This window comes from Anopheles funestus, chromosome 2RL, assembly GCF_943734845.2.
Source record: "Anopheles funestus chromosome 2RL, idAnoFuneDA-416_04, whole genome shotgun sequence".
In the NCBI taxonomy this organism is placed as follows: domain Eukaryota; kingdom Metazoa; phylum Arthropoda; class Insecta; order Diptera; family Culicidae; genus Anopheles; species Anopheles funestus.
This window is the reverse complement of record NC_064598.1, coordinates 29,376,793-29,498,688: the sequence shown is the minus strand read 5'-3', so window position 1 is coordinate 29,498,688 and position 121,896 is coordinate 29,376,793. Positions and strand designations below refer to the sequence as shown.

The window sequence follows — 121,896 nt, the reverse complement described above, 5'->3', positions numbered from 1 at the left end:
GCCCTCAGATGTCTGTGCCAGAAGTTATTCGAGGAACCAAGTTCCTTACCCTGTTTGAGAAAATGTAAAATTTTCCTCATTTTTCTACAATTCAGAAAATTTTTTAAATGTGATATATTTTAATGCGAATTTGTTGCAATAAGTTTCTTTTCACTCAAATAATGCTTTAAATTACAAAATGAATAAAAAATCAGAAAAAAATTTCAAAAAAATTTTTCACTCGAAAATTTCATAAGGCTTACCCCTTACGTTTTTTTGAGAAATTTTACAAAAAAATAAAATTGATTTATTTTAATGCCAATTGGCTGAAAAACGTTTGTTTTCACTCAAATAATGCTTTAAATAAAAAACAGAATAAAAAATTATAAAAAAATAGAAAAATAAGAAAAATTAGAAAATTTCATAAAGGTCCTTCTTGCGCCAAGTTTTAGCTATAACTCGGTCGGTATCCAACGGATCGCCAATCCTTAACCTGTGGTCGATAGATGGCACCAATGGCTACATTTTCTTCTCGGACGGCCATGCCCTCAGATGTCTGTGCCAGAAGTTATTCGAGGAACCAAGTTCCTTACCCTGTTTGAGAAAATGTAAAATTTTCCTCATTTTTCTACAATTCAGAAAATTTTTTAAATGTGATATATTTTAATGCGAATTTGTTGCAATAAGTTTCTTTTCACTCAAATAATGCTTTAAATTACTAAATGAATAAAAAATCAGAAAAAAATTTCAAAAAAATTTTTCACTCGAAAATTTCATAAGGCTTACCCCTTACGTTTTTTTGAGAAATTTTACAAAAAAATGAAATTGATTTATTTTAATGCCAATTGGCTGAAAAACGTTTGTTTTCACTCAAATAATGCTTTAAATAAAAAACAGAATAAAAAATTATAAAAAAATAGAAAAATAACAAAAATTAGAAAATTTCATAAAGGTCCTTCTTGCGCCAAGTTTTAGCTATAACTCGGTCGGTATCCAACGGATCGCCAATCTTTAACCTGTGGTCGATAGATGGCACCAATGGCTACATTTTCTTCTCGGACGGCCATGCCCTCAGATGTCTGTGCCAGAAGTTATTCGAGGAACCAAGTTCCTTACCCTGTTTGAGAAAATGTAAAATTTTCCTCATTTTTCTGCAATTCAGCAAAAATTTTAAATGTGATATATTTTAATGCGAATTTTTTGCAAAAAGTTTCTTTTCACTCAAATAATGCTTTAAATTAAAAAAAGAATAAAAATCAGAAAAAAAATTCAAAAAAAATTTTTCACTCGAAAATTTCATAAGGCTTACCCCTTACGTTTTTTTGAGAAATTTTACAAAAAAATGAAATTGATTTATTTTAATGTCAATTGGCTAAAAAACGTTTGTTTTCACTCAAATAATGCTTTAAATAGAAAACAGAATAAAAAATTATAAAAAAATTAAAAAAATAGAAAAATTAGAAAATTTTATAAAGCTCCTTCTTGCGCCAAGTTTTAGCTATAACTCGGTCGGTATCCAACGGATCGCCTATCCTTTACCTGTGGTCGATAGATGGCACCAATGGCTACATTTTCTTCTTGGGCGGCTATGCCCTCAGATGTCTGTGCCAGAAGTTATTCGAGGAACCAAGTTCCTTACCCTGTTTGAGAAAATGTAAAATTTTCCTCATTTTCGCACCAAGTTTTGCCTATAACTCGGTCGGTATCCAACGGATCGCCAATCCTTAACCTGTGGTCGATAGATGGCACCAATGGCTACATTTTCTTCTCGGACGGCTATGCCCCCAGATGTCTGTGCCAGAAGTTATTCGAGGAACCGAGTTCCTTACCCTGTTTGAGAAAATGTAAAATTTTCCTCATTTTTCTGCAATTCAGCAAAATTTTTAAATGTGATATATTTTAATGCGAATTTGTTGCAATAAGTTTCTTTTCACTCAAATAATGCTTTAAACTAAAAAATGAATAAAAAATCAGAAAAAAATTTCAAAAAAATTTTTCACTCGAAAATTTCATAAGGCTTACCCCTTACGTTTTTTTGAGAAATTTTACAAAAAAATGAAATTGATTTATTTTAATGCCAATTGGCTAAAAAACGTTTGTTTTCACTCAAATAATGCTTTAAATAAAAAACAGAATAAAAAAATTATAAAAAAAGAAAAACTAGAAAAATTAGAAAATTTCATAAAGGTCCTTCTTGCGCCAAGTTTTAGCTATAACTCGGTCGGTATCCAACGGATCGCCAATCTTTAACCTGTGATCGATAGATGGCACCAATGGCTACATTTTCTTTTCGGACGGCCATGCCCTCAGATGTCTGTGCCAGAAGTTATTCGAGGAACCAAGTTCCTTACCCTGTTTGAGAAAATGTAAAATTTTCCTCATTTTTCTGCAATTCAGCAAAATTTTTAAATGTGATATATTTTAATGCGAATTTGTTGCAATAAGTTTCTTTTCACTCAAATAATGCTTTAAATTAAAAAAATAATAAAAAATCAGAAAAAAAATTCAAAAAAATTTTTCACTCGAAAATTTCATAAGGCTTACCCCTTACGTTTTTTTGAGAAATTTTACAAAAAAATGAAAATGATTTATTTTAATGCCAATTGGCTAAAAACGTTTGTTTTCACTCAAATAATGCTTTAAATAAAAAACAGAATAAAAAATTATAAAAAAAATAGAAAAATTAGAAAAATTAGAAAATTTTATAAAGGTCCTTCTTGCGCCAAGTTTTAGCTATAACTCGGTCGGTATCCAACGGATCGCCAATCTTTAACCTGTAGTCGATAGATGGCACCAATGGCTACATTTTCTTCTCGGACGGCCATGCCCTCAGATGTCTGTGTCAGAAGTTATTCGAGGAACCAAGTTCCTTACCCTGTTTGAGAAAATGTAAAATTTTCCTCATTTTTCTGCAATTCAGCAAAATTTTTAAATGTGATATATTTTAATGCGAATTTGTTGCAATAAGTTTCTTTTCACTCAAATAATGCTTTAAATTAAAAAATGAATAAAAAATCAGAAAAAAATTTCAAAAAAATTTTTTACTCGAAAATTTCATAAGGCTTACCCCTTACGTTTTTTTGAGAAATTTTACAAAGAAATGAAATTGATTTATTTTAATGCCAATTGGCTGAAAAACGTTTGTTTTCACTCAAATAATGTTTTAAATAAAAAACAGAATAAAAAATTATAAAAAAATAGAAAAATAAGAAAAATTAGAAAATTTTATAAAGGTCCTTCTTGCGCCAAGTTTTAGCTATAACTCGGTCGGTATCCAACGGATCGCCAATCTTTAACCTGTGGTCGATAGATGGCACCAATGGCTACATTTTCTTCTCGGACGGCCATGCCCTCAGATGTCTGTGCCAGAAGTTATTCGAGGAACCAAGTTCCTTACCCTGTTTGAGAAAATGTAAAATTTTCCTCATTTTTGCACCAAGTTTTAGCTATAAGTCGGTCGGTATCCAACGGATCGCCAATCCTTAACCTGTGGTCGATAGATGGCACCAATGGCTACATTTTCTTCTTGGACGGCTATGCCCCCAGATGTCTGTGCCAGAAGTTATTCGAGGAACCAAGTTCCTTACCCTGTTTGAGAAAATGTAAAATTTTCCTCATTTTTCTGCAATTCAGCAAAAATTTTAAATGTGATATATTTTAATGCGAATTTGTTGCAATAAGTTTCTTTTCACTCAAATAATGCTTTAAATTAAAAGATGAATAAAAAATCAGAAAAAAATTTCAAAAAAACTTTTCACTCGAAAATTTCATAAGGCTTACCCCTTACGTTTTTTTGAGAAATTTTACAAAAAAATTAAATTGATTTATTTTAATGCCAATTGGCTGAAAAACGTTTGTTTTCACTCAAATAATGCTTTAAATAAAAAACAGAATAAAAAATTATAAAAAAATAGAAAAATTAGAAAAATTAGAAAATTTTATAAAGGTCCTTCTTGCGCCAAGTTTTAGCTATAACTCGGTCGGTATCCAACGGATCGCCAATCTTTAACCTGTGGTCGATAGATGGCACCAATGGCTACATTTTCTTCTCGGACGGCCATGCCCTCAGATGTCTGTGCCAGAAGTTATTCGAGGAACCAAGTTCCTTACCCTGTTTGAGAAAATGTAAAATTTTCCTCATTTTGCTGCAATTCAGCAAAATTTTTAAATGTGATATATTTTAATGCGAATTTGTTGCAATAAGTTTCTTTTCACTCAAATAATGCTTTAAATTGAAAAAATGAATAAAAAATCAGAAAAAAATTTCAAAAAAATTTTTCACTCGAAAATTTCATAAGGCTTACCCCTTACGTTTTTTTTTGGGAAATTTAGCAAGAAAAAAATAAAATTGATTTATTTTAATGCCAATTGGCTAAAAAAGTTTGTTTTCACTCAAATAATGCTTTAAATAAAAAACAGAATAAAAAATTATAAAAAAATAGAAAAATAAGAAAAATTAGAAAATTTTATAAAGGTCCTTCTTGCGCCAAGTTTTAGCTATAACTCGGTCGGTATCCAACGGATCGCCTATCCTTTACCTGTGGTCGATAGATGGCACCAATGGCTACATTTTCTTCTTGGGCGGCTATGCCCTCAGATGTCTGTGCCAGAAGTTATTCGAGGAACCAAGTTCCTTACCCTGTTTGAGAAAATGTAAAATTTTCCTCATTTTTCTGCAATTCAGCAAAAATTTTAAATGTGATATATTTTAATGCGAATTTGTTGCAATAAGTTTCTTTTCACTCAAATAATGCTTTAAATTGAAAAAATGAATAAAAAATCAGAAAAAAATTTCAAAAAAATTTTTTACTCGAAAATTTCATAAGGCTTACCCCTTACGTTTTTTTGAGAAATTTTACAAAAAAATGAAATTGATTTATTTTAATGCCAATTGGCTGAAAAACGTTTGTTTTAACTCAAATAATGCTTTAAATAAAAAACAGAATAAAAAATTATAAAAAATAGAAAAATAAGAGAAATTAGAAAATTTTATAAAGGTCCTTCTTGCGCCAAGGTTTAGCTATAACTCGGTCGGTATCCAACGGATCGCCAATCTTTAACCTGTGGTCGATAGATGGCACCAATGGCTACATTTTCTTCTCGGACGGCCATGCCCTCAGATGTCTGTGCCAGAAGTTATTCGAGGAACCAAGTTCCTTACCCTGTTTGAGAAAATGTAAAATTTTCCTCATTTTTGCACCAAGTTTTAGCTATAAGTCGGTCGGTATCCAACGGATCGCCAATCCTTAACCTGTGGTCGATAGATGACACCAATGGCTACATTTTCTTCTTGGACGGCTATGCCCCCAGATGTCTGTGCCAGAAGTTATTCGAGGAACCAAGTTCCTTACCCTGTTTGAGAAAATGTAAAATTTTCCTCATTTTTCTGCAATTCAGCAAAAATTTTAAATGTGAAATATTTTAATGCGAATTTGTTGCAATAAGTTTCTTTTCACTCAAATAATGCTTTAAATTAAAAGATAAATAAAAAATCAGAAAAAAATTTCAAAAAAACTTTTCACTCGAAAATTTCATAAGGCTTACCCCTTACGTTTTTTTGAGAAATTTTACAAAAAAATGAAATTGATTTATTTTAATGCCAATTGGCTAAAAAACGTTTGTTTTCACTCAAATAATGCTTTAAATAAAAAACAGAATAAAAAATTATAAAAAAATAGAAAAATTAGAAAAATTAGAAAATTTTATAAAGGTCCTTCTTGCGCCAAGTTTTAGCTATAACTCGGTCGGTATCCAACGGATCGCCAATCTTTAACCTGTGGTCGATAGATGGCACCAATGGCTACATTTTCTTCTCGGACGGCCATGCCCTCAGATGTCTGTGTCAGAAGTTATTCGAGGAACCAAGTTCCTTACCCTGTTTGAGAAAATGTAAAATTTTCCTCATTTTTCTGCAATTCAGCAAAATTTTTAAATGTGATATATTTTAATGCGAATTTGTTGCAATAAGTTTCTTTTCACTCAAATAATGCTTTAAATTAAAAAAATGAATAAAAAATCAGAAAAAATTTCAAAAAAATTTTTTACTCGAAAATTTCATAAGGCTTACCCCTTACGTTTTTTTGAGAAATTTTACAAAAAAATGAAATTGATTTATTTTAATGCCAATTGGCTGAAAAACGTTTGTTTTCACTCAAATAATGCTTTAAATAAAAAACAGAATAAAAAATTATAAAAAAATAGAAAAATTAGAAAAATTAGAAAATTTTATAAAGGTCCTTCTTGCGCCAAGTTTTAGCTATAACTCGGTCGGTATCCAACGGATCGCCAATCTTTAAGCTGTGGTCGATAGATGGCACCAATGGCTACATTTTCTTCTCGGACGGCCATGCCCTCAGATGTCTGTGCCAGAAGTTATTCGAGGAACCAAGTTCCTTACCCTGTTTGAGAAAATGTAAAATTTTCCTCATTTTTGCACCAAGTTTTAGCTATAAGTCGGTCGGTATCCAACGGATCGCCAATCCTTAACCTGTGGTCGATAGATGGCACCAATGGCTACATTTTCTTCTTGGACGGCTATGCCCCCAGATGTCTGTGCCAGAAGTTATTCGAGGAACCAAGTTCCTTACCCTGTTTGAGAAAATGTAAAATTTTCCTCATTTTTCTGCAATTCAGCAAAAATTTTAAATGAGATATATTTTAATGCGAATTTGTTGCAATAAGTTTCTTTTCACTCAAATAATGCTTTAAATTGAAAAAATGAATAAAAAATCAGAAAAAAATTTCAAAAAAATTTTTTACTCGAAAATTTCATAAGGCTTACCCCTTACGTTTTTTTGAGAAATTTTACAAAAAAATGAAATTGATTTATTTTAATGCCAATTGGCTGAAAAACGTTTGTTTTAACTCAAATAATGCTTTAAATAAAAAACAGAATAAAAAATTATAAAAAATAGAAAAATAAGAGAAATTAGAAAATTTTATAAAGGTCCTTCTTGCGCCAAGTTTTAGCTATAACTCGGTCGGTATCCAACGGATCGCCAATCTTTAACCTGTGGTCGATAGATGGCACCAATGGCTACATTTTCTTCTCGGACGGCCATGCCCTCAGATGTCTGTGCCAGAAGTTATTCGAGGAACCAAGTTCCTTACCCTGTTTGAGAAAATGTAAAATTTTCCTCATTTTTCTGCAATTCAGCAAAAATTTTAAATGTGATATATTTTAATGCGAATTTGTTGCAATAAGTTTCTTTTCACTCAAATAATGCTTTAAATTAAAAAAATGAATAAAAAATCAGAAAAAATTTCAAAAAAATTTTTTACTCGAAAATTTCATAAGGCTTACCCCTTACGTTTTTTTGAGAAATTTTACAAAAAAATGAAATTGATTTATTTTAATGCCAATTGGCTGAAAAACGTTTGTTTTAACTCAAATAATGCTTTAAATAAAAAACAGAATAAAAAATTATAAAAAATAGAAAAATAAGAGAAATTAGAAAATTTTATAAAGGTCCTTCTTGCGCCAAGTTTTAGCTATAACTCGGTCGGTATCCAACGGATCGCCAATCTTTAACCTGTGGTCGATAGATGGCACCAATGGCTACATTTTCTTCTCGGACGGCCATGCCCTCAGATGTCTGTGCCAGAAGTTATTCGAGGAACCAAGTTCCTTACCCTGTTTGAGAAAATGTAAAATTTTCCTCATTTTTGCACCAAGTTTTAGCTATAACTCGGTCGGTATCCAACGGATCGCCAATCTTTAACCTGTGGTCGATAGATGGCACCAATGGCTACATTTTCTTCTCGGACGGCTATGCCCTCAGATGTCTCTGTCAGAAGTTATTTGAGGAACCAAGTTCCTTACCCTGTTTGAGAAAATGTAAAATTTTCCTCATTTTTCTGCAATTCAGCAAAAATTTTAAATGTGATATATTTTAATGCGAATTTGTTGCAATAAGTTTCTTTTCACTCAAATAATGCTTTAAATTAAAAAATGAATAAAAAATCAGAAAAAAATTTCAAAAAAATTTTTTACTCGAAAATTTCATAAGGCTTACCCCTTACGTTTTTTTGAGAAATTTTACAAAAAAATGAAATTGATTTATTTTAATGCCAATTGGCTGAAAAACGTTGGTTTTCACTCAAATAATGCTTTAAATAAAAAACAGAGTAAAAAATTATAAAAAAAGACAAAATAGAAAAATTAGAAAATTTCATAAAGCTCCTTCTTGCGCCAAGTTTTAGCTATAACTCGGTCGGTATCCAACGGATCGCCAATCTTTAACCTGTGGTCGATAGATGGCACCAATGGCTACATTTTCTTCTCGGACTGCCATGCCCTCAGATGTCTGTGTCAGAAGTTATTCGAGGAACCAAGTTCCTTACCCTGTTTGAGAAAATGTAAAATTTTCCTCATTTTTCGGTAATTCAGCAAAATTTTTAAATGTGATATATTTTAATGCGAATTTGTTGCAATAAGTTTCTTTTCACTCAAATAATGCTTTAAATTAAAAAATGAATAAAAAATCAGAAAAAAATTTCAAAAAAATTTTTCACTCGAAAATTTCATAAGGCTTACCCCTTACGTTTTTTTGAGAAATTTTACAAAAAAATGAAATTGATTTATTTTAATGCCAATTGGCTGAAAAACGTTTGTTTTCACTCAAATAATGCTTTAAATAAAAAACAGAATAAAAAATTATAAAAAAATAGAAAAATAAGAAAAATTAGAAAATTTTATAAAGGTCCTTCTTGCGCCAAGTTTTAGCTATAACTCGGTCGGTATCCAACCGATCGCCAATCTTTAACCTGTGGTCGATAGATGGCACCAATGGCTACATTTTCTTCTCGGACGGCCATGCCCTCAGATGTCTGTGCCAGAAGTTATTCGAGGAACCAAGTTCCTTACCCTGTTTGAGAAAATGTAAAATTTTCCTCATTTTTCTGCAATTTAGCAAAAATTTTAAATGTGATATATTTTAATGCGAATTTGTTGCAAAAAGTTTCTTTTCACTCGAATAATGCTTTAAATTAAAAAAATAATAAAAAATCAGAAAAAAAATTCAAAAAAATTTTTCACTCGAAAATTTCATAAGGCTTACCCCTTACGTTTTTTTGAGAAATTTTACAAAAAAATGAAATTGATTTATTTTAATGCCAATTGGCTAAAAAACGTTTGTTTTCACTCAAATAATGCTTTAAATAAAAAACAGAATAAAAAATTATAAAAAAATAGAAAAATTAGAAAAATTAGAAAATTTTATAAAGGTCCTTCTTGCGCCAAGTTTTAGCTATAACTCGGTCGGTATCCAACGGATCGCCAATCTTTAACCTGTGGTCGATAGATGGCACCAATGGCTACATTTTCTTCTCGGACGGCTATGCCCTCAGATGTCTGTGTCAGAAGTTATTTGAGGAACCAAGTTCCTTACCCTGTTTGAGAAAATGTAAAATTTTCCTCATTTTTCTGCAATTCAGCAAAAATTTTAAATGTGATATATTTTAATGCGAATTTGTTGCAATAAGTTTCTTTTCACTCAAATAATGCTTTAAATTAAAAAATGAATAAAAAATCAGAAAAAAATTTCAAAAAAATTTTTTACTCGAAAATTTCATAAGGCTTACCCCTTACGTTTTTTTGAGAAATTTTACAAAAAAATGAAATTGATTTATTTTAATGCCAATTGGCTGAAAAACGTTTGTTTTCACTCAAATAATGCTTTAAATAGAAAACAGAATAAAAAATTATAAAAAAATTAAAAAATTAGAAGAATTAGAAAATTTTATAAAGCTCCTTCTTGCGCCAAGTTTTAGCTATAACTCGGACGGTATCCAACGGATCGCCTATCCTTAACCTGTGGTCGATAGATGGCACCAATGGCTACATTTTCTTCTTGGGCGGCTATGCCCCCAGATAACTGTGCCAGAAGTTATTCGAGGAACCAAGTTCCTTACCCTGTTTGAGAAAATGTAAAATTTTCCTCATTTTCGCACCAAGTTTTGCCTATAACTCGGTCGGTATCCAACGGATCGCCAATCCTTAACCTGTGGTCGATAGATGGCACCAATGGCTACATTTTCTTCTCGGACGGCCATACCCCCAGATGTCTGTGCCAGAAGTTATTCGAGGAACCGAGTTCCTTACCCTGTTTGAGAAAATGTAAAATTTTCCTCATTTTTCTGCAATTCAGCAAAAACTTTAAATCTGATATATTTTAATGAGAATTTGTTGCAATAAGTTTCTCTTCACTCAAATAATGCTTTAAATTAAAAAATGAATAAAAAATCGGAAAAAAATTTCAAAAAAATTTTTCACTCGAAAATTTCATAAGGCTTACCCCTTACGTTTTTTTGAGAAATTTTACAAAAAAATGAAATTGATTTATTTTAATGCCAATTGGCTAAAAAACGTTTGTTTTCACTCGAATAATGCTTTAAATAAAAAACAGAATAAAAAATTATAAAAAAAGAAAAAATAGAAAAATTAGAAAATTTCATAAAGGTCCTTCTTGCTCCAAGTTTTAGCTATAACTCGGTCGGTATCCAACGGATCGCCAATCTTTAACCTGTGATCGATAGATGGCACCAATGGCTACATTTTCTTTTCGGACGGCCATGCCCTCAGACGTCTGTGCCAGAAGTTATTCGAGGAACCAAGTTCCTTACCCTGTTTGAGAAAATGTAAAATTTTCCTCATTTTTCTACAATTCAGCAAAATTTTTAAATGTGATATATTTTAATGCGAATTTGTTGCAATAAGTTTCTTTTCACTCAAATAATGCTTTAAATTACAAAATGAATAAAAAATCAGAAAAAATTTCAAAAAAATTTTTCACTCGAAAATTTCATAAGGTATACCCCTTACGTTTTTTTGAGAAATTTTACAAAAAAATGAAATTGATTTATTTTAATGCCAATTGGCTAAAAAACGTTTGTTTTCACTCAAATAATGCTTTAAATAAAAAACAGAATAAAAAATTATAAAAAAATAGAAAAATTAGAAAAATTAGAAAAATTTATAAAGGTCCTTCTTGCGCCAAGTTTTAGCTATAACTCGGTCGGTATCCAACGGATCGCCAATCTTTAACCTGTGGTCGATAGATGGCACCAATGGCTACATTTTCTTCTCGGACGGCTATGCCCTCAGATGTCTGTGTCAGAAGTTATTCGAGGAACCAAGTTCCTTACCCTGTTTGAGAAAATGTAAAATTTTCCTCATTTTTCTGCAATTCAGCAAAATTTTTAAATGTGATATATTTTAATGCGAATTTGTTGCAATAAGTTTCTTTTCACTCAAATAATGCTTTAAATTAAAAAATGAATAAAAAATCAGAAAAAAATTTCAAAAAAATTTTTCACTCGAAAATTTCATAAGGCTTACCCCTTACGTTTTTTTGAGAAATTTTACAAAAAAATGAAATTGATTTATTTTAATGCCAATTGGCTGAAAAACGTTTGTTTTCACTCAAATAATGCTTTAAATAAAAAACAGAATAAAAAATTATAAAAAAATAGAAAAATAAGAAAAATTAAAAAATTTCATAAAGGTCCTTCTTGCGCCAAGTTTTAGCTATAACTCGGTCGGTATCCAACGGATCGCCAATCTTTAACCTGTGGTCGATAGATGGCACCAATGGCTACATTTTCTTTTTGGACGGCTATACCCCCAGATGTCTGTGCCAGAAGTTATTCGAGGAACCGAGTTCCTTACCCTGTTTGAGAAAATGTAAAATTTTCCTCATTTTTCTGCAATTCAGCAAAATTTTTAAATGTGATATATTTTAATGCGAATTTGTTGCAATAAGTTTCTTTTCACTCAAATAATGCTTTAAATTAAAAAAAAGAATAAAAAATCAGAAAAAAATTTAAAAAAAAAATTTCACTCGAAAATTTCATAAGGCTTACCCCTTACGTTTTTTTGAGAAATTTTACAAAAAAATGAAATTGATTTATTTTAATGCCAATTGGCTAAAAAACGTTTGTTTTCACTCAAATAATGCTTTAAATAAAAAACAGAATAAAAAAATTATAAATAAAGAAAAAATAGAAAAATTAGAAAATTTCATAAAGGTCCTTCTTGCTCCAAGTTTTAGCTATAACTCGGTCGGTATCCAACGGATCGCCAATCTTTAACCTGTGATCGATAGATGGCACCAATGGCTACATTTTCTTTTCGGACGGCCATGCCCTCAGATGTCTGTGCCAGAAGTTATTCGAGGAACCAAGTTCCTTACCCTGTTTGAGAAAATGTAAAATTTTCCTCATTTTTCTACAATTCAGCAAAATTTTTAAATGTGATATATTTTAATGCGAATTTGTTGCAATAAGTTTCTTTTCACTCAAGTAATGCTTTAAATTAAAAAATGAATAAAAAATCAGAAAAAAATTTCAAAAAAATTTTTCACTCGAAAATTTCATAAGGCTTACTCCTTACGTTTTTTTGAGAAATTTTACAAAAAAATGAAATTGATTTATTTTAATGCCAATTGGCTGAAAAACGTTTGTTTTCACTCAAATAATGCTTTAAATAAAAAACAGAATAAAAAATTATAAAAAAATAGAAAAATAAGAAAAATTAGAAAATTTTATAAAGGTCCTTCTTGCACCAAGTTTTAGCTATAACTCGGTCGGTATCCGGATCGCCAATCTTTAACCTGTGGTCGATAGATGGCACCAATGGCTACATTTTCTTCTCGGACGGCCATGCCCTCAGATGTCTGTGCCAGAAGTTATTCGAGGAACCAAGTTCCTTACCCTGTTTGAGAAAATGTAAAATTTTCCTCATTTTTCTGCAATTCAGCAAAATTTTTAAATGTGATATATTTTAATGCGAATTTGTTGCAATAAGTTTCTTTTCACTCAAATAATGCTTTAAATTGAAAAAATGAATAAAAAATCAGAAAAAAATTTCAAAAAAATTTTTCACTCGAAAATTTCATAAGGCTTACCCCTTACGTTTTTTTGGGAAATTTAGCAAAAAAAATAAAATTGATTTATTTTAATGCCAATTGGCTAAAAAAGTTTGTTTTCACTCAAATAATGCTTTAAATAAAAAACAGAATAAAAAATTATAAAAAAATAGAAAAATAAGAAAAATTAGAAAATTTTATAAAGGTCCTTCTTGCGCCAAGTTTTAGCTATAACTCGGTCGGTATCCAACGGATCGCCTATCCTTAACCTGTGGTCGATAGATGGCACCAATGGCTACATTTTCTTCTTGGGCGGCCATGCCCCCAGATGTCTGTGCCAGAAGTTATTCGAGGAACCAAGTTCCTTACCCTGTTTGAGAAAATGTAAAATTTTCCTCATTTTCGCACCAAGTTTTGCCTATAACTCGGTCGGTATCCAACGGATCGCCAATCCTTAACCTGTGGTCGATAGATGGCACCAATGGCTACATTTTCTTCTCGGACGGCCATACCCCCAGATGTCTGTGCCAGAAGTTATTCGAGGAACCGAGTTCCTTACCCTGTTTGAGAAAATGTAAAATTTTCCTCATTTTTCTGCAATTCAGCAAAAACTTTAAATCTGATATATTTTAATGCGAATTTGTTGCAATAAGTTTCTCTTCACTCAAATAATGCTTTAAATTAAAAAATGAATAAAAAATCGGAAAAAAATTTCAAAAAAATTTTTCACTCGAAAATTTCATAAGGCTTACCCCTTACGTTTTTTTGAGAAATTTTACAAAAAAATGAAATTGATTTATTTTAATGCCAATTGGCTAAAAAACGTTTGTTTTCACTCGAATAATGCTTTAAATAAAAAACAGAATAAAAAATTATAAAAAAATAGAAAATTAGAAAAATTAGAAAATTTTATAAAGGTCCTTCTTGCGCCAAGTTTTAGCTATAACTCGGTCGGTATCCAACGGATCGCCAATCTTTAACCTGTGGTCGATAGATGGCACCAATGGCTACATTTTCTTCTCGGACGGCCATGCCCTCAGATGTCTGTGCCAGAAGTTATTCGAGGAACCAAGTTCCTTACCCTGTTTGAGAAAATGTAAAATTTTCCTCATTTTTGCACCAAATTTTGCCTATAAGTTGGTCGGTATCCAACGGATCGCCAATCCTTAACCTGTGGTCGATAGATTGCACCAATGGCTACATTTTCTTCTTGGACGGCTATGCCCCCAGATGTCTGTGCCAGAAGTTATTCGAGGAACCAAGTTCCTTACCCTGTTTGAGAAAATGTACAATTTTCCTCATTTTCGCACCAAGTTTTGCCTATAAGTCGGTCGGTATCCAACGGATCGCCAATCCTTAACCTGTGGTCGATAGATGGCACCAATGGCTACATTTTCTTCTTGGACGGCTATGCCCCCAGATGTCTGTGCAAGAAGTTATTCGAGGAACCGAGTTCCTTACCCTGTTTGAGAAAATGTAAAATTTTCCTCATTTTTCTGCAATTCAGCAAAATTTTTAAATGTGATATATTTTAATGCGAATTTGTTGCAATAAGTTTCTTTTCACTCAAATAATGCTTTAAATTAAAAAAAGAATAAAAAATCAGAAAAAAATTTCAAAAAAATTTTTCACTCGAAAATTTCATAAGGCTTACCCCTTACGTTTTTTTGAGAAATTTTACAAAAAAATGAAATTGATTTATTTTAATGCCAATTGGCTAAAAAACGTTTGTTTTCACTCGAATAATGCTTTCAATAAAAAACAGAATAAAAAATTATAAAAAAATAGAAAATAAGAAAAATTAGAAAATTTTATAAAGGTCCTTCTTGCGCCAAGTTTTAGCTATAACTCGGTCGGTATCCAACGGATCGCCAATCTTTAACCTGTGGTCGATAGATGGCACCAATGGCTACATTTTCTTCTCGGACGGCCATGCCCTCAGATGTCTGTGCCTGAAGTTATTCGAGGAACCAAGTTCCTTACCCTGTTTGAGAAAATGTAAAATTTTCCTCATTTTTCTACAATTCAGCAAAATTTTTAAATGTGATATATTTTAATGCGAATTTGTTGCAATAAGTTTCTTTTCACTCAAATAATGCTTTAAATTAAAAAAAGATTAAAAAATCAGAAAAAAATTAAAAAAAATTTTTCACTCGAAAATTTCATAAGGCTTACCCCTTACGTTTTTTTGAGAAATTTTACAAAAAAATGAAATTGATTTATTTTAATGTCAATTGGCTAAAAAACGTTTGTTTTCACTCAAATAATGCTTTAAATAAGAAACAGAATAAAAATTTATAAAAAAAATAGAAAAATTAGAAAAATTAGAAAATTTCATAAAGCTCCTTCTTGCGCCAAGTTTTAGCTATAACTCGGTCGGTATCCAACGGATCGCCAATCTTTAACCTGTGGTCGATAGATGGCACCAATGGCTACATTTTCTTCTCGGACGGCCATGCCCTCAGATGTCTGTGCCAGAAGTTATTCGAGGAACCAAGTTCCTTACCCTGTTTGAGAAAATGTAAAATTTTCCTCTTTTTTGCACCAAATTTTGCCTATAAGTCGGTCGGTATCCAACGGATCGCCAATCCTTAACCTGTGGTCGATAGATGGCACCAATGGCTACATTTTCTTCTTGGACGGCTATGCCCCCAGATGTCTGTGCCAGAAGTTATTCGAGGAACCGAGTTCCTTACCCTGTTTGAGAAAATGTAAAATTTTCCTCATTTTTCTGCAATTCAGCAAAATTTTTAAATGTGATATATTTTAATGCGAATTTGTTGCAATAAGTTTCTTTTCACTCAAATAATGCTTTAAATTAAAAAAAGAATAAAAAATCAGAAAAAAATTTCAAAAAAATTTTTCACTCGAAAATTTCATAAGGCTTACCCCTTACGTTTTTTTGAGAAATTTTACAAAAAAATGAAATTGATTTATTTTAATGCCAATTGGCTAAAAAACGTTTGTTTTCACTCAAATAATGCTTTAAATAAAAAACAGAATAAAAAATTATAAAAAATAGAAAAATTAGAATAATTAAAAAATTTCATAAAGGTCCTTCTTGCGCCAAGTTTTAGCTATAACTCGGTCGGTATCCAACGGATCGCCAATCTTTAACCTGTGGTCGATAGATGGCACCAATGGCTACATTTTCTTCTCGGACGGCCATGCCCTCAGATGTCTGTGCCAGAAGTTATTCGAGGAACCAAGTTCCTTACCCTGTTTGAGAAAATGTAAAATTTTCCTCATTTTTGCACCAAATTTTGCCTATAAGTTGGTCGGTATCCAACGGATCGCCAATCCTTAACCTGTGGTCGATAGATGGCACCAATGGCTACATTTTCTTCTTGGACGGCTATGCCCCCAGATGTCTGTGCCAGAAGTTATTCGAGGAACCAAGTTCCTTACCCTGTTTGAGAAAATGTACAATTTTCCTCATTTTCGCACCAAGTTTTGCCTATAAGTCGGTCGGTATCCAACGGATCGCCAATCCTTAACCTGTGGTCGATAGATGGCACCAATGGCTACATTTTCTTCTTGGACGGCTATGCCCCCAGATGTCTGTGCAAGAAGTTATTCGAGGAACCGAGTTCCTTACCCTGTTTGAGAAAATGTAAAATTTTCCTCATTTTTCTGCAATTCAGCAAAATTTTTAAATGTGATATATTTTAATGCGAATTTGTTGCAATAAGTTTCTTTTCACTCAAATAATGCTTTAAATTAAAAAAAGAATAAAAAATCAGAAAAAAATTTCAAAAAAATTTTTCACTCGAAAATTTCATAAGGCTTACCCCTTACGTTTTTTTGAGAAATTTTACAAAAAAATGAAATTGATTTATTTTAATGCCAATTGGCTAAAAAACGTTTGTTTTCACTCAAATAATGCTTTAAATAAAAAACAGAATGAAAAATTATAAAAAAATAGAAAAATTAGAAAAATTAAAAAATTTCATAAAGGTCCTTCTTGCGCAAAGTTTTAGCTATAACTCGGTCGGTATCCAACGGATCGCCAATCCTTAACCTCTGGTCGATAGATGGCACCAATGCACAGTGGGCAACGGCCATACAAATGCCGGGATGAAAATCAATTATATGAGCCATGGTGGTTATTTTCTTCAAACATATTTGATATAACTAAAAAATGTGTAATTACATTATTGTTCATTATTTTTCTCAAATAATAGTGTTTTCAATAATGAGTACAAATAGGAACTAGTATGTTTGACAGAAGCTAGTGTAGTTTGACTCCAATTAAGGAGCACCAAATTGAACAAACAAGGAACAAATTATGACGAAAATGTACTAGGTTTTAAACTTGAAAAAAAAACAATTAATTATTAAAAAGTAACTAAATAAGTAATATTTAGTCAATTTTACGTATAATAATGAATATTCAATCAAAATCTTTCTGTTTAGAGAGCGATGCCGCTATCATATCACGAATTACGGTCTTTCCAGAAAAAATTAAATATTTTTCACGGTCGCGCATGGTCGCAACCAATTAAATCAAAAATATATAGTAAAAATGGTGGCCTTTCATATGATATATGACACAAGAGTCATCTCGAGTCCAAACATAATCTTTTTCATTGTCTAATACATCATTTCTGAGAACAGCAAGACCTTCTTTTGGTTTTTGGTAATTTTTGAAACGAAAAATATTTTATTATCAAAACAATGAATACAAATGAAAAGTATATTAAAAAACCTATTCAAAAAAGTCAACGGTATTAAAATCGGTCAATTGGTTTTCTCAATACAACGGTTTTAATGTTGCTTGCAATATAACATATTTTTGAAACAAAACATACCACCTACTATTTTGATGTACTGTTTCTCAAAAAGTTTCAAATTTGAAAATGAGATATTTTGGTTTTATCTTAGTTAAAGTATCTACTTTCCAAACATGTATTAAGTTTGCATGAATGACGATGTAAGTTTTTCGATTTTCATACAGGCGTTTGCCCACTGTGCAATGGCTACATTTTCTTCTCGGACGGCCATGCCCTCAGATGTCTGTGCCAGACGTTATTCGAGGAACCAAGTTCCTTACCCTGTTTGAGAAAATGTAAAATTTTCCTCATTTTTGCACCAAATTTTGCCTATAAGTTGGTCGGTATCCAACGGATCGCCAATCCTTAACCTGTGGTCGATAGATGGCACCAATGGCTACATTTTCTTCTTGGACGGCTATGCCCCCAGATGTCTGTGCCAGAAGTTATTCGAGGAACCAAGTTCCTTACCCTGTTTGAGAAAATGTACAATTTTCCTCATTTTCGCACCAAGTTTTGCCTATAAGTCGGTCGGTATCCAACGGATCGCCAATCCTTAACCTGTGGTCGATAGATGGCACCAATGGCTACATTTTCTTCTTGGACGGCTATGCCCCCAGATGTCTGTGCCAGAAGTTATTCGAGGGACCGAGTTCCTTACCCTGTTTGAGAAAATGTAAAATTTTCCTCATTTTTCTGCAATTCAGCAAAATTTTTAAATGTGATATATTTTAATGCGAATTTGTTGCAATAAGTTTCTTTTCACTCAAATAATGCTTTAAATTAAAAAAAGAATAAAAAATCAGAAAAAAATTTCAAAACAATTTTTCACTCGAAAATTTCATAAGGCTTACCCCTTACGTTTTTTTGAGAAATTTTAGAAAAAAATGAAATTGATTTATTTTAATGCCAATTGGCTAAAAAACGTTTGTTTTCACTCAAATAATGCTTTAAATAAAAAACAGAATAAAAAATTATAAAAAATAGAAAAATTAGAAAAATTAAAAAATTTCATAAAGGTCCTTCTTGCGCCAAGTTTTAGCTATAACTCGGTCGGTATCCAACGGATCGCCAATCTTTAACCTGTGGTCGATAGATGGCACCAATGGCTACATTTTCTTCTCGGACGGCCATGCCCTCAGATGTCTGTGCCAGAAGTTATTCGAGGAACCAAGTTCCTTACCCTGTTTGAGAAAATGTAAAATTTTCCTCATTTTTCGGCAATTCAGCAAAATTTTTAAATGTGATATATTTTAATGCGAATTTGTTGCAATATGTTTCTTTTCACTCAAATAATGCTTTAAATTAAAAAATGAATAAAAAATCAGAAAAAAATTTCAAAAAAATTTTTCACTCGAAAATTTCATAAGGCTTACCCCTTACATTTTTTTGAGAAATTTTACAAAAAAATGAAATTGATTTATTTTAATGCCAATTGGCTAAAAAACGTTTGTTTTCACTCAAATAATGCTTTAAATAAGAAACAGAATAAAAATTTATAAAAAAATAGAAAAATTAGAAAAATTAGAAAATTTCATAAAGCTCCTTCTTGCGCCAAGTTTTAGCTATAACTCGGTCGGTATCCAACGGATCGCCAATCTTTAACCTGTGGTCGATAGATGGCACCAATGGCTACATTTTCTTCTCGGACGGCCATGCCCTCAGATGTCTGTGCCAGAAGTTATTCGAGGAACCAAGTTCCTTACCCTGTTTGAGAAAATGTAAAATTTTCCTCATTTTTGCACCAAATTTTGCCTATAAGTCGGTCGGTATCCAACGGATCGCCAATCCTTAACCTGTGGTCGATAGATGGCACCAATGGCTACATTTTCTTCTTGGACGGCTATGCCCCCAGATGTCTGTGCCAGAAGTTATTCGAGGAACCGAGTTCCTTACCCTGTTTGAGAAAATGTAAAATTTTCCTCATTTTTCTGCAATTCAGCAAAATTTTTAAATGTGATATATTTTAATGCGAATTTGTTGCAATAAGTTTCTTTTCACTCAAATAATGCTTTAAATTAAAAAAAGAATAAAAAATCAGAAAAAAATTTCAAAACAATTTTTCACTCGAAAATTTCATAAGGCTTACCCCTTACGTTTTTTTGAGAAATTTTACAAAAAAAAGAAATTGATTTTTTTTAATGCCAATTGGCTAAAAAACGTTTGTTTTCACTCAAATAATGCTTTAAATAAAAAACAGAATAAAAAATTATAAAAAATAGAAAAATTAGAAAAATTAAAAAATTTCATAAAGGTCCTTCTTGCGCCAAGTTTTAGCTATAACTCGGTCGGTATCCAACGGATCGCCAATCTTTAACCTGTGGTCGATAGATGGCACCAATGGCTACATTTTCTTCTCGGACGGCCATGCCCTCAGATGTCTGTGCCAGAAGTTATTCGAGGAACCAAGTTCCTTACCCTGTTTGAGAAAATGTAAAATTTTCCTCATTTTTGCACCAAATTTTGCCTATAAGTCGGTCGGTATCCAACGGATCACCAATCCTTAACCTGTGGTCGATAGATGGCACCAATGGCTACATTTTCTTCTTGGACGGCTATGCCCCCAGATGTCTGTGCCAGAAGTTATTCGAGGAACCGAGTTCCTTACCCTGTTTGATAAAATGTAAAATTTTCCTCATTTTTCTGCAATTCAGCAAAATTTTTAAATGTGATATATTTTAATGCGAATTTGTTGCAATAAGTTTCTTTTCACTCAAATAATGCTTTAAATTAAAAAAAGAATAAAAAATCAGAAAAAAATTTAAAAAAAATTTTTCACTCGAAAATTTCATAAGGCTTACCCCTTACGTTTTTTTGAGAAATTTTACAAAAAAATGAAATTGATTTATTTTAATGCCAATTGGCTAAAAAACGTTTGTTTTCATTCAAATAATGCTTTAAATAAAAAACAGAATAAAAAATTATAAAAAAATAGAAAAATTAGAAAAATTAGAAAATTTCATAAAGCTCCTTCTTGCGCCAAGTTTTAGCTATAACTCGGTCGGTATCCAACGGATCGCCAATCTTTAACCTGTGGTCGATAGATGGCACCAATGGCTACATTTTCTTCTCGGACGGCCATGCCCTCAGATGTCTGTGCCAGACGTTATTCGAGGAACCAAGTTCCTTACCCTGTTTGAGAAAATGTAAAATTTTCCTCATTTTTGCACCAAATTTTGCCTATAAGTTGGTCGGTATCCAACGGATCGCCAATCCTTAACCTGTGGTCGATAGATGGCACCAATGGCTACATTTTCTTCTTGGACGGCTATGCCCCCAGATGTCTGTGCCAGAAGTTATTCGAGGAACCAAGTGCCTTACCCTGTTTGAGAAAATGTACAATTTTCCTCATTTTCGCACCAAGTTTTGCCTATAAGTCGGTCGGTATCCAACGGATCGCCAATCCTTAACCTGTGGTCGATAGATGGCACCAATGGCTACATTTTCTTCTTGGACGGCTATGCCCCCAGATGTCTGTGCAAGAAGTTATTCGAGGAACCGAGTTCCTTACCCTGTTTGATAAAATGTAAAATTTTCCTCATTTTTCTGCAATTCAGCAAAATTTTTAAATGTGATATATTTTAATGCGAATTTGTTGCAATAAGTTTCTTTTCACTCAAATAATGCTTTAAATTAAAAAAAGAACAAAAAATCAGAAAAAAATTTCAAAAAAATTTTTCACTCGAAAATTTCATAAGGCTTACCCCTTACGTTTTTTTGAGAAATTTTACAAAAAAATGAAATTGATTTATTTTAATGCCAATTGGCTAAAAAACGTTTGTTTTCATTCAAATAATGCTTTAAATAAAAAACAGAATAAAAAATTATAAAAAAATAGAAAAATTAGAAAATTTCATAAAGCTCCTTCTTGCGCCAAGTTTTAGCTATAACTCGGTCGGTATCCAACGGATCGCCAATCTTTAACCTGTGGTCGATAGATGGCACCAATGGCTACATTTTCTTCTCGGACGGCCATGCCCTCAGATGTCTGTGCCAGACGTTATTCGAGGAACCAAGTTCCTTACCCTGTTTGAGAAAATGTAAAATTTTCCTCATTTTTGCACCAAGTTTTGCCTATAAGTTGGTCGGTATCCAACGGATCGCCAATCCTTAACCTGTGGTCGATAGATGGCACCAATGGCTACATTTTCTTCTTGGACGGCTATGCCCCCAGATGTCTGTGCAAGAGGTTATTCGAGGAACCGAGTCCCTTACCCTGTTTGAGAAAATGTAAAATTTTCCTCATTTTCCTGCAATTCAGCAAAATTTTTAAATGTGATCTATTTTTATGCGAATTTGTTGCAATAAGTTTCTTTTCACTCAAATAATGCTTTAAATTAAAAAATGAATAAAAAATCAGAAAAAAATTTCAAAAAAATTTTTCACTCGAAAATTTCATAAGGCTTACCCCTTACGTTTTTCTGAGAAATTTTACAAAAAAATGAAATTGATTTATTTTAATGCCAATTGGCTAAAAAACGTTTGTTTTCACTCAAATAAAGCTTTAAATGAAAAGCAGAATAAAAAATTATAAAAAAATAGAAAAATTAGAAAAATTAGAAAATTTCATAAAGCTCCTTCTTGCGCCAAGTTTTAGCTATAACTCGGTCGGTATCCAACGGATCGCCAATCTTTAACCTGTGGTCGATAGATGGCACCAATGGCTACATTTTCTTCTTGGACGGCTATGCCCCCAGATGTCTGTGCCAGAAGTTATTCGAGGAACCAAGTTCCTTACCCTGTTTGAGAAAATGTAAAATTTTTCTCATTTTTCTGCAATTCAGCAAAATTTTTAAATGTGATATATTTTAATGCGAATTTGTTGCAATAAGTTTCTTTTCACTCAAATAATGCTTTAAATTAAAAAAAGAATAAAAAATCAGAAAAAAATTTCAAAAAAATTTTTCACTCGAAAATTTCATAAGGCTTACCCCTTACGTTTTTTTGAGAAATTTTACAAAAAAATGAAATTGATTTATTTTAATGCCAATTGGCTAAAAAACATTTGTTTTCATTCAAATAATGCTTTAAATAAAAAACAGAATAAAAAATTATAAAAAAGTAGAAAAATTAGAAAACTTAGAAAATTTCATAAAGCTCCTTCTTGCGCCAAGTTTTAGCTATAACTCGGTCGGTATCCAACGGATCGCCAATCTTTAACCTGTGGTCGATAGATGGCACCAATGGCTACATTTTCTTCTCGGACGGCCATGCCCTCAGATGTCTGTGCCAGACGTTATTCGAGGAACCAAGTTCCTTACCCTGTTTGAGAAAATGTAAAATTTTCCTCATTTTTGCACCAAATTTTTCCTATAAGTCGGTCGGTATCCAACGGATCGCCAATCCTTAACCTGTGGTCGATAGATGGCACCAATGGCTACATTTTCTGCTTGGACGGCTATGCCCCCAGATGTCTGTGCAAGAGGTTATTCGAGGAACCGAGTCCCTTACCCTGTTTGAGAAAATGTAAAATTTTCCTCATTTTCCTGCAATTCAGCAAAATTTTTAAATGTGATCTATTTTTATGCGAATTTGTTGCAATAAGTTTCTTTTCACTCAAATAATGCTTTAAATTAAAAAATGAATAAAAAATCAGAAAAAAATTTCAAAAAAATTTTTCACTCGAAAATTTCATAAGGCTTACCCCTTACGTTTTTTTGAGAAATTTTACAAAAAAATGAAATTGATTTATTTTAATGCCAATTGGCTAAAAAACGTTTGTTTTCACTCAAATAAAGCTTTAAATGAAAAGCAGAATAAAAAATTATAAAAAAATAGAAAAATTAGAAAAATTAGAAAATTTCATAAAGCTCCTTCTTGCGCCAAGTTTTAGCTATAACTCGGTCGGTATCCAACGGATCGCCAATCTTTAACCTGTGGTCGATAGATGGCACCAATGGCTACATTTTCTTCTTGGACGGCTATGCCCCCAGATGTCTGTGCCAGAAGTTATTCGAGGAACCAAGTTCCTTACCCTGTTTGAGAAAATGTAAAATTTTCCTCATTTTTCTGCAATTCAGCAAAATTTTTAAATGTGATATATTTTCTTGCGAATTTGTTGCAATAAGTTTCTTTTCACTCAAATAATGCTTTAAATTAAAAAAAGAATAAAAAATCAGAAAAAAATTTCAAAAAAAATTTTCACTCGAAAATTTCATAAGGCTTACCCCTTACGTTTTTTTGAGAAATTTTACAAAAAAATGAAATTGATTTATTTTAATACCAATTGGTTAAAAAACGTTTGTTTTCAGTCAAATAAAGCTTTAAATAAAAAACAGAATAAAAAATTATAAAAAAATAGAAAAATTAGAAAAATTAGAAAATTTCATAAAGCTCCTTCTTGCGCCCAGTTTTAGCTATAACTCGGTCGGTATCCAACGAATCGCCTATCCTTAACCTGTGGTCGATAGATGGCACCAATGGCTACATTTTCTTCTCGGACGGCCATGCCCTCAGATGTCTGTGCCAGACGTTATTCGAGGAACCAAGTTCCTTACCCTGTTTGAGAAAATGTAAAATTTTCCTCATTTTTGCACCAAGTTTTGCCTATAAGTTGGTCGGTATCCAACGGATCGCCAATCCTTAACCTGTGGTCGATAGATGGCACCAATGGCTACATTTTCTTCTTGGACGGCTATGCCCCCAGATGTCTGTGCCAGAAGTTATTCGAGGAACCAAGTGCCTTACCCTGTTTGAGAAAATGTACAATTTTCCTCATTTTCGCACCAAGTTTTGCCTATAAGTCGGTCGGTATCCAACGGATCGCCAATCCTTAACCTGTGGTCGATAGATGGCACCAATGGCTACATTTTCTTCTTGGACGGCTATGCCCCCAGATGTCTGTGCCAGAAGTTATTCGAGGGACCGAGTTCCTTACCCTGTTTGAGAAAATGTAAAATTTTCCTCATTTTTCTGCAATTCAGCAAAATTTTTAAATGTGATATATTTTAATGCGAATTTGTTGCAATAAGTTTCTTTTCACTCAAATAATGCTTTAAATTAAAAAAAGAATAAAAAATCAGAAAAAAATTTCAAAACAATTTTTCACTCGAAAATTTCATAAGGCTTACCCCTTACGTTTTTTTGAGAAATTTTACAAAAAAATGAAATTGATTTATTTTAATGCCAATTGGCTAAAAAGCGTTTGTTTTCACTCAAATAATGCTTTAAATAAAAAACAGAATAAAAAATTATAAAAAATAGAAAAATTAGAAAAATTAAAAAATTTCATAAAGGTCCTTCTTGCGCCAAGTTTTAGCTATAACTCGGTCGGTATCCAACGGATCGCCAATCTTTAACCTGTGGTCGATAGATGGCACCAATGGCTACATTTTCTTCTCGGACGGCCATGCCCTCAGATGTCTGTGCCAGAAGTTATTCGAGGAACCAAGTTCCTTACCCTGTTTGAGAAAATGTAAAATTTTCCTCATTTTTCGGCAATTCAGCAAAATTTTTAAATGTGATATATTTTAATGCGAATTTGTTGCAATATGTTTCTTTTCACTCAAATAATGCTTTAAATTAAAAAATGAATAAAAAATCAGAAAAAAATTTCAAAAAAATTTTTCACTCGAAAATTTCATAAGGCTTACCCCTTACGTTTTTTTGAGAAATTTTACAAAAAAATGAAATTGATTTATTTTAATGCCAATTGGCTAAAAAACGTTTGTTTTCACTCAAATAAAGCTTTAAATAAGAAACAGAATAAAAATTTATAAAAAAATAGAAAAATTAGAAAAATTAGAAAATTTCATAAAGCTCCTTCTTGCGCCAAGTTTTAGCTATAACTCGGTCGGTATCCAACGGATCGCCAATCTTTAACCTGTGGTCGATAGATGGCACCAATGGCTACATTTTCTTCTCGGACGGCCATGCCCTCAGATGTCTGTGCCAGAAGTTATTCGAGGAACCAAGTTCCTTACCCTGTTTGAGAAAATGTAAAATTTTCCTCATTTTTGCACCAAATTTTGCCTATAAGTCGGTCGGTATCCAACGGATCGCCAATCCTTAACCTGTGGTCGATAGATGGCACCAATGGCTACATTTTCTTCTTGGACGGCTATGCCCCCAGATGTCTGTGCCAGAAGTTATTCGAGGAACCGAGTTCCTTACCCTGTTTGAGAAAATGTAAAATTTTCCTCATTTTTCTGCAATTCAGCAAAATTTTTAACTGTGATATATTTTAATGCGAATTTGCAATAAGTTTCTTTTCACTCAAATAATGCTTTAAATTAAAAAAAGAATAAAAAATCAGAAAAAAATTTCAAAACAATTTTTCACTCGAAAATTTCATAAGGCTTACCCCTTACGTTTTTTTGAGAAATTTTACAAAAAAATGAAATTGATTTATTTTAATGCCAATTGGCTAAAAAACGTTTGTTTTCACTCAAATAATGCTTTAAATAAAAAACAGAATAAAAAATTATAAAAAATAGAAAAATTAGAAAAATTAAAAAAATTCATAAAGGTCCTTCTTGCGCCAAGTTTTAGCTATAACTCGGTCGGTATCCAACGGATCGCCAATCTTTAACCTGTGGTCGATAGATGGCACCAATGGCTACATTTTCTTCTCGGACGGCCATGCCCTCAGATGTCTGTGCCAGAAGTTATTCGAGGAACCAAGTGCCTTACCCTGTTTGAGAAAATGTACAATTTTCCTCATTTTCGCACCAAGTTTTGCCTATAAGTCGGTCGGTATCCAACGGATCGCCAATCCTTAACCTGTGGTCGATAGATGGCACCAATGGCTACATTTTCTTCTTGGACGGCTATGACCCCAGATGTCTGTGCCAGAAGTTATTCGAGGAACCGAGTTCCTTACCCTGTTTGAGAAAATGTAAAATTTTCCTCATTTTTCTGCAATTCAGCAAAATTTTTAAATGTGATATATTTTAATGCGAATTTGTTGCAATAAGTTTCTTTTCACTCAAATAATGCTTTAAATTAAAAAAAGAATAAAAAATCAGAAAAAAATTTCAAAACAATTTTTCACTCGAAAATTTCATAAGGCTTACCCCTTACGTTTTTTTGAGAAATTTTACAAAAAAATGAAATTGATTTATTTTAATGCCAATTGGCTAAAAAACGTTTGTTTTCACTCAAATAATGCTTTAAATAAAAAACAGAATAAAAAATTATAAAAAATAGAAAAATTAGAAAAATTAAAAAATTTCATAAAGGTCCTTCTTGCGCCAAGTTTTAGCTATAACTCGGTCGGTATCCAACGGATCGCCAATCTTTAACCTGTGGTCGATAGATGGCACCAATGGCTACATTTTCTTCTCGGACGGCCATGCCCTCAGATGTCTGTGCCAGAAGTTATTCGAGGAACCAAGTTCCTTACCCTGTTTGAGAAAATGTAAAATTTTCCTCATTTTTCGGCAATTCAGCAAAATTTTTAAATGTGATATATTTTAATGCGAATTTGTTGCAATATGTTTCTTTTCACTCAAATAATGCTTTAAATTAAAAAATGAATAAAAAATCAGAAAAAAATTTCAAAAAAATTTTTCACTCGAAAATTTCATAAGGCTTACCCCTTACATTTTTTTGAGAAATTTTACAAAAAAATGAAATTGATTTATTTTAATGCCAATTGGCTAAAAAACGTTTGTTTTCACTCAAATAATGCTTTAAATAAGAAACAGAATAAAAATTTATAAAAAAATAGAAAAATTAGAAAAATTAGAAAATTTCATAAAGCTCCTTCTTGCGCCAAGTTTTAGCTATAACTCGGTCGGTATCCAACGGATCGCCAATCTTTAACCTGTGGTCGATAGATGGCACCAATGGCTACATTTTCTTCTCGGACGGCCATGCCCTCAGATGTCTGTGCCAGAAGTTATTCGAGGAACCAAGTTCCTTACCCTGTTTGAGAAAATGTAAAATTTTCCTCATTTTTGCACCAAATTTTGCCTATAAGTCGGTCGGTATCCAACGGATCGCCAATCCTTAACCTGTGGTCGATAGATGGCACCAATGGCTACATTTTCTTCTTGGACGGCTATGCCCCCAGATGTCTGTGCCAGAAGTTATTCGAGGAACCGAGTTCCTTACCCTGTTTGAGAAAATGTAAAATTTTCCTCATTTTTCTGCAATTCAGCAAAATTTTTAAATGTGATATATTTTAATGCGAATTTGTTGCAATAAGTTTCTTTTCACTCAAATAATGCTTTAAATTAAAAAAAGAATAAAAAATCAGAAAAAAATTTCAAAACAATTTTTCACTCGAAAATTTCATAAGGCTTACCCCTTACGTTTTTTTGAGAAATTTTACAAAAAAATGAAATTGATTTATTTTAATGCCAATTGGCTAAAAAACGTTTGTTTTCACTCAAATAATGCTTTAAATAAAAAACAGAATAAAAAATTATAAAAAATAGAAAAATTAGAAAAATTAAAAAATTTCATAAAGGTCCTTCTTGCGCCAAGTTTTAGCTATAACTCGGTCGGTATCCAACGGATCGCCAATCTTTAACCTGTGGTCGATAGATGGCACCAATGGCTACATTTTCTTCTCGGACGGCCATGCCCTCAGATGTCTGTGCCAGAAGTTATTCGAGGAACCAAGTTCCTTACCCTGTTTGAGAAAATGTAAAATTTTCCTCATTTTTGCACCAAATTTTGCCTATAAGTCGGTCGGTATCCAACGGATCACCAATCCTTAACCTGTGGTCGATAGATGGCACCAATGGCTACATTTTCTTCTTGGACGGCTATGCCCCCAGATGTCTGTGCCAGAAGTTATTCGAGGAACCGAGTTCCTTACCCTGTTTGATAAAATGTAAAATTTTCCTCATTTTTGCACCAAATTTTGCCTATAAGTCGGTCGGTATCCAACGGATCACCAATCTTTAACCTGTGGTCGATAGATGGCACCAATGGCTACATTTTCTTCTCGGACGGCCATGCCCTCAGATGTCTGTGCCAGACGTTATTCGAGGAACCAAGTTCCTTACCCTGTTTGAGAAAATGTAAAATTTTCCTCATTTTTGCACCAAATTTTGCCTATAAGTTGGTCGGTATCCAACGGATCGCCAATCCTTAACCTGTGGTCGATAGATGGCACCAATGGCTACATTTTCTTCTTGGACGGCTATGCCCCCAGATGTCTGTGCCAGAAGTTATTCGAGGAACCAAGTGCCTTACCCTGTTTGAGAAAATGTACAATTTTCCTCATTTTCGCACCAAGTTTTGCCTATAAGTCGGTCGGTATCCAACGGATCGCCAATCCTTAACCTGTGGTCGATAGATGGCACCAATGGCTACATTTTCTTCTTGGACGGCTATGCCCCCAGATGTCTGTGCAAGAAGTTATTCGAGGAACCGAGTTCCTTACCCTGTTTGATAAAATGTAAAATTTTCCTCATTTTTCTGCAATTCAGCAAAATTTTTAAATGTGATATATTTTAATGCGAATTTGTTGCAATAAGTTTCTTTTCACTCAAATAATGCTTTAAATTAAAAAAAGAATAAAAAATCAGAAAAAAATTTCAAAAAAATTTTTCACTCGAAAATTTCATAAGGCTTACCCCTTACGTTTTTTTGAGAAATTTTACAAAAAAATGAAATTGATTTATTTTAATGCCAATTGGCTAAAAAACGTTTGTTTTCACTCAAATAAAGCTTTAAATAAAAAGCAGAATAAAAAATTATAAAAAAATAGAAAAAATAGAAAAATTAGAAAATTTTATAAAGGTCCTTCTTGCGCCAAGTTTTAGCTATAACTCGGTCGGTATCCAACGGATCGCCAATCTTTAACCTGTGGTCGATAGATGGCACCAATGGCTACATTTTCTTCTCGGACGGCTATGCCCCCAGATGTCTGTGCCAGAAGTTATTCGAGGAACCAAGTTCCTTACCCTGTTTGAGAAAATGTAAAATTTTCCTCATTTTTCTGCAATTCAGCAAAATTTTTAAATGTGATATATTTTAATGCGAATTTGTTGCAATAAGTTTCTTTTCACTCAAATAATGCTTTAAATTAAAAAAAAGAATAAAAAATCAGAAAAAAATTTCAAAACAATTTTTCACTCGAAAATTTCATAAGGCTTACCCCTTACGTTTTTTTGAGAAATTTTACAAAAAAATGAAATTGATTTATTTTAATGCCAATTGGCTAAAAAACATTTGTTTTCATTCAAATAATGCTTTAAATAAAAAACAGAATAAAAAATTATAAAAAAATAGAAAAATAAGAAAAATTAGAAAATTTTATAAAGGTCCTTCTTGCGCCAAGTTTTAGCTATAACTCGGTCGGTATCCAACGGATCGCCAATCTTTAACCTGTGGTCGATAGATGGCACCAATGGCTACATTTTCTTCTCGGACGGCCATGCCCTCAGATGTCTGTGCCAGACGTTATTCGAGGAACCAAGTTCCTTACCCTGTTTGAGAAAATGTAAAATTTTCCTCATTTTTGCACCAAATTTTTCCTATAAGTCGGTCGGTATCCAACGGATCGCCAATCCTTAACCTGTGGTCGATAGATGGCACCAATGGCTACATTTTCTTCTTGGACGGCTATGCCCCCAGATGTCTGTGCCAGAAGTTATTCGAGGAACCGAGTTCCTTACCCTGTTTGATAAAATGTAAAATTTTCCTCATTTTTCTGCAATTCAGCAAAATTTTTAAATGTGATATATTTTAATGCGAATTTGTTGCAATTTGTTTCTTTTCACTCAAATAATGCTTTAAATTAAAAAATGAATAAAAAATCAGAAAAAAATTTCAAAAAAAATTTTCACTCGAAAATTTCATAAGGCTTACCCCTTACGTTTTTTTGAGAAATTTTACAAAAAAATGAAATTGATTTATTTTAATGCCAATTGGCTAAAAAGCGTTTGTTTTCACTCAAATAATGCTTTAAATAAGAAACAGAATAAAAATTTATAAAAAAATAGAAAAATTAGAAAAATTATAAAATTTCATAAAGCTCCTTCTTGCGCCAAGTTTTAGCTATAACTCGGTCGGTATCCAACGGATCGCCTATCCTTAACCTGTGGTCGATAGATGGCACCAATGGCTACATTTTCTTCTTGGACGGCTATGCCCCCAGATGTCTGTGCAAGAAGTTATTCGAGGAACCGAGTCCCTTACCCTGTTTGAGAAAATGTAAAATTTTCCTCATTTTCCTGCAATTCAGCAAAATTTTTAAATGTGATCTATTTTTATGCGAATTTGTTGCAATAAGTTTCTTTTCACTCAAATAATGCTTTAAATAAAAAAATGAATAAAAAATCAGAAAAAAATTTCAAAAAAATTTTTCACTCGAAAATTTCATAAGGCTTACCCCTTACGTTTTTTTGAGAAATTTTACAAAAAAATGAAATTGATTTATTTTAATGCCAATTGGCTAAAAAACGTTTGTTTTCACTCAAATAAAGCTTTAAATGAAAAGCAGAATAAAAAATTATAAAAAAATAGAAAAATTAGAAAAATTAGAAAATTTCATAAAGCTCCTTCTTGCGCCAAGTTTTAGCTATAACTCGGTCGGTATCCAACGGATCGCCAATCTTTAACCTGTGGTCGATAGATGGCACCAATGGCTACATTTTCTTCTTGGACGGCTATGCCCCCAGATGTCTGTGCCAGAAGTTATTCGAGGAACCAAGTTCCTTACCCTGTTTGAGAAAATGTAAAATTTTTCTCATTTTTCTGCAATTCAGCAAAATTTTTAAATGTGATATATTTTAATGCGAATTTGTTGCAATAAGTTTCTTTTCACTCAAATAATGCTTTAAATTAAAAAATGAATAAAAAATCAGAAAAAAATTTCAAAAAAATTTTTCACTCGAAAATTTCATAAGGCTTACCCCTTACGTTTTTTTGAGAAATTTTACAAAAAAATGAAATTGATTTATTTTAATGCCAATTGGCTAAAAAACATTTGTTTTCATTCAAATAATGCTTTAAATAAAAAACAGAATAAAAAATTATAAAAAAGTAGAAAAATTAGAAAACTTAGAAAATTTCATAAAGCTCCTTCTTGCGCCAAGTTTTAGCTATAACTCGGTCGGTATCCAACGGATCGCCAATCTTTAACCTGTGGTCGATAGATGGCACCAATGGCTACATTTTCTTCTCGGACGGCCATGCCCTCAGATGTCTGTGCCAGACGTTATTCGAGGAACCAAGTTCCTTACCCTGTTTGAGAAAATGTAAAATTTTCCTCATTTTTGCACCAAATTTTTCCTATAAGTCGGTCGGTATCCAACGGATCGCCAATCCTTAACCTGTGGTCGATAGATGGCACCAATGGCTACATTTTCTTCTTGGACGGCTATGCCCCCAGATGTCTGTGCAAGAAGTTATTCGAGGAACCGAGTTCCTTACCCTGTTTGAGAAAATGTAAAATTTTCCTCATTTTTCTGCAATTCAGCAAAATTTTTAAATGTGATATATTTTCTTGCGAATTTGTTGCAATAAGTTTCTTTTCACTCAAATAATGCTTTAAATTAAAAAAAGAATAAAAAATCAGAAAAAAATTTAAAAAAAATTTTTCACTCGAAAATTTCATAAGGCTTACCCCTTACGTTTTTTTGAGAAATTTTACAAAAAAATGAAATTGATTTATTTTTATACCAATTGGTTAAAAAACGTTTGTTTTCAGTCAAATAAAGCTTTAAATAAAAAACAGAATAAAAAATTATAAAAAAATAGAAAAATTAGAAAAATTAGAAAATTTCATAAAGCTCCTTCTTGCGCCCAGTTTTAGCTATAACTCGGTCGGTATCCAACGAATCGCCTATCCTTAACCTGTGGTCGATAGATGGCACCAATGGCTACATTTTCTTCTTGGACGGCCATGCCCTCAGATGTCTGTGCCAGAAGTTATTCGAGGAACCAAGTTCCTTACCCTGTTTGAGAAAATGTACAATTTTCCTCATTTTCGCACCAAGTTTTGCCTATAAGTCGGTCGGTATCCAACGGATCGCCAATCTTTAACCTGTGGTCGATAGATGGCACCAATGGCTACATTTTCTTCTTGGACGGCTATGCCCCCAGATGTCTGTGCCAGAAGTTATTCGAGGAACCGAGTTCCTTACCCTGTTTGAGAAAATGTAAAATTTTCCTCATTTTTCTGCAATTCAGCAAAATTTTTAAATGTGATATATTTTAATGCGAATTTGTTGCAATAAGTTTCTTTTCACTCAAATAATGCTTTAAATTAAAAAAAGAATAAAAATTCAGAAAAAAATTTCAAAAAAAAATTTCACTCGAAAATTTCATAAGGCTTACCCCTTACGTTTTTTTGAGAAATTTTACAAAAAAATGAAATTGATTTATTTTAATGCCAATTGGCTAAAAAACGTTTGTTTTCACTCGAATAATGCTTTAAATAAAAAACAGAATAAAAAATTATAAAAATATAAAAAATTAGAAAAATTAGAAAATTTCATAAAGGTCCTTCTTGCGCCAAGTTTTAGCTATAACTCGGTCGGTATCCAACGGATCGCCAATCTTTAACCTGTGGTCGATAGATGGCACCAATGGCTACATTTTCTTCTCGGACGGCCATGCCCTCAGATGTCTGTGCCAGAAGTTATTCGAGGAACCAAGTTCCTTACCCTGTTTGAGAAAATGTAAAATTTTCCTCATTTTTCTGCAATTTAGCAAAAATTTTAAATGTGATATATTTTAATGCGAATTTGTTGCAATAAGTTTCTTTTCACTCAAATAATGCTTTAAATTAAAAAATGAATAAAAATTCAGAAAAAAATTTCAAAAAAAATTTTCACTCGAAAATTTCATAAGGCTTACCCCTTACGTTTTTTTGAGAAATTTTACAAAAAAATGAAATTGATTTATTTTAATGCCAATTGGCTAAAAAACGTTTGTTTTCACTCGAATAATGCTTTAAATAAAAAACAGAATAAAAAATTATAAAAATAGAAAAATTAGAAAAATTAGAAAATTTCATAAAGGTCCTTCTTGCGCCAAGTTTTAGCTATAACTCGGTCGGTATCCAACGGATCGCCAATCTTTAACCTGTGGTCGATAGATGGCACCAATGGCTACATTTTCTTCTCGGACGGCCATGCCCTCAGATGTCTGTGCCAGAAGTTATTCGAGGAACCGAGTTCCTTACCCTGTTTGAGAAAATGTAAAATTTTCCTCATTTTTCTACAATTCAGCAAAATTTTTAAATGTGATCTATTTTAATGCGAATTTGTTGCAATAAGTTTCTTTTCACTCAAATAATGCTTTAAATTAAAAAAAGAATAAAAAATCAGAAAAAAATTTCAAAAAAAATTTTCACTCGAAAATTTCATAAGGCTTACCCCTTACGTTTTTTTGAGAAATTTTACAAAAAAATGAAATTGATTTATTTTAATGCCAATTGGCTGAAAAACGTTTGTTTTCACTCAAATAATGCTTTAAATAAAAAACAGAGTAAAAAATTATAAAAAAAGAAAAATTAGAAAAATTAGAAAATTTCATAAAGCTCCTTCTTGGGCCAAGTTTTAGCTATAACTCGGTCGGTATCCAACGGATCGCCAATCTTTTACCTGTGGTCGATAGATGGCACCAATGGCTACATTTTCTTCTCGGACGGCTATGCCCTCAGATGTCTGTGCCTGAAGTTATTCGAGGAACCGAGTTCCTTACCCTGTTTGAGAAAATGTAAAATTTTCCTCATTTTTCAGCATTATAGCAAAATTGAAAAATGTGGTATATTTTTATGGGAATTTGTTGCAATGAGTTTCTTTTCACTTAAATAGTGTTTTAAATTAAAAAAAGAATAAAAAATCAGAAAAAAATTTAAAAAAAATTTTAACTCGAAAATTTCATAAGGCTTACCCCTTACTTTTTTTTGAGAAATTTTACAAAAAAATGAAATTGATTTATGGTAATGCCAATTGGCTGAAAAACGTTTGTTTTCACTCAAATAATGCTTTAAATAAAAAACAGAATAAAAAATTATAAAAAAATAGAAAAATTAGAAAAATTAGAAAATTTCATAAAGCTCCTTCTTGCGCCAAGTTTTAGCTATAACTCGGTCGGTATCCAACGGATCGCCTATCCTTTACCTGTGGTCGATAGATGGCACCAATGGCTACATTTTCTTCTCGGACGGCCATGCCCTCAGATATCTGTGTCAGAAGTTATTCGAGGAACCAAGTTCCTTACCCTGTTTGAGAAAATGTAAAATTTTCCTCATTTTTCAACAATTCATCAAAATTTATAAATGTTTCTTTTCACTCGAATAATGTGTAATACGGATGTATTACGGAAGATTTAACTTTTCGGAAGGAGGCTTTGGTAGCCTAATAACAAAGACGGAAGGTATAACGGAAGAACGGAAGACAGAACGGAAGAACGGAAGAACGGAAGAACGGAAGATGTTGCTTGTACAACGATCCAATAACGAATATCTTTATTCAGCATGACAGTTGCGCAGCACACTGTCATGTCCAATGGTCATAATTCACTCTGACATTTCGAAAGCTCTTCACAATGATACCGGTTGCGGACCTGACACTACAGTATATTACAGCTCGGCTATCCTGACTTAGGATTGACCTCAATTCTACTTGACTACATACCTAATCATATCTACGTATTAGTGGCCCACTTCCTAAGCTTATCAACTTCTAGAACGCCATCATAGGCCATTTGTGTATGCTGACATCCCTCAACATCTCTAACAACATAGCGGTCATGAGGAAGAATTTTGTGAATTATATAAGGGCCACGAAACCTACAGTTAAGCTTTTTGTTGACACCGCTTGTGTCTGTATATTTGATAGCTACTAGATCTCCTACGGTGAATTTAGGAGCTGGCTTGTTCCTATCGGCTAAGTATTGCTCATTTCGATTTTGCGATATTTCGATATTTTCCTGTGCTTCGGAACGGAGACGATTAAGGTCTCGACTAACGTCTTCTGTTTTGGACTCAAGAAATTCACGAGGTACATACAATTGGAGGGGATAGAGGGGAGACTGATGATAAACAAGACCATCTTGCAAGACGAATCCATTAACAGGACCGACTTCGAGTTTTCGTTTTAAAGAGTCAATGGAAGGATCTCTTGATTGAGCTACCTGAAGTTGAAAGTCAAGGTCTAATTCGCTAATTGCACCTACTGCTTCAGTTCGGCTTAATGCATCCACGTGAGCCATAGAAGTCTGATGAGTGAGATTGATCTTCATTTTATGATTTACTAACTGAGTGCATTGAATAGAATCGTCGAGATAATTTTCCTTAATGATTGGTAGGACAATAGCGGATTGCTTTGAAGATAATGTGGGGCCAACATCAGGCTCAATTTCTGATTCATAAACGTCAATAGCAGAAATTTCATTGGTTGCCACATCTAGTGAATCCTGGTTCTGGGTTTCAATTCCCCCCCGAGGGGGCTGCATAAGAGAGACGTAATTCTTAGAGTACGTAAGACGGACGTTAAACGAAGGGAGTATATCTCTACCTATAATTATTGGCCAGTCCATAGAGTTCTCGGGTAATATAATAAATGAATGATTGAGGATCACCTCCTTAAATTTTATACGGCACGTTACTTGACCACGAGTATAAAGTCGGGAGTTCCCTAGGCCACGAAATCGAGAAAGGGCTAACGGAGCCAGGAGTCCAACTGGCACTATGGATTCATTTATAAAACTTACAGAACTACCTGTATCAAATAGAGATTGTATTCCTTTTACTACCACAACCGGTTTTCCTAACTTAAGAAAAGAAACACTCACCTCTTGTAATTCATCTAATGCCAGAGTTTCATTATCATCACCCGCAATACGAGTAATTGGATCCGGATGAGCAGCAGCATTCGCGACCTTCTTTGGGCAATTTTTGTAGTTATGCCCCATCTGGAAACACGTGAAGCATGCCCCCGGTGGTCGGTTGGGGCGAGAACAGGCACTCTTAAGATGTCCAAACTCCGAACAGTTGTAACATCGAATGATGTTCTGCGTTGCTCCTCGACTGGTCGAAACAGGAACTTTCTCCGGAATTGAAGATGATGTCGTCGTCGGCTTGGGGACTCTTCTGGACCGAATAGTCTCGTATTTCTTAAGCATAGGCTTCAAGTCTTCCACGTTGTTCGCCATGAATCGCATCCCAGCAGTAAGAGATGGGCTATCCAGACCATCGAGGATAATGTTGATCAATTCGGGTTCCGGGATGGGGGCTCGGCTGGCAATACGTTGCATATCCAACACATAACGTAAGGCGGTCTCCTTTGGGGAGAGACGACGGGATCGTAATTGTCGAAGAACGGCTTCAACCGTGGGCGGCACACTCAAGGTTGAGATGAGTTCTTCCTTTAACTGTTCCAGGGTAAGGGCACGAGATGACTGGGCAACGATAGCCGCAGATCCTTTAAGCAGCCGACGAGCATGAACGAATTTATCAGCATCCTTCACACGATGTAGGGAGAAAGTATAATCGAGGTCATCCAACCATTGGATGATACATCTGTCGTCGTCTCCCGTGAAGGGTTCGATTGTTTTATCGAGTTTTAAGTCAGCAATCGGTGGTGGAGCACATTCAGACTGGTGTTCCAAAGCCTGAATCTTACGGCGCAAATCCACTAACTCCAATTGTTGCTGCAATCTGCGAATTTCGTCATCGTAAGTAGCCTGGGTGCATTTGTTAGTCGGGTTACATTCTTTGGCCGCACTATCGATATCAACACGCTCCGCTTCGGTAGCGTCCAACATGGCAACACCGCACTTTACGGGGGTAACACTTGAAGCGTCCAAAATGGCGACATCACGCTTCGCGAGTGTGGCACTCGAGGCGTCCAAAATGGCGGCATCGCGCTTCGCAAGTGTGGCACTCGAGGCGTCCAAAATGGCGGCATCGCGCTTCACGGGTGTAGCACTCGAAGCGTCCAAAATGGCGGACAGGCACGTGGTAGGAGCATCGGTCAAAGGCGCTTCGGAAGCTGGTTCCTCGTCTGGTATCGGTGTGGCGTCAATTCCCATAATTTCAGCAAACAATCTCCGGATCTGGGCAACGGTAGCGGAAGGGGGAACCGCAATCCCCGCATCCGACAGAACGCCCAACATTTCATCACGGCTGTGCATGATCTAAACCAAGATGACACAACGGCAGCACGGGGCGAATCCCACTTCTGAGATGTAATACGGATGTATTACGGAAGATTTAACTTTTCGGAAGGAGGCTTTGGTAGCCTAATAACAAAGACGGAAGGTATAACGGAAGAACGGAAGACAGAACGGAAGAACGGAAGAACGGAAGAACGGAAGATGTTGCTTGTACAACGATCCAATAACGAATATCTTTATTCAGCATGACAGTTGCGCAGCACACTGTCATGTCCAATGGTCATAATTCACTCTGACATTTCGAAAGCTCTTCACAATGATACCGGTTGCGGACCTGACACTACAGTATATTACAAATGCTTTAAATTAAAAAAGAATACAAAATTAAAAAAAAATTAAAAAAAAATTTCCACTCGAAAATTTCATAAGGCCTTACGTTTTTTTTTGAGTAATTTTGCTAAATTTTATAAATGGATTTATTTTAATGCCAATTAATTGGCATGTTTCGTTTCACTCAAATAATGCTTAAAATAAAGAAAAGAATAAAAAATTGTAAAAAAATAAAAAAGTTCTAAAAATTTTAAAATTTTATAAGGCCTTGCCTTTTTTTGAATAATTTTGCAAAATTTTATAAATTGTTGTATTTCAATGCGAATTTGTGGGAATAAGTATCATTTCTTTCGAATAATGCTTAAAATAAAGAAAAGGTTAAAAAATAACAATAAACAGAAAAAAATCTATAAATTCGCCAATCCCCTAAGGCGACAATTGCTAAGCATGTAGTGACAGGGTAACTCTAATCCTAGTGAGTATGTCGTTTGCATACCTTGCGGCTGATAAAGTGAAAACTTTCTGTACTGCAAACTGCATTGCCTCCTAGGGGCGTAACGAACTGCGCTATAAAAATTAATATTTGACTATAAATGGTGCTAAAAGCAGTACAGAGAAAAGTTTCAAATAACGACGTATAGATGTCGTTAGTACATGTTTTGACACTTTCAACCTCCTGCATTGGATGCTCTCCTGTTACTCGGATCAGATGTTTCGTTTGAAACATGGTATCGAAAACGACGCTCGCGTCCTTCGGAAACACAAATTTTGAACGACGAGTTAAGAAATGATTTAAAAAGGAGATGGAAAATTTAATCATCTTTCTATCGCTGTTAATCGTACCGTAGTGCTATTGTCGTGAGCGCTGCTTTTATTCACAATATACAAAATGTTCGTGTCACGGTGTTTGTTTACAAACTCCGCCGCAATTTTCGCTGCATATTCGAGAGGTATGTGAATAAGTTTTTAAGAACGTCCTTTCGCTAGGTTACCTCTGGCCATTATTATTCGTACTACGGCAAGATAAGTAATAGGTATTTCAATTTCTAACCCACTAAACATCTTTCACGTGTTTAAACTTTATTTCATTCAGCACGGAAAGAAATACAACCGTAAGACATGTTTGCTTTATGTAATAAATTAACTGTCTCTAAATATTATAGTTTACAAAACGCTGGAAACCGTCCTTCCGCTCCTAATTGCAACATTAAATGCTGAGCGTCTTGCAGAGGTTGTAATATTTTTTGCTAATTTTTGGATTATCCAAACACCGGTACAGATCGTTGATCTTCAAGCAGTCCGTTTTGCTTAGCGCCTGACGCTGGCCCAGCTTGATGCCTGGCATCTTCGTTTCGATCGTTGGTTTGCCCTTGCCAATGCTGAAATAGTATTTCCCGTAATGCATAATGCTGTTATAGTCGTACTCGAAGCTGTACGTGGTGTTTTTCAGCGATTGTTTCTCAAAGTTAGACTTGAACGCTGGAAAAGAATGGTGTGAAAAAAGGCACGAAACGTTAGACAATCACATCGGTAAACCCCAGACACTTTGACGCTGAGCTTACTTACAAGGTATTATGTTGTCCCAGATTATTTTCACAAACCGATCGCGATCAGCACGTGACTGCTCGTGGAATATGCCGAGTGCGTGCATCAGCTCATGTATGGCGCGTCCCTCATTGCCCAGACAGTTCGGGCTGCGATCATCCGGTGGCTGAAGTGACACGATCTGCGTACCGCCGATCTTACCAACGTAGCTCCAGCAACCCTTCGGATACTTGATCGGCCAGATCAGTAGAAAGTCTTTATCTTTCCCATTCCACGGTACGAAGTTGACGCACGTCATAAAGTTCAATGTACGAATTGCCTGCAGTATCGTCACCTGATCATCCACATCGTACAGTGGGCTGATCGCGTACGGTACCGTACCGTTTGGCCAGACTCGCTCCGGAAACACATCCCAACTTAATCCTACGCGCCAGTAGCGATACATACGGTTGTCCATTGCCATGTCACCCTGGAACAATCCCGGCGTTACTTCCGGGTCCTGGTCCGTGCTCTCGAGAAAGGCCGACTGCTGCACAAGATCAATACCATCTGGTACGGGTGGGTTGAGGACATCCGGAATTTTCGGCAAAATGATTGCACTCTGCACACTGACCCAACCAACACAAACCACACAGACGAAGGTGAAGGCGTACCGGACCGTGACCATTTTAAGCGTCAAATTAATGCTAAACCTCATCGGTAACTGATTCTACTGTGTTCGGCGTGCTGCGAATCTAATACGCCCGTTTGCAAGTGATTTGTCCGCTGGGCGAAATCGGAAACTGTTACCACTGTGAGTCCACATAAGACTGGAGTCAATCACCGACTGGCCCTGATCTTGCACTCGGGGAACAAGAAATTTCTCCAGCCACAAAATTGACATTCCGCCAGGCACACGGTTCGCTCGTGCGCTCGCGCGTAGCAGTGAAAGTGAAACTTGTTTTGCGCGCTGGTCGCGAGAACGGGATCGCATCAGCGTGCCATCGTTGAGCGATAGTTGAAAGCACCGGAGCAAGGTTGAAATAATCTGGACCCCCGGCCCGGGGAGGGTGGGATGTGGGATTACTAAAGCCGTTTGCTGATGATTTTGCTAAATATTGCCCTGCATGACCTGAATGTACGCGTATTGTTATTTTACGAAACAGGTTCCCCCTTACGAGCAGAATATTTCTACCACCTTTGGTTAGCAATGTTTCTTGACTTCTATCACACTTTCTACGCTTATTAATAGCGACAAAATGTTTGCAATTTTATATCCATTGCCTATTGTTTGATGATGATTTATTCACATAAGCTTTTCAGTGATAATTCTATAATGCCAAAATGCTTTTTAAATTAACTTATTCATTCATGAGTTTTCCATGCAAGTGATACATGCAGTAAGATTCGTTATTACCGCAACGTAAGTACACACATTTGTGTGCACCATATTAGTTAAAGAAATGTTATCATATTTGAAAATGTTTAGTGAATGTAATGAATTGCAGTGAATTACCAAATCTTCTACTACAATTTACCCTCAAAGTATGCAGAAGTTTCGAAAGCACATGATTGCTGTGTAAAAGAAATTCAATCAATTAGAAAATATCAACAAAATGGTAAGAAAAAAAACACTACTACTTACATCACTTTCGCTGTTGATATTAATGGAAGCATTTGCTTGGTTATTGTTATTGTTTGCCGCTTTGGTGAAAAGAAGCCTCTTCGGACGGGTACTCCAAAGTGGATTTATCTTTTTTACTACAGACTCTTTTGCACTGGCCTTGGACGCTTTAATAGATTCCTTAAGCCTTGCAAACTCCATTTCTCGATCCCTGTTGCGGTTGTAGTTGTCCAGCTCCTTTTTCAGCTTGCTATTCTGATCATTCAATTTTTCCAATTTGATCGTCAAATCGTACTGCGTGTTTTTCAGCACATTGATACGTTTCTCGGCTTCTTGGTTTTGTTTGCCCAAACCCGCAATGGTTTCTGTCATGTCTTCGATCAGTTTTTCGTTTTTCATTTTCATTTCATCAAATGATTGCTCCAGAAAAGCATTTTGCTCGCGATAATGTTCCGCCTCCTTCGACAGTTCACATTCAACAGTTTGCTTCAGTTGTTCGTTATTGATTCGCATTGCGTTAATCTCGGACTGCAGTTGCTCAAAAAGGCTCGCTTGTTTGGCCAAGCTTTGCTGTTCACGTTTCAACTCTTCGACGTGCTGTTTAATATTGCTTTCCTTTTCCATTAGTGTATTCTTAATTTGTTGCATGCATTGAGCATGGTCCGATGCAACATTATGCATTTCACACTCGATTGCGTGACAATCGTGCTGAAGTTTTTCCTTTTCCACCGAAGCAATGTGCAGCTGTTGGTTTAGGTCTTTCAATCGGCTTTCCCCTGCCTTGTGGGTACGTTGAAGGACATTCGCTGAAACGGATTGCATTAGTTAGTAACACTAATTATCAAGCTGATAGCCAAACAACGCGTACCCTTGTCAGTTAGCGCCTCTAGAAGCTTCTTAATTTCTTCCATTTCCGATCGAGCCACTGCGTCATCCTCCTTCAGGTGCAAGCGCATCGCGTCGTTCGACTTCATGTGTGCATTGATGGCTTCCAATTTTTCGCGCAGCCGTATGGAAGTGGCATGTTTTACGTCTTCACTGTAAAGAGACGGAAATGAGGACAAACTATTAAAACCATTCGCTTCAGGAGTGTAGAAATACTTACATGCTTTGCACATTTGTCTTAAAGTTGTGCTGTACGATTAGATCACTTTTAATCTGCACTCTGTCCTCCAGCACTTGCTTAATATACTGCTGAAGATTGTTTATTTCCTTTCTCTGGTTAATGTGCTGAATGCTTAGATCGATGACTTGAAGCAATGCAGCATACTTGTTCTGTTCGATCAGCGGTTGTATTTGACCCATAATCTTTTGATTTACAATTTGCGTGGTTTGTTCTTCGGGTGAAGAATATTCACCTTCCATGTTCTCGCCTGTACTTTCCGGACTGCTGTCTGCCATCTTCTTTGGGGAAATATTGTGCTGTGATAGTAATTTACGCTAAAATCCTTGTTTTTTCGAAAACCCTACTGCACCGCACCCAAAAACCTGCCGGCCGGGAAAATTGTTCGCTAATGTGAGCAAGACAACCAACACGTACAGCTCACAAACATTTGCTAAGTAGGCGTCTCTAGCACACCGGAAGAGGACAAGTTTTTTCAAGGTTTCTAGGCACGGGGTGGAGTAGCTTCGAGAATATTCTTATTTGATTCATAAATTTTATATTTCTGCATAGTGTCTTCAAATTTTGTTGAGAAAATATAGAAATATGAGAAAATTGACATTATTTCAGTGGCATAGAACTATACAATAATTATTATACCGCGATTGGTCTTTTATATTTTTTTAAATTTTAATTTGAATGTGAACCTTGGTCACATTCGTGTGTTTATACGCTATGGTTCTAGCTTCACAAAATTTTCATCTCTTCGTGGATAAGCGTGTTGCACTGCCGGCAGCGTCTAATTTTGTGACTAAAAAAACTTCGTATACCCGTTGGGTGATTCTAAAACTGGTAAGAGACGTTCTTGAGTATCAATTTTCACAGCGCAACGAATCCAGTACTAGCATTGCACATTTTTGCTTCTGTTTGCCACAAAACAGCACATCCTTTGAACAATGGCTGACGACCAGCAGGAGGAACAAATCCAGACATCCGTTTCGTTGGAGCACCCGGGAACGAACAACGATATGGTACAATGCGTCCGGGAATTGATGTACAAGGACAAGAGCACCGTTATGGTAAAAGTGGTGGATTTACTAGTCCTAAATCTTCAGCAGCAGCAAGTAATAATGGTGTTGAAGCAAACTCTGCAGGAAGCATCCCAGCAAAAGGAACAAATGCTTAAAGATTTGCATGATCAGCCGATGATGGAATCATTAATGAGCAACATGTTAGTATTGCTTTACGAGTTTTTGTTTTCTGCCAGTCTTACTAATAATTTCGAATTTCCCTGTATGCATAACGCAGCGAAGCGCAGAATCATTCCACGCGAAAACAGCTCGGGGACAAGGCGGAATCCATCAACATGCACATGAAATCGAACGAAGTGCTTCGCAAACAGTTGAAAAAAGAAATTATTTATTTTCGAACAGGCATTGACGAGGCCAAAAGACAAATTCACGAGAAGGAGGAAACAGGTAATTAATTTGAAAGCGGCTCATTCGAATAAGTTGTACTGGACCCCTATCAATTGCAGGAAAATTCCTTCATCAAGCATTCATCGAAATAGTGGCTCGCATTGAGGAGGTTGGCAAACAGTTGCGTTTCGTGTTGGGAGAAAAGGCTAAGCTGCGTGAAGAAAATCAAGAACAAATGGACAAAATGCAAAGGATGAAATCTACCTATGCGGAGATTGTTGAAAAGCTCCAGACGGAACTAACAGGATGCGAAACCGCGCTCAAACAACATGCGGAAGAGCTAGCAAGGGTAAAGCAGCAAGGTATCGAAAAGGTTCAAGCGTGTCGTGAAATGCTGTCGAAGAAACACGACATGCAGAACATCAGTGACTCACTGAACCAACAGTTGCAAGACGAAAAAGCTAAGCTGGAAGAAACTTTTGCAGCAGAAAAGAATCAAATTAATCAAATGTACGAAGAAAAGGCCGATGCATATAAAGGCAAAATTGAAGAACTCAATCAAACAGTTGAAAGCCTTACGAACATAAAGAAGCAACGAGAGGAATGTATCGCAGAATTGGATGTCGCGATATCGAAGATGAATGAAGAGATAAACAAAGTAGATAATCAAAATTTAAAGCTGGAAAATGAACTCGGCAAATTTAGATCGACGGTTGATTTAAATAGCGATTCGGAAGAGGGAACACTGAACGGACCAACTCTGAATATGTTCGTTGGAAAACCGAGGGAACACATTGTTAATCACACTAGTCCACACGCACCACCATCCAGTACTGACAACGAAGTAAGTGTTTTTTTTGTTTAATCAATCTTTACAATATGTGAATATTATAATGTTAACCATTTTCACAGGCTTCTTGTCACTTGGACAATGCGTACAGTTCGATGAGTTTGGACTACAACCATCTTAACTAATTTGTAGGCTACGGGAAGATCTTTAGCACTAATATGGTTCACTCTACAAGAATGTATATCCTGGGATGAATGTTACACGTCTTACGGTTGTAGATGGCAAATTTAGAATAGTTTCTTTTTCTTTCTTTATTGTTTGATGATACTAACAGAAGCGAGACACAATAAAACTCTGCATTGATGTTTTCCGCTAGATAGCACAAATAATTTATTACATATAAACATTCATACAAGGGACGTTAAGCGAGTTAACCATACGACAGTGTATATCCCATGCTTTCCATTAGCGTTTCCTTGATCGCGGGCTGGAGGGCTTTTTGCATGTACGTGGTAAGGAGGCCACGCACACCCTTCGAAAAGAGGTTATCAATTTCATTCGAATATGCATCATCCAACGCTTCGTTCGTTTCTACATTTTGCCAGCCTTTGTCCGGGTTGGCATGCTCGTTTGCGTAATTGTTTGGAGGTCCACCATAAGCCGAATAGGAGAAAGGGTTTCTTTCCGCAAAGAATGTTCTACTGTTCGGATCCTGACTGGCGCTTGGGCCACCCGGTCCGAATCCATCTTGATCTTCTCCATCAATGTTGACGAAGGTGGACGGCGACAGGAACAGGGCATCACCATCATTAAGCTTAAACACATCGTTCAGTCCGTCGTTGTTGGCGACCAGATCTTCATCGAGGTAGTCGAGCGATCTTCGTCGATCTCGCCCATAGTACGAAGGTGACGTTACCGGTTGGCGATTGAAGAAGTGACGCCGTTTCGAGTTAATCCGATACTTTATACCGCTCGGTCCTTCGCAACTGTGCGCAAAAACCGATATGAAGCCAGGTTCGGAGAAATGTGAATCCGTGCGCACGTTCGCCTGGCGGCTTCGTTCACCGACACCCGAGGGTATCAGGGGTATGGTACGAAATTCAATGCCCGCACGACGCAGCCGTAAAATCATATCGCAACGGCCACCGGACGGATGCATGATAACGCGTCCGCTTATTTGCAGATCGGGGAACTCGAGTTTCGTGTCCAGCGTCCGGTTGTGTTCGATGAATTGACATCGATCGACCACTACCCAGTGATGGTTTTGTGGAATTCTTACTCTTAAATTGGCCACTTCGACTTGTGCGGCGGCCAGCGTGTTTGTGGAACTGGATGGTTGAAAGTAAGAAGGTGAGGAACCACTACTGGAAGGGTTGCTAAGCTTATGCTTGTACTCGGAGACGATCTGTTGAATTTCTTCGTTGTAATTGTTGCTGCTGAATGGTGACCGTTGTCCAGCAGCATCAAATAATGTCGGCCTGTGCGATGGTCCGTTGTCGGAGAAATCTATAATCGACTTAGGAAGGAACCGTAGGGGAAAATGAATTAGTACAACCGGCGCGTTCATGTATGTATCGGAAATAAGGATTAGCGTGTAAAAAAGGCTTACGCTGGAACCGGAGCGTTGTTGACTACGGCGCAGTGTAGTGTCAAGGGCCGATTCCAAACGATTAGCACATCGTTGTCCATACAGATTGCGAATGGTTCTTGTACGTCCTGGTGTAGCAAAAACAAAATCATACTGTAAATAATCTGGCCACTAGTTCACAGCAATCCTTATGGAAGAACGTTTAATTTACAACATCATCGGTGTACATTTAATTTAAATTTTTACCCTTCGAAAACTACTGTTAATCCTTCTTAATATAAAATGAATTCTTATTAATCCTCATCCTTATTAATAGAGCTAAACTAATCATTTGTACGTTTCACAGGATTTTAAATATTTTAAATACAAATAATCACTGTACATGACACAACAAAAGCAAAACGATCCTATGTGCTGCATTTTTTACAAATGTTTTAAATTTGGAATTTTATGTTTACACACGACACAATATTAGAGAACAGTTGATATTTATAAAGTCCACACATTTTAGCGCTTTAGCCCGCCGTAGTGCTGTAGCTATTGTGTCTTTTCGAATTTTCACGTTCACATTAACCACTGTAACTGAAGCACTGAAACGCCCAACAAAACTAAAACAATAGCCAACGAAAGTGCGGGAGCCTTTAGCGTCAACAATTACATCACACTTTTCCCATATAATGTACCCGGGGCACTGATCGCAGATGATCACTTTTCGGTAGCAAAATAGAGACGCAACGTTTTTAAAAAAAAAAAAAGAATCACTATATAACGGTGCATTAGGGATTTGCCCTGTTTCAGTTGGGGTTTTGTTCATGTTGTAAATTTGTTTGTGTACATTTTATAAAAATTTGTGTTTGAAAATATATCACATTTTAAATAAAGTTTCTCCCCACGTTTGCTCACCTAAAACAAAATCAGACGTAGAGAAACATAACAGAAAGATCCAGAACTGACGACACATTTCAATGTTTTGGTAAACTGATTCACTTGTACAATTTTTGGGATTTTTTGTTTTTCACACAATTGATGATCACACAACTTTTCACAACACTATTTTAATGTTAGCGTCATGCAGCGAATAAAACACTAGGTTATCATAAAACCACGCACTGTCGTCGTTTAACTTAGGGCCACTGGCGGTGGATCGCATAAGCACCATACGAAGAGTTCCGTCGTCGAAAGTCATTTGTAGACTGAAGCTCTGCGGACCGAAAGTGGTATCCACCTCCGAACCGAAATCAACAACCGCACCATGAAAAAGCGGGAGGGAAGCTTTTCCCAGCGTGCATCCTAACATGGGGATGATGTACCACCCCTCCCGTTTATGGGGCCGATTGCAGTCGTACCTTTTTTTTTTTGTATTTCCAGTTCCATTTTGTGGTACATCTTCCACCCCCCAGATCCAGGGCACACAAACACACAGGGGGAGGCATTTTATTGTAAGGGCCAAAGCAATCCGGTATGGTTGCTGTGTGTAGCAGACCGGGATTTGGTTGGTTTGGCAGCGCCACCGCAACCTGACGACATTCCCTTCCTTTTTGGGAGCCCTTGGTGCAGGTGCAGCACAGGTCGTTTGGGGATCACAGGCGAAACTGGCATTGAAATGGGCTGGCAAAAGAAAAGTAAAGTAAAAGACGAACACAGAGCAGAAGCGAGTACACAAATCACGTTGCGTGAAATGCGTCTTCCGCCTCCACACTCACGGGAAACATGTCTGAATGTTAGCGCCCATGGATAGTTTTGAGACCCCGTTCACTTCGGGTTGCACATATTCTTCGTCAGGCCGGTTCTCGTCCGTTCCGGATCAGTGAGCGGCGGTGGTACCATTCTGCTGTGGTCCTTCTTTTCCCGGTCGTACTGGGTATCTTTTCCATGTAACCTCATAATGAGTGTGCCGTGAAGAAGTCGTTAGTAAGTTTTTTTTACTGGATGCATCTTGTGTTCTTATGTTGGAAAAGTTTTACCATTTCTTCGTGACTTTATGCAAAGGAGATGCAATTTGTTGATATTGTTAAGGTCAAATAATTAAGAAAAACAACTAGAAAAAAATGTTCGAGCTGTATTTTCTTCATGTAGACTATTATAATAAGTACGATCTAATTTCAGATATGTTATTTTATTTTAGTATTTATTCTCAAACTGTACTGGCAAACTGGGAATTAGTAGAATATGAGCTATATTTGGAAACTTTCAAAGAAAAACATAAATTTAATATTATTTCAATCAGCTGCAATTTTTTTTCAATTGATTTCCCTTGTTGTCTTATTCTGAGCTACGCGGATTAAACGAGACGCTTATATTAATTACTAGTTAATCAACAATACTATTTTAAAGCAGCTGCAAAATTTATTACAAAAAAAAAACTAAGATCTCCAACCTTCAAAAGCATATTTAAAACCTGAAAGCTTTCATCTGTAGAAATGTTCAAACAGCAATGATCATCACCGGTACAAACGATCGATCTTACTCGAAATGCAACCGCGCTTTTACCCCACGGGCTAAGTGCCTTAAAGTGATACAAAAAACACAACACTAATTCACCTTTGTAGCGGAGCAATTTGTTGCCATTTCGTTGCGCCAGGCACTTGTCGCTGGCTTTTGCGTGAAGAGTGTCTGGCTGTAGCGATTGAAATTTTGCTGATAGAAAGACTGACCGGTTAGCACGCGTATTAGTGTATCCGAATCGTGTAACGCGACTGTCTCGGGGGAAAAAAGAGAAAAGAAAATGCACAGACATGGGTAGTGGGCAATAGTGGAGTCCCGGTAGGAAGCATGTCGCGCCTTTTTCTTCCCCCCTCAAGATTGCCAAGTTGTTAAAACTATGGGTGAGGAAATGAAAAGTGTTCCCGGTCTTTTACTGGCATGATGTGAAAAGCGAACAGGTGAAAAAGAAGCTCTTCATCTGTCAAGCCACTGGTACGGTAGGAAAGCCCATGTGACCCTCCTTTCCTCGGTGGGATTTGCTTTTTTTTTGCTTCGAAGGGCGGAGGGCGAAAATGTGGCAAATCACACACAAACACATGCGAGACGAATTACCTTCCAATTGAAAAGACAATGGGCATTCATTTCTCTAACACTAAAATCGACAGAAAGTGAATCTGATTGTGAGTGAATCGTGTCCCGCGTACTGCATTCACTAATTTTAAACTGTTTTTTGCGCCCCTTCCGTTGCTTCCACCATGCCATGTGGTGTGACAACATGAAATCTTTGTGTCACATGCACTCTCGATCCGCCACAACGAGGATATGCGAAAGCATACGAAGGAGGAAAATCAGCCATAAAGCCAGAAATAGTCTTTACGTTTTTTGCTCGTTTTGAGCAATTTGACACATCAAATTATCGTCTAATTTTAGCAAAAGCGCCAGTGTACTATTACTGCTTATTTGCTGCGGTAACAATAGATGATGGGATATGGCAGGGTGTGCAATCATCATCCTCGACGTACAATGTCACTTCGGTTGTAAGATATTACGCATATTGTTATCGGGCTCGTTCGGTTATGCTAAGCGTTGTAATTATTTGCACAAAGTCGGTGAGCAAACATGTGTCGTATGGTTGTGGATTAAGTAATATGCTGTTGCGAATAACAGCAGCAATGCACGCAATTTCATAAACATAAACTCTTGCTAACCGTGTCCTTGTGGTTGTACGAAGTGAATGTGACTGAGATGAGATGCGTAGGGTTTTAGTTTGAATTGGATAATAAATTTACTGTTGGTTTGTATTTAACTCAACTATTAAAATATAAATGAAATACGCTAAACGTTACTAGAATATTCCTTTCTGCTTTTGGTTCTTTTGGTTCACTTGGCTACTTCATAGACCTAGGAGTTCTAGGTCTGCATGCTTGCACTACATACAACTTGCGCTTTTCAGTTTTGGAGAAAGTTCAGATCATAGAATGGAAATTACTCTGGCCATTCAACGCAGTAAAACTTCAAAGTGATGATCGAGGGCTTATCTTTCGTCTAGAAAGACGATCAAGCGACCAAACGTCGAAGAAGTTCCTGGACATGGTAGGCTTTTGACCAGTGAATGCCACACATGCCAACTTCACAACGTTGACCAGTACCAAATCAACGAAGACTCGAAGAATTTCAACGTTTGATGATCGAAGAAAAAGAAATGTTCTCACTGAAGATCACTGAAGAACACTGAAGAAAATCGAGTACGGATGATCAAGGTTTTTGCCGAAAGTTGTTAACCCTCTTAAAACCTCGGAAACGTAACTAACAGAACTTTTTTGAAACAAACTGTTAACGGAAGATCTTCTTCAATAAAATTGAAACAAACATAAAGGTGCAGTTGATTGTCAAGGCCATGAAAAAGCTAACCCAATAGCTATAATTTCCTTTATTTTCATCCTCCTTTTCTAAGTTTCAGGCTAGTTGATCGTTAGTGAGGAACAGACTTATGACAATAGATAATACAAAATATACTTTAGGTAGAGATCATCTACAAATGTTCAAATCTGCTGTATTTGGAAAGCTGGAAGAGAATCAATAATTCTTAATGATAAGATTTGTTCATTAATTTCTTCCTTACAATTTATTCGTTGCATGGAAAACGAAAAAAAAATGAATGAAAATGTTCAGGTGAAAAACACGTTCAATGTGGCACAGATGAACCAAACAAAATAGGTTACGGAAATGGCAAGAAGAAAAAAAAAACATCCGGTGCTTTAAAATATGTGTCGAGTCGTGCTGCACAAATATATGATAAATAAGTAATAATAAAGTAGTGGGTATGTTGGGTCGAGTGTAATTTAATTATGATTCATGACAGTGCGAAAACGCCTTTTCTGCAAAGAGAGTTTTCAGCACCTTGCTTGCGGTGATTGCTGCATTGCTTTTTCCTCTTTAGCAAACATCATTTTTCCCCGTGGGTTTAACCGTAAGCGTACGGTTCCAATTGCCGTTTTTCATGAACCACCTTCCCTACATAGATAGGTCGTAGGAGGTGGGAAAAACGTGATATACATCTGCATAGTTATAGTGCCGCGGCAGCAGGACCAGCCAGGTGCGTGATCCCTCTGCCTACCGGGGAAGATCCATCTCGTGGTGGCAGATGTACCAAATAATGCTGGCAAACGCGCGAATGAGGTAAATATTTAAAATTTCAAGAACCTCCTCGCCTAAGGCAAGTGGGCCATCAGGGCCCGTGTATCAAAACCCCTTTGGAGAACGCCGTACGATGTTTGGTGAGGCAGAAAGTGAAATAAGGTCAGCGGTAGTTGCTGATGCAACACTGCGATTGCCACTGCTGCTTTTCCCGGCACATCTACAGTGGAAAACGAAAAAAAAAAAACGCACGGCTGGTGCCCTCATCAGGCATCTGATTTTCACCTAAATGGCACACATTTGGGTGTTTGGTTTGACTCGAGGGGACGCAATTTTTGTTTTTGTGCCTTTTCGCTTTTGCCCGATGCGCCCCCCCAGACAGAGACTTGAGCTGTACTTCTGAGCTATCTTTTTAATGTGCTGGATATAAAGTGGTGCATGATCAAGCCACATACAATGGTGATCTTTAATGCTTGCTGGCAATGAAGAATACACCTTCGGGTGGGGAGGGATATTTTTTCCCTCGCCGATGTTGTCGCCGGTCTCGTTTGTAACAGAGCCATTCGGAACGCTTTATTTAGTGTGCCATTCTTTACTTGCTCTGGTCGGTGACTAGAAGACAGGGTATTCACTTATTTTGGCGCGAAACTTGGCCACAGTTTGTTAGCAGCTCATTTGGTCGACTTTCGGGTGTTACAAAATTACGCTACAATCGTTGGATGTTGATTTGGTTTTTATTTTCCAGTGTGAGAGGCAACGTAAAATTGCAAATGAAATAGACAGAAGAAGAAGCATTAAAGTCACGAAATAAAAGTAGTTCAAGAGCGGCGATCAGATACTGTTGCAGTTCTCCGCTCGTTAGATGCTTTTTGCACGACACCTTGAGTTGATAAGAGAAAATAGTTTTTAAAAAGAATTGTTTTTGGGACGCGTCGTATAAATGTGTACCAAACAGTCCCGGGGATTGTTATTTTTTCGGATGTTCATTGAACATTGAAGCGTTGTTGAAAAAATGCATTTTTTTTAGGAATATACCTACAACAGTTTTTGCTACTTTGTTTATTATCTCACAGCTGAATTTCTGTTTTTATGTCTGGTCATTTTTATTTGGGTTATCTTTTTCAAGACCACAACTATATGTATATATACATATGCCCAGAATTGCTTCTTAAAGAATGAAATTGGACACACACTGCTGATAGTAAAAGTGTTAAAATATTTAGCGATCAAAATCAACGCAATACAGAAAGATCATTCGAAGCAGCAAAATGTCGTCCACGCAACATGTAAAACATCACCTTATCAGTAGAGTGAAGTGATAAAATTCACCAGGTGAAATATAGTTTACAAAGAAAAAAAAAAGATCCTGTACCTTTGTGCCATAAGCGTTAGTTTACTTGCTATACAGTTGCCATCGATTTTTTGTTTGTTGTTTGCTGCAGGAAGTAAATTTACAGCTTTGTGCATTCTGATCTGTATGTAATATTTCCGCTATTCATACCAGACAGAGGAAGGTGTATTGTGTGTACCATTTTATGCAATAGCGATTAAACAACGAGAAATCGGTTAATTGATCATTTTAATTTGCAATTCAATCTTTTCCGTTTCTTTTTTTTTGTTATTCCGTACATTTAACTCATCTATTTCTCAGCCCGCATGGTATTTCACTTTCGACGATACGATAGTTAGGACGAATGCGGCGTACGATAAAGTACGTCTAGAGCTTTAGGACACAACTCGTTCAACTACCAATTCTTGGACGGTAATGAAACAACGGAACGTAAATTAGCCAACGCCGATGGTGCATCTTAACGATCGTTGCCACCAACGGTTTCGCCTGTTATTTGTGCTCGATTCGAGACAATGTGTAATTATTGCACGATTTACTTTGGGCAAGAAGAAGAAGAGAGGTAGAAAAATAAAACGTAACCCTTAACTAGCATAAAGCCGATTCACAACGAAAAGTGTGATCAGTTTAGATACTCAGCATGAACCTGTAAAAAGATGGTTTGTTGTTGCCAAATTTGCAGATCTTCTACTATTTGCGTATGGGACGTAATTCCAGTACACCTAACAATCCCTGTGTTTCTGTTCGCGTTTCATTTGTCACAGATTGTGTACGAAAGAAGCAGTTAGTACACTTTTTCCTTTCGTTAGTGTGATTCAATCGAATACCACCCGTTCCCAAAAACCCTTCCCCCACTATCCATCAGGTGAGCCTAGAAAGACTATCATGATCATCAACGCACGTTCACGATGATCGCTCTTTTTTTCTGGCTCACCCCAATTTTAAGCCCTTATGTTCCGGTTCATTATAAACAAGTTAATATAAATATACACGCTACATTTTTTTTCTGTGTTTCGTTTACCATCAATTACTAGAAATGTACACACAACCGCTTACCCGATAAGTGTCCTTACACCGTCTTTTCTCGTTCAGTCCTTAAATTTGCATCACGGATAGTCGTCGTACATTTTGCGTTTTGTTGGCTAAATAAATACTTGCGTATCGGTTTGAACCGGTTGCAACACTCTCACCCCTAGGCGGTTTTGGCAAGCGTCTTAGGCTCGGTTATGGGATGCTGGACGAGACGAGTTTCGTTTCGTATGTATTTTTGCCAGCGTTTGTGCGCGTGATGCATTCAACTTTGCTATGCCGAACATGATCTATGCCATGTGTGCAATTATCTGTTTTGGTTGTTATTCTCTTGGTGCGTTTGGCTGCTGTTGCTGTTGCTGTAAAAGAACGTGGTGCCTTCGTAGGTTAAATGAAATAGCAGCAGCGGACACTAGTGAACTGTTTGACAGTCCTGACAGTGTGCCACTTCCGGTGCTGCTACTGCTGCTACCACCGGTATCTTCCATATTGCTACTGATGCTTTCCGATGTGCTAGCGTAGCTGCTCCCACTGTCGCTAGCATGTACACCCTCGGTCGTAACGAGCTGAACTTCATTCTCTACCAGTGGCATTAGTAAATCGCTCTCGGATTGTCTCAGTTCAGTTGCATTTGCTGCTTGTACATTCGCAATGCCACCAAGAGACCTGACGAAACGCAGATGTTCAGGAACCGGTTCCTGGAGGGTGGATCTTATCGATGCTGCCATTTGTGCATCGTGTAAGTCGATTGTATTTTCACCTAGTGATCTAGTGGCACTTGATCGATTATGATTGGTTATTTGCTCCTCCAAAAACGTATCATCGAATAACGGTTGATTGAGCGCATCTGCTTGATCGGCATTGTGCAAGATGCCACCGTGGGCAACATTTTGTTGACGGTTTGCAGTTTCATTCCCGGGTCTACCAACACGTGAATCCGCTCGCGCATTATCAAAATTGTTCGCTTGTTCCTCTATTGTGTCTTCCCCCGGATTGCCATCCTGGTTCATGATAATCTCGTGACACAGTGGGCAACGATCCTGAACGTACAACCACTTCCGTAGACAAACACCATGAAAGTAGTGATTGCATCGAGTGATTTTGGCCGATGTCATATCCTGTAGTAGTGAAAAAAGTGTAGAATTTTTGAATTATCTGATAAAACAATTAAAACAAGCTGGTTTACCTGATAACAAATAGCGCATACGTCATCAAATTGATGCAGTTGAACGGTAGTGGCTTCCGGTAGGGATGATATTTTGTGTACCGCTGTCCGACGCTTCATAAACACTACCCAGCCGGCACGAGCCTCACACCAGATGTTGAAGTACGCATGGATACCCATCATTAGTGCGCGTATGGCACCGCCTATAGGAATCAGTTCTAAATGTAAGCGAGGCATCAAGCAGTACAAAACCGACATTTCGATGGAATCGGAAATTGGGATGAATGGGAACAACGGCAGGAGGAGGAAGTTAAGTTTGTGAGAGGCAGGGTGGCATGAAGATAGGGTGAGAATATGAAGATGGAACCAGATGTCGTGTCCATAATTGTTGTTTGGTGGTTTTAGTGAGTTAGGAAATTCAATTAACAGAAGCCACACAAAAATGAAAATAAAAATAGGAAGGAAAGAATGAGAAAGAAAGGAAATTTTTTGTAAATTATACAAAGTAACAGCAAAAACAATCATTGTACTATGTTTCTACCGATGGCGATACAAAGGGACACTAATTTAAATTAATTTGCAACTTATGCGCAATCAATGCTAATGTTTTACTTTTGTTTCAAAATTTTGCTCACAATTGTTCGATGCATCGTAAAAATTTTCGTAAGTTACTGTTTGAGAAAATATTGTACATAAATATGTTCGAAATCAAAAAAAAGCTTCAAGGTCACGAATATTTGTCGCCAAACGAACTAGTATCCAATAGTTTCAAAAATTATGCCTAATGAGAAACAAGAAATCATTACTACAGGTATTGATTACTTAACAATAAGAAATATAAATGTATGAAATCGAAAACAAAAACAGTTTGGAGGTAATTCGTTAGGAAAATAAACTACCAAACAACAAGCTAAAGGAAAGGATAACGACAGCAAGTAATAAGCGCCGAAGGTTTCTGCAAGGTGTGCATTTTTTTTCTCCCTTCGCGTAGGCTAGCACACTTTAAGTATGATTCCAAACAAACGGATGCGTGCTTACCGGATTCGAAAATCAATATCCAGGCTCCATTGAAAAAGAGAAATATTCCGAAGCAGAATTCGACAGAATTTCCAAACGCACGTATGTAGTAAACGTAATCATCCAGCTTCTCCCAGAATGTTTGACGCCGGGCATCAAGCAGGAAAAGCGTGTACGTTGCCAAACTGACGAGAACCTGAGAAAGGAGAATTCGATTAAAGAAAGTAACGTTTCGATAAGGTGATTGTACAAATTTTCAGCTTATACATTAAATTACAAAACCCAGCAAAGTCACACAGCGCGACACCGAATAGAATCTTAACTAATACAATATGTGAAATAAACAAAACATTTAACCACATGAAACCTCGTTTCGGAGCATCTGGACACGCTCGAAAACAAGATGCCCATTAAGTAGTGAGTAATTATATCATTCCTTGTGAGCTTTCTCAACAGGAAAATACCTAATCTGTACAATTCCGTGTGTTTCTTCCAAGTACTAGTGCGTATTTTCTAAAGTAGTAGATCAATTATAATACAATTCCTAACTTACCTTCACAATCACTTCAACTGAGAAAGCAGTCACGGCTAACAACCACGTGGAGGGTGAGTGGCTGGCCCAGAGTACGGCCAGCAATGATCCGGGCGCAATAAGAAGGAAAGCACACACTATTAATGCCCGTGCGTGACGCTTGCTGTGAAATGCAAACATACCCGGAACGCGAGGAGAGTGAACAAAACATTTAAAAAAAACATGGTTAAGTGACACCGGTGGCACAAGACGATGGGTTTGTGTGTTTGTTATGGCATTGATTTGCGACAAACATGTTGCAAGGTTCTTCTTAGTACTCACCGTGATGGATTGCGGGCAGCACTCAGTGACATTAGTATGGGTGCAACAATGTTGTGCAAAAAGTGCAACAAAGCCGTCACTAGCAGGCACATATTGCGACACAATCGTATAATGCGTTTGTCCGGTGAGAGCGATGTAAGCCCTGTTTGTAGGGCCAAAATGTAGAAAAGTATCGCCGACACCGTACCGATCGATTTATCCTCATCATAGTCCTCGGAAAGGAGAAACAGCTGAAACATCTTGCCAATGTAGTGGCATATCAAGGAAATGATGCTGGTCATGCCGAGAACGGCTGTTAGGGTTTCGCACCCACTGACCAGCACACTTTGCACCGTGGCAGCAAAGCGTAGTGGAGCCTCCGACGACATAAGCAAGCTGATGAGATGCTCCGTTAGCCGTATCGTCCAAAACACGCGCAGCACACACGGTACGTTCAAGCGCTGCCATTCGTTCTCGATCAATGTCGCAATGCCGAAATTGCTGGCAAAGTTGCGGGCGTGCTGATACCCACTGAGGATCGTTTTCACTACATCAAATGAGGAGCTCCAGAGTGCGATCTTCGATAGCACAAGAGGCAGGATGGCGGCAAAAGCGGGGGAATGTTTAAGGACTATCGACGGCAGTGGCAGCATCGCAAGCAGCAGTGGCATTAAGAAACTGAACGGAAGCGCCTTTTGAATGATTTTGTGCCTGAAAATAAGGTAAGAAACGATTAATATTCGAAATGCTCCGTAGCTAAATGATTTTGAAATTAATTTTATTTGTTGCCTACCGTGGTCCTAAATGAATATAGGCAAAGATGACACCCATCAACCATTGGGCAAGCAGATGTGGCAGTATTGAGATCAGAACACCTCCAGGATCAAGCAAGCGGTCCATATTGAGCGACAGAACATCCTCCAACAGGCTGGGACTGTCAGATATTACCGACAGGGCGGACACATTGCTCCAATAGGATAAGAAAATCAATCCCACCGATACGATGTACATGTACACGATGACTAAATGCCGGGTCCATAGCATGAATACACAAGCTGCACTGATGGCACCTGATGGAAAAGAAAAGATTTGCATAGAACTCATAACATGATTGCGATTAACTCCTTTTGAATAAAAAGATTAGAATAAAAATTGCATTAGAAACGTTTACCATCTCCTTTCGATGGTCATTTTACACCATATCATTGTACTTCGCACTGTTTGTATAATGTTTGGCCACGCAACCTAAACAAAACTAACATTTGTACACCGCGGTCTACAGTATGAAGCGAAACTTCTTGCGTCTTTAAGTGGTTGTAAATGGTTTATACAAGCGTACAATTGTGTGATGGCATCAAGTGCGTTAATCCACGGTACGATCTACCGTCAGCAAACTTGCCACTACCATTGGAAGACAGTGGGAACGTTATCAGGAAACATGCTGAATCATTGAACGGTAGGTACTGCTACCGCTGCACCTGCTAAAGCTTCACTGTCCTCATCGGCCGTTTTGAAACGAGTTGGTATATCTTTCTTTAACCATTAAATACATGTGCGGTATGATTTCAACATAATTATAAAGACTAACAAAAACCAAATAAAATAGGGTTCAGAATCATATACTTAAAATGTATTCTCCCTCTATATTTCAACTTAGTGCTAGGGAACCTGGTTCTGGAATGGTTCTCATGAATTGAATCAATCATTCAAACCTCCTTTAACTGCTTGTCACGCGATGTAAGAATCATAAAACATTAAAGCAAATCAAATTAATATCCAGTTTTTAACTGACATCACGAACGGCAATGATCAATGTAGATCGATATCATGGATGGACCGATATCAACACAACTGTTACAAGCATTTTATAGATTCTAGAATGATATTGCATTGATGATACAATTTATCTACATCATCCAACCGTAATTGGGGTGCTATTTGTTAGTAAACGACCATATTGGATCATACAGTAAACAACCAGTCTGTGATCGATGAAAGATGTTCCGTTCATGGGCTTGAAAGGCATGATGCTGTACCATGAGCATGACGAGCAGTTAGTTGTCGTTGTGGTTCATTACCTCTTCCTCCCATACCAGAACCTTGAAGGTCGAAACACAGACCGTACAAACGCGGTGCATACCTGTGACGCATTTGAACTCGAAGGGTTTTATTCGATATTTTTGAACTAAAATACGTTAAATAAATTGCGAATCAGCTACAATTACTTCCCTTGTATAAACGTAACACGTTCATTGTATGAATTTTTGTTTGCAGTCGCCATGTATTTGTATATTTTATAAATTATGCAAACAAAGTGACGTCAATGGTAGAAAGGAAAAGAATGATTTGATAAAAGTTGATACATTCTCTTGCATCCTTTTGCTCTAGGTGGGCAGGGACGGAAGGTTTACTGTGTACCAGAATGCAGGTCACTGCCGTGAGCCGGTAGGAAAGAGATGGCCATACAAAATAACCTACATCCCGTGCCAAGGCTACGGCTGTCAGGTGAGGAACGGGTGTTCGCATATTCTTTGCAAACAGGTTGGTTGGCCGTATTGATACGGCAACGAGCTAACCAAACGCCAAAACTGGGAAGGAAACAGTGGGTATGCGGGAAATACAGGTACCGCTAGATAAAACACACAGCTAAAAATGGATGACGGGAACTTTCTTTGATATGATACACATCGTCTGCTGGAAAAAAATCGTACTGAAATACGAAAGATAAACCAACGCTTGGTCACTGGCCAGTGGCTGCTTACCGAACAGACAGAAGAGAAACTTGAACACTGCGAACGAAATGAATTTGTACACCTCGATGCTGTCCTGCATCCCTCGATCATCTTCCGGGAGCATTGCGGCTACGGGAGGATCCAGATTGATGGCGGTACTATTCGGCACCTGGCCCATGGGCTGAGCTATCGGCACGCCCATACCCATTTTGAGGATTTCGTCGATGATAAACAGGCTGGGGACGCGCATAATTACGTCCACCAGTCCGAGGACCTTCGTTCGAACCACGGACATTTTGAGCTATGACGTACTATTTGCACTCACTGATTAAAACATAAAAAAAACACACACACAAGCATTTAACTATTTCACTTTTGCGTTGGTTGGCCCACTTCAGGCGGGTTTCTTTTTTTTTGTTGACAAACCAATGCTAAATAAATTTCGATAAAGGAGCACTTATTTGGTAGGATCGAGCGGAATCGGGCCTGGGTAGAACTATGTTTCGCAGTAATTGACCAAATAGATCCGCACGACATCACTGCAGTCTTGAGCCATCCATTATTGCTACAGCTGTGCAAGCTGGCAGCAGTTAGGAGCCAACAATAGCGGCACTATTCAATTTCGGATCAGTTTTCCATGTACATATTGTGCACTTGGTTAGCCTACACTCGTTTTCAGCACGTTCGTGTATGGGGCTTTTTGTTTTTCGATCGATTTGTCGTAATTTCGGAGGATTGTAGAAAAGAACGTTTTCGTTGGTGTTATTTTTTTTCTTACTGCTCAAGGTGTATAGAAACTGCAGGGTGGGCAGAAAATGGACATTGACGTTTCGTTTTGTGATAAGCTGATATAATGAAAAGATTATGCGTGAATTAGAAAAAAATACTGTAGAATTTATTAAAAATTTGGCTGTACATTTTTCCCCCGATAAACATTTGTTTACAGCATACAAAAAGGCCAAAACAAACCAATGTTCTAAAACGCTGTGTTCTAAAACCAAACAGCAGCACACCTTTGTGCATTGCTCTCGACAGCTGTCAGTGGTGTTTGTTTTGTTATTGTCTGGGAAGGGGATGAAGTAGTTTCAAAATTTCTCTTTCGTAAATTAATAATTTTAAACACACTAAAATACGCATGGAATCCAAGCTAGATAGCTACAGAAAGACAAAACGCCGTCAAGCTATCCTGAACGACTTCAAGGAACGGATTTACAACATGGTATCCTTCCACCAAGTGCAAACTGCAGATAAAGCATCCCACGTCATTATCGAAGCAGATGTGAGTAAACGCAGCATTGTGCGTAATGGAAATGAGTTTGATAATATTGCTATTTACACCTTTCCAGAACGAGACAACGCCGATAGAAAGTTCTACTAATCGAAAAAAAGACGATGCTGAACATCCCGGTAAAATTAATGTAAAAACGGTTCGTTTCTGTCCCAGTACTGAACCAACTCACCTAGAGACGGATCTTTCGGATAGTACGTTATCGAATGAAACAGAACAACCTGAAGCAAAACCGCGATCCTGGTTGACGTACCTCACCTATCTAGTATACTTTCTGTTCTGGGCAACCCTTTATGCCATTGCAATTGAACTACGATTCGGGGTTGTATTCCTGATGCTTTCGGCATTGTTTGGGATATACTTTAATACACGTACCAAGAAAGCTCCCGGTGAGATAAGCGCTTACAGTGTATTTAATGAAAACTGTGAAGCTATCGACGGTACTCTAAAGGCTGAACAATTTGAGCGGGAAATAGGTATAAGACACTGACTGCACTTAAACGGAGATTGTTATTCGAAGGATTCGGTATTTATTAAATATTTTTGATGGTTATACAATAGGCGTGAGAGTTGTTTAGAAAATGGCCAGAAATTGAGAACTGTTGTGATTGAATAATATAATTGTATGGTTTTATATTGGACTTGTCATTTCTTTTAAAGTGTTGTTAATGTTAATGTTAATGTGCATGTTAATTAATTTTGAATTAATTTATATATACCATACACGCTTCCCCTTAATTTACCCTCAGATATGTTCCAATATTCCAAGGACTGACTATCCGGCTACGTGGTAAAATAAGTCTAGTAAGCCAGAAATGGCCTGCGTGACCTGAAAGGTCGTTAAAGCCAAGGAGAGAGATATGTTCCAAGATTATAAAATTCATTCCTGATAACCAAGAAGTCGGTACTCCTTGCCAATGTTTAACAAATAATAATGATCAGCGATCAAATCGCCGTACTTAGGAAAGGATTTCAATTTCAACTGAAACATTCTAGTTACATTCTACTGAGATCTAGTCAATCTATAGAATAAACCATATTAAGCTCGAAGCTGAAATTAGAACACCAAAAAAACTCAACAATACAGCGATGATCCAGCTTCTTCATGAGAATGCATCGTGGTACGATGGTACCTAATATTCTTAATTATAGCCTAATTGATCAGCTCAACAAGATACACTCTTGTCCTCGCTAAAATTGTTGGGACTGTTACGAATTATCCCACATCATCAATTTTTCAATCTTGCCATTGTCGATCGATTATTGACACCTTCAATAAGGGTGTAAATGTAAAATCACATTGCAGTTCGTTCAGCAAGCGTTGTATCGAATGACTGTTGCTTGCTCAGCTTCCATATCCATGAAAAAAGTTCACTTTTACTTTCTTTTGTGTGGTTCTAATTCCACAGACATTGGCCTATCATTTCTGACTTTTTTGCATTATACAGTAGCGTTTGGCATATCAATTACCTCGCTTACATGAACATATTCCCATGCACACCGTTGATTTGGGATCATGATCAACCGACTTGAGATCCCTATTAGCCTAAGTGAGATACGCTTCAGGTTTCTGGGATGATCTTCACTCCAAATGGAATGGTTATCATTTTCATTCAAAATGGTTTAATTGAACAGTGGATGATAGTCATTGATCGGAGTTATTTTCGGAGTTTTTGCGCCATTCCCACCCGTTATAGGGCGGAAATTGAATTTAAAGAACTTATCCCATGATCAGCTGTGTGGAGAAGCAAGAATCAAGCGCACAGGTCCATGGGACAGCTTCAACAGAACTGACGAACAGATAAACTGAGAGCTGATCCCATTACTTGCCATTTCTAGACTTCCTTGACTATTTATTGATTTTATTGACTTAAAACCGTAAGATTGGTTTAACATCTTTAAACGAAAGAAAATTAGCATATTAAAGCAATAAAATCGCAGCGCTTATTTCCCAGCATAAATTATTCAGATGTAAAGCAACAACCATCATGTTTCTTTGTCTTGACTTTGTTTTCCATCTGCTAACATTGTCCTTTGCACGATTGGTCGTAAAGTCGGACATTTTAAGCGCTACAAATCAGAGATACGTAGTTCGTGCCAGCGACGAAGTGCCATTTTCGGTTGTCGATCAATCGCGACGATTGCCAACGTTTTCGCAAGCCTAGAAAGGGCATCCTTCTTGACTTGTGGCAGAAGAACTGATAAGTAGAACAAGTGTCCAACTTGAGGATCGCAAAAGATAGTATCCTGAAGTGTGCGCATTGATTGTGCGGATCGCGAGCAAAGTAAATGATTAATTAAAAGCTCATTGTCAGCAGCCACACGACCACGATCGCACGACACTCTGGTAAATGCGGAAAGCTCTCCCCCTGTGGTACTATCACGCAAGCATTGAAGGTGTTAAATGGACGCACGATCGGTATGTCTCGCAGTCCATTCGGACGTAACAAAGCCGTTCTGTTCTAGGATCGTTTACTTCTGCGCACCGTAGCAACAGCTTTAACGTCCATAGATAGAGCTTGCACTGGTTCTGGAATGGTGGTACTTTAGCTTACGATATATTTGCCGCCATTTCACACATCTCAGCCGGCTAATTCGAAATCAATTGATCCGCCAGGAGCGATGGGACAGTGTGGTTTTAAACGTGCCGAAAAGGTTCGGTGCACGTTGATGAAAAGCCTCACGTCTCTTACCGGACCGATCACTTTCTGTCACGCGTAAACCTTCCGCCGTGGTGAGTTGTCAATCGTCGAATTAATTAGTCAACCCGTTGCCACCTTTCTTATCGCTTCTGCTGAACTTCCCGAAACGGTAGGAAGCAACCTTATGCTGTCGATGATTTCAACACCTAGTGTAAGTTGTCTTCGGGTTCGTTTTTGTTTGTTTGTTTTATTTTCGTTACACATCCTTACAAGAACCCAATTACGCCCGAAAGAAGGGAGATGCGTGTGCACGTGCATCCCGCGCACATTGAGTGACAGCAGAACGCATCTGGAAGAAATCTTTGGATGGGTCCCCCATCCAAGTTGGGCCGGTCCGCGATGGAATCGTGCTTGCGATCACATCTCATCCGTTGGCTATTCGCAGTACGATGAGCGTCAATAGGCCACACAACGCCCCCCGGGGTTTTTATCCCCCAAACCCGTTTATGGAAACGCTTGTCGTTTGACGAACATTTCATGAACTGAAGTGGGACTGTTGTGATTTGGTCATTTCTCTCGCTCACCTGGGAGTTTCAAGGGTTTGTGGAGTACAATTTCCTGTACCAAAGGAAGATCGCAAGATCCGCACAGGAAGACATTAGTGTGCGCATTAGAGACGCGAGTTTGTAGTGCGTTCCTTTTTCGGCATTCTAAAGTCGATGCCGCCGATGTCGATCGAGGGAAATCGATCGTTGCGCAAAGGGATTGGAAAACGGATTTGTAGCAATTGGGGGGCGCGACTCTAGATTCATTCGCGATACACAAAGATATTGAATCATGGTCGGTGCTGGGCGGGAAAAAAAACCCGCCGCATATCGCATACAATGAAAATACGTATGAAACGATACGATAATGCTACTACTAGCGCGTGGTGAAAAAGGGCACCTGGTCAGCTGTTATGTTCAATTATTTATTTACGGCAATGGGCAACCGAACGTTCCATGTGCGGCAATCGCTGGTTGTTTGTCGCCACAAAACTGCCCGTTTGATAGCAAAGACGTTAAGTAGGAAGAATCCATCGGCACACAACCGTGCAGGACGTAGAAGGAACGTGCGCAAATGAATCAAATTGGGTTTTGTAAAGTGTTTTGCATCAGTTTCTTCTTTTTGTGTCGTTTTTTAGATAGCATTCGGTTGTAGAAATATGTCTGATCGTGTTGTATGTATAAATAAGGTGTATAAGAAAAAATCCTTCCTAACAAGCACTGCTAATGGTCAGTCGATAGCTATTTCTATTAAACGATGTGTGATTGATTGTTTTTGTTTGTACCTTTCCAGTTCCCTAATGGGAGTTGCATTTTGCGTTGATGTACACAAATAAAGTTAAATGACATTAAAGTTTTGTTTGTATGATAACTTTTGAGCTGTATAATCTGAACGTATTGTGCTCGCTCGTCGATAGATAAATTAAATTAAGTTAACACTTCTATATTTGCATTTATTACAGCTAGCTTTATTAGTGGAAGCATGAGAATTTACATCTAAAAATGACTCTGACATCCAGGGTAAAAATCACAAAAGCAAAAAGGACATTTATAGTTTGCAGCGTTACCTCATTTAGGAACATATTGAAATTATATCATCAATTACTTTTAGTATTTAATTACCTTAACTTTGGAGCTATTAAGTTTTGATATTTTTTAAGCGTTAGAATCAATCTTTATTAGTTAGATATTCTAATACGGTGTTGTATGGAATGTTAACGTAAGCCATTAAAATACCACAAACATAATAGTAATATGCACCGTTAGTAGAAAAATTAGGTCAGTAAATACTTTTCCTTGAAAGTATATCCAACAATCCAACAAAGGTTGCTCACGATTTCTTCGCTTCTATTGTTGCCTATTGTTATCCAAAGTGGGCGTTTTGGCAGTAATTTCACCCACTAGCCCCCATTTGCTTGTTTCCCAAAAGGAATTCTCTTAGCCACCGATGGCTCCATACATCCTCATTGCTCATTTACTGAGTTTGCGCAACAATCCCACAAGGCAAAAGGGACATATTTTCAAAAAAGGGTGTAAAAAACTTCAAACACTTCAACGTGGCCCCCTTTTCTCAATTCAAGGGGGTCATCCTTCTACGGGTTTCCTTCCCTAAGGGCAAAGGGAAGGGCAGACGGGTGTCGTTTTGCCTATTAAAATTTTTCCACATTCCGAGTTCGATTTTTCCTTCAACATGCTTCTGCCTTACCGGCAAGTGGTGAAAATGATTGGAAGTGGAGCAAGAAAAAAAAACCGACCCAGCTTAATAAGCTATAAAATGAAAATCTTTAATTTTTAATGACTCTACATTGCTGACATTGCGGACAGGCGTGGTAAGGCCGTTTTTGTTGGAGAATCGTTTCGTGTTTGGCGACTCCTTCCTTCTTTGGCTGTTGTTGGCCCGTTTCAGGTCCGAAGAGTAACACTACTTAGCCCTGACATAAGAATATATTTTCATTTTGGGGAACAGATGTTAGTGTTGGTGTGCTGCTGTCGTTGACATTTTTGTGTGTTTCTGCCAAGTACCGCATGTCCTCAATCAGCAATCCTTCGGACAAAGCTTTTTGGCCATACATTCGCCCATTCGCCGACCATTCCTTGCCGTGGTACTTTGGTTTCGCTCTTATAACAATTTGTTTCCATCATCGCTCGTCGTTTGTGTCGTTGCACGTTGCAGACTAGGGAGCGAGATGTGGGTTGAGCGAATGTCCGGCGAGTGACTTCAATGCGCTCGTTTCATTATTTATTATTGCTCGTACGCTTTTGGAAATGATATGAACGCCAAGCGAAGTTCAGCAAAACATGGACCAAATCGACAGAACGATCGACGAGGTTCTCCCGAACCCGGAAAACTTACTCCCCGGTATGGGATACCATTGGTTCGCCAGGAATCTTGCCCTCCGGGATGTGCTTCCATCATCGTCCGATTCGGTGACCGACGTACTCGCACGTGGATGGCATGTCTTTTCGCTTCCGAAAGCGAACGTTTCACCAAGGGCAGTTTCCACGGCGTACCAGTAATGGTTCCGATGCTATAATTGATATAAATTAATTCCTTTTATAAAACATTCTCATGCCGATCGTGGAGATGGTGGTGTGGGGAGACTTTTTTTTTTCGTTGTTGTCGTTGTTGATCGACAAAACGAAACGAGGCACACATCCAACCAGGAGATCGTACACATTGTTCGAAATGTTGTGCCGCTTTCTTCTTCACTGCGACGCTTCACGATCGTGTATGTGTGTTTTTACTTTTTCGACAGTTCAAATCGGGGACCGCGGACAATTCCCTTAGAGGCGAAGCAATTACGATTCCACCGCAGCATGGACGGAAGTGGAGGTTCGAAAGTCCATCAGTCCGTCAGTTCTTCCCCATAAGGAAACCGTACAGTGTTCGCGTACCTTAGCTATATGGTAGCAAACTAAAGATGGTGGTTCAATGATGATGATCATCATGATGGCATGAGTAGTGGTGAAAGCGTACACGTATACGCAGGTTTTGATCCAGGTCTGACCCTTTACCGGGTGTGCAATTTCCTGTTTTTCTTCCTAGGTCAATGGCTTACAGGGTGCAATTGTACCGATGCCGATATTAAAATCGTGATTAAGAATGGAATAAAATCATCGAAGCTTAAAAGCTTACGACCGAACCGAGGAACCCTCGGTTGGGTTGAAAGTTTTTTGGGCGTCAGTTTACAATTTTGCATAAGCTTATAAATATGGCAATTTTCTTGATTGTTGCATTTTTGATTAGCAGTTCGAATTCGTCTGCACCAAACGACGATGCCCCCAGGGGATGGGATATATTAGCATAAAAATGATTGAATAATGAACTGGCCGAAGGTCAGTAAAAGGTGTCGTTGATCGGTTCGAATTGATATATGATTGGAGTCCAAACCCGTTGCCCACAAATATGTTAATATGTTTTTGCTTTTTGTATACGTTTAGCTGATATTTTTAAAGTAACTATAGTATATATTAATCGTTTAATGATCGCTTTATTGTTCAAATACGAGTCCACTTACTGAATGACAGTCTAAAACATTTAGAAGATCTTTCAGACAAGATTTTTTAAAAATTTCATAAGCTGTCTACGAATTTAACATCGAGCACAAACACCTTTCTCTGAAGAATCGTAAACGTGTTCTTGGGAAACCAACTTGATCGTTTGATCTTCGACCTCTTCGATTATAGTGCTGTACCAAAAACTAGCATAACTTAAATACACATTTAGAGCATTTCGTATTGCCTAATCATAGGCGTCGACACTCTGACAGATCAATGAAGTATTTTTATCTATTAGTATGCAAACATAACAAGTCATTTTAACTGCGATAGGCTTTCCGTTTCTTTAAATCTCCCCGAATGGAACACATAAAATGTTTGCAGATGGGTGGAAGATTCACACTCGATTTCTTATTGGAGTGATAATCAGCTTTATGTCGTTTGCTGCTCTCGCACAACCGTTCCTATTCGTGTCAACGCCACCTCGGTCTGCCCTGCTGGTTAACGCGGTACGGTACATGTCTTTTTGCTGTATCGGACCAAGGGGGAACAAAATGTATGCAAGTATACGACCCCTTAACCGAGGGGTTACCCAACCATATAGCCACGCTTAATGGCAGTTTAATTCAATTTCCAGCCAATTTTGGCAATCGTTCCCCATCGTTCAGCATATCCTGCTGGCACTATATCGTTTACGAATTACGAGACTCGCACGATAAAGATGAGGCGTACTCCGGAACATTGAGCTATGGGTTGTGCGACCGCTGTTCGACAGACCATCGCAATGGAATATGGCGTTTTCGTGTGCATCGCGTTATTTAGAAATGGTTGATTTATTACACGTTGAGGATGCGATTTGTGCTATCTTTGTGACTGTTGGTTCTTGCTTCACTGTGCTGAAGGGTCGACTGGATGGTGGTTGTGGCTAAATAATAGACATGTAAAAGCAAGTCTAGGTGCTGCTATCAGCAGGAAATAATGACTTCATTACATGATCTCTTGTGCGATGAAATTATCGCGCATCGCAGGTCGTTAGCGTGATGATCGGGGCAGGGACAAATTTACTTCTGAATAGATTTGGGAATTTTTTCTTTTCGCTCAATGCAGGTCGAATAATTTTTATCTTACATTGCAAGTATATCTTTTTATTAAGCTTTACTACACAAACCGTTAGTGAATTACCCATTAAGGAACTAATATATATTTTTAAGACGATTTAAGAATGAAACCTCAAGAGGCAAATTAGAAAAGAGGAACAATTCCTGTTTGATTCCTTGAAGTTCCTAATGTCCGTAATGAAACTTTAATGGGATTATGAATATTTTCCAATCACAGGCCAAAAATGAACAACAACAACTTTTGGTTGTTAACATAGCATTGAATCCGGCAAGTCATCCGGAAACCAAACGACTCAAGAGATTCTTAATGGTTTCCGTTCCACAACATGAGATTATAAAGGTGAGCCAGTCGTTCATAATTTCTAAATTTTCACGAAAAGGCATAAACCGTGTGTGAGGTACGCTTTGCAAGACCATAAGAATGAAAGAAACATTTAGCATCGAAAAATGAAGGCACTGATGGTGACAATGACCTCCTAATAGAATTCCGGCTTCGCCACGCATTCACGGCCGCATTGTGACGGCCGTAAGTATGAATGAAATTTCGGCGTATCATTACAGGGTGTTTATTTGTTAATGATTAACCACTTCAAGAGTGGCCTAGTGGCCACTCGACCGTGTACAGCAAGGGTGGGCAATTAAGTCGGCAGGCGAGCGTGTACAAAAGAAAAGCGGGAAAAACGCTCAAACCGGGAAGAGCAACAAACAGAACGCATGTACACTCTCTCTTTCAGGGGTCCTTCAGCGACCATAAACTAATAAATGAGCTGCTTGATCCATCCCGAAAGGATCCCGAAAACGTATAGAAATATGTTTCGATTGATGATGGTCAGGGCAGTCCGACATTGATGAGGTAGGAATAAGATTTATGACCGAACATGACTTTTCTAATGTTGTTGGGCCTGTTGAAAGGTGGACCCGGTCAAAAACGTTGGTGACGCGGTTCAACTTTACCCAAAAAGGAAGGACCGCTAGGATATATGAATGGAACCCGATGTGAAAGGACAATGATTTCACGATGAAGACGAGCGCGTTTCCATTGAGCCCCGAAAGCCGTTGAATGAATCCTCGAAAACTTCACGGTTCTTTTTTTTTGGCAGGATGCATTCTGGATGAAGTGTGAAGTTTTGTGAATGAAAGAGTTACCCAGGTGGAATGTTAATCCTGTATGATAAATGGTTTGGTAACACCGAGCTTTACAAGTACTTGTAGCTGATATTGAATGTTAATTGTTTGAAAAACTTACCCATAAAGCTTAGCATGGTTGTTGCCAGATCAGCGTTACACACACACACAGAAAAAAAAATCGTCGAGAAGAATGTTGATGTAAAAAAAGAGTACGGATTAGAAATTTGAATTAAACTTTGATTTGCTCAGAGAAAATGACTGATTATATTAATTATTTGCTTCAATTCCTCCTCCAAGCTAGTTGGAATGTTGGACATTGAAAAAGTATGTTCAAATACTTGAAATTTATATTTACTTCCTGACAAACTTCTGCTCGTACTTCGTTACGTATGAAATGTTCTGTCGTCGTTCGGGGCCCCTCCAAGCGATGGAGCCCTAGGCGGCCGCCTACTCCGCCCATCGTTAGATCCGCTACTAGTCAAGGACATAAGTATGTGCCAATGATAAGGTCAGATGTTTCGTCATTCATTCTAAGCGACTCCCGAAGGTGCACAGACAATGCCGGGTTTTTCTACAAGCTTAAAGAGGAGAGGATTAAGCGATATGCAAACTAAGAAGATACTTGAGGATGCGTATGTCGTCGTGTTTTTAGGGGAGGGAGGAAGAAGAAATGGCAGTTTTTTTTTTTTTTTTTTTTTTTTTATTCATAAAGAACGGCCTGGAGAAATGGCAGTTAGTGCCTCCAAAAATGACCTCCCCATCCCCGATCAGCACTTTTGAAATCAGTTCATCCCCTGGTCAGTATTTAAAAAAATTGGCTTCCCTCGATTCCGGGGCGCTACCCCAACTACCATTCAGTATAGAGCCTACGAGAAGTTTGATCCGCCACTGTTCACAAGCACAATGCATATTTATTGCGCCGTATCCGATAATTGAAGCGAATCTAGCCGATTCAATTTTTTTAAATTTTTTTAAATATATTCTTTTATTATTTAAAGCATTATTTGAGTGAAAAGAAACGTATTTCAACAAATTCGCATTAAAATACATCAATTTATATTTTTTTCTAAATTTCCTACAAAAAAGCTAAGGCTATAGCCTTATGAAATTTTCAAATTTTTAGAATTTTTTAATTTTTTTGTTGTTTTCTATTCTTTTTTTTACTTAAAGCTTTATTTGAGTGAAAAGAAACTTTATAATAAATCATTATATAATTATAATAAATCAATGTATAAAATTTTGCAAAATTACTCAAAAAAAGCTAAGGCTTTTTAGAATTTTTTTATTTTTTGTGTAAATTTTTATTTTTATTTTATTTAAAGCATTATTTGAGTGAAAAGAAACGTATTTCAACCAATTCGCATTAAAATAAATCAATTTATAAAATTTTGCTAAATTTCACAAAAAAATGTAAGGCTTATGAAATTTTCAAATTTTTAGAAGTTTTTTATTTTCTCATAATTGTTTATTCTTTATAAAGTAAAGAAGTAGTTAAAGCATTATTTGAGTGAAAAGAAACTTAGTTGAACCAATTGGCATTAAAATAAATCAATTTATAAAACTTTGCAAAATTACTCAAAAAAAAGGCTAAGGCCTTAGGAGATTGCTCGGGCTCCGTTACGAATGAAATGTTCTGTCGCTTTTCGGGGCCCCTCCAAACGATGCGGCCTTAGGTGGCCGCCCATTCCGCCCACCGTTAGATCCGCTACTGATTACAATTTCATTCACTAATCATGACATGAAGCACTGTAAAGCGGAACAATGGCAGAAATCTGTTCACCTTGCTATATACTACTCTGCGTCTTTAATAGAATATCCGCAAACACATCTAATTGTAGTAAATTTTGCTATAATTATAGAATGACGATACTCGCTGACCTCGAACGGTTTTGTTTGGCTATGTCATCTCTGTTTGTTATTTCGTGTCTGGCCCTTTCCTACTCATCGACACTATTTTGCACAAACGTTCAACGTCGTATCAGTAGCGCACACCATCGCAATCGGGCGAGTGTTAGCAACAGCAGCAATTGCACAATTAATTAAAGTGACTTATTTATGATAATGCAATAAACTTTCAATTGGACACAATTAGCCGATCGTGCAAGTACGATCCTCGTGGAGTATGTGTGTGCGCGCTTCACGGTTCCACGGATGGACCCCGGTGCATTTGTAGTGCCCCGGTTTTGTGACATCGGTTAACAAGCGAGTACAACGCAAAACAAAAAAAAAGCGTTTGCTGACAAGCTGCAACCCGCAATTGAGTTGTAAATTTATGTGATTTAATTAAACTCCTCGAAACGAATGTGATGTGACTTATGTTTCGTTGAGTTCTGCCCCCGCACGAATGGTGTCGCGAATGGTGGTGGAGATGTTGAGATTTCCAGGAAAAAAGATTGAAATCATACGCAAACCAAGTGCCAACACTAATGCGAATGTTGATTTGTGATGTTTCTTGGTACGTTATATTGAGGCTTATAGCTATACGTAGTGCAACAATTTATACTGTTTATAAACATTTGTTATTATTCTCACAATTAATGATCGTTGAAATGTACTATCTTTCACATATTCTTGCTTCAAGCAATTGCTTGAGTGAAACAGTATCGGTAAAAAAAACTAAAGAAGGCTATTTGTTCATCGATGTTTTAGGATCAGTGACCTCAACTTGTAGGAAGAAGTAACGGTGAAAAACAGTGGAAGGATGGAAACAAAACAAGAAAACAAACCAAAAAAAAAAACACACACCAACCATGGGACCAATCGAAATATTTTAATTCCAATATAGTTTTTGCGATACAACCCCGGGAGGAGATCTCCCCGAAAGTATAGAAACAATTTATCGCAAATATCGCGCTTTGCTCCTCACGTCGCAGTTTTGTACCACGACAAAAGGACAACGCCAAATGACAAAAAAGGCGCGCTGCTGGTGGAGGAACGCATTATTCCCCTTGTGCCATGATGCGATGGTGAAGCGACGCCTTACATCGCTAATGACTTGTTTCGGAAATGAAGCCATGGTCCATGGCCAAAACTCCATGCATCCTTCATCAAAGTGATCGTTGCATTTTTGTCGTAATTTGTCAAGGTTTTTGTTGCTGTTTAGTGTTTTACGTCCGTGGTTGGTGGTGCTGTGCATCCCGTTTCATCAAATGTTTTCTTTTGTCCAATTCGCCAAAACCATCCCCTTGTCGGCCCGTTTTCCTTGGGGCCTTCGATCGACAGTTTTTATTTTTGCTTTTACGATCCTCACAGTTGCCGTACGATATTTGCTCTCACTTTTGCTTAGCATTTTTTTTTGCTTTTCCGACGGCTGTATTTGTCCATCTCGAGCTGTATGTGTCACATTGTTGTTGCTCATAATTGGAGCGTTAAAACTGATCGCTCACGGAAGCTGTGCACGCGTTGGCAAAATGGCGGACGCGAACGTATGGTGAAATGTGTTCGGACTTCACCGTCGGGCTGAACGGAAACCTGCAAGCGTATTTTATATTTCACTGTTTCGTACCAAACTGATGCTGCTGATGTCCATTCTCTAGCTGTCTGTTGTATTTTCTGTTTTCGGGATGATCAAGCGACCAGCAGCAATGGAAGCGACTTGAATGCGCGGTCTGTGTGGTGTGTGCAAAAAATGTTGGAATTTTAACAAGATGTTTATTTTTATATCGAACGATAAGAAATGTTTGCACAACGGTATTTATGTGTGTTTTTTTTCTTCTTTATTCTGTTAAATATCAGAAAAGGTATGACGTGTGGAACTGCTTGAAAGCTGATCAAAAATTTCATTACTTTATTGTTCTCCTGTTGACAGTTTTTTTGCTCCAGCTTGTCAGTTTTTATTATTTGCAACAAGAATTAACCCCAGCTGTTCTGTTGCTGTTGTTTGCTTTATAAAAATATAATGATTTTCATTTTTACCTGAAAAATCTATGTTATAGTACCTGTCTGTGCCTTCCTGGTGGTTTATTGGAAACAACGTTTTCACAAGGTGTATGTCTTCACATAAAAGGATGTCTTCAAAAATTAATCTTGATAGTTGTGACCGGTCAAGATTTGGAACGTATAAGAAACTGGTCAGACAAAAGTCCACTTACGGGAGAATAAAATTTAAGGAAAACCAGAAATAGCACTCCAAGACCACACGAGTCGTGGTGCCAAAAGAAGATGAAAAAGCTGAAACCTTTTCAGCAATAGAATTTTCAAGCAACTCAATTGAAAAGTGCGTGTAGTATATGCTCTTAGTACGTGCTATAAATATCTAATTTTCCTATATCTTTAATTAGTATTATTAAGCCAATTAAATATATGCTCATAATGACTGTAGAAAGAGTGACATGTTGCAAAAAGGTGCTAATTTAATGTTGCTTTTCTATCCACACAAACTCAATGTTAATAGCACTAACGAGAACTTTTTTTTCTTCGTCTACCCACTGAACATACACACAAACAAGTGAAATAACACACCAGAAATGGTGATACGGTTTCATGCGTACTCGCGTCTCCTACGTGTCAGTCAATCAATAATCGATCGCTTAGTTACAGCTCTATTTGGAGCAGAGTTTAAAGTATAAAAATCGACATTAATCGTCGTTAGGGTGCGTGCAAAACGTGAGTATCTGCGTGATTGGCCTCGTCCTGTGGAAACGTGCCGAAATGAGGTATTACACACAGCACAGTGTGACATCAATTGCCAATTCCAGCACATCTGGTCAAACATTTGCAGCCGTGTGGGAAAAGTTCCCATTACAACCGTTTGCGTCCAGATTGTCTAGCCGGTGGTGCTGATTTATGGGTTTTTGTTTTGCAGGTCACTGCTACAGATTGGTGACAATTTAGTGATCCGACGAATTGATATGTTCTCGGAAGCAAACAATTACATTTGCAAACATTGTATACCTATGTCCTCTTATTCAGGTTTTTGAATCGTATTTTTAAATGCTTAAGAAGAGAGTTTAAAATTATTAAATTAAATATTATTAAAATTACAACAATGAGGTAAACTTATCCACAAGTTTTTGTGCATGAAGAAAAAGAGCATGCAAAAGCAAGGGTGGAAAATAGGTGAAAAACAGTAACGATGCTACTAAATTGTATCGCGTCCACCAGTGATGCTAAATAATTATCCGATAGGAACTTCAGGCTCAGCACACCTCACCCCTCGCTAATATCGCTATCGTTATGTCGTGATCGAACGATCTCACCTGGTTAGCATTCCGTCACATCGTTATTAATTGAAAGTAGATTGAGGATATCCTGAGCGACCGTTTTCGCTGATAATTGCGAAAATATCGCAAGTCGTCGGAAAAATCACTCCCCGTCAACCGTTTGCCTGAGGTGTGAAATGAGGCATTCGCGTTATTAAGCGGTCCGTGTCGTGTTGTGAGTGGGAATCTAATTTAACCGAAGCCCAGCTATGTAGTAACATTACCCCGGGAGCGTTTATGGGACGGTGATTATAGACCCACCAACCTGGCTGGCTGGGTGTGTGTGTGTGCTTTGTGCGTAATTAACTCTCGATGCTTTCCATCGCCAATGGGATGTTACACGGCGATCACGATGGGAACGAGATATCGGATAAATGAGCAAAACGATTGAATTGCGGTAGGTCCCAACAGATGATAAGCACAGTGATTGGGGAAATTTGCAATACGCATGGAGATGTTCTCCAGCATTGGTTCGTCTGACAGCCGCTGACAGTGGCATCAGTTAATCTGATTGTTTTTTAATTAACAAGAAATAATTACGGTTCATTAGAATCTTCAATCGGTCTTCAATAATCAGCTGTCTTATGCCAGATGAAGAAAATTATCGTACAAAATGATTCGCGCTGCCGGTACTTCTTCCGGTTTTGATCGAAGATGTGAATCCTCACCGTGGACAGTTTGTTGTGCGCTTCCTTTCACTTTGTTTATGTTTTGTATTACTTTATGGCAGTGTACCGATCTATTGACAGAGGTAATTTTTCTTCCCGTTTCATGAGTTTTGCGGTAATAATGCCCTTAAAATGGGTTTTGAGTTTAAGTGGTAAAGTTGAAATCGTTTCTGCAATATTATGTGAAATATGTGGACTTGGAAGCTGGAGAAGAATGGAACGCTTTTTCAATATTTAAGGTGAGATTTAAGATTTTATTAGGAAATCATCACTATAACGATAAAATTGCGTTATTGAGTTGGTCAGACTGATATCAAATTTGAAATGGTTTGAAAAATATTTTCAAAACACATCAGTTTGGCAGTTTGGTTTCACCATGGAAATTTTGTTCGCATATTTATTTTCTTGGGTACAAATAAAATTTTCCCGATAGTAGCGTAACGGTACGGTTTAGCGTCTTGCTGTAATGCTGTAGCTGGCGATTTGGAATTCATTAACGTTATTGAGACCAATGACTTGTCGTCTTAGCGATAGAGTAAATAAATTATGCCCACACTGGGGTTTTGCGCTCAAACGATCGATCGATCGATCTGGTCCAAGGTGTGACGTGGGTATTGCTGTATGGTCAGGCTTTACGTACCACCAGCGGCTCCGGCTGTGAAACTGATTTCGCTTCTCTCGCTCGCCATTATTCACCCAACCAGATTGGGTCTTTGGGAGTTGGTTTTTTGTTCCCCCTCAAACTCACCGTTGGTCGTCTCATTGGATCACCATACCCCCCCCAAACGGTGGCAGCAAACCGTTCCGTTTGCATCGCAGCTATTCGTTTTACAAGTATATTAAGCAGCACACATAGCGTTGGGCGCCTTCGCCGTTTTGGTTCTACAGACTCGTACGAGAAGCCACACCAACTAGCGGACAGGGTGAAAATGGTGTACGGTGCAAAATAGTAGTTGGCCGCAGGCAACCAGATTCCCAAGAGCAGTGAATCGTGAAACTGCATCGGGGCGATTGATTCGCCAACAGCACGAACCTGGGAACGAAGCAATGGCACAAAAGGAGGCAAAATCTCGTGGCAACCGGGGTCGACTAATAAATTATAATACAAGATAAATTTAATTTACATTTACACTTTTATGTTAATATTATAATCTAATTTTCTGAATGTAAACCTGCCCTTTGCTTCATGCTTCTTTGCAGTTGCCGTTTTGCTTTCTGCTTCTTTTCGTGCGATCGTGTGTTCAGCATCGTTTACTTTGTGTGTTGTTTGGTTAGGTTGTTCGTATGTAGGTTCGTTCTATTTACCTCATTTTTTTCAATTAGTGTAGAGAGTTACTTTCAATAAAACTATTAACTCAGATCGTCACACTGCTTATATTGTTTAAGGGCTGTAATTGTATGACATACATTTACTAGACGTTTTATTGTTTGAAAATTAATATTTACTTTATAAACTATTCTACTAGGAGTTTCATAATAAATTTCTAAAAAAAATTCTGTTAACCAATAATTTACTTTTTTTCAATCCGATAAATAGATAGAACGAACTAATCACAAACAGCAACATGAAAGAGAAAGTTTCAGCATTGGTTTTGCACGTTAACGAATGTATGAAAATTAATTAGATCGTAAAAAGTGTTTGCTTTTGCAGGAAGTACGGAAGGCAATAAATGTTTCACATATTGCCGTCGGTATGCAAGACTTGCGCAACACATTCTGCCACTCCCGCAATGCCTGACAGCCCAAGTCTCGTAATGATTGGTATGGTTGATGGGCTCCAAGTGCGACGGACGGACAAAACGAGTGAACCATACCAAACTCCGATATAAACACACACACAGGGTTATAAAAGGGTATAAAGCTAGTGTTCGACTATAAATAAACTCTTTCACGCCCGGTACCCTATGGAGACGGCACCACGATGCCCTCTCCTACCAATACCCGGTCACTTATGTCGTTACGCCGCCGTGAGTCGACATGAGCACATCGGGTAATCGCCAACTGTCGGACCCGGTTGCAACCCGGTAATTAAAATATACTAATGAGCTAATAAATGTTTGAATAAATTGTTGACAAGCATGATTTATTAATTGATTATTTCTCAACAAAATGGCCTGACAGTACAGTTACAGCTTTAGGCCGTTAAAGTCGTCAAACCGTCGTTGTTGCCGACGACTATTTATCGTCATCTCGGCCTGGATTCATGTATGTTTTGCGAACTATTCTGATAGTGGCGAGAGGGCAGGAATGAGGCAAACAATTCCCACTCCCGCCCTCTGTTCGTCTGTTTTTTTTCCATCCATCGCGATGAAGCTGATGGGTGTCCATTGCAACAGCTCACCGGAGGCAACCTGCGAAGGTCTCCTTGTATCGTATCGCCTCATGAACTAGCTTGAAGTACGAGTTCGGTGAGACAAGCTTGAAGAAACTTGACAGCGGGGAAACATCACGATTTTTCATGTGCACGATCGATAATGATAATAATATCAATAACAACACAAATAAAGGTACTTGGAACGTTTCTTTGGGTTTCTAAGGTATTGCAAAAAAATGGATAAAACGTATAAGTATTAGGAAAACAATTAATCAAGATGGTTCTACAGCGATGTTCACTCTTTTTATTACTTTTACACCCAGAAAATTGCAAAAAACGGAATGTTTGAAATATCAAAATTGGATATGCTGACGAGGCATATTAATCGTCGGACATTTAAATTGTAAGATTGTAAGAATTTTGGTTATAAAACAAAGAAAAATCAATTCTAAAATAAAATCTTTCGTTAAATACCAGTAACCTGTATAAAGAACATTTGATGAAAATTTCAAATCAATCCTTTCACAGGTATGCAAGATTCGAGGATATTTGCAGGGAATTCTTTGGAGTGTAACTTCATTCCTAATCGGGATATCAATTGTTAAGTTTTCGCATATATACCAGAGACTTTTAGCATTTAGAGATACTGTATATTTTCTCTTAAGAACTACTGTTGTCTATGCAAACAACACTATAGTGAGATGGGAATTTAATGTAATATTTGTTTGAATTTTAATAGGATATCTGGTAATTATGGATGAATGATCTGTAGGGATTGTACCTACAGATAATAGGAGTATTTGTCCTACATATCGCTCCTATTCTCTCTACACTTTTATACATTGTCGAGATTTTCTGTCTGTCGGTTGACATTCTACGGCCCCATCTACGGCTAGACAGAAAGATGCACCACGTCCCTAGCGTCTTGTGAAAAGTACTGCAATGTACAAACCATTACTAATTTCATACTACCCGCCATAGCTTCATCGGGTTCATCCGTTCAGAACAATGGGTCGCTTTGAAATGCAACTACACTTGTTGACCGTCTGCGTCCGCCATCTACTGCACCAGCGCTGCGTAAGTGTGCGTCTGTGTGTGTGCATCGCAGCATCACCAAAGCGCTAGAATGGACGATGCTGAGCCGCATCATGACGTACGATTGCTATCGCAAGACCGGCCAAACGAGAACCGGAGTTGAGTCGAGCAATTGATTTATTTATTTCTGTACGATCGGAATCAATTTGGAGCGACCGCTTCGGGAGCCACCGATTGGATTTTGGATCGGGGCCTGGCATTACCAACGTAAAACCAAGCTGAACGGAATTGATCCGACAGCTGAGTTATCTTCCCCGATCGATCTGTCAAAACGTTGCTCCACCGTTGGATCGTGTGCCGTAAGGCAAAAAAAAAAACACACACAGAACGATGAAATGTGCAACTGTGCAGCAAAACACAGATCTTCGCTTCCTGGCTGAGAGGTTGATCGGCTGAAATGGTGCAATGGTCGAGCCGGGTAGTTGGGAACCATCGAAAGCCGCGTCTAAGATTGAGCATATAAATTAATTTAATTGATCACTCCCGTTGTTGCGGGTTGCTTTGCGCCACCGCGCTGCACCGCACTTGCACGTTCGTTTGCCTTATTTATTTATTTGACCGTTAAAGGTGCACCAAGGTGTATTAGCGAAACGTCGACACATTAGGCTTTTCAGGCAGAGTAGCGGGAATCAAGCGAGTGTCGCCGGCGGAATTAGTTATGCGCGATCGTTTCGACCAAACGTTAAATAAAGAGATCAAAATTGAGCATCGACGTTCAATGAATTTATTTATACGATTAAATTGCATTAAGGTGAGGTTTGTTGTTGGTGGTTACTCTCAGCACGAAATGAAGATCGCTTTTGCTCGGTGGGAAATGTGTGAAGATAAATGATGCATATTACATGGCGTATTACTAGCGTGGTAAGGTGGTGCATTTGTTTTTTAGAAGCTCAATTTTTAGGGAAAATATTTGAATATCAACATCGGGGAAAAGAGTAAATAAAAATTTTCTTTGAAGAATATTTTTGCCCAAAAACAGCTGCAATAAATTGGGTATAAAAATCACGAAAAAAAGATACATAATTGAACCATAAATTTTCACGACGACTTAAGCAAGATGTCGTACTTTATGATCAACTAAAAATTAGTGTTGCTTTGTTTTTGGTGTGCCTAAACCGCTAGAGCCGTGTTCTACCACGGTTTCCTATGCAGCCAACATGGACAGGTTGCATCATGGGGTTTTTGGTGCGGGCTGACTGCACCGATCGCGATCTGTGTCACCATAAACGCCAACGAGAACTACCAGCACCTTACCCCCAACCACCCTTCAGACTATGGATCGAATCGGTCACAATAAATTTCCGTCAAAGCAAGCAATCAACCACACAATATTGGTGATAAAAATCTCACCTCACAACCATGATGCTGAAATCATGAGACGATGCGGGTTTTTTTCTTGTTGTTGCCTGCGCGTTTTGGTCCGCAATCGCATCCACAATTGCACGGAGTGCCACCGACCGTACGGCCGGTATGGCTTGACGGCTTATCTGCCGCCGGATCTTGCGCACGTTTTCGCGGTTTGCTCGCGTAATGGAGCAAAATGGCGATCGGGTGACCATTTATCGAAACAGAATGAACGTTTTGCTGCACATGGTTAGAGATTTGTTATTCCTAATAGTTTTTGCTGTACCATCGCTGGCTTGCTTGCGCTCACTCCCACTCTTCAAGACTGGTGTGGCATCACCGGCCGACGAAACGTTTGCAGCCAACCTGTCTGCTGACTGCGATGTGTTTTTGTGTCGTTTGATCGAGCGGATATTTTTTCTTCTTGCATTCTGATCGATGGAAAATTTAGTTTCATCCGCAATCGACATCCGCCACCATCCACGATTGTTCCCAGCCGATTGAGTTTTCTGAATGTAATCGATCATTTTTGCCATCCTTTTTAAAACAGTACGATAAATGCTTGCAGGGAGCAAAGATCGTTTGAAGGTTTTCCTTATGGCTTTTGGGTGCTGCTGGAACTCTGGTAATGCTGAGCAAAACTCTAAACGGAACGTTTTTCGCATAGAACACGCAACTCTTCGCTAAAGGGTCCGGTGAATCGCGGCGCTTTTTTTCACTGCTAAAAAAGCAAATAAATTCACAAAAAAAACGAAACACACGCACACAAAATCACACTCGTTATCCTTGTACAGAGTGCGTCCCACTTCGGGGACCGCCGTAATTTACGACGGGTTGTAAACAGTTTAGAAGCCTATATAGTCGGTCCACTGTTTCATTAATTAATTGTCTCGCATAGGTCGCCAGTAACGAGCAGGAGGGAGTAAATTCATTTTCGCTGACCCAGGACGACACGAGCGATGAAAGTTCCGTTGGGGTGTTTATTTGTGCGTTTTTCGTTCGCTTTGGACGGCAAATTTTTGCTCCCCAGATACCCCGGTTGCGTGTGGAGATTATTCGATCCGATGTTTATGCGATGCGAGTGGGTTGTGGTGATTTCAGTTAATTTTCAGCGCTTCGCTTCTGGTGTTAGACTACATGGGGGCTCAGGTAACGTAGTATATGTGCGGCATTCGTACTTGCCTGGCCGTATCACGCAGGTTCACTAGCGTTAGCCTTCCAGATCCATATCTTGATGAGAAGGAGTTAATTTTGTGTCGTTGGGGCTTTATTGTTAATTTTGTTTCCCGATTTCCCGATGGCCCGGTGCCAGCAGAAGCGCTGGTGGAGGATGCGACTATGCCAATAATCATAAAGATTCGATAACGATTTAACAAGCAACGGTTTCACAGATCAACCCTCTCATCCGCTCCGTTACTTCTGGTTGCTCCATCCATGCCAACGTGATGATTATGCCCCAGCAAACGGCAAGTTGCTGTCGTTCGTACGTGCGCGGAAGCGATCCGGTTGGTAGTCGGATCGATTTTCTGTTGTGACTGCTTGTAATTTACGGCTTCATCGCACGTTGACGAGGGGTTCCGACCGAATCTTCGAACCGGCCGGAATGGTCCGATCCCAAGACCGGTAAAGACATGGACGGTGTGCGGTACGGTTGGTTCGCTTCTCTTTTTTTCTCATCGCTTTCCCAACCTGACATGATCGCTATGTGTTTGATGACCATATACAATATAATTTTATGATGATATCTTTTGTTTTCCGTCCAATGTTTATAGGGTATTTCTAGTGTGCTTTGCTTTTATTGAGTTTATTGTCAGATTTGCGTTCGTCGCGCTTGTTGTTTGCATCCGTTGATGATGTTTGTTATAAAACTAATCATCGTTAAAAATGTCTTTTTATGTTTTGAGACACTTGTTTTTACTCACCAAATAATTAAAAACGGTGTAAAGAAGCAAAAAAAGAAACATAAAAAGTTATTAAAAGTGTTATATAATTTAAAAAAGTTGGTTTCATGTAGAAGAATATTATTACTGTAACTTAAATAATATATAACAACAAGTAAAAAATCTTTTTATTTGTTATATTTGCTCTCACGCCGAGAATGGTAAAATAAAAAGACAAATATCACACCCAATCGAAAGACAAGTCTTTCGTACAACAAGGACACATTGGAACACAGTCACCCAATTAGACAATTTCTCGGAAAGCTAATGAGCCACCGTGATACAACAGTCTATTTCATTTATATTGCTCTACATAAATCCTTGCCGACCGGTTTTAGGAACGGGCGGGAAAATGTTTTCTCCGCTGCCTCATCGTACGCGGCCCGCGGCACTCTGTCTCGCCTCCCCCCAACCAGCATTTAAATTAATATATTATTGGACCCTCGTCGAAGACAATTCGAATATCAGCAGAAATAATCGGCGCACTATTGGGATGGTCACGTCCGGTTCGGTGATGCCATTCCCAAGAAAACGGCGTGATGTGGGCTGGAACCAGATACACAGTAGCTTGACGATCCTGACGGATCGGAGCACCGATCTACAGATCGTTTGGCACTGATTAACCCCGGGCTAAAGTCTACCGCGTCCGAAGTCGATAACGAATTTGGGTGCTACCGAAATTTATTTGAACCCTGCGTTACAATCCCGTGGCCCGGAAAGGATGATATGACACCGGTTTGATCGGCTGCGGCTAATGAGGATGAGGATCCATTTTGTGCGCCATCGTTGCGTCCAATCAGCACCCTGCGCAACCGCGGCGCGCAACATAACAGCATCCAGAGCATAGATTGGACGGATTTGATTGATGTAATTTATGGTTCTGGAGTTGGTTGATGCGCGGGGACCCGTTCATCCGTGTTGTGTCCGAAGTCGAACCGATGTCGAACAGCCAGAGCCTCTCGTCATGCTGTTTTGTCGTAGAATCGTGCGTTTGGTTGCGCTGGGTTTTGTGTGCGAAAGCGAGGCAAGGAAAATAACATAAAATTTATATTCCTATTTGTACCTCATGAATATGTGATGTTCGATCGAAAAGTTAGATCATTTTTCTTGCTCACTCTTGCAGTCCGGCGCAATCGCAAACAGCTTGGGGAATATTTATTCTTAAGGGAAATGAGGTGTTCTACTAAGCCGGTCCTGATTGCCGTTTAACCAGTGTTTCGTCGGAATTGAGATCTTTAGGAATGAAGTTTTAATGATACGAGGGGGGCAAAAAACGTGGTGTCTGGGATAGAAAAGGCACATTCCACACGGAGGCTCCTGTTGGGAAGGTTTGGTAGAAATTAAGGTTTTGTGCGATTCAGTAGTGCCTGGGTTATCAGAAAATTGAAGCTACCAATTGTGGAATTTTTGGGATTAATTAATCATGTTTCGGTTCAAAGTCTTGGTTCAAAGGGTGAAGAACATTGCAAGATTTCAGCTACTTGAAACTCGCCTCCAGAAAATGTTTCATTTACTGCTCGATCCGCACGGGCTCTCCTCCGTAAGGTTGTCCGCATTGTACAATCAATTTGATAACCTCATCTATGTGTTTCTTTTCCACCTACGAGCCTTATTTCTCGGAACACAGGTAGTCTTTAGTTTCGGAAAATTGTTCTTGTTATGATAATTTATGATCTGATAAGTTGCTTCTAACAACGGTAGCATTTCTTCTTTGTTTGGTTTTTCGTTTTCGTTTCCACCCCAGATCGTGAGCGTTTGGTTATTAGTTAATACGTCAAGTTGTGTGTCCATCCGGGTTTTTTCTTCTCTTTAGCGCATTCTCTCAAATATTCAGCTATCCTGTTCTGAATGTTGTCCCTAGACTTTGGGACGATTAACAAAATTGTTATTATTGGTATGCGTTAATTGGATGGTAGCCAGGGACGATCCGGGCCTAGACGTACCAGGCAGACAGCAGGACAAAAATATGTTGGTGTTATGCTACGCTGTATTTCGCTGGTGGTGAAATACGTAGAAGCTGAACAGATCGTTACCAGTTACCAGCGTGATAGGAATTGGTACGTGGTTAAAACAGTAACTTGAGCTACATTTTTTGAAGACCGACGACACCGTTCTGAATGTTATTTGGGCTCCTTATTTCAGACTTTAGCCGTTATTTGTTCGTACATTAAAATTTTGTTTTATTGAATTGTTTTGTTTTATTAAGTTTATGATAACATTGTTAAGTAAAATGATAGTTGAATATTATTCAGATTTATGGATGTGAATGATTCGTTGAGTGACTTTGAATTTCCGAAGATATTTTTAAGAGTCGACTCTTCTCCGAATGACTCTTATGAAAAGTTTTACTGAGGACAACACTTCATAAAATGACTTCTATTTTTAGTTTTATAGCAAATTAATTAGCTCACACAATAAGCAATAAAAAATTTTAAATACTCAATAAAAAATATTAAACTTAAACGGTTCAGGAAAAAAGCGCAAAAATACATATATAAAATGAAAGCCTAAACTCTTTTTAAAGGTAATTGACTTGAAACTTAAAATTATACTTCATTTTTTTATTAATATCTTTCTCATGTAAGTGATTTATTGAACCGTAAGGGTAAAATCGATTATTAAAACTATTTTATATCTCAAGCATTCATATCGTCCTTTACCATTCATTGAAAGTAGGATTAACAAAAAAACCTTACGACTGGAATTATTTCTTTCATCATGAATGACTTCCACTTTCCGATCGTTCCCTAAAGCAAACAAAACGGTATAATGATTGAGGCAGGTTTTTGGAAGAAATAAACGTTTTAATGGTCAATCGATTTGTACGGTTGGCGTTCGTAAAAAGTCCTTTTATGATCACATATTTCTCACACATCGCCGATCATTCAGCCGAATCGATGATTTCATTCATCCCGGTTGGCAAAAGGATATATCCTATTTTTTCGAGATTGAATTGATACAATTAAAAAAGAGAAGAAAAAACATACACATACACAGTTGGATTTGTCGTGTGGCCCTTGCCCATTCTTTTTTAGGAGATCTTTTTCTTCTGGATAGACCCATTTCGTGGGTCGTAAAAATTTACGACTTGCTCATAACTGGCCACATAACGACCGAAATGGGCTTTTGGTACTTTTTTTCCCTCATCTTCGCGTCTCATGCTAGTTTCACGTTATGCCGCGGTGCCTAGCGCTTTCAATACGCATGATCCATTGATCACTCGAACCCATTGAAGTCGTTTGCTGTCGAAGAATGGAACGAAAGTTTCATGGCTTCATTGAGTACGACAACGGTGATGAGTTCGATTGCAATTAATTTCCCACAATCTAGAGAACGGCGGTTGTTGGACGATATGAAATATGTTGACCGAAGGTAACGCTGTTTCGAATCAACTCCCATTCAGTGGAGTGTGAAAAGTAGAGATAGCATAGTGCAACTGGACCGAATCTTGGCTCAAGTTTCTTATTGTACGGCAGAGCGGGTTTGACCGGTCGGTCCATTGTCCAACCAACCAGCGGAGTGTGTGTGTGTCTTTCATGTTTGTAAGAAGAAAAACGGACATTCGTAATAGATGACCATACCCGTGTCCTGGCTTATGCGAGAAAAATAATGTTCATAAAATAGCTTCTTGTGAATTGTCCGTACAAAACCTTCCCCGGTGTCGCTTAAATAATATGTTCCGGGGTGATTTACGATCGCGCAATGGAAGCGTTTTTAAAAGTAAGTAACCGCCAGCCACTGCTCTGTATCGATTGAACTTGAATCGTAGGCTTGTCGATTGATTTTATTCAATGTATGGTTTATTATTTCTCAAGAGGTAAGTAAAGCTCTTTTTCAGGATCAAAGATTTAGTATATAAAGAAATCTTTGATTGGGTGTTAAGTTAATGTTCGATCAAGATATTCACACTCTAAAATATATAATTTAAAGAACATTGCTTCATTTAATGAAATATGTTTGTTTACTCAATGATATATCGAATTTAAGATCATATTTTTAGTAGCACAGTATCTCCGTTTAAATTTACACTCCATCTCCACGTTCATGTTCATGTTCAACATGCTTACTTTCCTTTTGTTTGCCCAGAACCCGTCGGGGTTTCCTTCACCTTTTTAATGTTTTGTTGGTTTTATAAACAAAAGGTGTGAACAATCTAATAATTCAGTTTTACTTGAAGCTTTAGTTTCAACTGTGCCTACATAAATTCATAGCAGAGAGTATAATTAAATTAAATTATTGTTAACAACTTTTTTATAATTACCTTTAGTACTAGAAATAAGTTATCTTCTACATTATTTTAACGCTCCTAAATAACAAGCAACAAAAATATAATAATATATGACACATAAAAAAACTATCAGCATTTAAATGTGTTTCTAATGGTGCTTTAATGATTTTTTTTAATTGCAGATTTATGAAAAGTGTATAAAAATAATATATTTCCTACAGTAGACTTTAATTGATAATATCCAAAAATTATTGTTAGTAACAGGAACCTAACCAGTCAAAATAACTTATTCGAACAGCTATTACTCCATTTTATTTAGCTTGGTCATCGATGCTGCGTATAATCTAACGGATATGAATATGTGAACAGTTTGTCTAACAACTGTTAATCCCATATTAATCACCCTCTTAACCGCGAATGAAAACGATGATTAACAACTTTATACCCTAGAACATCCAATAAACCATCGACCCAGCACAGCAGCACGGTGTCAATTAACAGTCAATCGCTACTTCCGTCCAGGAATGAAAACTGATTTCCTGCTGTACGGTTAGGCCAGCGCTCAACCTAACTCGATTACAGTCACCTCCCGTACTCCGGATGCCACCTACAGGCTGGCAGGCGTTCGATTGTCGATAGGTTAGAGATTCGTTTCAAAGCCGTCGAGTGATTTCCTCGAACCTCGTTATTCGGCGTTTAATCGCCCTGTCTGTTTGAAACCCGAAAGGCGAACAGACTCAAATAGGAACAGGGTCCAAGACTTGTCCCAGACGAGGGCAATTAATTTTGCTCGCTCGTTTGACTTTTATTTGGCTGCCGCTGCCGTCGCAGGCTGCCGTTGACCGTTCCGTCGTTCCATTTGTTTGGCTTCACAACTCCGAAGGAGTTTGTTCTGTAAGTCCGAGAAAACGGACGCATGGTAGCAGCATCCAATTAAATTAAAATAAAACAATTGCTACCACTGTTCGCGCAGATCTTTTTTTTTTCTTCTCCCTTGCGCGATGACGTTGGTTTTTGGAAGTTTGTGATAGCCGAGACCGTTTCGGTTTCCGTTTTCGATGCTTTTTTCACGTTTCGTGGTCTTTGGGGACTGGATGGGATGGTGGTGGTGTTGCTTTCCGTTGGTTTCGACACCCATTTTAAAAAGGATTCAGTGTACCTGTTGGTATCAGTTTAACAAAACGGTTTTACTTGAAGTTAGGCTTGAACAGCTCCTGGAATTGGGCACGATCGCGTATTTCACAGCGTTGGATTACGTCCGCCAAAGTGGGGTTGTTGCTCGTTAGGTTTTTTGCTTCTTCGGATGAGATGAAGATAGTATCATTAGGCAGCAAAACTGTGCCGTGCACCACGCATCCGCAAAGTTGGTAAGGTATCCGCACTATCGATAAGCAGGAAGTATGGACAGTTTTGTTTTTCCGTTTTTTTTGTTGAAGAATGAGATTTTCACTCCAACCTTCCTTCATTCCACCTCCTGCAGTAAAGGGTGATGACGTTTTCGTTGAATTGCTGCTGGTGTTGAACCAAAGTCACCGGTAGTTAAAAGTGAAGTGCAAACTGAAATATGTTGAAAGTTGTGAAGCATCGATTAACGATCAAGATCGTGATATCGAGGAAGGTACGGTGGTGGCGATGCAATGTGCCTTAAGAAATGTAAGAAAAAGTAGAAACACAAACGGGCATTGGGACGCAACCTGCAAGCAAGATGACACTCCAATAGGTCGTGCATGGATTGGTTACCATTGGCTCGATTGGGTGAATGTTCAGGCAACGAAGCGTTTCGGTTTGCTTCAGCTACACGAAGATCACGGATGGGTTTGAAGGAGAGTGATGCTGGAAATTGGCACCGGTACGAGAAGATCAGAAAAAGGTTATTCGGATTTATCGCTGCTAATTGGGATAATAAATTGTCCTCTTTAAAGGGCTGGCAACATTGGAAAGCGTTTGTGTTTGGTGTAGCAAAGGAACGATCGCGATTTTAAAGGAGATGTTGCATGGTGAATGCTGCGGGACAGTGGGCGAAGTTGAGGGAAACCACCGCACCCCCACTTGGTTGCAGATATTGATAATTGTGTGAATGCTTTTTGTAACCGTAACTACTGGTGTTAGTCCGTTGGTCGATTGTTAGTGTAAAGAGGTGAAGAGATTATCCTTAATCGCCATTTTTAGACTTCTACGAGCAATCGAGTTTTTTTGAAGCAGATAGAGTGTAAACACTTGAAAGAACATTTTTGAGACAGTTATTCAGAAAGATTGAAATTTACTCATTTCAAGTACAAGTACAATCGGAAATAATATTAAAGTAATTAAAAAAACTTATAATACTAACTCTATTGTAAGTATTGATCGAGATAAGATCGATTCTGGATTGATTAAGTCAAGTCATTTTCAAAAGTGGCTAAAATATGTTTGAAGAAAACTACCTTGGGATTGGGATTATTTCACAAAAATGTTCCCAAATTCAAAGGGTCCAAGAAGTTACCTTATAAAGAAGCCGAAATGTAACGAAAACATAAAATGAAACCTCAAGAATATTTCAAGTCCAACAGTTTACAGACTTTCGTGAAATGTTGGATAACGATTTGTAAAACATTGTTTTTTTTTTTTTAAAATGCGTTTCAAAGCTGAAATTGTTCATATTTGGTTGAGAATGAGCATATTCTTTGGGCTGTTACTTCATTATTTGTTGGTGTATTGATTCGAATGTCTTATCAAAAATTCTTCTAGATATCTAGAGTTTAAAAAAATACTTATATTTCCCCTTGCAACCAACTCTAGTCAGCAAATTTATCCCTTAATTTAACGAAACAAATAGCCTTTTATCTAGGGTGACTAAAATACAAGCGTAAAGCGTTGTCACGCTAAACACATTCACCGGACCGCGTACAATAAATCATTCAGCAGTAAGTTCTTTGCGATGAGTGATCTCCGATAAGCCTTTTCCGTTCGCTTGCTCAATCAAGCAAACGCAGCACGGACGGTGGCATGGAGAGAGAATGGTCGGCCCTCTGGGGAATGTAAGTAATTTTTAAACTTATTTCACTAACCTCACTACCCCAGGCCGTAACAAGCAAACAAGGTGCGACAAGGGATGTGAACAAAAGCCGGACGGGGGAAGCGAAGCGCACGATCGCAGGATAATTTTTGCGAACCACGCAAACGACTCATTGTAATACATGCTCCGTAAATGGGTGCAAATATGTGTAAAATCATTGATGGGCCACCGTATTTGGAAGTGCACCGATAAACCGATTTGTGTAAGTGCTGCACTTCTTCCACCAGCGACCATTTTTGCGTATATGCGTGTATCCGCAGTTGCTGTTTGTCGGTGTGTACGTGCACGCGTGTAAGTTCCTGGGGCCGGAGACTGAAGCGGCGGACGACAAACCCCCACCCGGTACAGGGCGACCAGCGTACGAAAGGTTATACAAATAAATGGCTACCAAAGATTATCTCGATGTGTCCTTTTTTGGCGCACTTTAACGCACAGACCAACACAGCGCGTCCCGTACGGTATCCATTCGGTTGGCGTGATCGCGATGAAAAAGTGGCAAAAACCGACCCGGCGATCGCGTAGTTGCGTATGCTCGTTGCGCATGGACGCAAAATGCGCGTGTAACCGGGTAGCCAAAGAACAAAGCTGTACAACATTCCATCCACGCTCGTTTTTCCGCAACCCCGACCGTCCGTCCGTCTGGGACCGTGCCACGCCGGTATTGGGTGAGTTAGTAAAGTGTGAAACTATTCACAATCACCATTTTAAACTTCATTCGCATGTCGTTATAGCCCTCGGGAGATAATAATAACTGCTGCCTGCGACTAGCGTCGGTGTGGAGATGCAACAGACCAACACCGGTGCCGGTGGTTCGCTTGGGAATGTGGCTACAGTTTCCTGGAACAACAGTTTTCTGTAATTGCACCGGTGTTCCGATCGTCGAAAGCATCATCTTCTAGAAAAGCGGGATCATCATCATCATCATCATCATCGGTATTATCATCATCGTCAGCGTTTAAAGCCAAATAAGTCTTGGTTCTATTATCGATTGACATTATCTTGCGTTTTTGGCCGCGGTTGCGTTCCCAATCACGAACGGATAGCCCTTTCACCGGCCCATCCATGGGATGGCCAAAAGTGGAACGTTACCATAAAGGCCTGAACGGGCAGTACAGGCAGATGCGTACCGAAGCGGTTCAATTAATTGTTTATTGAATTTAAATTTTGCTACCGAGAGTAATTAGCCGAACGTGGCGAACGCGACGAACGTTGGCCACCCGAGGTGGAACAGTGCCCCCAGGAAGGAGGGGAAGGTTGAGGGGGGATTTGGGCAAGGATTCGGATCGTATCGGTCTGGCGAATGGTAACCATCGTACACAGGTGAGATCTCATTTGGCGTGCCCATTTATGGAAAGCGCGCTACCATACGGACGGTAACGGAGGAACGAGTTTGTCGATGGAGAGTTCCAGCTCCCCGAAGGGAGGGGAGAAGAGAGGAGATGAGGGACATACTCGTCCTGTTTTGTTTCAGTTTTCCCGAACCACTCTCCACCCCGGCTGACGGAAACTCTTGGTGACTGGTTTCCTGCTGCCTGGGGATCACCACAATTGCTGGGAGTCACTATTGGAGTTCGGTTGGTTCAGGGCGGGTGGGCAGGTATAGCGAAAAATAAAGAAATTACAATTACAAATGGTTTCCACGCAATGGAGCGCACACCCGTTTACTTTTAGGTTGGTTTTTCCACACCCGGCATCCCTGGTCCACCAGTGTGGCTGTGGTTTGCATCCACAACGGGTCACAACCATTCCCGGGGTCCGGATCGGATCGAGCTCCTTTTCAGCTCTGTGTGTGTGTGTCGCATTCCCTGGCAAGCTTACCCACCGATCGTTTGCGATGCATCTCCGTCCAACCGATGAGGCGGTATAGAAATGGGTTGAATCACTAATTTATCGATAACATCTTAATACAATTCACATGAAAACTCATTTCAAACGCAACGGTCGAATGTGACAGTTGGAACACGCGGGTGTAAAAAGTACTAAAACTGGATCTTGGAGCAGTTGTGGAGAGGTTGTGCACCGTTGTGCAAGGTGGATGAAACATGTGAGAGGGGAGAGGTGAGTTTGCGTGATGACTGGCACCACACAGGTTTTTCCTTATGCGAAAGCAATAAATATGAAATTTCCATTTTTCCGCCATTGCCCTAAGTGGAGAATTGATCGGACAACATTTTACCTTTTTTTATAGCCGACCAAGTTGCGTGCTTTTGCAGACAGTTGTGCTTTGGTCGGTTGTTGGCACCATGGCACTATGGTAGAATGCTTCTGAAGGTGATGGGTTCCAATAAATCAGTACGCGTTTGTATAATACCTAATAGAAGATTTTCATCGTCTCTGGTACGAGCAACTGTTTAGAGAAACAGTTGATAAGGCATGTACTATCAAAAATCCATAAAATAATTTGGGGTTTGTTGAGAAGTAGTAATTTCTTCAGTAACCTCATAGTACGAGATTCTTTTAATTTATGTACAGAGCAATGACATTTTTATTTTGACTTAACATTCTTTTCCAGCAATAAGGTCAGGACGTTCCATATCGTTGTATGCTTATCTTACTCTATTATCTGGTAAGGCATATCGTTTTAGTAACCTCAAAGAGATCTCCCTCTCTTAGTGTACTTGTAGCAAAAATACTGCTGACTTGTTGTTTTGTTGAAATACTTGTTGACTCCCGAGACTTATTCATTTACTTAAAAATGATGGTTTTTAAATTCTCCAGACTTTCCTTACTTATTGGCAAATTTTGATATTAATACTCCAACGATATGATCGATATGATATGATGACGCTAAGGATTCTTAAGCATTAGCTTCCACCTTAATAATCTCCTGTAGTCCAGGTTCGGCACATTTACTTCTTATCTGTACCTTATCTAGCCCAAACGATTCGTTTGAAATCTTTCTTCTAACTTTATATAACCGTCTTGTCACCAATGTTTGAGAGTATACCACACGGCTTAAAGTACATTAATGATGTCATGAACCATGCAATTAGGATCATCAAATAAAAGATTATTTGTTAGATTATGGAGCTTCGCAATATTTGAAGAAATCAAGGAATATAGTAATCCTTGCATCAGGAATTTTAAATATTTCTTATTTGAAAGACTTAAAGTTTAAGAAAACGTTTTCCCAGTATTGCTGAAAGAAAATTGTTCAAGCCATTGGTAATTATTCTGCTGACGGTAATTTTTAAACCTTCATACGTTAATCAGACGATCATACCAGTAGCATCAGACACGTAAAGGTTCTCATGCAGCACATGTACACCTGTATCATGACGCGACACGCAACAACAAATGGTTCATTGAGCAATTGGACCGTTACCGATTGGTTGGCCACGTAATGGCCGCGTTCGGGCAGTTGATTTTATTGATTCTTAATTTATTTCTGCAAAGCCTGTCGCCTGTCGATGGTGGTTCTCTCAACGCATCCCACTATCCCACCATCATGCCTCGCCAGCGAACGGAATACTTTCGTTCCAGCGTCACACACAATTATGTACTTCTGCACCGTTGGACAACGGAAAGCTATTTTCCTTAATTAATTGCAACCGCAATTGCCACGAATCGTTCGAAGCGGGTTTTGGTTTCCGCACCCGAAGGAGAAGGATGTGCAGCCGGTGTGCACCAAGACGTACGCATATGTGGAAGGTGCACACGGTTTTTCCTAACCGGTGGTAATTAGCTAATTTCGACTGCAAGGCGCAACGTGTGCAGTGGCTGATGCTGATCACTTCAGTACCGGTCCATGTACTTCAAACACCATGGTAAGGTTTGGTTCGTATGGTGGCACTATACCCACGGACGATCAGTATCGATCGGCTTCTCTATATCGACTAGCGTGGGGAGAAAAAAAGCAACATTTCCACAGTCCTGGTAGACTGCGAAAGATTGAGCGAAAATTTCACAATTCGATAGATAAACCTGCTTTTAAGGGTACGGTAAGGTGACGCAAAGGATGATGGCTGAACTGCGTGGCTCGATAAGGGGCAGCAGCTTGCTGATGTGTAAATTCATTTGTTCGAACGGACGCGTCCATGAATGCGTCACGTCGCCATGTCACGCAGCACAACGGAGCGCATCCCCGTGCATCAGCATCGGGAAATGGCAAACGAATGTAACGATTTCTGTCCCATTCCCTAAAAGAGCCGAAGATTAACTGGCCGGTGGCGGCACATCATCCGCACGGAACAAATTACGGAATGCGTATGAATTAAAGATGAAGCACACGGGATGGCCGCTGATGAGCGAAATATGAAAGTGTACGGGAATATCCATGCCCCGGGCTGCAGATCAGTCAAATCGACCAATCGGGCACCGGACGGAAGGCCAGCGAGACGACAGGCGATTGATTGGCGAGTGAGCTTTTCTTTTCGGAAAATTATTCCCTCTCACACCGGTGACGCTGCGAGCTGGAAGTCACGAGTGGCGGTTGATTATGTGGAAAGCGTCCAGACGTATCGGTATTGTGGGAAAATCTTCAGCTTCGCGATCGCGTCGTCGATCATGACTGTGCCGGGTGTTGGTTTAGTGTGATGTGCGGATTCCTTCGTTAATTGAATACTCGTTCCGTGAGGGGATGATGTGCCAACGGGTTATACAAAGTCGTAGCTAGACAAATTTTACCATAGATAGTTTGAGAGTGTGGGGGAAGTTCCAGAGCGTTTTCTGAGAAACAAGTACATGCCATATATGCTGAGAGGGAACACAGGTAATACAATTGTGACAATCTTTAACCCAACTGATAGTAAATAATTAAAGGCTTTATGAAGCTTTTATCTTTTTTCCAATAGATACTCCAATATGTCCTATTCCTAGCTCATTGCTCATATGTTCTATTCGCGATCGCATTTCAAGTAGCGATCCGAATGCATGTTTTTTATCGCCATCCTTTGCAAAAATGGCAGACACCGGCAAGTGAAATGTTCGACCATAATTGGATTAATAATTTATGAGTTAATGCAGGCATTAATACGACTAGCAGCGCGGTCGGCCAATTGGCAGGCGGAACGAGGCAGACGCATTCGCAAAACGATGGCGATTGCACACACAGCCAACGGCCGTTTGATGCAGCGGAAATCGATCAGCCACGTCACAAAAGAACGGGAAACTGTCCCGGTTCGGTCGACGAGCAAACGAGGCCAACGTCACATCAATCAGCAAAACGGACGTTTCACCCGCAGCTTATATTTTTTCCCTCCTTTTCCCATCCAGCAAACCCATCACCACCATCAGATGCATACCGCATCGATCGCCGGGACGCGCGGTTTGATGAGATCATTTCCAGTGGGACCATGTTTCATAAATTAATAAAAAATTAGCAACGCTGCCGATTATTCCGATGTCGAAGACTCATTTGTTTCACATTCACCTGGCCCTCCCTTGGGGCGGTGTTTTTCTTCGCGTTCGGTCATTGATATCGCGCGCGCGTAAAACCGCTCTGGGCACCGGTCGGTGCGTTTTCGAACCGCACTCTGCTCTCGCTGCTCGACGCAATCGGGAATTAATTGTTCAGTTATTTTCCAAGAATTTTAATTTTTAAAATTGGAATAATTCATTCGTACCCAGATCGTCGGTTAGCGACGGTCCGGACGAGTGTGTGATGCGTGTTTTAGTTTTTTTTGCTCGTTCATTCCTTCGCCCAGTTATGGAGGGCGGTTTACAGGTTTTGTGGAAGCGTTTTCTTCACCGACTCCGATGTCAACCGAGGCTACGATGATGCGGTTGGTAAGATGGTTGGTTTTCTTTCTTGGAAGCGCACAGCAGCTCAGGCTTCGATGGTGTGCTGGCTGGAAGCTTTTTGGTGGCGTTCGATAATGGACGTTTGTCATTGCGTTTGCTTGACAACCATAGGAGCCGCTAAGCAGCAGAAGTTGCAGACCCCGATCAGAGTGGCGTCAGAGTTTCGATCGATCGATCGTTCGATTTGATCGATAGGATGTCCGTACGCAATGATGTTATTTGGTTTTTTAAAGAAGTGAAAAATGAAAACAAAAATAAAACAACAAAAAAAAAACATGTGCAAGAGCTGACCAGCAACGGACACAGGAACTGGGGTGGGTTTCGAAGGACGTACGCGATAGAATGTTTGGAGAGAGATAAAAACACGTAAGAACTGAAACCAGATCATCCCTTAAGATTCTCAACAAGATCATAATTCATAGAACCTGATGCTTGACATTTCAAAAATATCGACAGCTCCCGGCTCGGTATGCCATCCGAGCAAACGGACAATTAATCACGGTCGAACACGGCGTCGGAGGACGTGATCGTGTTCCCGTCCGCTTTCCCTGGTCGGGATTAGTTTGTTCCCGTTTTGTGTTAATTGACAAACAACCGTAGTGGAACCGTTTTTGAGACACCAAAATTGGCATGTCACATGAGGTTTTTGGAAAAACGCACCACCATCAGCATCAGCAAGCGTTGTGATGAAAATTCATTAATTTAATCCACCGCCTCATTGCACCGTTCGTCGCCGAAGACATCGGTCGAGCAAATGGTGGAAAACTTATGTCAGTTAGAACGCAAACTGTCACAAACAGGGAACTACCTGGCGGAACGATTTGTTATGTCACCTTTTTGGAGACTAAAACGTTTCTACCGCTTGCCTTATGTGCACCGAGCTTAATGTCGTCCAGCTTGAGCAACGTTCATCGAGCACTTTCCGAGACCGAGAAATGATTAGCCCCGCTATAATCGTGGTTGGTAAACGAGACGACATGTTGTCGTGGCTCAAATCAGGCGAGCACAATTTTTACTTTTGATTGATTAATTGTGGCCAGACGTGTCAGGAAGTGGGCGACGATAATTGGCCGTACCGTGTTTGTTAATGATGACAGTTTGTACCTAGAGTACGGGAGGCGTATAGATATTTAGTTGTCCGAGACTCTATCTATATGGTAAGGACGGTAGAAAATTAGGAAAGATAATTACAACGTGAGCATTAATGATACTGAAAGTAACTCTTGCGATGTATTAGAGACTCTACGTACTGATTGTCAATGGAAAGGCCCAGATACTTTAATGGTAGTGGCGGTGATCTTCACACGATCGAGATTCAGTAACAAATCCCATCCGGACCTCGAGTACTTCGTGTACTTCGAGTGATTTTAGTCAAGTCAAACCAGAAATGGTATCTGGAGGTTTTAGTGCCGAATTAAATAATATAAGGTACTATTGAGAACTTAAGCATAAATTTAGCCATAAATTCATAAATAAAAACACATCTCAAGAAACAAAATCATTCTCACAGAACTCTGGTTAGCATTTGAATTTCTAAATCAAATAAGCTGCAAAACTTCATGAAAAGCAAAACAAATGGGTACAAATAAAGAATAATGGAATGATGATAGAACATTATGCTTAAGTCAAGTGTTGAAAACATTCCATTCTACGTACATCAAACAACGTCCCTGAGCATTATAGATGCAGCTGCATGTCCGTACGCTTCATGGGCATCAATCGATGTTGTGATGAAGTTTGCTGTCACATAACACTTTACCGCACTCACAACACAACCTCCACGGCAACATCACCCTTATTGCCGAAAGTGGTCAATAAACGAGCGATAATGAGGTTGAGGTACTCTATTCGTTTGCTGTGACCAATCTTCAACACCGTGCTGGGGAAGGAAGGGATCTTACCTATTTGGAACTGACCGCACGGTGTGCGTGCGTGTGTTGTGAGTAAGTAAGAGAGATAAAAATTATACAATTAATTAAGTGAAACCTACGGTGTCGTACGATTCGCATGCTGATGGCGATGTTTCGCAGCAAAGGCTCGGAATGGCCGGGTGAGAGTAGCAAATTTGTCTCGGCACACCACTCTCGGAAAGGGCTGTTCGCTTCGCTTCGGTATTTGATGTGCATAAATTTACTCCATTGGGCATGACAACCCTCGGCCCTCGGCGGGCGTTGGGAAAGGCTCGGCAAAAACGGTAACCGTGCCACGGATTCATTAATGCTGATATTTGCCTCAAACTGACCGATGCCGCACATCGGTAAATTTGCTGCCGTTGGTGGACGATTTGGTTGGGAAAGGGTTTTATTTTTTCGTGTTACGTTGGTTTCGTTGTTGTCGTTTTGGCGGCTTCACAATAAGACATTCGAGATCGGTACGGTAGATGTCCGGCCGTGATGGTTTTTGGTGTGTCGTACGGCTCGTACGACATCACTTTAGTGCCACCGTTTGTTGTTAAGACCGTTAAGGGATAGTTTCGTTGCGGTTGTTTTTGCTGATAATTATGCGTTTAAATGAGTCAAGTATTGTCGGTTTATTTCTAGAGCGTGAACGATGACTACCTTAGCGAATAGGAGGTGTATTACTTGATTACCTTTCGCGAATAGGCACAGCTGCAGTTAAGAACTTTTGAATTTGTTCATTTAAGTTACACCTAGGAGAAAGAAATCAACTAAAGTTCTAGTGTGTGAACTAAAGATTCATCTTGGAGAAGTTGCAGATCGCAAGTCTAACACTGATTTCATCATCAAACTGGAATGGAGTTACTGGATAGAATAGTCTCTGATTTGATAAGTATATAAGTCCCACATTTTATAGTTCCAAAAGTAGTATTGGTTCGAAGAATTTGTCTAAATCATTGCAACAACCGATTGTAATCCACAACTTCACTATAACTAATAAGATGTCTCGGATGTCAAAATATATCGACATGATGTTTGATATTGTAAAGAATTTATTTACAACAAATTAATATAATGAACTATAAGCTTCAGTGAGGATCATCCCAAATGTGAAGTAAAATTTAGAGTGGAGTTTAATTAGTCTCGAGCGTTGGCAGTGAGTTCGTTGGCTGGATCAGGTGAAGTCGAAACTGTTGGAGATTGGATGGAGCCGTTGATGTAGGACTACAGCCCTAGACCGAGTTTTCTGGAAATCGATTGGCGACCTCATGGTCATGTCTTCACGGCGTGCTCGACCACGAGCAGGACAAGAAGAAGAACCTTCAAGAAAACAAGACAATTGAGCAATCACCTTGTGCTAACTAGAAGTTTTTCATAAGTTCTAGAATTCGGTCCGATATCATAAAAAATATGTTTAGTTGTTGTTACTATCCATTGAAAGTCGTTTTCTTCTTAGCTTAAACAAAATGGCGCTAAAAATGTCAGCGATCAGTACGCCCGTTCTGGATATATTTAAGATCCTGATCGTGCATAAGTTTTTTGCCCAATAACAACTTTTCCCATTTTTACCCAGAAGCCATTCATGTTGTCATTATTTAATAACACCCTGCCACTTGTACTACGATCACTTCACGATCAGCTGTACTCACGCAAACCTCATTCACCCTGCTGTGAATAGATAATATCGTAAAATTTAACGGCACAATTTAACAGCACTACATTCGTAGCTACTGCAAGCTCACTGACGTTTGATAGAGTTTGATGGCAATAAACTAAATGATTGTGTTTTCGTTTTTTTGTGTTGTTCCCCAACGATGCACCGTCGTCGGTTCACTTTATTTAGTTGCTCTTGCTACTGCGCCAGTCAAAGTTCCTTTTGCTCTGGTTAAGTTGCACATTCCTTGGCTATCTTTTGGCCCTTGGTTTCTCCTGCTCGGTAGGTTTTGTTGTAATCAAGCGACTAAATCGAGCGTGAAAATAATAAAACAGCCGTCCCGTCGGGGTTTCCCCTTTTGTCCCAGCACCGTGGACGTTCGTCCTGAAGCTGCTGGGCCGGATAGTGTGTCCATGGAAATGCTTTGCCGAAGAAAGAAAATCACTGGAGAAGTGGTAAAGAAGTGCCACCAGTCAAAACCCTGGAGACTGGAGAAAACGTTCCGCGACATCCTTGTTAGTGGGCAAACGTGCGAGTTACAGCAGTCACGAAAGACGTCTGGTCTGTTGGCGATTTGCGATTTGATGCAAGCTTTCCGCTTTGCTGCAAATGCAGCAAAAGTAAAAACAAAAAGGAAAAGTACCAGATAAAATGGCCAAATGGTCCCTGCGCTCGTTCGGGGAAGTTGATAGTATGTATGGTTTAAAAGAGATGCAACGATTTAGCTGGAAGTTGGTAACCGGGATCGTCCGTAAGCTAGCGAAGGAAATGTGGTAAATGAGCAGAGTGCAATGGGAAACATAATCTCATGCCCCTACTGTACCGCCCATTGGCATGCACATCGTGTGCTCCCCGGTGTCGTGTGATTTTCCTCCCTCTACACCCCGAAACCAGTCACCACGGTTGTAGCTGACTGAGTTGCTGAGCTGAAGCTTTGCATTTCCAATCACACGTTTACTACATTTTTACGACTTTTAGCACGTCTCCCGGTGGGTGCGGGTGCAACCGTTTAGGCGGCCGCCGATCCGACTGCGGTTAAAATTGCGGAAAAGGTCTTGCTCTATCACTTCGACATGTACACGACCCGGTATGCACCTACATACCTGGAGTATTACACATACATTACCCGGTGCAGAGGTATTAAGCAATTACAAATTAAGTTTAATTGGTAAACCGTTTCGGTACCCAAGGGGTTTCGCTAATGAGAAATATTTTAATTATAAAAAGATCGTGACATAATTGTTTATCACATTCATGTTCGCTGTTCGCCCCAAAAGGGAAGCGAGGAGGAGAAGGAGAGGGTGATGAGATGGTTTGTTTGCCATTGCGGCCTGTTACGATGGCTGTTGGGTTGGTTGGGCGCCCAACATCATCTCCAAGCTGTGATGACATTCGGGGCCGTTCGTCTGCAAACGAAGGGAAGGCGAGTTTTGCGTTGACCAGCGGACAGCGAACAGCTTACAGTGAAGCGCAGGCGATTGATTTAATTTATTACATTCTGTGAATTCAATTTACATTTTATTTGCGAAAAGCTGAGCAGAAGATAGTGCGGCCGGAACAATGCTAATGTGGCTGCTCTTTGCTGTTGTTGCGCGATGCTTTTGCGTCGCCATTGCAGCTCGGCAAACAGTGGCAGTGAGTGCTGAGAGTGATTTCAATGTAACGATTTTTTTGAGTCTTACCATGTGTGTTGTTCGTTGGCAAAACTGAGAAAAATTAATTAAAATCATTTTTTTCAAAATTGTTTTTATTGGAAAGTTCGTTTTGTTGGAATTTTTCATGTTATTTTTAAAAGTTTAAATTTATTTATATCTTTTTGTTCTAGTTTTGTGTTAATTATTTCCTTTTGAATTTCCACATTTCAATTACAAAAACACACGTGCATCGTGAAGTGAATATTTGCCCACGGCACAAATATTGCGCTATTGGTTACCGGCCAATAACATTTAACAGCGAACAGTAAAAATAACAAATTTACATCAGCGCATAAATTTTTACCATTCGAGTTTACCGTCGAACATGGCACACAGAAAGCAAACCGACGAATGTGACATTCCACCGAAACGAGCACGAAACGTTTCTGTTTTTTATTCGATTCTGTTTCGCGCACGATCGCTTATTTCAATCTGCGGCTCCTAAACATTGTTATTAATTAGCAAAAACAGTAGCTGACAGTTTCAAATGGTCCGCTAATTTCGACCGAGAGTTTGGGCGATCTGCTCCTCCGCTCTTGTGGGGCGGTTCTTGTTTACCGCTTCGGACATCCTGCTGTTCGAGCCACCCTTCCACCAGCAGGCCCGAAACAGCGGAATGGATCAATGTTTCGGGGTGGTTTTTTTTCCTTTGTTGGACCACCCCAACCCTTCGGCCTCCCCCGTGATACCTAGGGGTGAGAGCAAGTTCGATCGAAAGTCTTTCGCGATCGATTTGCGGCCGTTAATCTCAGGCTCACCGACTGCCCAACAATGTTCCCAAATCAGAATTGTTTTTGGGGGTATGGCAGAAGCGTTTCGTGTTACTACGTTTCCTTGCCGCTTGAAGCTTAACGTTGCCATCCACAAAAGGGAAACAGCAAACAGTGTCGTTGGAGGTCGGATAATGATATTGTTTCTGTGTAACACGCGCACACTCCCCCCTGGGGGGGCACACCACCCCCGGGGTTGGGCAGCTTTCGGGGAGGCGACACTTAATTGGATCACGAGAGCGACGTTAGTAGCCGCGGAAGCGCGCTACATCGAGCAGCTACCATTCATCGCGATAAGCCGTTTGCTGGTGAGCATAATAAAATATTCAAATTATTCCATCTCGCTTTGCGGCGCGTCGACCGACCTGCTTCCTGTGGCCACCGAGCACAGCACCAAGAAATGACAGTTGCCAGCCCCCGGAACAATCTGACAAATGGTCACCGATCTCGCCCGTGTTAGGGCGATCGTTTTGCTGCTTTTTTGCAGCTTCTGGTTTGCGTGCCAACTAGAGATTCTGGGGTACACATTTTAATCATTAATATGCTGCAGAAACATCAGAGCGAACAAGCTCTGGTCATGATTGTTGTGGAAATGGTAACGATTTGTGTAATTCGCATGAGCACCCCAAAAACCCCTTCGCTCCTCGTCCATTCTCCTCTTTTGGTAGGGCATGGAAGGAAGCAAAATACAGCAGACACAGCAGAGGTGAACACTTCCAAGAAGATCAAAGTTTGATGAAACAGTCCTTCAATGGTAAATTAGCAGCACTGTACTGTTTGCAGTAACTAGGTGCCTTGGGTAGGTTTTTTTCCCTTCTTTTGCTGACAGTCGACAGCATTATGGGAGGGAGCCATTAATTAAAGTTAATTAATAATTCTCAAATGAGTTGACGACGCATCCCGTGATGGTGAAGCGATGGTGCACAAGAAGTTTAATGATGCTGTCGGTTAGGTTAACATAATTTAATTAGCGTTTAATGCATATCTCACCAGTTTTTGTGATCGGAGACACTAGTGTCTGAGTGCACTAAGTAAACTTCACGTACGACGACTATGAATCTCGAAACTCCCTGTGCACAATTGCACCGATACGAAAACGAATAAACAAACAGAGCAAACAGAGTGACATATTCGCTTATCTCATAATTAATATCATAGTCACATTTTATGGGCGAATGAGCGAATCAAAAATGGTTAAAAACAACGAACCGGCGGGGGTAAAAATGCAATTCGCCTCGACGAAAGCTTCGACGCTAATGGCGTCGATGATTGCGTGCCGCCCGGATGGTTTATTATGCGACTTCGACACGCTTACAATGTAATTGACTTAACGCGCTGCTAAAACGTGAACCAGTCGGCCATGAGATTATTGCTGCGGTGCAAAAGCTGTGTTGGGTTAGTAAAAATCAACACGTTTCGTTGGACGGTTTTTTTATTTGTTGCTTTCAGTGCGTTGAAGTCGTGTGATTATTTTGGGGACCATTGCTGGATATGTCGAGTCTGGGTGATTTATATGACTGATGGGTGACCGATGTTTTAAGCCTCGAAAGAAAACATTTAGCTGGTGATTCGAAAGTTTTTTAAAAGTAATATTTTTTTCCTGAGGTCTACAATAATGATTAATAAAAAAAATTCAATAATCTTATTAATATATTAATTGATTATGCTAGTCAAGAAAAAATTGATGAGATGTTTATAAGATCTGTATATCTGTATTATCTGTATAGAGTATTTTAAAATGTAATAAAAATTACCATATATGTTGAAGAAAAATATAGAATAATACGAGAATAAAGATTATATCAAATAAATTGTACAAAAACAAATCGAAATGGACATCATTTCACATAATAATCGTTATATTTTTTTTTTTTTTTTTTTTAATTATTAACAAAATATATTTGAACTTTCTACAAAAACTCTAACACCACTTCATATTGTTTTACGCGTTGAAAATAGAGCCCAAAAAATACACAAAATTTGGTTGCTGTGCAAAGCAAAACAACGTTGCCGAAAGACGTACGCGACAGGAAGGAAACGGCACACCGAATACGAAAAACTTAAGGCAAGAAGTTCACAATCCCTTCACTAATTGGACAAAATTCCTTCGAACCGTGGCCGTAAATCTCATCGCGTCGATTCGCGTTTGAAAATTTGCTACCGTTTTGTGTGTGTTGCTGCTGCTGCTGCAGTGTTTTCAGTGATGTAGCTATTCTCGCATTTGTTGACGTTGTTGAGGCTGTCGTTAAAAGGCGATCGGGATGTCGGAATATAACGGTTGCGACAGTACCGGGGCTTGCAGGATTCCCCCCTTAACAAAGGGATTGCCATGGAATGGTGTGCAAGGGGGTGTGGGGGTGACGGGATTCGTGGAGCTTAAGGAAGTTTCACCGGTGGTTTGCTTTTCCACACAAAACCACCAAATGCTTCTTGGAAATCATTAAACGAGGACGGTGTCCTTGTAGCCTGTGTGAGAGAGAGAGATTTGTATGATTCGGTATGAAGGGAGCTTTTTTGGGGGGAAATTAATCTGTATCCTTGGTTTCTAATGATGTGCGCGTTACATAATTTCTTGACAACTTTAACGACAGTTTAAAGTTGAGTCGTTTTAAATTGTTTATATAGCTAGCGCAAAAAGCGGATAAATTTATTTTAAAACAAAATTTTTTTAAATGATATTTTTATTAACTTGAACAAAACTTTAAAGTCTAATTCGTAGGAAATTCATCCCCACTCTTGAAACTGTCCATGATCGTAGATTTCGCTGAAGGGTTCTACGCCACAATAAAACCAGTATGCGGATTGATATGATTGGAATTTTATTAACAACAGTCAATTTAAGGCTGACTGCCAAAACCAGACAAAAGTATTGCAAAACATGAGAAACCGGACAGATTATGTACAAGCGCACGGGAAATCTTCCAACGTTAGTCATCGTGTAAGAAGCTGCATCGAGAGTTTGCGAATGGATGGCGTTTTGTGAGTTTAATTGTCTACGTTTGCTTACCAAAGTTTTCTTGGAAGGAAATCAATCAATCGTACGGTTGTGTCGAGACGAAGGGTTTTTGTTTATTTTTTTTTGGTTCTGGCGCAAAAGAAGTAGTAAAAACTGGAAACTCCACGAGGCCAGGGAACCGACTCCATCCTGCACCACTTGAAAACGAAACATTGAAAAAGGGTGACAGAAACAGCGCATGATCCGCTGCATAAATTATTCTAACGAACTTCTCACAACGGAGTTAGTGTGCGCACAGTGTGTTAACGCTTTCGCTACTTATGCTGCGAGAAGGTGCACCACCCCTCCGACGTTGTGTTTTATCCGCTGGGATGCAGTTTTGAAGACATAACAATAGTATCTCGGTGACTGTGTTTCATACATGGCCCACCGATGGCATGAATCGGTGTAATCGTATCGGTTTAATCGCTATTGTTGACCTACCAAGAGTGACACTCGCAGTATCCACCGTTTATCGCTGAAGTCGTCGTCTTGAGCTCAATCGTTCTGTTCCCTTTTGTCTTTCCACTGTCCCGATCGCAACAACGAATTGAGAGCCGATTTATTCCGAACGGAACCAAAGAGCGTAAACATAGGAACACCATTCCTTGGCCATGCTCTGCATAACGATCATTATAAAGCAATATAAATATGCCAATTAGTAAAAATAATAGTGGCTTATAATAAAATAAAATAAATCATTCGATCGGTCAGTGAAGATAGGGAAATTGTCATCATTTTATTTGACTGTTTTGTATTGTTTGCGATGGAACGATGGGAAGGGATGGGGTGGGTTGTTGTTGTATGCTTCACAATTTTACATAAAAATGTACAATCACTGTGTGCACTGCGACATGTTGGTATGGAATGCAATTTCACTCATGCGATCGTTTGTGTAGCTGCCTAATAAGGCGTTTATGGAAGACAAAGCAGTTCGCGGATGGTGTCGATATGAATGTGAACGAAAGGTTTTCACAGCGACCGGATTTAAGAATGAAGTAATTGCGGAAATTAAACAAATGTGGATAATATGATTATAAATTAGCGGACAAATGCAAATATCTGAAACTCATCAAGTGTCCTCAAGAATTATAAGTAATACAAAGCAGTTTAATGCGGTTAACTATGGATTAGCCCTGGTATTGTTTTGAAATATGTGACGCTATATGAAATATTAATAATACATTTAGTATTTTACAAAACCTAAGACATATATATGTACGTACATCTTAAGCAATTGTTTAAGCAACAAGACGGAAGATTCATTACCATAATTATTTTTAGTTCAAATATTAATTATATATATACGACAAGTTATGATAAAAATTCATTTTTAATTGAATCTACTATAGTCTAGTCTTGGTTCCTTCTTTACTCTCTGGCTTGTGAAGACCAGTTAAAGAAATTGCAATAACACACAAATTGTGGTTTACAAAAAAATCATAAAATAATGGTTTAGACTGTGGATTTTCAGACATAGTATAGACGCTACATCCATAGTTAAAATAATTATTTACAAATGGTTCGTATTTACATACTTCAATTAACCTATATTTAATGTGTATATCTAAATCTATATCTATCGTACATCATTATGATTGTATAAGTCCCATAATAATAAAATAATGTTGTACAAATACTCAAAAATTACTGCCAGTCGAAAAGAAGTAATTTCAATTCAATTTTTCAAAATTCAATTGAAATTTTTCTAACCAAACTGATGACCAAACTTATTGTTCGCTTTGTGTTACTTGTAAAAGCATTTAGGTTACATCATTGTTCATTAAATTATTAAATAAAGTACTTGTATCCTAATGCAAAGACTACCTACTGAAGAGTTATTTCCCTGTGTATAGTATAATAAGAAAACAATAATAAATTAATATCTAGAACTTGTACTTATACAACAACCAATCTGTACACCATTATTGTCATACATCCAACATTAAGTGATTTTTCATATAAATCTAAAAAATAATAAACATTGTTGGAACAATGGTACTTTTTCATTCATTTTAATAAAGAAAGAAACTGTTACATGACTATTACAAATTATCATAATTCCACAAAATTTGCTTCGAACTTCTGGAACATTAAAAGCATATGTTGAGTATAGAATTTTAAAATTTTCTAGGTACCTTTTATAACTTCCCGCAAACAAAGTTTGACAACAAATTAGTTAAATTATTTTATTTTTATCGTTTACAGTGCTCTCAGCATCACATTCAGACTTCGATTAGCTGCAATATTCTTCCTACGTCTCTGGCAAGATGTGCATCGATTGGCTGTCCGATTGAATGCATTTTACTCGTTGCTCGCTGGTGTGCGTACACTGGAGAGGGTGCAATTTGTAGCACCCTTAGCGTCAAAGCGCCATTGCTGCACAGCAAGCGTAGCCATCGGTTTTGACGTGAAGATCATTCCCCACCAAACCGAAATTCCCCGTTGCTGCTACTACTGCTGTCTCGGGTATCGACACTCGGAAACATCGCGATCGCGTTGAAGCGTGCAACTGTGCGCCCAGCCAGATAAGCTCCCGCTTATTTCCTTTCCCTTGCTGCACAGGTTAAGTGGGGTGGTAACAAGGTGGAGCATCGATCTGTGACCACATGCACACACATAAAGAAGCGCGCGTGGGGCCACTTTACGGTATGCGTACGAGTGTTGGTGGAACAGCGCAGTCGCGGGATGCTGATCGGCTTAAAAGCTCGTGCATCGAAGAGGGGAACAAGCCGTGTATACAGCCCCAAAGTATATAAGCCGTACACGTGTGGCTGTGTGGAGCTTTAAAGCTTTTCGTTCGAAGAGGGAGTGCTTTTGGAGCGCCACGATTGGGTAGGCGTTTGCGTTGGCACGTTCCTGGGGAACATCAATTCGTCGAGCGCTGGCAGTAACGGTCGATTGGACATAAGGTGAGTGAATAGGAAGGGCATTCGGGGTTGTTATGTATGTGTGTGCTTTTTTTTTTTAACTGAAACACCTTGACATAACAACCGTACCATAAACATAACCATTAAATCAAATTAAGACATTCGTTCGTGCCCGTTATTTGTTGCCTCCGGAGAGGGTTGATTATAGTGGGTCTTTCCTTGCCTTGCCTGGGTCTTGTGCCATCTCCAGTCAATAAGCGATTTTTTTGTTTTGTTACACGTTCTTTTTTCTTGCGCTTGTCCAAAAGCATAATTGTGCCTCGGAGTGTATCACGCTTTATAATCACGTACAAGAAAATATTTGCAGCATAGATTTTACAACTAATCCCTCCAGACAATTGACGATTGTTTTTTCTTTCTTTTGCGATCCTGGTTGGTTTTTGAAGCGTCATCTAGATGGATCGCAGGGGGGTGTTTTTTCGCCCCCGCGAGGCATTAACAAATTCCGCCACGCGATTGAAAATGGTAGTTAAAAAATCAAATCGTTTGATGTTAAAATCCTTTTGCTTTTTGCTATTTTTACCAAACGTCTAAAGCGTTGAATCACCATCGACCATCGTGTAGGTGGAAAGCAAAAAAAAACAACAACGTAGAAAAATCGACGACAAAACAGGATTACACACCGGCTTAAACCTAAGTCGATCACTAAATCCAATTTAAGTTCGTTGTTATCTTGTTACGGTCGCCTCTCGGTTTATAGTTTCGCAAAACAACGTTTTGCGCCTGTGAACGGGGCACACTGGCAAAACCCTGGATTTGTGCGGGTTTTTCTCTTCCTTTCTTTTTTTTTATTCGTACCAACCCGGGCTACCGACGGGGTTACCGGGTTACAGTTATTGTAAAATTGAACTGAAGCCAAATTTGTAATCTTCTTACGAAAAAGTGCAAAACCCGCCGTGATGAGCGTCCGGAGCTTGTTTCTTCTTGTGGATTCTTTCCATTTTTGCCCTCCCTTAACCTTGCTCTGTTAAGAAAAGACGATTGCTTATGGTGAGAAGACAAACAAATATCGCCAAAGAAAGAAAGCCAGAGCTAGAGTCAAGGTAAACTTTGCACTGACTTTTCACGGTATGCGAGTGCGGTGGAAAAGAACATGGTAATTTTTCATTTTTGCCAAAACGAATATTGAGCGGGTGAGACATTTTTGAAAGATGGTCTATTAGAGTGAAAGTATTGGCAAAAAAAAACGAATGCTTTTTTAACGAACCACTTCAACCAAGACACGGTGAAATGATCGCAAAAGGATGTAAATTTTGTGTTAACTCTGTTCACCCCAGGATACGTTTGAAGTCGGAAGACGCTGCTGTACAATGCTGATTGATTTATAGCTACTTCGAGTGTCAGGTCTCGTATGAAAACATCTGACGAGGATGCACGAAGATGCGAAGAGCGTTAGCTCGATTGTCACGCCAGAGCTGGAGGCGGATTAGCGTAATGAGCATGGTTTAATGATCGTTCGCCGGTTTATGTTCGTCAAGAGAATGATGAGCTAAAGGTTTTCGTGCGGAGACAGCTTGACGACAGTTGTCAGTGGTTGTTTTATGGGCTATTAAATGTTAGCTGAATTTTAATTCCACTCAAGAAAATAGCATAACTAATGGGTATGAAACATGTATGTATGTTAACATATCTACATTGAGGTTAGTTTATATTAAAGCATAAATATGCTGTTCCGACAAGGATCTGGCGCTAAACAATCAAACACGTTTATCATCTTCATGAATAATGCTTTTGAATTTTTTCCACCAAAATCATTGAACGATCGTATACGAAATTTGCAAAAATGATTTGCATGCGTTTGTTTCAACACACAACATATAATAATAGTCATTGTTTGCCGAACGTTCGTGCATAAGTGTCAACGAGAAAACAATCGTTTTATGAATACGCTTGCAAATTGTTTTCACCTTTATTTCACAATATACTCGAGTGGTATTTATCATATCCCGCTGATCCTACCATGTTCGATCGTATACCGTACTGCATCCCGTTTTGGTAATATTATTACGATTGTTTGATATCACCCTGTCTTCGTACGAAAATATTCGATTGGTGTGACCACTAGCAGCAGAAAAGATTAAGTTAATAATAACACAAATAACGTATGCAGGTCTGTCCACTTTACTGTGTTGGAGCTTTCCGAAAGGGATAAACTTCTGATTGCTTTAAAGAACGGTTAGCACGCGGAGCTAAAGAAAGAGAGTAAAGATCAGTGGAAATGAAAAGCATCGATAATGCAGCGCAAAAAGGCATGAAAAGTTGCAACATGAAATGAATGCAAAATCGTGCCCAATAAATCATAAACATGACCTGAAGGAATGGTTGCTTTTCAAAATGGTGTTTAGCGGATGTCCGTAGTGCAGCAAGCAATTCAGGAAAGAAAGCGCGAACAAAGCGCGAATGGAAAATGTTTTAATGTGACGCAAAGGTACAGTTTGTGTGCTATTTTTAGAGTTGGAAAACATTGCGAAGAAGATAAGCAAATATTTTAACTGTACAAACAGTAGCCGGTTATGTTGTAATTGTGGTGCAAATAGTATTCCTGTATTATTGGCTACTGTAACAATATACTTGTGTTAAGAATTTTCCTAAAAATTAAAAATTGCTTGATTAGAAAAAAGTAAAAAAAAAATAAAATTATTACAATTGCATTCAAACAAGCCCATCTCGATAATAAAACATGGATATGGTAAAAATCGAAATTGAATTGCATCCAGCATACGCCAACCGGTCTCTGGTTTTGGATCGCTGCATATTCAAATGCGGCACATTTTCATAATCAGGCGACAAAACCCGCTCGATCAACGGTCTGTGTCTGATGGCAGTGCATTTTTGCACTGGGAGAGGCCTCAACATTGCACAGTACTTGGCACTTAACTGCGGTAGGCAAAAATGCCTCCTTTTTGCAATCACCATAGGAGTGGTTCCGTTCGTTGACTTGCGGGGAACGATCGTGCGGCAACAGGATGGAAATGGAAAACAAATAAATTGCACAGAAGAAAAAAAAACAAGGGTTGGAAAACGGGTGAAAAAGGTATCGCCAGTTAATAAAGACATTATAGTCATGCTGCCAAGTTGACGTCTTGGAGTTTTGTATTGCTTTTTCCCGATGGGGCGTGCAGGATATGGTGCCGACATCGCACAAAACTCCACGGTTAAAACCACGACACGAAACGAAGTGGTCGGAACAGGGCGAGAAAGGGGGAGCATTGTTGAAACTTTTTAACACAAAATGTTTATAGCTTGTATGTTTTGCAACTGGGGAGTACTGCTTACCATACTGGCTGCTGCTGTTGCTGCCGAAACCCTCCCCGGTTTGTACCAGGTTTATCAGCCAGGACGGAAGGGTTAGGAAACAATTTCGAGCACAACTCCTCCTGTTCACGATGTTTGCTGCTGCACGACACGGAGTGTAAAAATAAAACGGAAGGTGTGATCGTGTGTGCCCGTGAGGGAAGTGAAATTCTTCTCGTTGTGAAGGAATTGTCACTGTATAGTGCAGTGGAGCGATTATATTTTTTGGTCTATTAGCCTTGAAGATTCGTAAATTTTTTTACGAAAGTTTAAATACCTTTTAATCGGTTTAACGTTACCACGTGGGATTAATGATAGCAGAAAACATTGATTAATCGGTTAAGAAATTGACGAATAATACTTCTTCATTTGTGCAAAATATTTAAAATTTTTGAAATAAAAATTCATGATTTTATTTTGTTTCTCAGTTATAATTATAGTACAGATAGTCCCCGAGATGATCTATTATAGCGGACTGTTGAGTTATGAAAAAAACATCGCATTTATCTAATTCCTTTCTATTTTTGACAGTTGTAATGACATTAATTCTTTCTATTTGACAGTATTCTTTACTTGCAATGTGTTTGACTTTTAACACGACTTTTTGAAAGAAATCATTGTCGAAAATTGTTACTAAGTATATAAAATTAAATTTAGACAGCTTTTATCAAGGTTTTTGCCATTTTTTTAAATTTTGTCCCGGAAAATATGAGAATCTGAATATACCAGGTACTGTGTATCTTGAGGACTTGCTGTGTACTTGTATTAAAAAATAAGACAAAAAATTGTCATATTATTGCTTCTAATTTTTTTTGGTCCAATTTTACTTTTCTTTCTCAAATCAACTTAACTTTTTAACATTTTTTTTTGCTAAACCCATTAAACACTTCACTTTGCAGATCAACCGCAAAACAACAAATTCGATAACATGCAGCACATTATCTTTATCATTAGTGAAATGACATTTGTTATGACATCATAATTGCTTCATTCCATACTTCGTAGCCGTTCGAGCATAGATTTCCGTATGCGATAACACATCGGTAAATGCATTTTGGGAAAGGAAATTTTCTTTAGCCGTTTCCCCCGTCATTTGGTTGCCACTGGGTCTCATACGTTTTAGACACGCGTCATAAAAAGGTTCCCTAGCGTGGTGAATGCATCAAACCCACAAGACGCTAGCGGGTGTTCGTTCAGAAGTCCCCGTCCCAAAACGACCGGCAGCGAGTTAATAACTTCTCACTGATTTATTGCCCATCGCAACGAACAGCTAGCAACAAACCGTTCAGCTTACAGTTTGACCATTTTAAGTTATCAAAGTGAAGCGAAATAGAGGAGATGTCTTGAACCTGTTTCGGGGCTTTGGTTCCTGGGGGGGTAGGGGGACACGATCATCCACGATCGTCGCTGTGGATGCCGCCGGGGGTGAAATAATAAAATCATAAATTACATATGAATAACCGATATGGCACTATTTTGATGCTAATGAGCGTCCTCAAAATTGGGGTTCTGTTAAACGGTATCACGGAAAGATCATTTTGAGATTCTTAAACGGTCCATTAAAATCTAGAGCGCAACGGGCTAGAATGCCGCCAAAAAATATGTACTTCTAGTGATGATGTTTCAAAAGATTTTGAATTTTCTAAAGCCACATCTAAAATTCGATTTCTAATTTGTTGGTGGCGGTCGGCTCAGTTACGGTGGTCGAGCTAGGTGATGTTTTTTCGGTTAACAGATAAGCGTTGATTTATTCATTTCCTCGCTCGTAAGAATGATATGGTATGTGGGAACAGAGAGTGCCTGCTAGTTTGAATCAGTTTAGCTACTGGATGTTCTTCGTATGCTTCACGGTTTGCCACCGTATAGACCAACCATGTGAAGGCTATCGAAGGGGATCATTGGAATTTTGGAAGATTAGTAGCTGCAGTATCGTGCGATCGTTCGCGTTTTGTTCGTTGAATTAGATCAACAAATTTACGAGTATTTTAACATAGTCGTGTTTTGGGCATGGTGTCCAATAACTCATAATTAACGGGAGGAAAGAGTCCGTGCATATGTTTGCAACGGACGCTACCTGGCTTTATCTCCTATTGCTCTCTATCTCTTTTTCCAAACATTCATACAAAGTGTAAGAATGTCATACATTCGTTTGAAAGGATTGTCTCGGATCTCGGCTACAGTTGTATGCAAAATATTTGCACTTCCATGGTGGTCAACATGGCACGTGATAACCCGACTTGCTGACTTCCTGGTGTGATAAGTCGGGTCAGCCGATAATCCAATCAACGAACCCATCGGTAAGCGGATTAACCAAAGAGCGTGTCCGCACGGATGGGACATGGACCAGACAACGCTGTGCAGTGACGCAGAACGGTTTTCGGGGGCGGTAATGTAATAATTAGATGTAACGCCTTCTCAGAATCAAACATGTTACACCCCGTGGACATAAGTACGGGTTACCCCCGGAGGGGTGCGAAAAGCAGACAAGCACACATACACACATGAGCTTTTTTTTCAGGGGTTTTGGTGAGATATAGCTTTTTGAGTTTTCTTTGTTTTGTTCTCAACTTGACGTTTGAAAATTAAAATGCAAAAGGATTGATGATTTATGGTTCGGTAAGGGGAAACATGTAGCAAGCTTTCGATCATGTGCGTTTCATTGCTTTCATGCACATCTTCAACATTGATAAATAAATTTGTTTCGAATAATTCTCAGCTCAAAGTTTCCCATCTGTTTCTTTTCCTTTTTTGGTAGCTAAAGTTCGCATAACTTTGTGCAGGTTTCTTGTTTCTATTGTGTTGATGCTTCTTGGGACGATTGATATCTTCCAGGGCTTATGTACTACTGAGTTTTTGAGCAAAGAATGACAAAAGTGTTTCTTCTTGGTTAGACGGAGTGAGAATTGGAAATATCTTAACACATGTGAAGATACGAAACAAGTCTTGTCCGCTCACAAAATCGTACTTCTTATTGTAGCAGATAAGCATTATCTGAATGTATCGTTGTGTTTTAGAGTTTATCATACTTATGCTTTATTCGCGCTCCGGTTCCGATACGTTAAAGTTTGATGACGCTAATCGTAGCCTTATAAAGCGATTTTCCAATCAAAATGTGTGTAACCGAAAAGCGTTGCCGGAACCGGATCGGATGAAGCTCGGTAAAGCGACAGCTTCCGCAACATTTTCTTACCATCGTGTCCTGCTGGTTAGCAGGGGGATAATTTTCAAGCCCGTTTTGTGCGGGGTTGCGGTGTGAAAAGTCAAAATAAGTGCCGCGCAGTGATAGAGAGATAGAGCGAGCGATTTATCGTCATTATCACAACTGCCACCATCGTATCCCGTTCGCGATTCTCCACCGTTTTCGTAATATCGGTGGGGCAGCAGTTGGTGCTGTATATTGTCAGTCTTTCCTATCGTTTTGCAATCAAAAATGTGTTGAAAAATTTATATAAAATCATTAACTTTGATCACTGTAATCAGCCGTTCCACGGTGCTGATGCCATGCTTCAGGATAAGTAATTTTCAACAACGATTGGTTTGGGTTTAGCTGAAGGAAAAGGGTGGAAGAAGTGAGAGGAGGAGCTGCTGATGGTTCACAGTTTTTGCTGGTCCATTAAACGTGGGCAGCGATAACGGATTGAATGTTGGTTATGATGACTGTCGCTCAAGTCAACCAGAAACATAAGTTCAAAGAGCCCACGGTGCACGGTGTAAGTGTGTGAAGCACTAAATTGATGAGGTTGGGATGAGGAGAACTGAAAAGATGTTGAGTTCATTTAATCAAAAACTTGACTATTTCCATGTGTAAAATAATCTTAAACTTGTGTAGTTTTTTTTGTGATTTCGTTTTATGTAAAACACTTTTTCCAGTGATCCATGAAAAAGAGATTCGCGTAAAATTGAAATGACTCAAATAACTCTAAAGGTTTATTACTCCAAACGTATTTAAAATTAAAGTAAAGGAAGATCTTCATATCTATTTTAGCTTCAAAGCACAATAAAATTAAATTTAAAAAAGTGTAAACTTTACGCACAACCTTAAACGAATGAAATGGGGAATCAATCTTGCGCGGTGTTGCAATTTGTGATCTTCGACCATAAAATTACATTATTAAATTTGTGATCGCGGGAAAATTGATCGTAGTGCCATGGAATGACCCAAGCCGAGTAAAAACCAGTTATTTACCAATCGTTCGATCCTCGAGGCACCTTCAAGCACTCGTTCACACACGTTTCACGCATTAATTTCGTGAGCGTTTGATCATATTAAGGGAAATAGTAATTTGTGAAAATTATGCTCATCGTTAGCCGTTATGAATTGATTTGGTGTGTTCCCCAAAAAATGCAGCCGTTTAGTTGATGATCCTCGGCAAGGATGCTGACAAATGAAAAGAAACTCAATTACTAACACATATTGGCCGGTGAAGGGTAAATGGGGTTCGTTGTTGAAAAGCGTTGAATCAGTGGAAAATGAAATTTTCATATTAATCTTTTCGTAATCTTTATTTTTTCCAACACAATGATTTCTTTTCGATCCCTTGTTATCAAAAACCAAATGACAGATTTCAAATATGTAAATTGTTTACTTCACTGCTTTAATTTTTTTGAGATCATTAGAGGGGAAAGGGTTACTCGAGTCACATTTACGATGTACTAAATTCTGCTGATTGAAACTATGCCTGTTGCGGTGCCTTTCAAAGCAAAGGTTTATTGCTCATATTAGCTCAATATGGGCTCATAAATGTTTTGCCTGTTTGCCGCTCATGTACACTCGGTTATCGGTATTAATTAGTCCAAGTTAATAGAGTAAACAGTCGGTATGACCCATTTCAGGGTGATATTTTTGGCGTGTTAGAAGTAAAGATTTTACCTCTGCTTTTATTAGTGAATACAGTCGGTGTGAATTGAAGTTATTGAAGTTTGCTTTTATGATTGCCGCCAAACAAAAGCCGCCACTGTTGGGGTTGTTTTTAAATATTTTATTTTTTTGTCCTCTCTGATCATCGGAGCGATCGGGTTACACAAGCAAAAATACTTGACAGCGATAATCTGTCATCAAAAATAGAGCAAACCGCTATGGCGCTTATCAAACGGAACTAGTGCTCGGGTTGTCTTAAAAAATATGCCAAACATAGCATCTAGCAGGAAAAAAAATGTATCCCTTGCATACACAGAATCACAAACAATCTAGCAAATGACAATATTTGGACGAAAAAATGAAAAGCTTATCAAAGTCTGTAAAATGTGCCCCATCTTCAGAGGACTGTCTTAGACGAATTTCAATTTCTCCACTAATTTACGCTAATTAGCTCATGCTCAATTAATCATTCGGAGTACTTCAAAGCATTAACCATGGCTACCAGAGATGAAATGACGTCACCGCTTTCACCGATGTGTCGCTGTCGGTCGTAACTGTGTGTGTGTGTGGCGTTTCAATGATTTTCGTATAAGGGACTTTTTTGTTAATGTCCATGGAACTTGCGATGGAAATTTAAAAATCGGCCACACAAAGAAATACGTTTGAAAAATGCCGATCATATGCCGTGAAGCGCTAGTTGATGCTAATGAACGGAATTCGATTGCTCATAAACTTTACCAGAGTATCTCCAATACGCCAATGTTGTGGGTAAATATTATCCAATTCCTTATTTGGCGTGAGTTCGATATCACAAAATCAAATATTTTAATATAGCGTAATATGATTATGACGATCAATTCCATAAACAAAAGTAATGAAAAATAGAGTGATAGAGCGTTTCTTGCAACAACATCAGCTTAATGAATCGAATCGAGAGCGATGGTTCGATGCATTTATGAATCAACCTTCGAGCACATCGATTGGGTTGGCGGCACGATTGAATAATTAAGACCTGAAGTTCAATCAAATTGACACTAATTATCAGTTTTATGCACCAGCGATAACCCATTGAAGTGGATTGCCTCGGTTGAGTAGTTGGAACAGGATGTTGCAACAACGCTGTTGAAAGTGAGCCAAGGCACTCTGGGGAGTTGTCACAGATCGGGGCTGATGGATTGATGGTAAACTTCCATGGAGCTGTAGCGATGATAAGACGTAACTCGTTGAATCGTTCTACCCTTATCAGCTGTAAGTGGCTAAATACTAACTGTCATCGATGGTTGCGACTTTTGCAGCGCAATAGCATCGAAAAAAGGGAACCGCAGGAAGATGTTCCTATAAAAGGATGAGTAAAACGACGAATTCGGTAATCACGCCATTACACAAGGGCTGGTGTCTGCTACGCTTTGATTGCCAATTTTCTTCTCTTGCGTACCTAGTCATTAATATCATTATCGATCGGTGGAACTGAAATTGAGTTTTTATCCTATTACTATACACACCTTGGGGAACGTTGCACGTTCGGGGTGTTTGTCCTGAAGCTAAAGCGCGGCGCAAATTGGTCAGCAAATTTGTTGATCGATTACCATCATTATGGAAACAAGGCGTTGGAACGATAGCGACTAATTGATTATTGCGCCAAGGTAACGTATCGATGCTTTTATCGAAAAAGGGGTTTATTATCGAACAGGTTTATATCTTTATACAGTTTTAAGCTGATATAAAAAATAACAATAAATTAATATTTTATTTTTTATTTTTTAATTAATCCAATTTTTTTTGTAACAGTTTTTGCAAAGTGTAAACACTTTGGTAGTGTTTTTCATACCAAATATATGGCTAAATTTGACAATTTAGAAAAATATCCCTTTTGTAATTTTATTCTTGTTTTAATTAGTTTCATTACCAACAAAACAACAGATAAAAATAAAACAAAAAATTATAAAATTCCAAAATAAACATTTTTGAATGAAAATCTTTTTTCTATGTAATTGACTTTTGTTGTGCATAAATCCATTCTATCCAACACGCACAACATCCATCCAGTAACTGGTTTCACCTTGAACATTTCCAGTTGGATGCAGCAAAAAACCAAAGCGTGGGATCGTCGCGGTGGCCCAAGTAGCTGAAGAAACACTTTTATCCCTTGTTGTGTTTGGTGCGTTTGGATAATTTCAAATCAAACATACATAATAACGTAATTAGCACTTTAGCCGCCCCATCCACAGCGGGCTGCATCGGCCACGGCTGCCGTATTGATTCTGGGCTTGATGTGTGGTCCCCGGCTTCCGGCCGGTCCAGTGGTGGTTGCCGGATGTCGGTGTTGGCACAATTATCGTACCGACCGTATTGAAAGGTGCAGCGATGACGTGCTAAATGGCCATTGTTGTAATAGCGCGCAACACAACACGGGCAAACAATATAATTATTCAGCTTCAAACGCGACTGACGCTAATTGTTTTAGCAAACGCATGCCGATGCATCGCAACGCAACTATACGCACCCGGTGCGTAGCCACTCGAATGGTGCCGTGTACAAGGATCAAGGTGTTCGTCCAGCAGGGCAAATAAAAACACCAGTGCAAGAGAAAACGGATTGCTGCATCGTTGGTCATATGCGGCGGCTCACGTACGGTTGTGCGCTACTTTCGGCACCACAGCTCAGTGCTTAAATTAAGCTGTTAGTGAAGCAACTATTGATCGTATGTTTGCCTCATTTCAATGCCTGCCGAAGGGATTCATCCCTTGTTTTGCTTTGTATGGAAGATATAATATGATGATAAAAATGCAAACATCAAAAAACAGTATAAATGTTTTAAAAAGATCATTGTTTTTGAGTTGCACCATGGATAAAGAATGGAATTCAATTTTTAAAAGCTAAAGTAAATTGAAAAAAGTTATTATCAAATTAGTAAAAACTAATGAAAAAGCGAATTCTCTACAAAAAAAATTAAAAAGAGTAATTTTTTTAAAGCACTTTTATCGTTCAGCAACCCCTGCAAACGCTTAACAGCAATGATTTTGACACTTTATTCGATTAACAAACAAGCGAACGAATGAGCAATTGTTAATGGTGCTCGTGCCAGCCTTTTACCGAACCTGTGTGTGCTCAATCTTAATTTTAAATCTCACTTCCATCCCCTTTTCAGGATCCAAACAATGGCATCTCAACGGTTTTTATGCGCTAGCGCAAGATTGTTCCACCATTCTATCCTGAATCCATGGAGTCGGTTCGCCCGGATCATTCCCGATCATTACCATGCTATTCATTTAAATGTGCTCTAGGCCCCTTCTGGTTTGCCTAGCCGTACATACATATTCGCTTCCTCATTCGACGTATCTGGTCATCTGGGCGGCTGAAATAAACCATTCTCAACTGCTGTGTGCTAAATGCCACCATACGGGTTAGTGGATGGGTTGGGTGTTAGTTGCCAGTGTGTAGTGTTTACTATACGAATTTATAACGATAATGTTAATCATCGTTCCACCATTACGCCCGGGAAGGCAACAGCAGCCGGCCGGTTTAGGTGCGGGGACGAAGCACCGATTGCCGACACGGCAGGGTGTCGGTTAGCAACGAGGCAACAGATAGGAAAGGGATCAGCAAAGCCGTACAACAAACTATCCTATGATGAGGACCTATTGTTGTTTTTTTTGGTTGTGTTTTTGTTGCATACGTTGGGTAGTTTTTGGAAAATTTGGAGTTAATTGTTTGTTTGACCAGTTGCAGCATCTCGATGGTAGGGATTTTCAGCAAAATGAAAGAAGGAAGAGAAATGTTCATCATTTCATTTCAATCTAGCAAATATTCAAAAACTCCGGATGACCGTTTGGAGTCCAAACAAAATAAACAAAACAATCTCATGATCATTGATTCTGTTCGCCTATCACCCATTATTCATTCAATATGCGCACGGATTTGTCGATTACTGGATGGTTTGCTTTGTAAAGATGGCGAATGAATTTAGTTTTTTCGATTAAAGCTTATCAACTAATGATTTTATGAATCACACATTGAGTCAGGAGTTTCATTGTCATTCGATAGATGTTACATTTATGTAACTTTTTTCTGTTATTTAAATTTCATAAAATTACAACTTTATTACATACACTTTTGCTGAATATCATAGATATAAAAGGAGTAATGTAGTCGACAATTTTGAGGAAAATTGAAGACTTAATTGACTTGATTGACTTGAAATCATCTCATGCTCTGTATAGAATTTACCGGTATTTATAGAGAGCTTTATTTATTTTAAAATATATGTTTTACGTTTATGGCTTCCGAGTAGATATCTACCCCACAATAATATATTATTTGTATTTATGTATTTTGCTTCTTAACTACGGCCAGGCCGTATTAAGACTTATTTTACCACGTAGTAGGATAGTCAATGCTTACGGATCCGGTACGGACGGGATTTGATCCCTGGTCCTGTCGTGTAGAACAGGCAGAACAGTTTATTATTATTATTTTTTTTTTTGCTCGGTTAGAACGGCCTGGCCGTATCAAGACTTATTTTACCACGTAGCAGGATAGTCAGTCCATGCTACGGGGAGACGGCCCGGATGGGATTTGAACCCGGTCCCTGCCGTGTGGACGGGCGCCGTTTTTCACATGCACCACCGGGCCGCCCCTCAGTTTATTATTTATAATTTTATTAATATAACAACGCCTCATTATTTGTAATTTTACTTAAAACACCAGAAAGGCTTAGACCAGTCAGTCAAATTATTTTTAGCTTCTAAGTTTATACAGAAGGGGCGGCCCGGTGCTGTATTTGATAAACGGCGCCAACCCACACGGCAGGACTGGGGATCAAATCCCATCCGGACCGTCTCCCCGTAGCATGGACTGAATATCCTGGTACGTGGTAATATAAGTCTTGATACGGCCAGGCCGTTGTAACCGAGCAAAAAAAAAAAAGTTTGTACAGATTGTATTTTCTTTCACTTTGTAATACATTTATTTATATAAAATTCAAATAAAAAAATAATAAAAGAAACATTGTTGAATACAATTTCGCTTGGGACAGGAAAGCTGTCATCGAATAAATTTCCAAAAATATAAAAGAAGCTGCGATGTATTCTAAAATCCGATATAAATGTAAGCTAGCCGACTAGGATCAGGATTCGCTTCTGCTAATCATACAAAAGGACACGATCGACTGGTGTGACACACACGCACCCCTTCCCACTTCAACCAGACAGATAAATTGTCTACCAATATATGGTCACATGCATCATTTTGTACCGCTCTAAGTGCTACACCTTTTGTAACATTCGTAACAAAATTACCCTTAAATAGCTTTTTAACTACAGCCGAACCGTGTTCGCCGGTTTCCCCTGGCCCTGCCCAGCATCACGCTACGCCGTGCTTTTCAGGTTTGCATTTATATGTTGCAGCCTTTATGTACTCATACTTGACTCTATTTAGCACCGGTGTGAAAGGAAAAAATGGAATGAACGACGGGGAGGGAAATTGGTTCGGGCACTGGAAGGTAGCTTTTGGTGTTTGATTGTTATAAATTGTACACGACAGTATCCCTCCAGAAGCCGTACGGCACCGATCTGCCGTATCAGGCACCGCTCGGTCTCACCCCTATTTGTGCGGATCATTAAGCGAAGTGAATGGCGGATTCCGTCCTCGGCGATCCCTCCATTTGCTGTGCGACATCATTTCGGGTCAGCACTGCAAACGGAACATCCTTTCGAGTGCATCGTTTAATCACCGTTTCGGGGGTTCATTTTACTTCAATGAATCAAAATAATAATGCACCACGTCCCTCGATCGACACTCACTTGGTGTGTGGATCAGTTTCAGTGCTTTCAGCCGTTTTTCCAGACGACGTTTAACAGATTGCTTCTTCTCTCTCTCTCTTACTCGTGTAGCACAGCGAAAGACCTTCTGCCACAACGGGATCCGTTTAATGTTCGCTGTTGCAGCAAACCGATGGCGTCGTTGATACGCGTTTACGAGTGTAGTTAATTATAAAATGATACTTGAATTGAGAGTTAATCTTGTTAGGTGCGCTTTTCCTCCCGGTGCATCTTTTGCGTTTTGCGCCCGAACCGAACATAATAATGGGCTTCCAGTTAATGATGCTAATAATAAATATCGAAAACCGGCAAAAGTCAACGTGTCCAATAAGGACTCGCTGACAAGGAAAGAAAATTGAGCGTGGCAGTGCGTATTTTGAAGAAGAATCGAGGCTGTGTTTTGGATATTGGTTTCTATGATGATGATGATGGGAGAAGAGAAAAAATCAAACAACAATAGAACTAGCAACAGTTAGAGCCGTTTAACGGCGTTTGGGATTGGCCATTTAGTCGAGGTTGTCGTCGCGCAAAGGGCTTTTATTGTTATTCGTATGGAGAAAAAAGCGGACACATGCTGTTTGGTTTAATCTTTTCAAAGTGGTAAAATCGCAGCAGATGTTTTGGATGGGTCTCGAGGAACCAAATACCATCGCACGGTATTAAATTGTGTGTATATCGGTGCTGCTGAAAAACTAATAAATAAATCCCAATCAAAAAGTGCCACTCAGGGCAGCAATTGAAAGAAGAGACAGAGGCTGTGAAATTCAACATTCGAATGTTTGCTTGACCGTGTTCGATTTAGAAAATAAAAATCGCTTAAAGGTATAAATTCGTTTTAACACAACTTACGAGAATCTTTTTAAACTTCCACGGAAAGAATGATTAGTATGGAAGAACTAAATTGCAACCATTACGGGCTAAGCCGGGTAATAGCCAATTTTGTTGATCGAAATTTTCGGTTGTTTTCACA

General features: G+C 38.5%; 7 protein-coding genes and 1 long non-coding RNA gene across 10 annotated transcripts; 3 read left to right on the top strand and 5 right to left on the bottom strand.

Moving 5' to 3' along the window:
* The first annotated feature begins 2,085 nt into the window (after positions 1 to 2,085).
* Positions 2,086 to 14,965, top strand: LOC125764251 (uncharacterized). Its single transcript, XR_007418445.1, has 3 exons — positions 2,086 to 2,166; positions 12,007 to 12,529; positions 14,665 to 14,965. It is a non-coding gene; the product is annotated as an uncharacterized LOC125764251 (long non-coding RNA).
* Positions 14,966 to 34,832: 19,867 nt separating this feature from the next.
* On the bottom strand, positions 34,833 to 37,993 carry LOC125760508 (uncharacterized). Its single transcript, XM_049420699.1, has 2 exons — positions 36,326 to 37,993; positions 34,833 to 36,252 (listed from the first exon to the last, which is right to left on the bottom strand). Exons 1-2 carry the CDS (start codon positions 37,664 to 37,666, stop codon positions 36,241 to 36,243), a joined length of 1,353 nt encoding a protein of 450 aa, XP_049276656.1. The 5' UTR covers positions 37,667 to 37,993; the 3' UTR covers positions 34,833 to 36,240.
* Positions 37,994 to 38,371: 378 nt separating this feature from the next.
* Positions 38,372 to 40,220, bottom strand: LOC125766289 (hatching enzyme 1.2-like). The gene is made up of 2 exons (XM_049432090.1): positions 39,545 to 40,220; positions 38,372 to 39,457 (listed from the first exon to the last, which is right to left on the bottom strand). The coding sequence occupies exons 1-2, from the start codon at positions 40,218 to 40,220 to the stop codon at positions 39,186 to 39,188; spliced, it is 948 nt and encodes a 315-aa protein (XP_049288047.1). The 3' UTR covers positions 38,372 to 39,185.
* Positions 40,221 to 40,939: 719 nt separating this feature from the next.
* Positions 40,940 to 42,657, bottom strand: LOC125766287 (interaptin-like). The gene is made up of 4 exons (XM_049432087.1): positions 42,232 to 42,657; positions 41,995 to 42,164; positions 41,148 to 41,932; positions 40,940 to 41,077 (listed from the first exon to the last, which is right to left on the bottom strand). Exons 1-4 carry the CDS (start codon positions 42,525 to 42,527, stop codon positions 41,030 to 41,032), a joined length of 1,299 nt encoding a protein of 432 aa, XP_049288044.1. The 5' UTR covers positions 42,528 to 42,657; the 3' UTR covers positions 40,940 to 41,029.
* A 280-nt stretch (positions 42,658 to 42,937) lies between these two features.
* LOC125766288 (rho-associated protein kinase 2-like) lies at positions 42,938 to 44,813 on the top strand. The gene is made up of 5 exons (XM_049432089.1): positions 42,938 to 43,080; positions 43,170 to 43,459; positions 43,537 to 43,706; positions 43,766 to 44,490; positions 44,559 to 44,813. The coding sequence occupies exons 2-5, from the start codon at positions 43,185 to 43,187 to the stop codon at positions 44,619 to 44,621; spliced, it is 1,233 nt and encodes a 410-aa protein (XP_049288046.1). The 5' UTR covers positions 42,938 to 43,080; positions 43,170 to 43,184; the 3' UTR covers positions 44,622 to 44,813.
* Positions 44,814 to 44,862: 49 nt separating this feature from the next.
* LOC125766286 (uncharacterized) lies at positions 44,863 to 48,296 on the bottom strand. Of its 2 annotated transcripts, XM_049432086.1 has the most exons (3): positions 46,928 to 48,296; positions 46,046 to 46,152; positions 44,863 to 45,952 (listed from the first exon to the last, which is right to left on the bottom strand). In XM_049432086.1, exons 1-3 carry the CDS (start codon positions 46,983 to 46,985, stop codon positions 44,867 to 44,869), a joined length of 1,251 nt encoding a protein of 416 aa, XP_049288043.1. In that variant the 5' UTR covers positions 46,986 to 48,296; the 3' UTR covers positions 44,863 to 44,866. The 2 variants fall into 2 exon arrangements, with proteins under 2 accessions (XP_049288043.1, XP_049288042.1); XM_049432085.1 differs by having other exon boundaries at positions 44,863 to 46,152.
* Positions 48,297 to 51,800: 3,504 nt separating this feature from the next.
* On the bottom strand, positions 51,801 to 60,032 carry LOC125761473 (protein TRC8 homolog). 2 transcript variants are annotated; one of them, XM_049422617.1, is made up of 7 exons: positions 59,239 to 60,032; positions 57,270 to 57,546; positions 56,498 to 57,187; positions 56,198 to 56,339; positions 55,666 to 55,840; positions 54,649 to 54,845; positions 51,801 to 54,580 (listed from the first exon to the last, which is right to left on the bottom strand). In XM_049422617.1, exons 1-7 carry the CDS (start codon positions 59,501 to 59,503, stop codon positions 53,786 to 53,788), a joined length of 2,541 nt encoding a protein of 846 aa, XP_049278574.1. In that variant the 5' UTR covers positions 59,504 to 60,032; the 3' UTR covers positions 51,801 to 53,785. The 2 variants fall into 2 exon arrangements, with proteins under 2 accessions (XP_049278574.1, XP_049278575.1); XM_049422618.1 differs by having other exon boundaries at positions 54,649 to 54,830; positions 59,239 to 60,029.
* Positions 60,033 to 60,227: 195 nt separating this feature from the next.
* On the top strand, positions 60,228 to 61,137 carry LOC125761489 (SAYSvFN domain-containing protein 1). Its single transcript, XM_049422648.1, has 2 exons — positions 60,228 to 60,487; positions 60,555 to 61,137. Exons 1-2 carry the CDS (start codon positions 60,344 to 60,346, stop codon positions 60,984 to 60,986), a joined length of 576 nt encoding a protein of 191 aa, XP_049278605.1. The 5' UTR covers positions 60,228 to 60,343; the 3' UTR covers positions 60,987 to 61,137.
* The last annotated feature ends 60,759 nt before the right edge of the window (positions 61,138 to 121,896 follow it).

Coding starts and splice junctions, on each gene's coding strand:
- LOC125760508 (XM_049420699.1), bottom strand. CDS start 37,666: ATGCACAGCCGTGATGAAATGTTGGGCGTTCTGTCGGATGCGGGGATT.
- LOC125766289 (XM_049432090.1), bottom strand. CDS start 40,220: ATGAGGTTTAGCATTAATTTGACGCTTAAAATGGTCACGGTCCGGTAC. Junction 39,458..39,544: donor CTGGGACAACATAATACCTT/GTAAGTAAGCTC, acceptor ATTCTTTTCCAG/CGTTCAAGTCTAACTTTGAG.
- LOC125766287 (XM_049432087.1), bottom strand. CDS start 42,527: ATGGCAGACAGCAGTCCGGAAAGTACAGGCGAGAACATGGAAGGTGAA. Junction 41,933..41,994: donor AGAGGCGCTAACTGACAAGG/GTACGCGTTGTT, acceptor AATCCGTTTCAG/CGAATGTCCTTCAACGTACC. Junction 41,078..41,147: donor ATATCAACAGCGAAAGTGAT/GTAAGTAGTAGT, acceptor TCTTTTACACAG/CAATCATGTGCTTTCGAAAC.
- LOC125766288 (XM_049432089.1), top strand. CDS start 43,185: ATGGCTGACGACCAGCAGGAGGAACAAATCCAGACATCCGTTTCGTTG. Junction 43,707..43,765: donor TCACGAGAAGGAGGAAACAG/GTAATTAATTTG, acceptor TATCAATTGCAG/GAAAATTCCTTCATCAAGCA. Junction 44,491..44,558: donor CATCCAGTACTGACAACGAA/GTAAGTGTTTTT, acceptor CCATTTTCACAG/GCTTCTTGTCACTTGGACAA.
- LOC125766286 (XM_049432085.1), bottom strand. CDS start 46,985: ATGTGTCGTCAGTTCTGGATCTTTCTGTTATGTTTCTCTACGTCTGAT. Junction 46,153..46,927: donor TACGTCTGATTTTGTTTTAG/GTGAGCAAACGT, acceptor TTGCTACACCAG/GACGTACAAGAACCATTCGC.
- LOC125761473 (XM_049422617.1), bottom strand. CDS start 59,503: ATGTCCGTGGTTCGAACGAAGGTCCTCGGACTGGTGGACGTAATTATG. Junction 57,188..57,269: donor TATATTCATTTAGGACCACG/GTAGGCAACAAA, acceptor CCTTATTTTCAG/GCACAAAATCATTCAAAAGG. Junction 55,841..56,197: donor CAGTTGAAGTGATTGTGAAG/GTAAGTTAGGAA, acceptor CTCCTTTCTCAG/GTTCTCGTCAGTTTGGCAAC.
- LOC125761489 (XM_049422648.1), top strand. CDS start 60,344: ATGGAATCCAAGCTAGATAGCTACAGAAAGACAAAACGCCGTCAAGCT. Junction 60,488..60,554: donor ACGTCATTATCGAAGCAGAT/GTGAGTAAACGC, acceptor ACACCTTTCCAG/AACGAGACAACGCCGATAGA.